Source organism: Podarcis erhardii, assembly GCF_964252035.2.
Source record: "Podarcis erhardii genome assembly, chromosome: 1".
In the NCBI taxonomy this organism is placed as follows: Eukaryota; Metazoa; Chordata; class Lepidosauria; order Squamata; family Lacertidae; genus Podarcis; species Podarcis erhardii.
In genome coordinates this window covers 39176479-39308239 of record NC_138497.1, presented here as the reverse complement: position 1 = coordinate 39308239, position 131761 = coordinate 39176479, and the positions used below count along the sequence as shown (strand labels likewise).

Sequence of the window (131761 nt, the reverse complement as noted above, 5' to 3'; positions counted from 1 at the left end):
TCAAGACTGCATTTTACCAGCTTCTTTACAAGAATATCATGGGGCACCTTGTCAAATGCCTTGCTGAAATCAAGGTAGGCTACATCCACTGCATTCCCTTCATCTACCAGGCTTGTAATTCTGTCAAAAAACGAGATCAGGTTAGTCTGACATGACTTATTTTTCAGAAATCCATACTGACTATTGGTGATCACAGTATTCCTTTCTAGGTGCTCACAGACTGTTTGCTTAATGATCTGCTCCAGAATCTTCCCTGGTATTGATGTCAGACTGACTGGGCGGTAATTATTTGGGTCCTCTCTTTTCCCCTTTTTGAAAATAGGGGCAACATTTGCCCCCCTCCAGTCTGCCGGGACTTCGCCTATTCTCCAGGAATTCTCAAAGATGACTGCCAGTGGTTCTGAGATCACATCTGCCAGTTCTTTTAATACTCTTGGATGCAGTTCATCTGGCCCTGGAGACTTGAATACATCTAAACTAGCCAAGTATTCTTGTACTATCTCCTTAGTTATTCTGGGCTGTGTTTCCTCTGCTGAATCATTTGCTCCAAATTCTTCAGGTCGGGCATTGTTTTCTTTATCGGAGAAGACTGAGGCAAAGAAGGCATTGAGGAGTTCAGCCCTTTCTGTGTCTCCTGTTTGCATTTCACCATCTTCTCCTCTGAGTGACCCCACTGTTTCTTTGTTCTTCCTTTTGCTACGAACATACCCATAAAAGCCTTTTTTGTTGCTTTTAACCTCTCTAGCAAGCCTGAGTTCATTCTGTGCTTTAGCTTTTCTGACTTTGTGTCTACACGTGCTGGCTATTTGTTTGAATTCCTCTTTGGTGGTTTCCCCCCTTTTCCATTTTTTGTACACATCCTTTTTTAATCTTAACTCAGTTAAAAGTTCTTTAGATAGCCACCCTGGCTTCTTTAGGCACCTTCCATGTTTCCGTCTCATTGGTATTGCCTGAAGTTGTGCTTTTACTATCTCCCTCTTAACAAACTCCCAGCCATCATGAACTCCCTTTCCTTTTACTATTACTGTCCATGGGATCTCACCCAGCACTTCCCTAAGTTTTATGAAGTCGGCTTTCTTAAAGTCAAGAAATTGAGTCCTAGTATGCTTGGCTGCTCCTTTCCGCTGTATAGTAAACTTCAGAAGAGCATGATCACTCGCGCCTATTGATCCTTCCACTTCTATCCGGGTAATTGAAGTCCCCCATTACTACTATCTCCCTTCCTTTTGCATGCTTGGCCATCTGTTCCAGGAAGGGATCATCTATGTCCTCCGTTTGGCTTGGGGATCTATAGTAAACTCCCACAATGAGGTCCCTGTTATTCATCTCTCCCTTAATTTTGACCCAAATGCTCTCACTTTGGCTTTGAGGTTCTAAATCTTGGATCTCTTCACAGGTATACACATCCCTGACATATAACGCCACTCCTCCTTTTTTCTTGTCTTGTCTGTTTCTCTGAAATAGATTGTATCCCTCCATTATTACATTCCAATCGTAGGACTTATCCCACCAGGTTTCAGTGATGCCTATTATGTCATATTTAGTTTGCTGTACCAAGAGCTCAAGCTCATCTTGTTTATTTCCCATGCTTTGCACATTAGTGTACAGACATTGAAGTCCATTAATCATTCCCCCGTGTCTCTTATTTAAGGATTTTTTCCTCCCACCTGTGATGGCCTGGGATTCCGATTCTGAGGATGAACCAGAGGAATCCCAGCCTGCACAGGAGTCCCCGCCTCCAGGGCCGGCTGAACTGGGGCAAGGCCTAGATGCTGAAGAGCCTGCACCTGTGACAGAGCATCAGGAGCTGGCCCCAGGTGAAGCCCTTCTGGCCCCAGAGGGGCTTGACGACTCAGTGGCCACAGGTGAGCCTCCTCCAGGGCCCAGTAACCCTTCGGCCTCTCCTGATCTGCAGAGGCTTAGGGCAGAGAGGCGAAGGGAACTGGTTGCCCCCAGGAGGAGTGCTCGCCTTAAGGCCAGAGGAGGCGGGGCTCCTGGGGGTCGGGACCGCCCCCGGCCTTAGAAGAGGATAAAAGCCCAGTCAGCCTGGCCCCAGGTTGCGGGAGCAACGTCGTTGTTGGCTTTGGACCTTCCTGTGTTCCTGATCCCTGCTTGGCCTCCTGTTCCTGACTATCCGGTGTTCCAGTTCCCAACTCGGCCTCCTGTTCCAGCGTATCTGTTCCCCGCCCGGCTCCCCGTCTTGGACCGCGCCCCTCTTCGTGTGGACTCTGCTTACACCCACGGTACCTTCCCCCGGGACCAGCACACCACCACTAGGTCTGCGTGCTGTTTGCTCCATTTGGTCTATGACATTTGGATGATCATCTTCATCAATTGATAGACTCCTACCTTCAGGAGCACTGTCTCCCTCCCCCACATTAGTCAGTTTAAAGCCCTCCTGATGAGGTTTCTGAGATTTTTGGCAAAAGCATTCCTCCCAACTGTTGTGAGGTGCAGCCCATCGCTTGACAGAAGTCCATCTTCAAGAAACTGCAGTCCGTAATCTAAGAATCCAAACCGTTCCTGTTTACACCATTTGCGAAGCCAGCTGTTCACTTCCACTATTTTTCCCTCTCTCCCAGGGCCACGTCGTTCAACTGGGAGGACAGATGAGATGACAATTTGTGCATTTAATTGCTTCAATTTCCTGCCCAGAGCCTCATAGTCTCTTTTGATCTTCTGGAGGCTATTGCTTGCAGTGTCATTGGTTCCCACATGAGCCAAGAGGAAGGGGTATTTGTCAGTGGGTTTTATGATTCCTTGCAGTCGTTCAGTTGCATCTTGGATCTTAGCCCCGGGGAGACAGCACACTTCCCGAGACATCTTGTCAGGCCCACAGATCACTGCTTCTGTTCCCCTCAGTAGGGAATCCCCTATCACCACTACACGCCTCCTCTTAGGTTTGGTCGGGGTTCTTCTGTGAGCTGTCCGTTCCAAGGTTGCCTGCACATTCCCTGAGGACTGACTTTGCTGCTCGTCTTCATATACCTGATCGACTGTAATGAGGGAGAGATCCTCAAATGGAGTCTGCTCTTTTAATCACAGTTGCCACACTCCTGTTCCACATGTTAGACTCACAATCTGTTGGGATTACAAGGGACAGCACACAAATGTTTTAGCAGCCATCAGTAGAGTTCCATCTAGAGACACCATCAGTCTTAGGGACAGGGAGGTCTTTGAAATGAGCTGAGGCTGAACTGGAGATGATTGCAGAGATCAGAAATCAGATCTACTATACCTTTAAATGTTAGTAAAACACAGGTGTGTGTGTGAAATTTGGAATTATTATTGTGGTTGTTGCAAAAGTTGGATACCAACCTCTGCAGAGCAGTATAAAGCATTCCAGGAGCTCATGTTTCCATTGAGAATCAAGGCTTAGCAAGGGCTGTTGTAGCTTTAAGAAATATGATTTATTCACATATTTACACCTAAATTCAGATGAACAGAGTCCAGATCTTACAACATGGTCATCTCAAGAGGGGCTTGTTCCCCACAGCAGTGCAGCACTGGAGTCCAAGGCATCTCTCCTAAACCTGCCTTCAGCTAACCTGCCAAGATGGTTCTGTCTTTCCAGACCACGCATGGCGTTCTGGCCTCTCCAGCAGCTCATGGAGGACTCCTCTTTGTTCCCCTCCTATTCTGCCAAAGCACACCTTACTTTAAAACCCAAACTTTCTTCCTCAGACCCATCACCTTGGTCACCAGTTTTGCACAGACCTGAGAGATTCTTCTTGAACTGCTATGGACTATCAATTGTTCCATAATGACTTACATTCAACCAGCCCATCCAGGCTCATTTGCATAGGCTACACCCAGGACTGTTGCAGCCTGCATTTTCCCCTACAATATCCCAAATACTAGCTAGATTAGAATAATAGATTCATTTATTTTTGGGGTTTGGGGGGATTTCCCTCTTCCCAAACTCCCCCAAGCAACAGTATTCTTATTTTATAAATTACCTGCCCTTCATCAAAAGGTCGCAGGGTGGGTTATAGCAATTTAAAAATACTGTATTAGAAAGAGTGTAAACACTATGGGCCATAGTGTTGGAGGAGAGGGGATCTAACCCTGTCAGACACATACCTATACTGCTATCAGTGGGAAAAGAGTTTTACTTTCAGTGGACAAAGACCTTCTTAGCACTGCAGTCTTAATCCGATGTGGGCTCACCAGAGCTTTTTTTTCCTTTTAAAAACAGTATTTAAATAAATGAAAGATCCAATCCTGGATCTCCACCATCTTTTCTGGTTTTGCTTTAAGTAGCAGAAGTTGTGGTAAACGGGTCCCCAGCCGCTTGCCCCTTCCTCACCTGTCTTTGCTCTCTGGCCAGACCAGGTTTCTGGAGCAGGGCTGGCAGACCCCTTTACTTTTACAGAATCAGGACAAAACAGAACCGGTAATGCTGCCACCACTCCCTTTGTCTCGGGGAACCCAGAGCCACAGACCCAGGGAGAAGACTGTGCCCCGTTATTGCTGGTTACCCCACTCTACAAGTTGCTTCCACATACTTGCAGGCAGAAATTCTCAGGTATAGCGCAACCAAGAAGTAAGGCGTTGGAGTTAGCTTCTCCCCCGGATAGGCACACAGAACAAGAAAAGTTTCTTTCTTAAAATTTATTTTTAAAACCATAAAGAAACATGCTAAAAAGCAGGCACTTCTTTTGTGGATTACAAGCAAGGAAAAATAACAACATTGTAAATTATAGCTGACTACATACTCACTTCTACACACTAAGGCAAAGATAGGATAGTTCAGAGTCCTTCAGTGATCCGCATTCATAGGTCTTAGCAAATCTTCATCACAAAAGAACAAAAGGACGGCTGCCAGGTGGAACGTTAGCAGCCGGGCGGATTTGCAGATTGCAGAGCACGCTTTCCTAGCCATTCCCAAGATCTTTTATCCATAATTTACATGTGGAACCAGAAACCCCAGACCCAATCACAACCCTTGGCTACATTCAAATTCTCCAATGACTAGCTTGTGGGCTAATAATTTTAACTTGTGACAGCTGGGCCAATTAAGGCTCCAGAGCCTAGATCAAAGGTGTTTCCTCCCTTCCGTGGAGCTTATGCAGATGCACCTCCTTTAGGCAATTAAAAGATAGATAACATCACCGGTTGAATGTGCATAACTTCAATCCCAGGTGTCAAACCTTCACATTACCAGAGAGTTCCTTTCCCATAATAAACCTTTTACACCCTTGGAGACTGCTGGTCTGCGGGTTAAAGCAACATGACCTAATTCTTGTGGCTTGCTGATTTCCCACAACGCCTTATTCTCTGCTTGACCAAAGAACAGCTTCTGAGAAAGTACTAACTTTACTACAGAAGTATTTTACACACTATCACACAGTCATGTCACAATTATCTGGAAATTTTGTGTTTGCATGGTTACATTGGGATTATACTGGTGTTTTCTGCAAAGAGAGAGAGAGAGAGAGAGAGAGAGAGAGAGAGAGAGGAGACACTGATTTGCACATCCCTAAATTACACCTGGGAGTAAAATTACATCGCTTGCGCACTCTTCATTGTAAAATTTCCACTGAAGTAGACTTAGGGTGTAGTTCTTCTAGGACTTTGTCACTGGCAGAGTAGTAACCAATGTCAGCAAATTTCAGCCATTTAGTGTTCTTTTGATACACACAAAAAAGAGCCAGAGATAATTTTTTAAATCCCAAAAGAAGCAACTGAGGGATGAGGGGGCTCAGTGGGTTCTTCCCTGACCTGAAATTTTGTACCAAGGAGTTTCAGTTGATTCTGGAGATGCATAGGTTTGTTTTGCTCTGTGCTGGACCCAAAGCTATAGCTCGAGGATCTCCCTGGGAACCTAATGGGAAGGCAAGTTTTGTGGAGAATGACTGCTGGGAGTTCCTCCATCCTATGTTCAGGTTGTATATATGTGCAAATAAAGCCATATTTCCTAAAGAGACAACAGCCTCTACTGACCTTCATTCCAAGAAAACGGAAGTCTTGCTAGGTGCTTGCACTGCCAAAGCTTCTCACCACTCCAAGACTGGGCTGTGCACAACACTATATAATGTGTATGCTGTATGTATACAGTGTGTGTGTGTGTGTGTGTGTGTGTGTGTGTGTTCAAACTGCTCCCTTCATAGTACTACAGATCTCTTTTCTCCTAACTGTAAACCACTGAAGTTCTCCATTGAGCAGAATGCTGGAAAAGCTACGGGGTTCTCTTCTGCAAAGCTGCTACAGGTGGGGAAATGTTGGAGCAGACCGGACATTTCTCTGATGTATCTGGCATGAAGTATTTCTTCTTATTCAGCAGCAGCCTCTCTCCAGCTATGTTATTCATAGCACATTAACTTAATCATTGCCCTGGGAATTCTGTCCATTGCTAGGAGAAAGGTAAGGGAAAGGCACATTTGCGGCACTGTGGCTGCCTTTCCTTGGAAGGCCTGATAACGTCTGTCATGCCACATTTTCTACCTAATGACAAAGCTTGCAGCAGCTCCTCAGCTCTCAATGTGCTCTCAGCTCCGAGCTTCCCATTCCCCCCGCCCCCCTGCAGCCATAAGCAGCACTAAGTAAAGACACTGACATACTGTGGCTGGACAACATGGAGATTAGGCAGGCTGGTGCAAAGGTGGTGGGTTATTTCAATTCCATTGAATTGTTTGTGTTAGGAAAACAGTGCACAACTAGGATACAGATCAGACAAAAATTCATTTACGGCATTCATTTATTTATAAATATGCATATGCTACTCTTCCCAAAGAAATGCCAAAATTGTAAATATGAAACAAAACGCATCAGTTGCTCAGCTGCCATCGGTCTGTCTTGGGGTGAAGTCAAACTGTTGGAGGATTAATGCACCTGTTGTGGCTGTAGAGACCAATATGGGAGAGACGTGTTTCGTTGCAACTGGGGCAGCTGAAGGTGTCTGATTGTGCTGTAGTGGTTAAGAGCGGTAGTCTCGTAATCTGGGGAACTGGGTTCTCTTCCCCGCTCCTCCACATGCAGCTGCTGGGTGACCTTGGGCTAGTCACACTTCTCTGAAGTCTCTCAGCCTCACTCATCTCACAGAGTGTTTGTTGTGGAGGAGGAAGGGAAAGGAGAATGTTAGCCGCTTTGAGACTCCTGAAGGGGAGTGATAAAGTGGGATATCAAATCCAAACTCTTCTTCTTCTTCTTGCAGGTGTACCATGACATTTCTTTTTTCTGTGCTCCTCCCAGTGGTCATTCCTCCTCTGGTCACTGTCATGGATGCACAATCTGACTGTCTGTCTCCAGGCACTGCAGACATCTGCAAGGGATTTCCACATGGTGGGGCTGATGTTGCCAGCCTTCATGTCACATTTGCAGACATCTTTGTAACACAGATTTGGTCTGCCAATGGGCCTGGCGCCCGAAGCTAGCTTCCTGTAGAGGACATCCTTGGGGATCCTGCCATCTTCCATTCTGTGGACATGACCAAGCCAGCATAAAATACACATGCTCCACAGCTTGGTATTTTCCATGGAATTCAGGCTGTAGTATGGCGTGAGCAGCAACCACAATATTTGCCTTGTATCTGCAGTGTTTGGAAGCAGCTCAGTTTGTGTCAGATCAACTGTGTGTTCCAATTCCATTCAGGTTCAAATTTTATCTGTTAAATCCAAGCTCTGTTGTGTCCCCAATGACTATACAGTCATACCTCGGGTTACAGATGCTTCAGGTTGTGCGTTTTCAGGTTACGGACATGCCAAAACCCGGAAGTACCAGAATGGGTTACTTCCGGGTTTAAGTGCTCGCACAGAAGTGCTGAATTGCAACCTGCACATGTGCAGATGCAGCGCTGCGGGTTGCGGATGCTGCGGGTTGTAAACGTGCCTCCCGCACAGATCACGTTCGCAACCGAGCGTCCACTGTAATAAGGAATAAAAAATGGCCATATTTTCCTTTCCTTTTGGCATAAATGGGTGAAATTTTCAGGCAAATGAGCCCCTTCAGAGTGGATTGAGTCTCCACATCCACCACTAGGTTTTTGTGTGTGCAGGGAACTTTTAAATTTTATTTTCCAAGGAAAGAAAACGTCTCTAAATTTTAATTTTCTGGCAGAGTTGGCCGAAAATTGGAGGCATTGTCCGTTGTCTTAGAGGATGAAACTGGTCATATATATGAAAGATGGGTGCATCAGTTCTCCTACAAGAACCCTTTATCATTTTGTGGTGTGAAAATTGGGCTAAGACCCAATTATCAATGCACATTATTCATTTCTGGGCTTAGCTCAAAGTGTTTTAGTTTTTAAACCATACATGGTTTAGGGGCAAGTCAGCTTAGGAAACTTTTGCCCTTGCATGAGTTCCCCTCTTAGTCAGATTCAGAAGCCCTACCCTTGGTCCCATCCTTGTGTGACATTGGACAAATGGATATGAAAGACAGGGTCATTTCAGTGATGGCACCAAGATTGTGAAACTCGCTTCCTTTGGAAATCTATATTGGTCCTCTTCTCTGTTAGCATTTGCTGTTTTTTTTTGGGGGGGGGGAGAATATTTCAACATGCCTTTGATTTGTGGTTCCCTGGCCCTTTCCCTAGTCTTCACACTGCACTTTGGATTTTAACATACTATTTTGTCTGCTGCTGTTTCTAATTGTACAATAGTATCTTAGACCCCAAATGCCTTGGTACTCAGACATTTTGTCTCTCAAATGTTGCAAACCCGGAAGTGTGGAACCTGAAAGTCCTACAGAGCTTCCTGCAGCCAATCAGAAGCCGCATTTTGGTTTCTGACCGTTTTGGAAGTTGAACAGACTTCCAGAACAGATTCCGTTCAACTTCCAAGGGACGACTGTATAGTTTTTATGATGGTTTTTGTTTGTTTGCATTTCTATTGTTTTTAACTATGTAAGCTGCTTTGAGTGTCTTCAGACCGAATAATAACTCATCTTAGCTAATTTAAGGAAAACAAGCAAAAAAGCCCAACCTCAATTCAGGTCTGAAAAAACACATGAATACAATAAGAAAAGCACTGGGATGCAGCAAGTGAGCAGCCACATCCCATAGATTTTATGTAAAAAGGATCTAAATAAATGATGCTCTTCCCCCCAGGAATACGATAATCTCATCAATAATATTTGTATGGACAAATCAGGCCCTTCTCTTTAAACACACAGGAGATTCTGTACCTTAGATAAAATTGGAAACTATTTTCAAAGTTGGTTTCTGTATGTAGACATGATAGGAAATGATTGGGGAGTATATCCCGGGGGTTCCCTACTTTGTCACAATGCATCCTATAAGGTTGTTCCATTGGGCTTGTCTGAGTAGTAATGCGAAACAATGAAAACAAATGCTTCCCTTCAGGAACCATCCAATGCCTTTCCACCACCTTCCTTCTTAAATTGTTAGAATGTAAATATATTAAAATAATTTCCTGAAGCCCCCATCCAATGTTTAATGAATGCACTTGGGGGAAGGAGTGGGTTTGTAGTGGCAACTCCCTCCCAAATCCATGTGCTTTTGTTTTGAAAGAATCCATAGGTCCTACCTATTTACAACTGAAAGTCAGTCCATAGGTCTATCTATGGAGCTCTTCAAAAGGAATTCACTTTGGTCCAAAACAGGGACTTCGGCCACAGCCTCACTGCCCTTCCCACCACACATTCAATGAACGCCTGGAAAGAGGCTTAACAGATGCCATGAAGGTTTCTTAAGTTTCTAAGTGTCAGAGGCACAGAGGAGTGGCCAAAGGTTGACATTTATCCCTTGTAGTTTCATCACTAGTTAGTCCCAGGCTGTGATCCATCTTGATGACACTCACCGGCTCTGTCTCCTGATTGGGAGACAATCAGGGAACCACATGTACCCTGTCCTAGACTCCTAAGATACCAAGACAGAATAAATGCAAAATATAAATGTAAAGAAATAAATAGCAGTAGCTATTTTCCAATCTACAACCCGGTTTGAGAACAATACAAGTACCACTGGACAGATGATTAGTCTGCCAGGAGGGGGCGTATCAGGAGAGTGATTGTGTTCATTTTTAAAAAAATAGAATCCACAGTTCAGCTATTTTTGTCATAAATTAGGAGTTGCTGGTTTCTTATAGAGAAGTGTGGAAGACCTCAAAGCCATCTAAAATGGAAAGTTTCTATATCCAAAGCAAGGAATTCATCAGTCAGCTAAAAAATTGAGGGCGCATTTGCATTGGAAATGTGTAAATGAATTCAGCCTCCGAGCAACCCATATACAAGATTATATGGGCCACTCTGCTACAAAACAGGGTAGCTTTGAACACCAGTTGTACATAACAGAGCTGGCCTTCAAGGAAAATACATGAAAGATGCTAAACAGCTTGTGCATGCTTTACACTGTTACATTAAGAAATCAGGGCTTCTGTCAAACTTCTATCATAGTTGAAAATAGTCTTCTGACTCCCTTCTCTCAAGTGTTGCATTAAGGCCAGCATAAAACAGGGGCAGAGGAGTGTGACTAGGATGATCAAGGGTCTGGAAACCAAGCCTTATGAGGAGCGCTTGAAGGAGCTGGGTATGTTCAGCCTGGGGAAAAGGAGACTGAGAGGAGATGTATTAGCCGTCTTCAAATATCTTAAGGGCTGGAAGATGGAGCAAGTTTGTTTTCTCCTGCTTTGGAGAGTAGGACTTGAACCAATGGATTCAAGTTACAAGAAGTGAGATTCTGACTGAACATCAGGAAAAATATGCTGATGGTAAGATAAGAAGAAGAGAAGAAGAAGAGTTTGGATTTGATATCCCACCTTTCACTCCCTTTAAGGAGTCTCAAAGCGGCTAACATTCTCCTTTCCCTTCCTCCCCCACAACAAACACTCTGTTCGCCAGATTACGAGTCTACCGCTCTTAACCACTACACCACACTGGCTCTCCAGATCTGTTTGACATTGCAACGGACTCCCTTGGAAGGTGGTGGACTCTCCTTCTTGGAGGTTTTAAAGCAGAGGTTGGATGGCCATCTGTCCTGGATGCTTTAGCTGAGATTGCAATGGGTTGGACTAGATGACCCTCAGGGTCCATTCCAACTCTACAATTCTATGATTCTATTTTGCAGGCTTCCCATAAGCATCTTGTTGGCCACTGTGAGAACAGGATGCTGGACTAGATGGGCCTTTGGCCTGATCTTGCAGAGCTTTTCTTATGGTCTTAGGGAAAGGCTGGACCTGAAGGCTGTAGCTCTTCACCTCCCACCCAACCCACTGTGAATTCGCGAATTAAACACTTTGACCTTATATCTGAAATGGCTACCTGGTGTGTTTTCTTATGATGGAACATATGACCATGGGGAGGTCTCTAACTCACCTCTTGAAATGGTTGACTGAAGTCATTACCAGCCAGTAGTTCTAAACCAGAAGAAAGGTTCCAACAAATGGCATGTGTTTGTTTCCCAGGGCACAGCTGCTAAATGGGAAGGTCTCCAGTTTTCCATCTAAAGGGGTGAGAAGGAGCCCTTGCAGACTGCTATTCTAGTTATAAATATACCCCAATTCTCATTCACTCAATTTTTTTTTTACATTGTTGCACCCATATACAGACAGAGGATGTGTGCCCCAGGAGAAGAAGGTTCAAGGAGTGTTGTCTGTGTCCTTCTTCCTGGAAAGCAGATGTGAACACACAAGCTAGGTGGTCAAATCTGTTCAGCCACTAAAATTTGTTTTCTTTCCCAGTCAAATAAGTTTCTCAGTTAACTGAGTGAGAAAAAGCAAGGTGAAAGTGAGATAACATAGAATTAAATTGTGAAATATATGAAATACGATTGAGCTCTGTTAAAAAGAAAAACCCTCACAGAAATACAAGAATAAAAGTCCACCAGCCCCAATTTAAGTGAAATGCTTTCCTAGGGGGAATTGCATCTACCGCAGGCACCAATTTAGAGATTTTCCTCTCTATTAAAGAGCCTGACAGCCAATTATCTACCAAACAACAATCATTTAGCCAAACAGGGATCATGGATGAAATCATGTGCTGTATTGCTTAGCCCCAGCTAAAGGCACACACTCCCTTTATTTTCGTCCGTCAAACATCATTTCGTGCACATATAATAATAATAATAATTTATTATTTATACCCCGCCCATCTGGCTGAGTTTCCCCAGCCACTCTGGGCGGCTCCCAATCAGTATTAAAAACAATACAGCATTACATATTAAAAACATCCCTGAACAGGGCTGCCTTAAGATGTCTTCTGAACGTCAGGTAATTCTTTATCTCTTTGACATCTGATGGGAGGGCGTTCCACAGGGCGGGCGCCACTACCGAGAAGGCCCTCTGTCTGGTTCCCTGTAACCTCACTTCTCGCAATGAGGGAACCGCCAGAAGGCCCTCGGCGCTGGATCTCAGTGTACATGTGTTTCAGGGTTACATATATTTCATTTGAAATAAATAGACATTTTTTCTGCTCCTTTACATTTGAATTGCAGAATTCCACCCCCCAGGGCCTCGAACAGCATAGAGATTTAAAAATAAAACAAAAACTGAGTCCCCTACTGAGCTGCTGATTTCCACCCTCCTTGTTCACCACAGATGTTTCACTTTCAAATCAGTCGCAGTGTGGCTCTAGTAATTTCAACGGACTGCTTCAGCACTGCCTTGCAATTTAATGCAATGTGAATTCTTCTTCTGAGACTGGTGATAAGAGAGATGTGGGGATAGAGGAGAGGGCACCAGGAATACCCAAGACATATGGTAGTGTTACCATCAAACCAAGGGAAAGAAGCACTGCCCTAAATCAGCATATTGAAGTAAGAACTGCCTGGAGCATGTACAAGATTCAGCATTTGAATGAAGACAAAAGGAGACAGGGCATTGCACTAGGTCCAAAAGCAATGCTGTGTGTGAACGAATTCATACTGAAATATCCCAACGTGTCTTCTCACATTTCACTGTGCTTTCTCAGCTCAATGCTGAGAGAGAGGCCCATCAAAGTGAAATAAAAAGAGTTAGTTGTTCCATATGTCAAAGCAGTAAGTATTACAGATGCTTAATGATAATAATAATAATAATAATAATAATAATAATAATAATAATAATAATATGTTTATTTATACCCCACCCTTCCCGGTTCAAAAACTGGGCTCAGGGCAGCTAGCAGCAAATATAAAACATTGATTAAAATGTGACTTAAAAACAGCATAAAATACAACATAAATGCAGCATCAATGTCAATAAAATTCAAAAATTCAGGGATTATCTGGGGGGTGGGGGTGGGAAACCGCAGTCAGTAAACATCAAATGATCACCAGGGTTAACTGGCCAAGTTGGTCCTACTAGGGCCAGCAAGGAGACCAGGGAAGAGTTTAAATGTGGAGTCCCAGAAGGGTTTTTTCATAGAAAAGAAAAGGGAAAAGGGAATAGAGAATCAGGCTAATTCAGACTGGAGGCCAGGCAGAATAGCTCTGTCTTTCTTACAATACCCCTTCTAAAATGGCATTTCATGGGATTATTTCTGAGGACTGTGCACCAGATTTGGGCCTATTTGGAGGGATAGGGGCCTCATTTGAGTCAAGTTGAGACAGGCTCGGATTGCTACAGGCCAGGTTGAGTGGCCCAAAGCCATCTGGGGCCAGGGCAGCGAGTCCCATGTTGCCGACTGAAGTGAAACGGGAAGGTGCTGCCCTGCACACACACTGCATGTCGCCCGCCTCCCTTGCTTCCGCCGTTGAAGCTGTGCTTACTGGCATTGCACAGCTGCAGTTCTGGCGAGATCTTACAAGAGCCCTGAAAGATCGTTCGGAGGCCTCTGCACAATCTTGCCAGAACCTGGAAGCCACAGCTGCCTCTTCTCTTTGGTTCTCTGGAGGCAGTGGCAGGGGGAGAGCATCCCCCCGGAGGTGCCCCTTGGACTCTGCCCCCTGGGGCAGCAGCCTCAGTCTACCTCATGGATGAGCCAGCCCTGCCTCCATTTCTCATTTTTCTAGTCTTAAATTCAGTTCCTGTATGGTAAATCCAACCAGAAGACCAATTGTATATTGGGGAAGTAGTGAGTCTAATATGGCTACCCTTCCTGCCTCTGTTCCTCCCCCCTTCCTGGCAGCTGTTAAGTTTTTGAAAATAACATAGTGAAATTGACTTGCGAGGTGGTGTGTTGTTCGATAAGCACACAGAGTGAAACGAGACTGAGTGTTTGGGGATGGAGCATAGCTGTCAACGTTTCCCTTTTTTAAAGGGAAATTCCCTTATTTTGAATAGGATTCCTCACAAGAAAAGGGAAAAGTTGACAGCTATGGGAGGGAGGCTCCTTTAATTTCATTGTACACAGGTTGTACAATGACAATAAAGGTATTATTATTATTATTATTATTATTATTATTATTATTATTATTACTGAAGGTGTGAAAACCTCCTCTGGTGTCCTAATCCAGGCATGGCCAAATTCAGCCCTCCAGCTGTTTTGGGACTACAACTCCCATCATCCCTAGCTAACAGGACCAGTGGTCAGGGATGATGGGAACTGTAGTCCCAAAACAGCTGGAGGGCCATGTTTGGCCATGCCTGTCCTAATCAGCTGGGAGGAGGTGAAGCCCCCCACACAGCTGCCTTAATCAGTCTGGGACGCTAGTGTTGGGAACCTTCTTTAATGTTGGAAATTGTTATTGGAAAGTGAGGCATTGGGAGAAGGTGGCTATCTATAAAATCAGATGGTTTGGGCAGAGTGATTTAGAAGCTTGTGCATGGACTGATTGGCCACAGGGCTGTGCAATCTAAGGCTACCTGGGGGAGTCACTTGGCTACGCTTGAGGGCTTTCAAGTGGCAGATAGAAGTGTATGCCTGGTATGTATATATTACTTGCTTTTTAGGAATAAAATCTTCTTCTCAGCCACTTGTGTTTTGCATTGCTTATGATTTTTTTTTTTTAAAGAACCACCTCGCATTTGGCAAGACAGTTCCCCACATTTCCATATCTATTTGCAATTTCATTTTTTAGGCCATCCTGAAAAACCTTTAGTATTTTAGTAAAAATTACTCCTATCTACACATTTTTGCACACGTTCCACTAATATAATGCATTTTTGTAGGTTATTTTAACTAAGGTTGTGTGCACTTCAGCCCATATGTGCATTTTTGAACATAATGTTGTCTGGAGAATTGCATTGCAAAATTTGAAGACACACACACTTCAAAGGATGGTTGAGTGTTGGTCTGCATATTGCTTCAGAAAGTGTGAATTAGGTAAATTTGCCTTTAAGTGCAAACTGAATCAGATTTCTCCCCTCTCTCTACTAATAGCTCTGATGTTGCAAAGGTTAATGCAAGTGTTGCAACAGTTCATTTGTGAGCTATCAGCTCAGGTTCTTCAAAGCTCATTAGTGTGCAAGAGTAGAGTTTACGAGTACAGAATAAATTGCTCAGGTCCTCTGCAAGGTAAGTAACATTGTGCATTGAAACACTGTGTGTCGTGAAATGTGCTCTCTTCAAGAACTGAGATCCCACAGATAGCAGCAGATGTCCTCATATGATTTTATGAATAAAAGGTACAATCTGATGCAATCATGTCATTAATACACACGCAGGCACCAGATGAAAACACAGCAGAGCAGATGGTTTTGAGATCTTAGATGGGTGTTTTCAGTTCAGCAGCTAATTATTTAGCTGTTGTGGATTAAACCAAACACTGTCTGCAAAGCTGCTAGCATTAGTCTTTGAAAGAAAGTTCATCAAAACACTTCACGTCTTGCACTTGGAAGTGCTATTTTAAAGCACCCAAGTGCAATTACACAGCATAAGGAAAGAAATGCACGGGTTATATTTGGAAAGGGTTTGTACCTTTTCACAAAGTGCTAAATAACCGCAAACAAAAGCCTCAGAGGGGGTAAAGTTGAAATAAAGCATATTGGGTCCAGTAGAAGTTTAGAACAAAGGACTAACATCCTATGACTTTTACAAATTGCAGCGGTTAGGCATTTGGGAGGTTAAAGCCATTTGTTCTGATCTAGAGCCCCAAGTGCTTGCACACACAGAGCTTCTGCACATATAGAATTTCCTTGTGCATGTATGGGGTTTTCTCTCCCCTTTGATGTGAATACAGGAGACTGAAGGATCTAGTACCTTTTATTACAGCCTTGATGGTAGGGTAGGCTAACAAACTTTTAAGGTGCACAGAAGGATCCTTTCATGTCTAGACCCTAATACTCACTCTTTGACACTCCTGTGATTTCAAAAGCTGCAATACTTGAAATCATTACACAAAATCAGAATACTTTGGGAAAGATCCCGTGCTGCCGTTTGAGGTTCTGCATGTGTGCAAGAGAGAGATTCTGATTTTCTACAAAGCCCACTCATATTCAAAGCTACAAATAGCTTAGCGTTGCAATGTTGGATCACTCAAATATCAGTGATGCTCGACATCAAGGGACACTGTGCTTCAGTCACAGCTTTCCTTGTGTACAAGCCTCTCCATGCCATGAGAACAGCTTAAGGTGCCTTTTATGTGTGAAATTTGGGGAAAATAAATGTTCATGTCAGTGCTTTGGAAAATTCATTCATTCTATGAGATATGCTTTCATGCTGATACCATTGGTTGGGGGAATCTTCAGCTGTGGTTTTCTGGCTGCTCTTTGGCTAAAATTGTTAATAATAATACTACTGCTACTACCACCACTACTACTACTAATAATAATGTAATTTATTATTTATACCCCGCCCATCTGGCTGGGTTTCTCCAGCTACTCTGGGCGGCTTCCAACAAAATATTAAAAATACAATAAAACATTAAAAACTTCCCTAAACAGGGCTGTTTGATGAAGGTAGCATAAATAAGCCGGATCTCTGAAGCAGGCTGACCCATAACTCCTTAGAGACAAAGCAATCTCTCATTGGCATCTACACTAAAAAGAAATAATCATTAATCCCTTGGGCATCCTCTGTGAATCACAAACATGAAAAATATACACTTTCTTCTGGATATCTGGGAAGGAACACAAATTTGGCATATGCACACAAACTCACACACTCCTTTTCTTTACCAGAGCCAGTTCCCTCTCCATAAAGGAAGATTTGACTCTTAAACAGCATGAGTACAATTGATAAAATGTTAAAAGGGACTGCTTTGACCCTGCAAACAATATTGCTGCTTCATTAAGAAACAGATCGTTGTAAGCCAGAGAAGATCAAGCTAACCTTAATCCTAGAGGATTGTGAATAAAATGTAGGCTGATTTACTGACAAAAGTGCCACATTCAGCAAAGCACACATTCTGGACAGCACAGCAGGTTGGAGAACTTTGGCCTCTTAGGCTGCTAAATCCTTATGGAGTGCTTATAGACACTTCCGTTCTGCACATGCCTTACACCTTTCCCAGTCCTTTATTTTCACCTTGGCAGCTTGCAGAGCAGGGCAGTCTGACTCCCATTTTATTGTGGATTTCAGATACATTCAAACTTAAACCAAGTCCTCGCAGAATGTATGCCAATGATTTAAGAGACAATGATAAACGTATAGAGCACTAGAGGCTGGACTAGCCAGTAGGGCTTTGGTGTGGTGGCACTCATTGGCAGAGCCAATCAAGTGCTCTTCTGGATGTGTTTGAACCATGTTGTCACACACACACACACACACACACACACACACACCCCTTTGCATTTATTTCAGTTAGGAACTGAACTGATTTAGGCAGCAAGGATGTGTTTGGTGTACAATGAAATAAACACCTATCCAACTTTTAGAAGACATCTGAAGACAGCCCTGTTTAGGGAACTTTCTAATGTTTGATGTTTTATCGTGTTTTTAATATTCTGTTGGGAGCCGCCCAGAGTGGCTGGGGAAACCCAGACAGATGAGCAGGGATTTATATATTTATTTATTTATGACAAGCAAGAGTACACAACTTATCCAAGAAGGCCACGTCATAAGCTGGATGTCTCTAGTCAAGTTGTGAGGCTCAGTTACATGTGATTAAAAGGCTGTTGTTTTTTTAAAAAAGTCACAGTTATTTTTATTTATTTACAGATTTATAAACTGCTTCACAACCGAAAGTTTTCTGAGATAACAATGGGCTACATACTGCGGCAAGCAAAAGGCAACAAACCTATTTCTAAAACTGTATAATTATTATGAATTAGTTATGAAGCTTTCGAGAATCAAGAGCTTCTATCCAGTCCACCCTCCCACATGAATCCTCCAGTGTGGCCAACAGGGATCCTTCCCAAGGAAGCCCACAACCACTTAAGAAGCAGAGGAGGCTGCCACCCCCTTTCCCCTAATTTTTTTGAGGGGTGGGTGGGTCAGAAAGGTGGATCAGTTTCCTTGTGTTCAAGGAAATGGAGGGACTCTTAAAGGGGTTTTTAAAACATAAATGTGAAGAGGTCGCATTTCATTTCATGGACATTGAGAAGGAACTCCTACCGTACTTTCTCTAATTTTCTTTATTTGCATCTATGCCCTCCCTTTCTCCCATGGAATTCAAGGTAGCATGCATGGATCTCACCTTGCCCCAATTTTATCTTCACACAACCCTCTGAGCTAGGTTGGGCTGAGCAATGTTGAGCTTCATGACAAAGCGGGGAATCTGAACCTGGATCTCTCCAGACCTAGTCTGGCTTCCATAGCTGTGCTATGTAGAACTTACATCTTGTCTTGCTCCAACCTAGAAGTCCTTATGCAGACAAAGCTCCCGTCAGAGTAGACTTTTCCATTCCCTCATATACGTGGAATGGATTCCACATCTGAAAGGAGAAAACCACAAGCACGTCTGATAGATTTATTCATTTTTTCTTTCTTTCTACAAACATTTATAATCCACTCTTCACCTGAAGGTCTTATAAGAGACACAAGAGTGACTTATTCCATTTTGGGGGCTTAATTCTGCCCAGGATTATGAACAAGTGAAAAGGCACTGATTCCCCTAAGAATGATATTCATCTAACCCAGCCTTTCTCAACCTGTGGGTCCCCAGATGTTGTTGAACTACAACTCCCATCACCCCCAGCTAGCAAGGCCAAAGCTCAGGGATGATGGGAGTTGTAGTCCAACAACATCTGGGGACTCACAGGTTGAGAACTGCTGAACCGCAAGGAGACACTTAAAGTTAAAGGGACCCCTGACCATTAGGTCCAGTTGTGACTGACTCTGGGGTTGCGCCACTCATCTTGCTTTATTGGCCGTACAGCTTCCGGGTCATGTGGCCAGCATGCCTAAGCCACTTCTGGCGAACCAGAGCAGTGCACGGAAATGCTGTTTACCTTCCCACCAGAGCGGTACCTATTTATCTACTTGCACTTTGACATGCTTTTGAACTGCTAGGTTGGCAGGAGCAGGGAGCGAGCAACGGGAGTTCACTCTGTCATGGGAATTCGAACTGCCCACCTTCTGATCGGCAAGTCCTAGGCTCTGTGGTTTAACCCACAGCGCCACCTGCGTCCCAAGGAGACACTTAGCCTAACAGTATTCAGCAAACTGATTAATCCTCACATTGTTGTTGTTAACCACGAAGACTAAAAACTTCATGGTCAGAAAGTGACATTCCAGACCAGCAATAAGACTATGCATCTGCATGGCTTCGGCATTATTGCCAGTCAGAGGTGCCCTGTGGGTGCCCTGATGCCAGTAATGACTCAGCCACTGTGCTCTGTCTCTTTTACATTTCCACTGCCACCCATATGGCAAAAAAAAATATTAAAAGAATAATTTTCCAGGATAGACCAACTAAGTTTGTTCTGGTATAAGCTTTTGTGTGCATGCACACTTCTTCAGATACATAGATACCCATATGGCAGTTGGCCTGTTTGATGCTGTCTTGTGCCCAGGAACACACCCTCACTCCAATGCCTAATTTGCAATACATTCATTTCCCCCTTTCGTCTACTTGCACACACTCCAGCCAATCCACAGCAGTACCTTTTTTAAAAGGGAAACCTTTTCAATTAATGAAGTTAATGAACTGGTATATTGGTGCATTGATGTAGCGCAGATATGGGATTTTAATTATGACAGGTATTGTAAAATGCACATTAAATTCTTCTAATCGTTAAAGCTATAAAGATCTGAGATTTTTTTTTTTTTTTTGAAGGGCTTTCCGTTAGGTTCCATAAAGTTTAATTACTCCAAGGCTATGCATTTCATTCACCCCATGGCGTAGGAGTTCAAGGTTCTCTGCTTACAGTATAATCTGCCACTTCTGGTTTTCAGAACTAATGAAGTTTTGATTTTGCGTCTTTGCGGCAAGCTGTTAGACTTGATTTTCCTCATTTCTTTCCAGCTGTAACTTACTCATTTGTATTGTCTGTTAGTGTGTGTGGTTCAGAGCTATTAGGTAAATGGGTGAAACTAGGAACCAGCTGAGAAACCACAAGCATGTAAAAGAGCCTCATAAAGAAGTACAATGGTACCTCAAGTTATAGACGTTTCAGGTTACAGACTCCGCTAACGCAGAAATAGTACCTTGGGTTAAGAACTTTGCTTCAGAATGAGAACAGAAATTGCGCGGCGGCAGCGGGAGGCCCCATTAGCTAAAGTGGTACCTCAGGTTAAGAACAGTTTCAGGTTAGGAACGGACCTCCAGAACGAATTAAGTTCTTAACCCGAGGTACCACTGTACAGGTGGGTAAAACCAGGGCTTTCCCCCCACCTGGAACTCACCAGAACTCAGTTCTGGCACCTCTCAGGTGGGCACCAATGCCATTGTAAGAGAACAAGGGAGGCATTCATGGTGAGTTCTGGTACCTCTTTTTCTAGAAAAAATAGCACTGGTAATAAAGGCCACAAACTGTCCCAAGTGGCTACAGACTTCAAAGAATTAGTTGAAAAGAATGATGGTTGCCAGTTCATTTCTAGGCCCAAGTCAAGGTGCTCACATTCATGTTTAACACCTTAAATGGCTTAGGCCCCAAATATCAGAAAGACTGATCCTTCCCTCCAGACTCTCAGGGTTAGATCAGTCGAGGGGGCTTTCTTGGCAGTTCCGCTGCCCTCATGAGTTTGAGGGATGACAAGAAGGCATTCTCTGTCGCAGCCCCTAAGATGTGCAATTCCCTCCCCAGGGAGGTGAACCTGGAACCTTCGTTATGCAGTTTTGGTCAGGTGCTGAAGATGTATGCTGGACTTTTGCAACCCGAGACTCAATTTTTTTTATGACTCGCCCATTTCTCTTACCTGCAGTGTGTTTTAACTTATTAAAAGATTGTATTTTTAAATAGTTGTGACACATATCGAGACCTCATGTGGAAGGGTGGGTAAGAAATCGAAGAATGAGATTCAGCTGGTGAGTCCTGGCAGTAGAGGCTTGCACAAGCACTTCTACTAGCACTATAGGGCTTTCCCCTCTCTCCTTCCTTGTGTGCCCCCTTCACCCCGCCAACTGGCAGGAGGTTGGGAGAACCCCCAGACCGGGGGGGGGGGGAGGAGGGAGAAGAAGGCAGATCATTCCACCAGGAAAGCAGAAATGCTTGCGCTGATGGAGCAATCTGCTTAGCGCTATGTCATAGCTATCAACTTCTCCCTTTTCTTGCGAGGAATCGTATTCGGAATAAGGGAATTGACAGCTATGCACTACGTTGAATTCTCCCATAAGTAATAATAGTAATAAGGGGATGTAGAAAATAAATATGCATTAGTAGTGCAAATGCAATTAATTAAGGAGGGTCACACGTACATGTTATGTGGAAAATAACTGCAAACATTTTTGTAAAAATGTGTGCTCGTTAATGTACTGGAATGACAAGTATTGCAATATTATTTCTTGTTATAACTGACTGTGATATATATTAATCTGTCTCACACAGAGAGATAGTTCATTATAACAAGGAACAATGTCACATCACTCTAATACACTCTAATGAAATGAGGCCACTTTCCCATAGATATGCACATGCTATGTACATATCAAACTTACAATACAACATTTGCAATGCACCCTTAGTTGCATTTGTACTACTAATGACTTAGTGAGATACATTTTGCACTCCTGTAAGGACAAACAACTGCCCCCTTTGCAAATAATTACTAGATTTTGTGTAGTGCAAACAGCTGTGCCATATAAATGGAGTACACTGAGTAATTCTCTAATTTGAAGCTCACCAATCTCTTTTTTTTTTTTTTTTTTGAAAAATGAAGTTATTAAAAGACACTGAAATGATACCATCTAAATCTTGGTATTTGTGCTTTGCATATTATATGGCTACCTAACGATGGCAGCAGACCTGTGAAACACCTCTCTGTTTCAGTAATGATTCTTTGGCCCCTAGCATTTCACACATCAAAGAGACAATCCTGGGTTTGCCAATGAAAGTCCACTCAGGAGGGAACTTCAGTCAATCACAGCTCTGTGAGATGTGTAACTGAGCAAAACATATATTTACTGAATTCATACTTTACCTTTTTAGGCATCTCTTTGGAAATGTGCACCTAAAAGAGGTGTGCATGCTTAGAAATCCATATTTGAAATGCGATGTGTGAAGAGGAAGGACAGGAGAAGCTGATATGAGCTAGCTGAACCTTAATTTTACTTTATTTCTTACAGTTATGTATCTCCTACCTTTCAGGATACAAATCCTACCACGGCAGCTTACAAGTAACAGTCAGTTGCATATTTGGAAAGCACAATAAACAACAATAACATATTAAAAAAACATCCTTCCCATGGGGCAGTGGATGATGTATCACCATGGGGTGAGACAATGATGCCCCTGCCCCTTTTTCCTGGAATCCTCCCCACAGGATAGTAGGTGGCATGTGGGTAGTCTAGCTGGAAGAAGACCTGAAGAAATGCTTGCCTGCCAGGCTCTCTCTCTGGCCTATGGAGGCTTCCTTCTTGCCCCCTGAGTGGACCCAGGTTTCCTCACACCAGACAGAGGCTGGTGGGTTTCTCCTCCCTCCTTTTTCTAGGCAGTGGGGTGAGGGGACTGAGCCCTGTGGCGCTGCAGAGAGAGGGAGGGAGGGAGAGCGAGAGAATATAAGAGCACTAACTGCAGGCTCTGTCCACCTGCTCTCCCTTTAATCTTTCTGCAGGAGGTCCCTGGAGGGAGAGAGCAGGCAGGTGTGCAAATGGCCCGAAGCAGCCAGCCCACCATCTTGTTAGCTTAGCACACATGAGCTCTCTCCTCCTGGTGGCATGGCAGTGCAAACTGGGCCCAGCAAGCGCAGCCCTCAGCCCTCAACCCCCCCCATGCCAGCCAGAGACAGAGGGAGATGGTAAACAAACTGAGATGTTGGCACCACCTCCAGAGGAGGTGCAAGAAGCAGCCACAGACCTTTTACACAGGTGATCTCTTCCTCACTCTGCGCAGCCTGCTAGGCCCTGTTGCCCATGCAGACCAGCCCAGAGAGGCAGAGGGTGTGAGCAAGTTGAACCTCCCAGAGGGAGAGGGAGGCAAACCGTGACTGATCCCTCCACCTGCCTGCAGCCAAGGCAGTAGCAGCTGGTGTCCACACCTGGACAGGTTGGTGGAGTCAGAAGCAATGACAGGCAATGTCCCCATTCTCCTCCCTGCTGAATTCTACAAGGGGCAACACTGAGACTAAGGAGGAGGAAGTGGACCAGCAGTGATACTCCTTGGCCTGGTTGCAAGGAAGAAGATGGGCAAGTGACTGAGATTGGTGGGGCAACGCCCCTATTCCTAATGGGCCACCCTCCCCACTCAAGAGGTTTTTCCACAGGCATCTGGTTGGCCACTGTGGGAACAGGATGCTGGACCAGATGGACCTTGGGCCTGATCCAGCTGCCTTATTCTCTTATGATGTTGGGGCTTCTCGAGCTCACCTGTGCTCTCCCTTTGGGTGGTGCAGAGAGGGCTTAGCGACATCCAGGCTGATCGGGCCATTCTTTGCTGCCACCAAAACTCAGTTCACATTCACACACGTTTAAAGTACACTTACATCACTTTAACAGTCCCCTTCCAGGAATCCTGAGAGCTGTAGTTTGTTAAGGGTACTGGGAACTGTAGCTCTGTGAGGGTCTCCTCCCAACTCAGTACCTATAACAAATTATGGAGCCCAGAATTCTTGGGGGGGGGGGGTGCAGCATCTGTTAAAGGCCGTTTAAAACGCACGGTGTGGAGCAGCCCTCACTTGCAAGTTGCAGATGAGGTTGCACCCCCTCCAACCAAGTGGGGCCCAAGCTCTCCAGGCCCAGCTGTACCTCCTCAGTGGGCCTTCCTAGCTGCTGGGGCCTCAGCAGGTGTGCCCAGATGGTGCTGGCGACTGGCATTTCCACTTGGCAAGCCAGTCCCAGGGCAGGAGGGCTCCTTGCGCATTCAACGCGTGTCCTCTTCGGGTCTCCCTTTGCCAGAGCTGCAGCAGCGAAGAGCCAAGGAAGACCAAGGAAAGGATGGCGGCCTTTGCGCTCTTACCGTGCGAGAGGTTTCTTACCGCCCAGCCTGGGGAAGCAGAGGCGCCATTCTCCGCAGGGGAGGGGGGCTTCGGCGTCGAGGGCGCCCCCCGACCTGGCGTCCGGAGCAGTGATCGTCCCCAGCGGCCCTCCTTTGGTCCTGCTCGGCAATCGTGGGGAGGGAGGGGGGGGTGTCAGCTCCTGATCTGCGGGGATCCGATGCTTCAGCCTCGCTTTCCCCTCCCTTCCGGCGCGAAGGAGGCTGCTGCGCCTTCGACTCGCCTCCTCTTCCCGTCTAGCTGGGCTGGCGACGAGCGAGGAAAGCGTCTCTCCCTCCCTCCCTCCCTCCCCACACGCCTTCCCTTGTCAAGGACGCGGCGCAGGCCAAGTCCCCGGGAAACTGCCGCCCGGAAGAAAGGCAGGCGCCCGGATCCGGCCCCGGGGAGGCTGGCGAGGCGTCTCGGGATCCCCTGAGGCCACAGTCCCCTCCGCGCCATTCGTTACCTCCTCCTTGCTCCGTGGATGGCGAGGCGCGTCGTCGGGGCCCCCCATCCCTCTGCCCGTTCCCTCCCCAAAGGCGCAGCTCTCGTCGGGGGGCGGGCTGGGGAAGATGGGCGCCCACCCCACGCCACCCCGCCCGCTGGAAGGGTCCTCGGGGGCGGGGGCGGCGCTGTGTGGGGGTCGGCTTTGGCGATCCCTCTCGGGCTGTGGCGCCGCCGCTCGGCTGCTCCCCTCCAACCTGGCCGTGACGCAAGCAGAGCCTACTTAAAGGCGGCCGGGAGGCGGGCGGCGAGACACTGAAGGCGACCTCCGCCTGGGCTGCGCTGCGCCAGGCGATCGCCGCCCAGGCTGGCTCGCGGCAGCCGCCCCGCCTGCCAGGCAGCCCGCCCGGCCGTGGGGCAGCGTCCCTCCCTGCGCACGCCGGGCGGCTCGGGCCGGGAACGCGCGTCTCCGCCGCCGCCGTGGCTGACGGAGCGCAGCCGCTGCCGCCGCCGCCGCTCCTGCGCCGCCGCCGCCGCCGCTGCCCGAGCCTTCGCCTCCCGATGAACCGCGATGGGGGAATGGACCATCCTAGAGAGACTCCTCGAAGCCGCCGTCCAGCAGCACTCCACTATGATAGGGAGGTAAGCGGCCCGACGGCTCCCGGCGCGCCTCCCTCCCCGTCGCCCTCTTTGACCCTGCCGGGCTCCTGCGGCGGAGGGAGCTCCACGGGGACGCTGCGCTCCCCTGCGCTCCCTCACGCGCTCCCTGCCCGCCATCCTAAATGGCATCGCCCTGGAAGGAAGTCCCCTGGATTCCTGCGGGACCGGCTTCCAGGAAGGGGGAGTTGGGGGGGGGGGGAGAAGCCGCAGCCCAACCGGACACCTTGAAGCACCGGACTTCCCAGCAACCCCCATTCCCAACCCCCTTCGACATTCCCAATTATTTCTTTGGCAAACTTGCTACCGCACAGGACTGCGCTCTCCCCCCGCCCCACTCCCTCCAAACCGCTTCTCTGCTTTGTTTCAGAGTTCACTGCTAGTGCACGGGACTCTCTTAACCTTCGATATAATCCACCCCCCCCACTTCCCTTCCCACCCCCGTCGGCTTATTCATTAAAAAAGAAAAGCGAATGACTGAATGCACATTTAAAGGAGACAGAAGATGTGGATGATGTTTGCTGTTAGGTGGCATAATAGTAATAATAATAGTAATATTTAGAATGAGTCACTTTCAAAGAGTCATATTATTATCTAGCTGGTGATTGCAGCTGGCAAAATGCAAGGGTAAAGTAAGGACAAGTGAGCTCCCTTACCTTTGATTTGCTTCCCTCCTCTCATTTATGGTTTGATCAATATGCTGCATACCATAGAAAGTGGGAGAGGTGCCACTCTCTTTTATTTGACCGACATCTGTTTTCGGACACTTGAGTTACAGGAGAAAAACACGCGCACAACTGGCTGCTTAGAACTGTCATTGTGGTTATAGATTCTCCCCTGTATAAGCCAAAGTAAGATTTGTGCTCAAATAAACCAAGCAAGCATTTCCTTCTGTTTGCTGTAAACATCCGTATGGATAAGTACATTGCTTAGGCAATCATTTTTTGTTTTTTGTTTGGTCAAGCCACTCAAGAAAAGCTGAGAAGTTTGAGAAGGTTGAATGAGATACAAGATCAGCACTGGACAGCTCCCCATAATGATTGAAAATAGCCTGCGTTTTCTTAACCTCTTTAAGTTCAAAGAATATAAGAAATGCCATGCTGGATTTGACCGGTGGTGCATCGGTTTGGTTATTTTATAAATTTGTGAATCACATTCACTACTTTAAAAGTGCCCAAATTAATGTAGAATAAAAATGGTTCCTAAAAAGTAGTGCACAGCCATAGAGAAAGTGTAAATAAAAATAGCAAAAAAGAAAAAGAAAAAGGGGGGGGGGATAACAAGTAATATCCTGGAGAGGTCTTTGCATATAAAAATATTTACACTTGTTTGTGGGAAGAATATACAGAGGCAGATTGCTGAACCCCTTCTAGGGCATCAGCATTGCCTTCTAGGGCATCTAATGCTTATCTAATGGATATCTCTGACTGTGGCCAGACAGGAGCAAGTTGAGTAAGATTATGACACCCATCATGACTTTTATGGTTTTACCATATAATAATCACACTGTCTCTGAACACAGAAGTTGTGCTTCTGACTAACTTGGCTAGTGGCCACCAGCAGAGCTATACTCCATTTATGTGCTTTCTTTAAAATAGTAGTGATTTTTTTCAGTATTCCTCTTCTGCCCTGTAAATGTGCACTCATCTAACCTTTGTTTTATAGGATTCTGCTGACCGTGGTGGTGATCTTCAGGATTCTTATTGTGGCCATTGTAGGAGAAACTGTGTACGACGATGAGCAGACTATGTTTGTGTGCAACACCTTGCAGCCAGGCTGCAACCAGGCATGTTATGACCAAGCATTTCCCATTTCTCACATTCGATACTGGGTATTTCAGATCATCATGGTGTGCACTCCTAGCCTCTGCTTTATAACATATTCTGTTCACCAATCTGCCAAGCAGAGGGAAAGGAGGTACTCCACTGTCTTCCTCACTTTGGACAGGGATCAGGACTCCATGAAGAGGGATGACAGTAAGAAGATCAAGAATACCATTGTCAATGGGGTGCTGCAGAACACAGAGAACTCCACCAAGGAGGCAGAACCTGACTGCTTGGAAGTAAAGGAAATTCCCAACCCAGCTATTAGAACCACCAAGTCAAAGATGAGGCGGCAAGAAGGCATCTCTAGGTTTTATATCATTCAGGTGGTCTTCAGAAATGCCCTGGAGATTGGGTTTTTAGTGGGACAGTATTTCCTGTATGGATTCAATGTCCCATCCATGTACGAATGTGACAGGTATCCTTGCATTAAGGAAGTGGAGTGTTACGTCTCCAGGCCCACTGAGAAGACAGTCTTCTTGGTCTTCATGTTTGCCGTGAGTGGCATTTGTGTGGTGCTCAATTTGGCCGAACTGAACCACTTGGGCTGGAGAAAGATCAAAATGGCAGTGAGGGGAGTGCAAGCAAAACGGAAATCCATTTATGAAATCAGAAACAAAGACCTGCCACGTATGAGTGTGCCTAACTTTGGCAGGACTCAGTCCAGTGACTCTGCTTACGTGTGAGGCTGTGACAGAACCAGAAGACTTTGCTGGGGATCACTGACCTACTGCGCATTAGCGTTAGGGAAAGGACATTGCTGAAGCAATCATTTCCTCAAACCACCAAGAAAGCCGTTAAGGTACTTGATCTGCACTTTCTAAACCAGATACAAAACTGTGTGCTAAATAAAAGACTGATGAAGAAAACAGCTATACAACAACTTCAATCTGGCCTTACAGCTCAGTTATTTCCTCCCCCGAGTGGTCCATTGCTATTTGTTGACTGGAGCATCTTTTCAACCGTCATGAGGACAAGAAAATTTTCCTAACTGATGGGAAATGTGTCTAGAATGTTATCTTGAAAAACGGCAAGGGAGCCATTTCTTGAGGGAGGGTTGAGGGAGGGGGTCATAGCAATATTCATTTGCAAGCATGTCTATAAAAGCCGAGGGAGAGATTTGCACTGTCCAGGCATCTGACCGTAAAGCCTGTTAGTACATCCATGAGCTTCATCTGATGGATGCCTGACTTTACATGGTCAGCATCACACAGTTGATTACTGTGTATGGTTAGCATTTTTCTATCCTTGTTTTTGTACAAAAATCAACTACACAAGAAACGGTAGTGCTGAAAATACTTTTGCCATTTATTTATTTTTTGTTTGCCTGCCTACTTACACCAGAGACCTTAATCATTATTATGCTAGTTGTGATCTACCAAATTCATAAACAAATAAATAAACCACAGCTCCCTGCTATATGCATACAAATGATTGATCTAAAGTTCAGCCAAGTTATGTATTTACCGACAGGTTGTGTTTTGTTTTTTTTTTTGGACACATATACCAAAGGAGTAGAATTTATCGCTATTAACTGTGAATATATGTCACCGCCTCTTTGCTCTTATTTATATAAGTGCCATACTTGAAAAGAATTTAACTGTATTTAGTCAAAGGCTTGGCAAGGGATCCCAACTTGAAACCACAGGGTTTTATATCTACTTTTTATTTTAATCAAGCTTTCCCTTTCCTCTTTCCTTTAGTTACTGCAATGGTGTAAAAAAAAAAAAAAAGCAGCTGATAACTATATTGATAATAAAATAATTGCCTTTTTGTAAAATAGAAAGTTAACTTTCTTTTATATATACATACTATATATAAATATATATTACTAGCATTGCATTGTTATATGAAGATGAAATTTATATGGATATCTATCTAGAACATAGGGATTATTATATTACAGCCTCTTTTATATTCATGGCCTGGATAATATCCAAAACATTTGGATATGAAACATTTATATGATTTTGGGTTGTTGTTTTTTACAATGACATGGTGCTATAGTAGGGCAATGAATTTGGATAAGTAGGAGATGCAGCATGATCCAGAAAATGCAGGTTTTACTATTTGTGTGTATATGCATGTGTGTGTGAATATTATATATAAACTCACTCTCTCTCTCCTTAACTTCCTTATCATTTTTCATAATGTGAGCCCTTCAGGGACAGAGAAGTATGCTTTTCAAGTATATAATTTCAACTACCTGGACGTTGACAGTGTTGTTTGCACGCACGCACACACACAGTCACACACAAACAAAAATTGGTTAAAGCATTCAAGTACATAAACACATAGGAATTTGTTTTGGGAACCCAAAATGTCACTGAAACCAACTTTAAGTAGCCTGGAAAATTTAGATTACAGAAATCGAAATATTTCTAAGTATTGATTGCATTATGTTAAATCCCCTGTATGTGAATGGGATCCCCTCCCCTGCTTTCACTAGGACTTTATAGGTCACGGAGGCCATCCCATAAACAATCTGATTGGATAAATTGTCACTTATTCAAGGCTCAGACCATTTCCACTGGGTTGTCCGTATGATCAAATGCATGGTGCATTGCAGTAACTGTGCATATCATCTTGATCTGAGATCCAATTCACAAATTGCCTGGAAGTTGGGAAAGGAGAAGGAGTGCCTCACACTTTTGCCCTCCCCCCTTGCTTCTGCTGTAATGTGTGAAGCGGGTGCACATGATTCCCAACCTTTCATACGAACTATCCCTGACACACCAGGCTTTCCATGACAGAACACTTTGAAATGCGAGTGAAATTGGTTTTAATCCACATCTAGGTTTCCTTCATATCCTCATTAGTCTGTCATCCTAAAATCAGGCCCAGCCCAGTCCTTATCCAGGAATCTCCTCCTCTGGATTGGGGTGGGAGTAAAATCAGATTTGAATATGGATATGTCGCCTGCTTTCAATAGAATGTACGTGCGGCCATTTCCATCCGCGTTTTGGTGCAACTAGCCATGTGTAACTAACTACACAGGGCTATTGTTTATTTATTTATACACTGTCTTTCCTTAAATGTTCAAGGCAACTTGAGCTGCATTGGGAAGCACAAAGGACAGGGATAACCAGTGGACTAGATTGGTCTTAAAAGCTCAGTGCACACTGAGCTTTGAACCAAGGTAATCCATAACTAACGGATAGGAAACTGCTAAGACTGAACACATTTTATTGTTATTGATGAAAACAAGGCTGTTTCCATTTTAGAATGGTATTCACTGTTTGCTTCACATGGACATATGCTTGCCTGTTGAAACAGACAAGCTTCGGCAGTAAGTTTGCATTTATTTCAATGTACATTTCTTTGTAGACTTCTGAAACAAAACCCCATTGACCACTGTATTGTGCTTTACGCTTGTAAAATCCAACCACCTTTCAGTGCAGAGATGTCATTGCAATTGTGAAAATGCTTGGAAAATTCAGGGCATGCCACTCAATGCCATAGTTGTTTACTGTAGGCAGCTACTTCTATCAGACTAAAGCTGTTAATGAAGTGCTGAAGTTGGATTCCAGTCCATGGAACAATGTCTGTGAGCAACTCATTCTTACTTCAGTGAGGCTAATGTGGGAGCAGCACTTGGTGGATTGAGTCTGAAATCAATAATCCTAAATACACTTGCTGGGATGTAACGCCAGGCTGGTTCACACATGTGTGTATGTCCCTTGTGGACACTGTACACCTGAAGACTGGCTGCTTACCAGTTTGGGAGCTGACTCCACTGAAAAGTGTTGTGCTTTGAAGTGGTATTAAAATGTCCCAGCATCTGTGTTATGTTGTATGAACTATTCACACATGCAAGCCAGTCAACAAGTGGTGCATGTGTGAATCAGGTCATCCACTCTAATCACCTTGTGCTACTTTCAAGTAAGTGCATTTAGGACTGCAGTGCCAATTTGCTGCTTAACCCTTTCTGTCTCTTATAAATAATGGTCATCATGAGGTTGCTTCAACATGTGAGGTAGAGGAAGGATATGGGCTGCTTTAAAACATGCCTTTTTCATTATCGTTTCATTAAAATGAATGGTTTTTAATTGATTATGGATCCTTCCCTCCATTTGAAAGTACTTGTGACTGTTTCAGTGCACACTCCTACTATCTAATAATATGTAACTGCAGAGCATGAATGTTATTTTTAGAAGGCAAACATGGCAGCTAAAGATCTCCATTGGTAGTATAACAAACTCCTAAAGAATATTTTTTATACATAGGCAAATCTGATTTTCTTTTTATACACCACTGGGATAACCTTAAACAGCTCCTTTACATGGGAATTACATTATTGGTAGTAGTAGTAATAATAGTAGTAGCAGCAGCAGCAGTGGTAGTGGTAGTATTAACAGAAGCAACACTAGCCACAGTAATAGTGGTAGTAATAGTATTAGTAAAAATAATAAGTAAACTGTAATGCACAATAAACAATAGGCTGTGTAGAAAGAACCTACTTAAACTCACTGATGTCAGTGGCTAAATACCAATGGATTTCACTAGTTCTGGATCATACTCAGTATAATTAAATGTGTACAGATTCCATAGTGTTAGGTCCATGTTTTAAGTTCTCGGTAGTATATGTAGAAAATAATGGTGAAGGCATGCCTTGAAACCTGTCAGACAATACATTTCAATGCTTTTAGTGAAAAGCACAAAAAGGGTAAATACTAAAAAGCAATGCCAGTGACTTTTATTTTTCACTACAGCAGCTTTTATATAGGCGATGCACATCTTGTTTACTAGATTGGAAACATGCAAATGGATGGGAATAAAATGGAATATTAACATGAGCCAATTGTGCAAAAGTGTTTGCGTGCATGGAATACTACAGTATTGTTGTTCATGGAAACTCACAACCCCATAAATTTTGCTAAAAACTCCAATAAATACATATGTATATAACAAAAACAGAATCTTATTTCAGTGGCAGAAACAATAGCAAGTTGCAGCTGGGATTAGAAGCAGATTTGGAAATTCTGGGTTAAGTTAACCATGGTGGCCATAAATACCCACATAACACCAACCATGGTTAGTTTGGAAACTGTGATAGGGAGGGCGGGATGCCTGTGTGGAAGGAAGGAGGGGGGAAGGAACACAAGGGGGGAAAGAGTTAGGGTATTAGGCTCTGTTACAGCTGCTTCAGTGCCAATTTTTGGAAGGCTCATATAAATCAGTACAACTTGCTTCCAAGTAAAGTTAACTCAAAAGTTTACCATACCAAACTACAATGAAATTGATCTATTCATTTTTTCCTCCATTCATTACATTCAGTGTGATGTTCCCTGCTCTGAGGAGGCTTCATAATATAACTTAATACAAATCTGTTCTAAGCAGATTTGATGCAATGCTTTTGGTACATTTCTGTTGAATGAAAACCTTAAAATGTGTGCAGTGGGTGGGGGTGGAGAGGTTGCTTCTTGAACTAGAGAGGAGTTCAAATTTCAGATAAACATTTATTGTTTGTTAAACGCTTGTGTTGTTTGTTTTAAAGCTAATTTTTATTGGGAACCTGTAAGGGATTTACTAATTTTGCCTTTAACTACAATTAAGTAACATAAAGCAATGACAACAACAACAACAACAACAAAGCATTGCAATCTCCTGCTTGAATAATCAATGCATAATGTACTGTGTTTTGAATTGGATGCTCTGAAAATTGGTCAGGATTGCAGAAAATGTATTAGGATGAAGGGTTATGATGAGAAGAAGATTAAGGAAATTTACAAAATATCAAAATTGGGAAAGAAGGATTTGCTGGTATTAAGGGGGGAAAAGGAAGAAAGAAAAGCAGACAGGATATGTGCTGACTTGTCTTTACAGTGTCCTTGCCTTTGTGACCTCCATCAAATTATCTGTGTTAGACATTAACCCGTGTCCAGACATTAGTGAGGAACTGTACAAGGATTCTTGTATTATCTCTTATATAAGAAAAACTGTTTTGAATGTCATTTGGCAAAAGTTGCCCATATACTTCCCAGACAGGACTGTATATTATATTACCATATTTTTTGCTCTATAAGACTCACTTTTTCCCTCCTAAAAAGTAAGGGGAAATGTGTGTGCATCTTATGGAGCGAATGCAGGCTGCGCAGGTATCCCAGAAGCCAGAACAGCAAGAGGGATTGCTGCTTTCACTGTGCAGCGATCCCTCTTGCTGTTCTGGCTTCTGAGATTCAGAATATATTTTTTCTTGTTTTCCTCCTCCTCCAAAAACTAGGTGCGTCTTGGGGTCTGGTGCGTCTTATAGAGCGAAAAATATGGTACATTATTGTCCAATTTGAAGCTGGGCAACTTGGGGCACTCCAGAGGTTGTTAAGACTACAAGCTCCCTCCCATCATTTCTGACCATTGACCATGCTGTCTTGGGCTTTTGGGAAATGGAGTCCAACATCTGGAGGATCACAGGTTTCCAAACACTGGTCTAGAGAGCCCTTAAGGCCACTTATAAAAACAAGTTCCCCCAAATGTGATTCAAGAATAATGTTTCCCAAATTTGTTTCTCCTTTCCAGCTGTTTTTGTACTACAATTCCCTTCATCCCTGATCACTGGTCCTACTAGCTAGGGATGATGGGAGTTGTTGTCCAAAAACAGCTAGAGGCCCAAGTTTGGGAAACACTGTTCTAGAGGTTGAGGTCCAATGTGTCATGGAACATAGGAATCTGCTGTATCAGACCAATGGTCTGTCCAGCCCACAGTATTATCTACAATGACTGGTAGTGTGGGGGGGACCTTTGCAGGGGGGTGGGAATGTAGCACATCTCTTTGTCCTCTGCATACAGACACACATTGCTGCCTTACAGGATTCGTACACGTGAAAGCAGTCCACCCATGGACAGGAGTGAAGTTCCAGGTTTAGTTAGTTAACAATACGGTCTCAGGGCAGATTGCAATAGGAAAACAGAATATACAAACAGAAAACAAGATAAAACCATTACTGCTAGAAAGCAAGAATCCTGGTACAGTTCTTCTGTGCATGCAGGTTGCTTGAGTCACCTGGATTGATTTACTCTGCAGGCGTTTTATGATGGACCTTCTTTCTGCCACCACAGGCCAAAGGGCATGTTATGATAGACTTCTGTAACTCCCAATGTAATTTCCTTTGTTGAAAATCAGCTGCGCTCTCTCTCTCTCTCTCTCTCTCTCTCTCTCTCTCTGTACAGATAGGTAGCCGTGTTGGTCTGCCATAGTCAAAACAAAACAAATTCCTTCCAGTAGCACCTTAAAGACCAACTAAGTCAGTTCTTGGTATGAGCTTTCGTGTGCATGCACACTTCTTCAGATACATTCTTCAGTGTGTATCTGAAGAAGTGTGCATGCACACGAAAGCTCATACCAAGAACTGACTTAGTTGGTCTTTAAGGTGCTACTGGAAGGAATTTGTTTTGTTCTCTCTCTCTCTGTGTGTGTGTGAGAGAGAGAGAGAGATTGGAATTGTAGCCACAGTGCAAGGATAAGCCATTTGTCCCTGCACCAGTTGCCTGATTTAAATCTCCTTTGAAGCTGCGATAAGCCACACAAGAGAAAACCTAAAGGCACAATTGTATGTCTCTGTGTTCCCTCGTCTGCTGCTAATAGAAGCATGTGGGGTGGGGGTGGGAGGTGATATATATTGGGCATGGGGGAAAGCGTAAGGTCCCTTTCTCCCTGTCACATACTCCTAATGCCCGACTGCATTTTAAAGAAGTTTTAAAGAAGTTTGTGTGGTGTGTTCCACTCATAAGATTCCAAACATCATCACCATTGTTATGAATGAATCACCTTTCTTCCAAAGGAGCACAACAGAAGGTAAACAATGAATTCATCAATGAAAAAAACCAACCCTACCTATCTACCATTTTGTGTAGTTGGGACCTATGTTTTGGACCACTTATGCTCAATCTGTGGAGAGTTGGTGGATGGAGTCTCCTATGTTTGTGCAGCGGCTTAGACTACAGGGCTTTGTGGTCTTTTCTAACTACATTCTGGTTCTGTAACTAACTCACAAAGCACCCAGACAGAAGAAAAGCTATTTTGTCATAAATCAGAAATGAATGGCAACTGAAAGTTATGGTCTTGGTAACACACGTGCTGGAGATAGATCCCCTCTTTTCCAGAAATACAAAACACATTTGCAAATTTGACAGTGATGCTTGGCATCATCTTGGGTACATGACATAGGTGCCAACTCCCTGGGTGCCTGAGCACTCACAAAATTCCTCATGAAGGGGCCAGGCACCCTCAAATTTTGGTGCCAGGGCCTTGCACACTGCATGGCACCCATGGCCCGAGGCACCCACAGTCACAGGGCCAAGCTGACACTCCTGGTACATGATGAAAACATTTATTGTGTTTTGGTGATTTCAGAGACACCAAAGTCTGTGCTGAGGTGTCTGTCTTTGTTGTTTATGATGGCATATCTGCATAGGAATTTCCCTGAATAGTTTTTTTTATGCTACTTTTTATTGGTAGCAAACAGATGAAGGGCAAGCTTCTGTACATACAAAAGGCAGTGAGATTTCCGCCCCACTCACATGGAAGCCCATTGATGCAAGAGCTCCATGTCACATTGGCTTTGAAAGGAAGCATTGCATTTGCAAGAGAAACAAATTCCTTGAAACAAGAGTAAGCACATATTTTCATACATGAAGGATGGAACTTCAATGAAACCAATTTCAGTCTGTCTGATTCCCCTCCCTTGCAACTAATTAGATGTTCCTTAGCAATTTTATCTCTTGGGTTTTACGGAAAGCGGGTCGTATCTCACTTATCTTTAAGTGAAATTCTGTTTCAGAAGGAAGCAGAAACTGATAGGAAATGAAATCTGATGAGCAGAAGAGGATTAGCGTATAAATGTGTTTACAATGATTTCAAAGCAATCCACAGTTTTAATCTAATATCTCTCTATATCTGCATCTATCAGACCTGTCAATGCTTAGATAACTTTGCTTGCAAATGACGTTGCTGAGTGTTTATTGGTTATTTAGGATCAATGAAGTTCAAGAGATTATGTTGAATCCTGTTAGGTAGGACTGAGGAGTGGACATGGGATGATGTAGGTTACACTCTGACCATGCTGTGGTTCTGCATTGTATAGTTGTGTGTACGTATGTGTGTGTTTTAATTCCAGTGATTATAAGCCAGTGCAACCAGCTGGTTTTCTAGTTTTTGTGTTAAATAGGGCTTAAATAATTATGCACAATATGACCGAATCTATGTGGCAATTTTTGTTTGCCTATTTTTAAAGCAGTTTCTATTTTTTTTGTAGGAAACTTGTATATCCATTTTTTAATTATGAAGAGTGCTTTATCTCATTCATGCTCACAATGAATCTGTGAGCTGATTCCCCCCCCCCTTGTTTTAAAGATGTGGGGGGCAGGGAGAAGATCATGCTAAGCTAGGGTCTCTTGGCCTGCAATCACACCAAGCAGCACAAAGCAGGCTGGCAGGCAGACACAATGGCACCACCCATTTCCTACAGTAGAGAAGGCAATTCCATGTGTGCCTTTGTAATCTTGGGGTCGCCACTTCCATTGATATGAATGAGAGCTTTAGCACATACAAAAGGGTGTGTGCCTCAAAATATAGGGCCACAGCATTGTGAAACATTCCACTTCTCTAGCCACTAGAAGTTCTGGGAAAGGTGTAGAAAAGGTGAAGCAGAATGACCAGGGGGGTGGAGCTCTACCCCATTATGAGGAAAGATTACAGGGGTGGACTTTGGTAGTATGGCACCCTGCGTGAGGACAAAATCCCCCCCCCCTTTCCTCCCCTTATTTTCACAATAATTCCTTTTGGTACTTTGAGTAGATGTCTTTTACCTTTCACCTTACCATATAAATATAATTTGTTGTTGTTGTTGTTGTTGTTGTTTTGTGCCCCCTTGGCTCAGCCACCTCCTCTTCCCTGGTGGGGCAGGGATGCCAATTTGTGGTTACCTCAGGTGCCAAAATGTCTTGGGCTGGCCCCAGATTAGATGAACCCTGCCCAGTAAAACATGATGAGAGAATAGAGAAATAAGATGATAAAAGAAAATGAAAAAGACAAATGAATCCCCATGAAATGGGGTTACTTGCTTGCTATAGTTCACCAATCGCTTTGCAGGCAAGAGTAACCCCCACTGGAAAAAAGAACTGGGTGAAATGGGGGGGGGGGTGCACCAAGCTAGGCAGAAATCCCGTGTGCACTTCAAAGCTCACAAAGGACTCTGTGTATGGGTGACTGTACATTGTTATCCAGTTTTCATGGATTCATCAAATCAGACAATTGAAAAGGACAGGAGGGTGTTTAGTTCAGCCAGGGCATGACCAGCCACCACAAGGCTTCTTTGGGTCAACGGACAGTGTCTAGGCCAAAGGGTGTCATGATCAGAGACAAAGGAGCAACTTTGCACTGTTGTCAACACAGGAAGTAGCCTCAGCCAGTGGCATCTCTATGGCAAATAACATCAGCTTGCAGTAGAGGATCTTCCAAAAGTTATTTAAGGCAGTAACATAATATATTGTTTTTTTCCCCTCCATCCTGTCTTGTATCAATCAAACACATTACACAATTTGGAGCAGCGAACCTATGAGGAAATGTCGCAGCATTTGGTGCTTTTTCATTTAGAGAAAAGGTGAGGGATCAAAGTTTATAAATTATACATGGCATGGAGGAAATAGATAGAGAACAGAATTCTGGACAAGATGAGCTAGTGGCCTGATCCATCTGGCTTGTATTATGTTCTTACGTTCTTAAGGCTGGTTCCACCACTCTGGCTTCTACTTGGTGGGAGAGGCTATGCATTCTGCCTAGAGGAAGTACAGAGTGCAAATGTGATAAATGTGTATGACCTTTGCCCCATCAAACCTCCATATATGGTGTTTCAGTTTCTTTGGGAATCCAGGGCTTGAAGGCTGCCGATGCAAAACTTTGAAATGTTGCTTTCTTCTGTAAAGATGGCTAAATGTTGTTTGGAGAGATCCCCGGTCATGTAAAAATGCTTTCTGAGAAATTTAATTGATTTAATTAATATTTCAAACCCTTTGCATTAAAAATGAGGAATGAAGTATTTACACTTCTGTGGACCAGGCGGTCCAGCTGCTACTACTATCAATGTCACTCATAGATTCAAATTGCTGGGCTGTGTGTTAAGTTGAATACAATTATACCTTGATATTTCACTGTCAAGCTGATAATTTCCACTACATATCAGTGCAATATTTCAAAATCAGTTAAAACTGATTAGGTTCAAAAGCTCCCCTGACCTTTCTTGCAGTGCCTCCCTCATGATAAGAATAAATGCCAGGGAATGACAACACTGGCAGAGGGCCCCCAATAAAAGAGGACAGGGGGTACGACTTTACAAGGGTCTTGCAGTTAAATTAGTACTTTTGAACATTTTCTGCATGACGGACTTTAGAATGTTGTTAGTCTGCTGAAGTGCCCCTGTAAATTTCTTCTGCTAGATTTTATCCTTAAATAATTATGAGTAAGGAGAAGGAGAAGGAGAAGAGTGGATTGTACACATTATGGAGACCAGCTAATGTTGTGTTCCAGTGATTGGTCTGGTGGGATGCAGCCACAATGCTAGCTTCCTGGCAGGTGTGCTGCTGCAGTTTGCCAGGAGGGACAGGTTGTGGGGAAGTCAGCGCAGTAGGGGTGCAGTGGTGGCACTCTTGCTGGTGCACCCACACCATATCAACCTCCCCTCTGGCCGACCCCACTCAGTAAGTGTAGTGGCACACCTGCCCAGGTTCTAGCAATGTGTTTCCACCCTAGTGGGCGAGCTGCTTCTAGTTCTGGTGTGTTTATACCAAGCACATGCCATTATATAGCTGTGGTTCTAGAACAGTGCACAGTTGGGGCACAAAATGTGCTTTGCACATGGCGCTTGAAATAAGGAGCCTTGGTGTACCATATATTCTCAATGGAATGCTCACCTGTTGTTTTTTCTTAACCTCAGTAGTCTCAGTGAAACAAATCTGGTTCCATGTAGCCACCAGAATCTTTTGCTGAGAAGGCAATGCCGAGGTCCTCCGTTGCAACATTATTTTTACAGGCTTATTTTATCTTCTGCCATACAAATCACTGAGGCGAATGCACCCCTTTGACTTGTACGGGACAAAGGAAAATGGTATGGTGGCTACATCTCAAGTAGGTTCATTTGAGAGATCCTGCAAGAAATAAGAATTGATGTGTTCCAATATTCTTGTTCAGAGGCTGGCACCAAGAAATCTGAAATGACAGAGGCCTGTCGTAACCACTCCCTCATACATTCAGCTGATTTTTAAAAATTGCTTTATTAGTTATTAAAAGAAAAAACAGTTAACAAAGAAAGAAGAAAAGAAGAAGAAAACCAAAGGATAAAACAGATTACATAAAGTAAATTGATTTCTTACAACACAATTTCAGTGTCGGGATTTACGATGTCTCTCTCACACCAAGACACGGCAAGCTGGCAGGTTTATTACTCTTAGATTTATTTAGTAATTACATAGTAGTTTCAGCCCGAGCCCTCCTGGCTCAATCCTCTCCCGATGAGGCAGTTGGACCCACTGGGTGACTATGCCATCGCCAGCAGGATATCCTCCACCGGTTGCCCCACCTCCTGCTGGGCTGGCATTGCACCTGTGTTCTACTCTTTCAGCTACTAAGAGGAGATTAGGGAACAGCTTGCCCCCTCCTCCTCTTCTTGAGCTGAATCTAACAGCGGCTGTTCCTCTGAAGCAGGCTCTGTCCACCCTGTGCTGTCTTGGGGATTTATAGCCTGCATTCCCGAGTGGGAAGGGCTCACCTCACTCTCAATCAAGCCTCTACTCCCCTCAGCCGGCTACCTTTCTTCTCTGGAGTCTTCGCTGTCGCTTTGGGAAAGCACGTTCCTGACATTCAGTTATGACTTCCAGTCACGCCGTTGAGAGTCCTAAGTTTCTTTCTCTCCCCCCCCCACTTTTCTTAAGACTCCAAATTTATACCATTCAGCTGATGTTGATGTGCACACCATAATATGACCCTCAGCTCCTGTCTCTTGCCATTATTGACCATCTGAGGATCAATAGACAAGGAAGAGTCAGGCCTACTACCCAGTCATTCTCTCTCTATTTCTGCAGCTTAGAGATGGGTATGGATTCTTATGTATCCAAAACAGCACTACCTCCACACAAGAGGGAAGTGTCAGCAAAAGCACAAAAAGTATTTGGGGAGAGGAACCATAATGAGGAACAACCTGGAGTGGCTACTCATGCATCACCCCCAAAGAGCAACTGCTCATGCATCACCCCCAAAGAGCAACTCCTTTGGGCAACATCAAGGCCTCTTCTCTCCCTTCTTACATTTATTTGTCTTTAAACCAGACCTGAACCTGAGATCCCTTGAAAGAAAAGTGTATTTTAAATATTGGGAGATCCTTTGACAGCTTTTCAGATGGCTGTAAGGTAGGACACATGCCTACCCTAGGACAGGAATAGAGGGGAGGGGAATGGGATGGAGTACAGTGCAAGAAGGCATGGCTGAGTGACTGGGACACAGAACAGGAGGACTGCAACACTGCAGTCTTTTGCTGCAGACCCCAATTGTTTTCCACTAATATCTTTTTGTCCTTAAAAGCTCAATCCACAAAGCACTCACTCCTAATCCGTCTCACGCCTGCTATGCCTCAAACAAAGCCTTTTAAATGGAGCACACACACGGAAAGGTTGATCTTTAAAAAAATACTGTACAGATTATTTGCGAATTGTTCCTTTCAAGTGAAATTCTAATTTCTTTTTTGTGTCTTTTACCTAAATATAGCCTTTTCGCACTTAAGGATGAAGAACTCTCATCCTGATTAATGCACTTGTCTTCTCAGCAGGCTGAGTGTTAGTGGAAGGTGTTAGAAAGCTTAACGAATGTACACATGTGAGGGATGATGCCATGCTATGTTCATTACCACAGAGGAAAAGTGTCCCTTTAATATAATTCATGTTTTAGTTGAGAAAATGAGAAGAACCCTGTAAAAACTACTTAATTCACTGGTATCAGAAAGAGGCTGCCTGTGAATTAAGAAAATCAGCTTGTCTTTGTTTATTTCTGAATTGTTTTTATGACTTGTATGTATGTTGCCACATAAAATATATGTATGTGCATGTTTGTTTGGTGTGTGTGTGTATCTATATCTACATAATAATAATAATAATAAGAAGAAGAAGAAGAAGAAGAAGAAGAAGTTATTTGTACCCCGCCCATCTGGCTGGGTTTTCCCAGCCACTCTGGGCGGCTTCCACAAAGACCAAAAATACACTAATGTGCTTTTGTATTAATATGTTGTTATAATGCATTTTATTTATGGAAACCTCTGCATAGCAAGTGACAAACAAGTCTAAATACCATACAAATACAAATAATCAGCACATTGCTCTATATAGGTTTCCTGTGTCCTAGCGTCCATGTTCATTACCGTGTTTAGAAGGCAGCACGACGTAAGCACAGTGGCTTTTCCTGCTCTGCTATTACTATTAGCAGTGGCCAGCTCTTTGGAACATAATTTTCTGGGATGTGTAATTTCTTTTCTGGATCCATGAAGGAAAGTGTTTTTCCTTCCTATGGATAAGAGCAATTATCAACTGGAAATAACTAGCCAATACTGAGGGCAGGGAATTTTCACTTGGCAGATAGAAAGAAATGAAAATATCTACCAACGTTTCCATTTTAGAAATGGTTGTTGATATCTGACTGTCTTGAGAGACAATGGAAGACTGCGCCATTGGGTGTAAAGTCAAAACAGAGAGTTACAGTGCCTCTTTTTCCCCACTAAGGGACATTCTTTGCTCTGTCATAATCTGCTTAATAATATCCACAGTAAGCAAGGACCATGAAGATCTCCTTCTTTCTTCCACCTATTTTTTCATTCTGCCTCTCTTTTTTCTTTTTCTTTTAGGGGTGCAGTTTTTCTGGCGGTTGGTCCAAAGGCTCTCTTCATGCCTTTGTACGTTTTGCAAGTATTGCCACTGTTAGCAGCAAACTGAATGCACTGACACAGCCTTAGTCAGTAGTCATCGGCACATTATCTGGCAATCTGTTGGACATCGCTCCTTGCCTTTCTCAGTGCAGCAAGTGTCTTCTCGCAGGACGTGTACTTGTAGTCCACAAGTGCCTTGCGCTTTGCAGCGACAACAGCTTCCATGTTCTTAATGACAGTGTCGAACCAGCTGGGAATCTGCTGCTGTCTTTTGCCAAAAGAGGACATAGCTGTCTTACAGGTTCCCTCTTTGATGTGGTTACACCTTACTTTGATGCTGTCTCTAGGGCAGTTCAGTAGTGCTCTGTCAAACTTTAAAAATAAGGGGTAGAAAAAATAAATTAGGGTGGAATTCTGCCCATGTGAGAATTCTATCTTTGCTTTCTAGACTGCAGACAGTTAATGTATTAGATCATAGCCTCTTTGAAAATAACTATTAATTCCCCTTCCCCTTTTTTCTTGTTTCAGGAAATGAACTTCATTCCCATTATACAGTATACCTATGATGAGCACAAACACAGTGTTCAATCTGATGAATCACAGTGACTTTAAAATATGTGTAATTTTACATACACTTATTTGTAAGGAAGTAGATATGCATAAGACTCGGCTTCCTGGAGCTTAACTTTGGCTGAATTATGCCCAGTCTTTTAACTTACAAATAGCTTCATCAAATATGCAAAACACTGCATACCGTCTCATCAAAATAGGCTGAGCCACCTAAATGTGCCATTTTGCCTGTTTTGTGTTTCTCCTTCTCTGCAACGACCAAGGGAACAGCTATCTTTATATGACCTCCCCGCTCCATCAAATAACAACACCCAGTAGTATCCAATAATAACACTAATTTCTAGCAACTCATTTTAGGGCTAATTTGTAGAATTCTAGCCAAGCAAAATGAATCTTCTTTAAATAGCTACAAATGTCATTCATAATTTATTCTCCAAGATTTGTTTGTTCATAGTAAAAAAAAAAAGAAAAAATACACCAAGTTTCAACTCAAAATGTGTTGACATGTCAGCTCATCTATAAATAAGGAATACTTCTGTACTTTTACTTGAGGGAGCTGTCATAAGAAACATTATTTTTTTCAGTTACGTTGGCATGTGTATCTGAAGAAGTGTGCATGCACACGAAAGCTCATACCTAGAACTAACTCAGTTGGTCTTTAAGGTGCTACTGGAAGGAATTTTTTTATTTTGTTTTGACCATGACAGACCAACACGGCTACCTATCTGTAGTTGGCATGTAAACATCAATGGCCTGTTATTGCAAGTATTTAAGCTCCTTCTTAAATGTGTTTGAAAAGTCCAGTTGACTAGATTTGTTTTGTACAGTGATTAATAGCCCACTGAAGAAACGGAAATATTCTAGATCAGGGGTAGCTGATTTGATGCCCCTCAGTTATATTGTTATGTTTAAAGTGATGTTATCATAGTACTGGGGGGATTTGAAAGCTCTGCATGATCCAGATTGTGTACATCTGGATTCAGAGTATACAATCCTCCCAGGTTGTAGGACTGGAATTCTATTGAAGCCAGTTGTATCAAAAGGATCTGCTCAGTTTCCAGCATAACAAACCCACCTTGCCTTTTTGCATACAGAGAGGAGCTAAGCTTTCGGCATCAGTACAATAAAAACTGCTGATCCATTTTTGCTGCAATCCAATTTGCTGTCACATATAATTTACCAAAAAATACGCACCTTTGGGAACAGTTTCCAGATAATGAATTTCTCTGAAGGTGAATCTTTTCCTTCTAGCTTTCTTATTTTATCTGCTCTTTCTCTTGAACTTATTGGAGGCTTTGCTTTCATATTCAAATACTAAGGCTGAATGATATGATCACAAGAGTGCCTTTGACTACATCTTTTGCCCAAATTCAGAACTGCTCATGGTAAAGATATGTCATTTGAAAATTCTAGAGCTGGGTTTGTGATTCCAGAAGTGGGCTGAGTGGCCGTGTGCTCTGCAACTTGGGCTACATGGCCACTACCTGGGTTATTTACTCTTCACCCAAAATGACAAAAGATGGCATAGATTTGTATGTGCTTATTTATATGTATTGATACCACTTCACTATAGCTGGGAAGACTGGCCTAGTTATCTGTATGCCTACTTAGTCTACTATCCAGGTTTAACTACTGATGGGCAACTTCATCCTGTTCTCCCTTCATGTGGTCATTTATTACTAAAATCTTGGACCAAACAGTCCTTCAAACAGAAGACTCACTTCAATAGAGGGCTGTCCTTTGTAAAGTTGGACACATGGCTGCCCTAATTGCCCATGGGGGAGACCTTACATGAACATTAGCTTAGGTTTACTCTCATGCGTTTATGAGTTGATGCCAATTCATTGACTTTTTAGAGATTAACAGCCCAAACTCAGACACACAGAAACAGTAATTACCCCCATGTTAACACATGCAGCACTACAGAAATCCAACCCCTTCAGCATTATTGAGCTAAGAACTTGATTCTGAAGCCCAGAAGAATTAAGTAGTACAGCTTTCCCTGGTCTGTACTACTTCAGACTGCATGAGAAAAATTTACATGTTGAAATTTCCCTTGTGGTGAGAGGGAAAAAAAAACCTACCAGCAAAGATTGGGAGGGGTTCAGACCAGAGATATCAATGAAACAGTATTCTTGCAAGGAATTTTATTTCATGGAGAAGAGTTAAGATCTGCAACCCTTCCTACCTGCAGTCTGAGATAATGATATTCAGGCAAATTGTTGTTACTTGATTCTGCCAAATGTATAAATCATCTTGCACTTAGATAGCCCAACCCAAGGGCAGAATTCTAGAACCCCTTGCTGCAGTTTAAGATAGTAGGGGTTTGTTTGTTGGTTTGCATGGTCTCAAATGATGGACAGGGTGAGGAAAAAATGGTCAGGGGCTCCCAAAGAACGTTGGTGTTTTAAAGTATTAACAGGCAGAAGCAGGTATGGCAAATTTGGTACATGCACAGCACACAGTCTTTATCCCCTGAAATCCAGTCAGTGGAATTCTCTATTGCTGCTTTGACATTGCTGTGGTAAAAATCAAGGCAGTTAAGCTTGGAGCATCATCCTGCTGAACTCAGCAGCTATTTAAATTCTAAGTCTTGTTTCATTTTAATGTAAAACCACAGGGAACAACATGAACATTTTCTATCCCACGGCACAGTCAAGGAGAATAGGCGCTGTCAGATGCCGCATACTGTCAGCCTGGAAACCTGCCATTCTGCTGAAGAACGTTTGTGATTTAACCCAGTGATATCTTGCGGGCAGAAGGTCTGAGTGCTTTTCTTAAAAAACAAAAAGTAATTCAGATTTTGAATGACCAATTCAACAAGAACAACTGTTTTGGCAACACCGTGTGCCTTTTCTGTTTGCACTTGCTTAGGAAGTAGAAGAGGTAAACAGCCACACACCTAACATCTACCTTTTGCATAATACAGAAGTGATTATGAACTGTTTTTGTTTAGAAGTTGAATTGAGAACTTTAATCAGCTTGTTTGCTGAAAAGACAAATAGGAGTAATTGTCCTTTCAGTAAACAAATTAGTTACAGTTCTCAATTTAATTTCACAACAACACTATATGGGCCTTAACTAATCACCGCATGTAAACATGTGCTATAAAACCAACAATGGCAGTTCTTTTTTGAAGCAAGCAGCTTCAGGAAGGGGCAACAGAGCACAGAAGTGCTTGGTAGCAGGGGCTGCTTAACCAGTTTTATGCCAACTACAGTGGTACCTCAGGTTACATGCGCTTCAGGTTAAATACGCTTCAGGTTACAGATTCCGCTAACCCAGAAATATTACCTCGGGTTAAGAACTTTGCTTCAGGATGAGAACAGAAATCATGCAGGGGTGGTGCAGCGGCAGCAGAAGGCCCCATTAGCTAAAGTGGTGCTTCAGGTTAAGAACAGTTTCAGGTTAAGAACAGACCTCCAGAACGAAGTAAGTTCTTAACCCAAAGTACCACTGTATTTCTCTACTAAGATATTGTCCACCCCCAGCATATCTCCCTCCTGTGAGGTTCCAAATACATGTTTGTGAAGGTAAACACATATTTGAATCTCCAAGGTGGCAAATGGCCTTAGCATGGCATTTAAGGAAAGAAGCAATGGAGAAAGAATTAAGCTTCTCTCCCTGCTAGTTCTTCACTCTAGATTGTCACCTTCTGAAGTAGCTTTCTTTATAAAAGAACAAACAAACCTGCTGGAGGGTCTGTTATACCAAGGTGGCTAATTTTTATTTTGGACTGAAGAGCATATTGACAATTGACCACTGTGGATTTCTTTAATAAACACACCGCTGTGATGTTTGAGATGGCCACACACAGGAGAACCCACAAAAGTCGAGTCAATAGGCATATAAATCACACAGGCTTGCATAGAGGCATTCCTTCCCCTTAGTTTTGCACATGTGTAGAAATTACGTCATGTTCTCAGAGGAAAGCAAGGGAAAAGAATAGGGTGCCTACTCTGTATCAGGCTAGCTCAAGGCAGAGTCCACCCCGCCCCGCAGGAATTCTTGGCACATTCTTAATACAATCTGAGTAAGCACATTCTCCTAACATTATCCTTAATGCAGGCCAGGTAAGGGGAATCAGCAGATTCTGAGGTTCAAATATCAGGGGTAGGAATGACTAACACACTTGCACACACAAACACAAGCTCACTGCATATACAACACACGTAATGACCACATGCCACACATACAGTCCACACAAACACACAAACACACTCACCATGCACAGAGCACCAACTCACACAGAGCACTGCTGTGAGGAGGAGAGGGAATGCTGTCACAGAATGATCAAGCAATGATCTCTGGCGAGCAAGGGACAGCATTTCCTCTCCTCCCTGTCACAGCACTGCAATGTGGAGGAAAGCCCTTGGCTTACCTGCAAAGTCACCTCTTCTTCCTTTGGCACAACACTATTTCTAGATGGCGTAAGCAAGCTGGGAATGTGAAAGAGTGTTCCTTCCGGCTTTCCGCACACTAAGACCTTCTAGCAACGTGGGAGAAGCGGTGCCTTTGCAAATAACTCTGGGCAAGAGGGAGAGCACTCAGTTTGCATGATGCACCCATCACCATGATGATTTGCACCCATTTGCACCCATCTGGGTGTGAGATGGCAGGAAAAGAGTATCTTTAGCAAAGTGTGCTGGGGAGAAGAAACAAGAACAAAATAGACAGGGCAGGGCAGGCTGGCTGAAGGCAGGTTTAGGAGAGATGCCTTGGACTCCAGTGCTGCACTGCTGTGGGGAACAAGCCCCTCTTGAGATGACCATGCTGTAAGATCTGGAATCTCTTCATCTAAATTCAGGTGTAAATATGTGAAGAAATCATATTTCTTAAAGCTATGACAGCCGCATCTCCAATTCTCCAAAGGGGCACAGACCCTGGGTGAGGGCCAAGACCCCTTCAGCAAGGATTGGGGTGGCCTGTAACACTCTGTTCCTACTTCCCTAGTTTGGGGACTCATGTCCTGCAAATACTGGGGAGGAGGTTTGCAAATGTCCCTGGTAAGCCTGCGCCATCCCTCATAAAGACTGCATTCATCCCTATACCATTATTCTTACACTTTACAAGAGAAATAGCAATGCTATCTATTGATTTTTGTATTCCTTTAAGGCTTTTTTAATGTTATTGAATTCAGCAGTGTGGCAGCCAGAAGTAAACTAGGCCAAAATGATGTCCTTAAAGTGTGTTGTCAAAATTCAGATCCCCGAGAGAGTAATTTGACTTCAAGGGCAGGAGGATGTTAGTTGAATTGTACCAGGAGTTAAAAACAAGGTGTAGAACACCTAGCTATAGATCTGCCTTACAAGGAAAAGAGAGAGAAATTTTATGCGCATGCCATGATGTTTACATAGTGGCATTTGACTCCCTCCCCCACCCTGTGGTTTTGTGTTGTTGTTGTTTTGCTGACAGAAATGCATGTGTTAGATGTGCATCCGATATGGATTTCTACGCAGAGAACTACAGTTAACATGCCAAGGTGAGTAAAGATTGGCTGCAACTTTGTTAAGTAACAACGATCATTGCGAAACTTTCAACAGCTAAAAGGGCAGACACACATGCGATCTAGCAACTAATTCATCTGCCTGGTGAAACATGAGGAGAATAGCACAAGAGAGCAGAAAACACTGGCCAGTGCCTCCTCCTCCTTGCCATTGCCCAGGTGGTTTGGATCACAGTGTGGCTCATGGTTGCAAATGTGTCCCCAAACTCTCATGGTGTTTCCCAGGATGGGTGGGTGTTTAATGGTGTGTTCTAACCTATTTACCTCACTAAGTTCAGAACTGAGGGTCTTGTCACATGTATGAAGGTCCATGACTATATACAGTGGTACCTCAGGTTAAGTACTTAATAATAATAATAATAATAATAATAATAATAATAACAATAATTTATTTATACCCCGCCCATCTGGCTGGGCCTCCCCAGCCACTCTGGGCTGCTTCCATAGAAACCAAAAATACAGTAAAATATCACACGTTAAAATATCACACTGGCAGCTGTATTTTACTGTATTATCTCCCCTGGCAGCCGGCTGTCAACATTGTAGCAACAACAACCCAGAGTTTCCCACCTAAAGTAACTGACGTGGACCTGAGTGAAAACTATCTACAGACCTGAGTGAAAACTATCTACAGTATCCCCCTGCTGGCCCAGGGTGAAACTTCACTACATAACATAAATGTTGAAAAGCATGGGGGAGAGGACAGAACCCTGAGGCACCCCACAAGTGAGAGCCCAGGGGTCTGAACACTCATCCCCCACCACCACTTTCTGAACACGGCCCAGGAGGAAGGAGCGGAACCACTGTATGACAGTGCCCCCAGCTCCCAGCCCCTCAAGACGGTCCAGAAGGATGTTATGGTCGATCGTATCAAACGCCGCTGAGAGATCCAGCAGAACTAGGAAACAGCTCTCACCTTTGTCCCTAGCCCGCCGGAGATCATCAACCAGTGCGACCAAGGCAGTTTCAGTCCCATGATGAGGCCTGAATCCCGACTGGAAGGGATCCAAATGGTCCACTTCTTCCAGGCGTGCCTAGAGTTGTTCAGCAACCGCTCACTCAATCACCTTGCCCAAGAATGGAAGATTTGAGACTAGGCGATAGTTGGCCATTGTGGCCGCATCTAAAGATGTTTTTTTAAGAAGCGGTTTAATAACCGCCTCTTTCAGCGGGTCTGGGAAGGCTCCCTCACGGAGGGAAGCATTCACCACCCCACGAAGCCCATCGCCCAGTCCATCCCGGCTAGCTTTTATAAGCCAGGATGGGCAAGGATCCAGGAGACAGGTGGTTGGTTTCACTCGTCCAAGCAGCCTGTCCACATCCTCGGAGGTAATTCATTCTGGAGGTCCGTTCTTAACCTGAAACTGTTCTTAACCTGAAGTACCACTTTAGCTAATGGGGCCTCCTGCTGCCGCCGCACCGCCGGAGCACGATTTCTGTTCTTATCCTGAAGCAAAGTTCTTAACCTGAAGCACTATTTCTGGGTTAGCGGAATGTGTAACCTGAAGCGTATGTAACCTGAAGCGTATGTAACCACAGGTACCACTGTATCTCAATGTTCTGTTTGTTTTTTAGAGCAGGCACAGAGGGCTCTGATTCTTTTATTGGTGCAAGTGGAATTGGGAGAGTGAGTGTAACTATCTCCCCCTGTAATATCTCGGCCCCAACTTACTACCAGCTGTAGGAGGCAAGGGGAGATAATACAGCTTACAGCATCTGTTTTAAAGTTTCAAGTAATATTTTACAAAAGTGTAGAAAGCCTGAGAAGTCTTGTATTATGTGTGATTTGACAACTCTCTCTCCCCCCCCCAAGAACCTCCCTACATTTTAAGGTATCATTTATACTCATCAATTTTGTTTGGATACCTATTTGGACATATGGACTGCCGATATTAATCTATACATTTAAATCAGAATTGGTGGAATATTTTTATTGTTAATGACATCTGGAAATTTCTTTATTTACATTGTTTTTTGGGGGAAATCTTTTAAAAAATACCTTCTTATAACAGGTGTTAGAGATGCATTGTATAAATGTTTCAGTTATTTCTGGATTGCATTTTTATGCTGTTCACTTCCATGGGTCCCCATGATAGTAGAGCTGTAAGGAAATGCAAACAATAATAAATTATGCTCATACCCTCTAACATTTCCCCGATGAAAATAGGGACGCCCTATTACATAATGATAATTTTACTATTTATACCCCACATATCTTGCTGGGTTGCCACAGCCACTCTGGGCAGCTTCTAACACACACACATATATAATAATAAAACATTTAACTTTAAAAAGACTTCCCTATACAGAATTGCCTTCAGACAGTTCGGGGGTCAAATAACCCATACCCTCCAACATTTTCCAGTGAAAATAGGGACGTCCTAAGGAAAAGCGGGACATTCTGGGATCAAATCAGAAACAGCTTCTCTAAATCAGGGATGTCCCTGGAAAATAGGGACACTTGGAGGGTCTGTATGCTGAAATGCAAACAATAATAAATTATGCTGAAAGGAAAAGGAGCCCTCTTCTTTTCCTGCTCTCCTTTGGCACACATGCACAGTTATATACACAGCATAGTGCGCTATCCATAACACAGTCTGGGACAGGGATCTGCAATCCACGGCTCCGGAGCCGCATGTGGCTCTTTTACACCTTTGCTGCGGCTCCGGGGTGGATACTAGCGAGGGGAGGAGGCTCATTGTGCGCCCCGACACTCCCCACTGTGGCGGGCACTGTACTGGCTGTGACGTCGCATGGGGGCGGTGCATGAGTTAGTCACGCACCGTCCCGACGTCACCTTCCTGCCCGCTGTCAGATTGGAGGGCAGCGGTGCACATGCTTTAAATGTCGCAATGGTTTTGCGGCTCCCAGTTTTTTTTTTATTCGGAAACGGGTCCAAGTGGCTCTTTTTGTCTTAAAGGTTGCAGACCCCTGGTCTGGGACCTCCCGTGCACCTCCTGTGTCCTCACACAGTTGTCACTGGCCTCTCTGTGCTCCAGGCCAAGAATAACTTGTGAGGCAAGGGGCTACAGGAGGCAAATGACAGTTGCACATAAAGACCTTGAGGAGGCTATCAATGGCTACTAGCCATGATGGCTATGCTCTGCCTACGCAGCCAAGGGCGGCAATTCTTATGAATACCAGTTGCTGGAGACCACAGAAGGGGTGAGTGCTTGGATCCTGCTTGAAGGTTTTCCACAAGCATACGGCTGGCCACTGTGAGAACAGGACGCTGTACTAGATTGGTCATTGGCCTGATCTAGCAGACTCGTCTTATGTTCTTACCACCTGGTCTGTGCTGGAGTGTTTCAGTGCACATGTAAGGGGGGATTCGGGCATGAAGTGTAACACAGTGGTAGAACATCTGCTATGCATACAGAAGGTACCAGCTTCAATCACCAGCATTCCCTGTCTGGAAACTATTGCCAATCAGTGTAGACAATGCTGAGCTCGAGGGACTGTTGCAGCATCCTATATAAAGACCGCTCACCTCTTCTCTAGGGGAGTGGCAGTTGCACCTTGGGGGTCCCACATGGCCAGCAGGGGACATCATGTCTTCCTTTAGTGGCTGCAGGGGGCTGATTGAAGCTGCCCACAGCCCAATCAATCACAGATCGGCCATTGGGTAGGGTCTGGGGAGTGGACCTGAGGGAAAACTCCTGCTCTCAGTCTTTGGTTTGGTCCACTCCCTAGGCCTAAGAAAGTGTGGTGACTGGCCCCAACAGCTCAGTCAAAGCGGGTCCCACCCAATACAGTATTTGTGTTTCAACTTGCTCAATGAAACATTCAGTCACCATATTTGGGGCCAAGCAGGAATTTTTCCTCCAGACTCATTGGGCTCTCAGGGAGTTTTGCCTACCTTGTGGCAATTATCACAACTTGTCAGTGGATAAGGGATTGGGTTGGATCCTTAGTCCAGACCAAGGGTGGGAGTTGGGGGATCCCCCACCAAAGGATTGGGTTACCCCCATTAAAGGGTCCAGGGGGCAATGCTTCCCCCCAGGTGGCAGTTGTGCAGGGGTTGCCCCAATGTATGCCATAACTCACAATCGACTCTACCACAGCAATCAGCCGACAGATGGCCTGGCTGATTCAGGGTAAATACCCCATGCCTACGCCATACCTACTGACATCTGCAATCAATAAAGTTGTGGCTTGATTACAGTGGTACCTCTGGTTGCGAACGGGATCTGTTCCGGAGGCCCATTTGCAACCTGAAAAGAACACAACCTGTGTCTGTGCATGTGTGAGTCACGATTCACTGCTTCTGCGCATGCGTGTGACATCATTTTGCACTTCTGAACATGGGCGAGCGGCAAAACCCAGAAGTAACCCTTTCCGGTACTTCTGGGTCGCCGCAGAACACAACCTGAAAACATGCAACCTGAAGCAAACATAACATGAGGTATGACTTTATATCCAAGATGATTGTCCTGTGTTTATTGCATCTCTCAAACCCTGGTCTTATCAGTGCCAGGCTCATTGCACCTGGGCCCACAAGGTAATTTGTTCTTTGCTAGATGGAAACATAAATAAATGTATATCAAGAACTGGACACAGCCAGTGGTGCTTGTAGGGAGGAGCAGAGTTTCATTGAGACCTGTGCTGCTCCCTGAATTTCATTAAATTAAATTCATTTATCCACACTAAAATTTTTCTCCCCTTGGTCCCTGAGGCAGCTCACAAAACAAAATATACCAACAATATTGGTTAGAACAAAACAGACAAACAGCAATGACATAAGGCTATCAGTCTGCAGTCATCTTATCAACTGTCCTGACTACTCATTCTGAAGCTGGGATTTATTTATTTTTTGCAGAAGTCACTTTCCCACATCTTTAGCTTGTTTCTCTAAATAAAAAGTTCATAAAATAGAAGGGGTACCCAAGGAAGATTTCAGAACCATGACCTTTCCTTGTGTTTTACATCTCTTAAAGACTGCAAGCCTGTGGCAGACCTGCTGTATTTATTGTATTCTGTGGACAGAGTATCTTTAGATATTTTATAAGCAAAATACTTAAAACTATTTTATTGTAATGTAAATAGTAACAAGGGAAAAAGCTATGTGAATGAAATCTAGATTGAGTACTGTAGCATTTAATCAGAAAGCAAAAGAGAGAGAAAGAGAGAGAGAGAGAGAGAGAGAGAGAGAAGTAATATATAAAATCCAGATTCAGCTTAGCAGGTGGTCCATAGAAACAAGAGGGCAGCATAAGCTTCTTAGCAGCTCCAGATTATAAAGTAACATTTTTTGAAAGAAAGGAAGAAAATTGCTGATTCAGAACAGAAAGAGATGTGAATCTTTGTCTGTAAAATGGCCTTATGAGATATTCCAGTGCTTACACATAAGGATTCTTAAAAATCTGTTTTCAAACCAGATGGACGTGCAATTCAAATGATCAGTCTTATCCTGATCATACTGCTGTTGATAGTATTTTAACTATTGTCTTCAAAGACAGCAATAGCTCCCCCTCCCTCTCTCCCTCCCTCTCTCTTTCTCAGTACAGCTAAATATAGATCACCTGAGATGACTCAGTTTAAGCAGCATCACAGCCAAAGTGATACAGTGGAACATGCACTCTGGTTGCAATGCAAAGAACCAATGGCAGTAAGGAAAAGAACAATGCTTCTAGTTTTAATCATCTTTAATCACTGCAGTTTTTCATGCCATGGCCCTGATTACTGCTAAGTGCTTGTACAGGACTGCAGTGCCAAATGATGTTTCATGAAAATGAAGGAACTTCATCGCAAAGGCTTCCAATCAGCCACCACCATGCATACTCAGAAGTAAATCCAGTTTACTTCAGGGTGACCTACTCCTGTGTAAGTGAGCATAAGAATTCATTCACTGAGTGGTAGAATTTCTACAGCATGGGACTGGTGGCACAGAAGTGACGTTCATTTCAAAACAAAGAAGCAATATGCTTGCTAATCCATTCTGAAGCAAAATGGGTTTCTATTTACCCAGAGATTGGGGCAAAACAACGCTATGCACATGATACAAAGCTGCATTCAAATTCAGGAGCGGATTGCGTGGTTTCTTTCAGTATGGTTCATGCTGACAACAGTGAAGATATGATTTTTTGGGGTGGACCGGTATTGGTTTTGTTTGTAACTACATTATGCATTTTTGTGTTTTTATATCATAAACCACCCTGTGATTCACAGATGAGAGGCAGTATAGAAATTTAATAAAGCCATAAATAAGTATAATTGCTGATCCAACCTTCTCTACTACCCAGCTAGATGGCATTTAATGTATCCTGCGGTGACATATGTTTATATGGTCTATATCCTTTCCTGGGCATATTATAGAACATGAAGGGGATACCTGACAAATGTGATCCTGAAGTGAGTTAGGAGGGAGATATTTGATAAGCACTTTGATTCAACTTCACTGCCACCTCCCCCCACCCCACCCCAAAAAATCCCCTTTCTTTTTATAGGGTAGGGTAGGGTAGGGGGCATGAAGGATGAGTTCATGGAACCAAGAGGGTGGTGGGCTGAAAAAGTTTGGGAACCACTGATTTAGGGCTTTATGGACTATTGTGAGCACCTTGCCTGGAAGCAAATTGGCAACCAATGCAACTGTTTAAAAATGGGATTGGCTAAGAATTTAAGGATCTTATTTTTTCCAGTCTTAAGTTGAGTTCTCCATATTACTGCGATTTTTTTCTTTAAAAACGCTCGTGAAAATCCACCAGCCTTGTAGTGCAATTTTTTCCGAATAAACTGATTTTTGTAGGTAGTTTTGACTGATATACACATTTTTTTGCAAGCAATTTTCCCTAACACGAAGCATTTTTGTATATTACTTCCTCTAATATATTCATTTTTTATGCACACTTTCCCCTAATACAGGGGTGGCCAACTCCCGAGACACTGCGATCTACTTTCAAGATTAAAATCTAGCCGTGATCTACCCCTGCTCCCTCTTCGGAGGGAGGGAGGAACACAAACAGCGGCTAACCTTAAGATTGCTGGCCTGGCCAGGTAATAGCCTCCATTTCTAAACTCCAGCTTCCCTTCTGCAACAATAGAGGCTGGTGCAGGGAGAGGGGCCGGGGCCGGAAAGGGGGCTAGTGATCAACTGCGATCTACCAAAACCTTCCAGGGATCAACCAGTAGATCGTGATCGACGTGTTGGACATCCCTGCCCTCGGGACGGAGATACAGGACGATGAAGACAAGAACGAGCCGTCTCAAGAACAGCTTCTTCTCCAGAGCGATCTTGGCCTTGAATGGGAAACCTGGACTTTGAAAGTCATCTAATCTTCCTTGCTGTATTATACTGTATTGTTTTAATTAGTGTTTTTATAGTTGTTCTGATTTTGTGTGGAGTGTCCTACCTGGGTGGATGGAGCAGCCAAGTAATTTTCGTTGTCCCTGAGAGGGGGCAATGACAATAAAGATTATTATTATTATTATTATTATTATTATTATTATTATTATTATTAAATGCCTTTTTGTAAACATTGTTTGGTTGCAGACCTGCTGTCAGAGACCAGGCTGAGGAGTACTGCTCTGATGAGGAATGGTGGGAGCCTCCCCCTCCTCTTGCTCCTGACAAGGATCCTGAAGCTGCCCAGGAGCAGTATAGATTTGGAACAGTGGTTTGCAGAGGGACATAGTTCTGAAGACAAAAGTTGGGAAGAACTGGGGGGTGAACAGCAAAGTGAAGAAAAACAGGAAGAGAGAGAGCTAACAGACTCTATCTCCCTGGAAAGTATTCAGCTTATCAGTCCAAGGTCACGTAGAGCAGATAAGGGGGCTACACAAAAAGCAGGGTGGTTGTGAGACCAGGTTGCAAGACGGTAGTGACTGGGGGGGGGGTAGTGGGGAAGTGAGTGGAATTCTTAATTGGGAACACCTTAATTCCAATAATAGATGGTTTGTTCTTTTGCTGTGATCATTAAAGACTCTTTAAATGGTAAGGGACTCTTTTCACTTTGTCCTGCTTATCTATGGCCCAAAAAAGGGGAGAGGAGCCAAGTCCCAGGAGCCTGATACCTGCATTGCAAAATTCAGATAAACATGAATTCTGAAGAATGGTGGTGTGTCAGCCTGCATATTGTTTTGAAAAGTATGAATTGGGCAGGTTTGCCTTTCATTGTGAACCGACTCATATTTCTCCCCCATCCTTAGCCTAGAGTGCCTGCTGAGCTATTCTGAGTTAGTATCAGAGGCCATGAGACAAAATTGGACTTAATTAGGCGTGCTGAATATCCAAACTCTGCTACCTTGCAAAGGATGTATCAGAGCAAGAGAGCTGCAGTGAGATGATTCTCTCATTATTTTCTTACCTCTTGGCCCTTGTTGCCTTTGCATTGGCAAGTATGCTGAGAGGATGGGTCACCTGTGAACTGACAATAAGATTTCCCAATGGGGTTAGTCATAAGGAGTTATATCTAAGGTAACATCTCCCAAAGTAATTGAGAGAAGATCTGCAGTATGCCATGTTCTCTTGCACTGCAAAAGTAGACAAGCCCCGGTGGAAAGAGCCTCCTGCTCCAATATATATACATGTCCCCACAGCTGAGGCTGAAAGGAAAATCTCCTGTCACATTTATGCATGTTAATTTATGAGAAGAAATGTTACTGGTACTAGTGCGATCTGCTCAGTGGTGGAAGGAAGGTGCCAGGCAATTAAAATATAACAACAATCAGGCTTTGCTCTTCATACCCAGAATCAATCAGAGTCTTTGCTCTTCATACCCAGAATGTACAGTGTGCCGTGTTCAGGGCCGTCTTTAGCATATGCGCCGCCGGGGTGCAAAGATCCACCCAGCGCCCCCAAATTTAGTTAATTTCGCATGCACGCGCCGTGAGAATGACAAGCACCATGGTTGAGTTTGACAAACGCCGCCGTTGTGAATGACAAGCACCACTGCTGGCGCGGTGTGTCTTTGGTAAATGAGAGCACAAAGTCGAAAGTCCTTTAGTGAAACAGTAGGTATACATTTTGGTAATACCTAGGTACAGTGGCACCTCGGGTTACATACACTTCAGGTTACATACGCTTCAGGTTACATACGCTTCAGGTTACAGACTCCGCTAACCCATAAATAGTACCTCAGATTAAGAACTTTGCTTCAGGATGAGAACAGAAATTGTCTGACTGAACTGCATAGAGTCCCAGTTACAATTCTGTTTCTAATGCATATGGGAATCCATAATGCATAATGAAATAGTGTCGCCCCAAAGCAGAAAATTCAACTGAATCATTTCTCTAAACACTTTCAAGATACAGATTATAAAGTTACAGGGAGATTTCCCCAGTGATTAGTAAGCAGAAACAGGCCCACAAGATGAATTGCTGCCCTGACATTATTTGTTTGTGCTGTAGTTACAGAAAGCTACGGTAGCAGTGCAGGAGGCTGCAGATCTTGGCTCAATATCTTGCTAAGTGGTTTGCTGTTACATCAGCAGAGTTAAAGGAAGGAAGCTTTCTCTCTCCTTTTTCCTCCTTAAAAAAAAATAAATTAAAAAAATGTGTAACTTTAGTCCAGGGATGGTAACTTCACTTCACAGAGAGCAAATGGAAAGCTTATTCATCTCTTCCCTTTTCTGAATGCTGAGTCTTCTAGGAAGGACCAGGAAAATAAGCTATTCACCTTCTTTTGTTTAAAGGATTAGCTTCTGCAGCAGAATGTCAGCAGTTTTCTGCCCTAGCTGACAAAATCCAGCTAGTGCTAAGCAAAAAAACATATAAAAAATATTGGGCAGCTAAGATTTCTGTCTCTGTTTTAGCAAAGCTTACGATACAACCCTGTTTTTATGTGCTTAACTTTTAAGGTATTTTCTTTTAAATGAGAAATGTTCTCATTAATGACTTCAAAAATATTTTTTTTGCCCATTGAGATCACAGTGTCCTCATCTGAATTAACTAATTAAAATTTATCTGAATTTTGGTTGAGCTTTGAGGATTGTAGTCAAAGCCATACAATAATTAAACTGGATCCATACATGCTTCCTGACAACTAGACAGACACAATTTGTACCTGCAACAAATTGTTTCAGTGTATCCATTGTGCTTTGGCCAGGGATTCCAGCCATGCCCTCTCTCAAGATTCTGTAAGGGTGAGGAACTCAAGCATGGCATTCCACACACTCTATATTTTTCTTTTTCCATTGGAATTCAATATTTTGTGGTTATTGAGCATGCCACTAGGCAGTTTCCAGATGTTTCCTTTCTTCTTCTTCTTCTTCTTCTTCTTCTTCTTCTTCTTCTTCTTCTTCCTCCTAACACTTTTCATTTATTTTTTAAAAATAGTTTGTACTTTCACAAACTCCAATTTTCCCTGAGAATTCTGAGACCACTGTTTTGTTTCTTAGTGGCCTCATTTTAGCATCAATCCTGTCAGCACTTGCCACTTGAGTCCAGTATAATAGAGAGTAATGAACTCGCAGGAAGGTGCCAAGCCTTTCTTTACCCTGAGTTTGAATATTTAGACACGCACTACCAAAGCCTAAGAGTCTGGAATTGCAGTCCACTGATTTCAATGGGAGTGTTTTAGGCATGTATATATGTATTTATCTAAATCCTTTTAAAAAATCTTGCTCTTACTCCCTTAGGCGGACAGAGCGATGTACAAAAGCAAACGGAGAAGTAAAATGTAACAGACAATACAAACAATAATTTAACTATCCCTCTGAAATTAATGGGACTTAAACGATCCTAATTTTGCAGTCATTGTTCCCCACATGTTTTTATTTTCTGTCAGAAGAGTAAACGCATTGTTTCCCCTTCTAAAAACAGATCAGTGTGTCAGCGCAACCTTGATCCCTGTGTGGCTCAGCTGTGGCTATGACGTGCTCAGAAACTTCACTGTTGGAATACAGCTGGTGTTAAGGATCATACTGACAGAAACACATGTGTAAGCCACCAGTGTTTTAACCTCCTAATTAGAAGTTAGGGGAGGGCAGGCGCTGATGTGATATGAAGTCTTCTTGGAATTATATCTTCAGCTTGGGTGTAGATATGAGGGGCATGCATGGACCTGCACTGTGCAATGTTACTTGCACAAGTCACCAATAACTTTGGAAATATTGTATAGATCAGTGCCCTTGTTCGTATTTGTTTGCCGCCTTTTCTTCCAGTTCCCTCACCTTCATTCTGAGTGATTAATGAGACATGTGCATTGTTGAAACTGCCTTTCAGGATAGTTAGGCTATTTGGTGCCATGCACATTCATATAAACAGATGGTAAGAAGAAGAAAGCAGATAGCAGGAGGTGAGGTCTTGATTGATCACCTAGGAAGAATCCAGTGAAAAATCCGCCACCATATCCAGATTGCCTTTTTCTTTCCAACTGAACAGAGAGTGTGAACAAGGCTTTGGGCTACTCTCGTGTTTGGGTTTCATTTACCCTTGTCGGAAGATCAAGAACTCCTGAGCTTGGCAATTTCCAAGATGCCTTAGATAGACTACCATACATGTGTCTGGGGAATATCAAAGGCCTATGTACAACCTGCACCCCCCGAAATCTGGAAAGAATCTTTGCTGCTCCCACCTCAGAAAAGTAATATGGGCTTTGAGGTAAGAAGATGCACAAGTTATAGGTGCAGAGGCCTTAAGCCCTCATGTATTTTGAAGTGATGCCATTAGGTAGTGGATACAGAAACCATGATGATGATGATGCTTCTAGATTGTCAGGTGTCCAGCAGATATCCATGGGGTAGATGTGAGGTAAATTTGGAATCTGATGGAATATGGAAAAAGTCCACTCAGTGCTAACCTTTTATAGGTCTGTGAAACTGTCCCTTTAACCCAGGTGAAATGACAGGAATTCTTTATTTGTTTAGCAACCAGTCAAATACAGGCTGAGCCACATCTACTTTGGGGTTTTTATATATATATATAAAAACAGGTCCAAAGAAGGGTAAACCCAACTCTTGGACCCATAGTTTTGAGAAATGCAGATCTGAGGTCCTGTGCACCAAACTAGATTTTAGAGGCCCTAATACACCAACAGCCAATTGTGTGGTAAAATCTAGAATATACTGATGTGTCCTAGACTATTCTAATATATCATATGGTATGAATAAACCTTTAGAAGTTCATTTAGACTGGCTTTCACTTGTAACATTTTTTTTTAAAGGAAATATTACTACGACAGACGACAGATGTAACTTCCCACCCCCACACCTTGTCTAGGCCATCTTTAAGGGGTTTCCTCTTTGGACTTCATGCCAGCTGCTCATGGAACAACATTTCACACCATGCCATGTCAGTCACGAGACTAAAGAAGATAGAAGAACTGGGCGGCCAGCCAATCAGCTGTCACCACAGTTGGCCTGGCAACTGCATGGCGAGTGGAGAAATGAGGAAGGCAGCTTGGCTTTCTCCTCCTCCCCCTGCTAATCATTCATTTTAAATTAGAATGGTAACAAAAACAATCTGTGGCAGCTCTTTATGTACCCAAGTACTAAAAGGTAAGCTTGTGCTGCGACACTTTTTGTTGACGCTGCTCATTTTGTAGTGTATTTGTGCCTTTATTTATTGAATACAGTGGTACCTTGGGTTAAGTACTTAATTTGTTCCGGGGGTCCATTCTTAACCTGAAACTGTTCTTAACCTGAAGACCACTTTAGCTAATGGGGCCTCCTGCTGCCGCCGCGCCGCCGGAGCACGATTTCTGTTCTCATCCTGAAGCAAAATTCTTAACCCAAGGTACTATTTCTGGGTTAGTGGAGTCTGTAACCTGAAGCGTATGTAACATGAAGCGTATGTAACATGAGGTACCACTGTATCTTCTTGGTGTCTGTCATCTTTTAAATTGGAAGCTTTCAGATAGCCATAATAATAACTGTGCCTCATAGGCATTTGGTGAAGGTGAAACCCTTCAAAGTGCTTAGCTGTTGGCATTATAAATGTTAAACATGAAGTTTGCGAGGAAGATTTACACAGTATGTGGAAGCTTCAGGTCAATCTGTCTATCCAGAATTGGTATACATATTCCAGTAATAGTCCATATGGAGCATCAATGCAACTTATCAGGATGCGACGGAGGAAGGGCAGGACATTTCTGAGGTTGGGGCTGCATGGGCACAGCAATAGGAATGCCACTGGTGTGCCCACAGTGCCCAGACCCCACCAAAACCCCAACCCCAGCCCTGTCCAGCTAAGCTGCAGTGATGAGGCGATGGAAGAGGGCTCTGCCTCAACACACAGGCTGCTACTAGTATTTTCCCTGCCTGTATTCTTTGCCCATTTTCCTTCCTATTTTAGATTTTGTGACTTTGTTGTGTTCACGCAAGACCTTGGGAACTGTTTGGACTTATTTGCTGATGGAAGAAAGTTGTTGCATGAACTGGATGGAAGCATAGGGTGGCTGCTTGCAGTATAATCAGGTGCAGCTTTCCCTAACTTGGTGGCTTCCATTTCCTAATACAGTCGTACCTTGGATCCCAAACGCCTTGCAAGTCGAATGTTTTGACTCCTGAACACCGCAAATCCAGAAGTGAGTGTTCTGGTTTGCAAACGTTCTTTGGAACCTGAACATCCGACAGGGCTTCTGTGGCTTCAGATTGGCTGTAGGAGCTTCCTGCAGCCAATCAGAAGCCACACTTTGGTTTCTGAACATTTTGGAAGTCGAATGGACTTCTGGAACAGATTGCGTTCAACTTCCAAGGTACAACTGGAATCTGTAACATAGAACTGACATTTTTTTGCCGTTGCCATGTCTTCTTTAATTCTCAATTTCTTTCTACATATAAACTTAAATTTATTTCATCTTCAAACCAAGCTTTCTTTAATGTTTCTCCTGTGGGAGCACTTGTGATGATGAAGAACATTATTTGTCATGAGCTGGAATGAATGCCAGGCACAGTCTCAGGTAAATATGAAAAACGACACCTTTGAACCATCTGTGTTATTTATATCGGTTCTATGTTGGAATATTGCTAAGATAGGTCCTCTCTCAACTCTCATTTATGCTGTCAGATAGGGTCAAACTGATGTAGAAGCAGTAATTAGATAGAACCTTGTGCATAGTTATGCAGGAATCCTAAAATCACATACACATGCAAGCTCAGACATGGCCTTTATGTATACCAAAGCTTTGCATAGCAGCCCTTAAAGTATTTTCATTATGCCAAGTGGAGCAGAACTGTGAAACTCTAAATTACTGGGTGACAAAACAGGCACAATTGTGGCAACAAATTTTCAGCTGGACCACCCAAATGGATCTTAGGATGCCATGCTGCTAGACCAGAACCCTACAACCCCATCCTGGCCCCATTGTATGCTGTGCAGTGGCAATCATTTGTCACAACGTCTATAGTTATAGCAGGAAAGGGCTGGAGTTCAGTGGTAGAAAACATCCAGTGCCTACAGAAGGTGCAAGGTTCAATCTCTGGTCTCTCCAGGTAGGAATGAAAAAAGATTTCCATCTGAAACTCTGGAGAGCTGTTGCCTATTGATGTAGATATTTCTGAACTCGATGGCGTAAAGCAATGCCCTATGGTCCAGCATTAAGCCTAGACTGATGGAAAGGTCCAAGGACATTCCCAGGACTCTTAGGGTTGGGGAACCTGTTGCTGGGCTCCATTTTCCCTTCCCCCTGACCATTAGACATGCTGGGTGGAGCAAATGGGAGTTGGAGCTGAAGTTCAAAACATCTGGAGCATTAGAGGGTCTCCACTCCTGCCTTAACTCAGTGTTGGAACCCTCCAATGTATTCATGTTTGGAAGTAAGTAGTATTTGTTTTAGTAGTGCTTACCTTTCTAAGTTTATGATTGTATCCATAAACTCACTCCTATATGCTACAACTGTGGGGTGCAACGGGGAGAAGGGAGGAGAAAACCAGAGTGTGCAACCAGACCACTGACCTATCAGTTTTCAGAAATTTAATTTCAGAAGTGTTTACAGTCGAGGGTTAGCTGGCCAGGCAAGTATACAGTTTACAGGCACTCATTTCATTATTTCTCTTTGAAAAAGGTTATTCTCCTTTTCTACAACAAAATGACACTTATTTCCAAATGAATGTGTCCCGCATTAGGACAGCAGAAGCAAGCCCCATTTTGTTCCTGTGGTCATGATGGGTGCTATGATGTAAGTGAATTTACAATTTGCAACTTTAGATGATCAGAGTATTTCTCTTTCTATCAGGGCTGGCAACTTTGGTTTGTTTGTTTTTGTGCTCTGATGTATCAGGAATGCAGAAGAAGGGAATAAGGATGTAAAGCAGGGAATGGGGAGGGGGAGGGGAGGGAAATGTCAAGTGTGTGATTCACAAATGAAGCAGCATTCATGGCCATCTAAAATCTCGCAGCTGCACCATTGCATTCACTCAAGTGTAGGTCATACTGTGTTCAGTGGCGCTTACTCCCAGATAAGAGTGCATTGGATTGCAGCATTACACTTAGAGATGGCAACTCTATGACCCCTCCAGCCACTGCTCTGACTCCTCAACCCACAGCAACAGGACTCCTTCTACCTGTTACGTACAGGCTAGATATCAGGGTAAGTTGCTCTTTTTGAAAGTACTACAGACTATCCCACAGTCTAAACTATGAAGGGAACACATTGCTAAATAAGTCCTAATGCATTTCTAATTGTCACAGATAACTCCTACGCAGAAGAGAACACTCATAGACTAAGCAATTTGGTTTCTTGGTTTTTTAAAAGATATTTGCGAAGTACATTGCTGGTACTTCCAAAACCAATTCATTTGTTTTCTATCTGGACAATGTAATACTGCTGCATGTCAAAGACTTCTGCATATCCTGTGAAGGATGGAGATCAGGTGGGGTGTCCTACCTTGGATAGAATTAGCAAGGAAATGGCGGCTGGCAGGGACAGGGGTAAAGAGACAGAGAATGGTATATGCTAGATGAACCCGGAATATTAGATGCTGTGCTTTGGATTAATCATTTGGGACATGTCAAGTTGATCAATTCAGATTACATCTAGCTCTTAAACATGAGTTGGTCCCTCTAGCGGTGCTGTCAGACTAATAGCAATGCTAAGAAAGATGTCTTCCCTTCAGAGATGAAGCAAGCAATATCCAGGCAGAGCAGAACTTTTTGCCCCTCCTTCCTTCATGACGCTGAATTCCATTCTCAGCTCCTTTAGCAGGATTAACCCTTAGCTTACTAAGGAAGAGATACAGTGCGCGCAGTGCTTGGGCTTTTCTTCTGCTCAGTATTAATTTCCTCCATAAAATATTTTGTCAAACCATACTGCCATTTGGCTATTTTTGAGTGATGCAGCATTGCCTCATGACTTTCTAAGGAGCTTATATTTGGCATCAAGAAATGGGCAATTGAAAGTGCAGCACAATTCTAGATGTGTCTTTCCAGGGGTACGAGATGACTCTCAGGGTCCCTTCCAGCTCTTCAATTCTATGGCTCTATGATTTCAGTGAAGGTTGCAAACTAACTCGAGGAAATAAAATTTTACCCAGCTCTTTGTTGAGGAGATTGCGGTGGTATACACTCCCTTGAAGCAGACTTGTGAGGAGAGAAAATGGCTGACTTTACCACACAAGACAACTCCCTCAACTCCCTCACAAGTATCTCAGCCTTTAAATTGGAGCCTTATACTAGACCTTTACAACAACAAAGGTATGTTCACAGGTGCACCTGCCACTTAGAAGTTTTGAATCCAGATCTCTCCCCCCCCCCTTTGTGAGTTTCTATGACATCTTGATTGAAATTTGGAAGTTCAGCCAGATGTTACGGTGGGCAGGAGGCATATCTGGCTCATATATGGGATGTTTTCTACTTTACACACCACATACCTATGTTTTACATTGGTGTCTTCCTTTGTTAAACATATTGGTACAAACAGTTTGTTATTATGAGGTCACACAGTTGTTTTATCAGAACACAACACAGCTGTTTTACTATGTTCACAAATGTTACCACAATGCCCACAACTGCCTTTTCCTTTAAATTTGATATTTGGCTTTGAAATAAGACACATAATCTAGATAAGGTTCTTACAAATGATTGTTATTGACTGCTTTGGGGGAGTATCCAGTTATTATTTATTTTATGCAATTTTCTTACACGCTTTCCCACAATTGTTTCCCTAAATGTGTGCAACGAAAAGGTCACAAGTGCACCTTAATCTGCTTATCTTCCTCTCCCTTATCTTCATAGCCCTGACACACTCAGTCCAAGCACTGTCTATTTGGCTTTACATTTAAAGTAACTACCTCAAAATAGAAAGAACCCTCCAATGTCTGAGGGCATTAATCATACATCGCTGCTGGCATCCATTCCATTGCAAAAGGATGGAGCATTGCTAATGGCCCTGTCTCTGATCTTTGCTTTCATTACAAGAACTTCTGGGCTGTAGATGTTCCTTGTCTATCTTTAACAATTTCTAAACATATCCTCCTACATAACTGCTAGCTACAAGCTATGGGTATGATCCAGCTGAAGTCAAGCACTTTTTGGTCCCATTGGAGAGGTTCAGTTACTTGGTTAACTTATGTTAACCATACAAAGGGAAGGTTGTAGCTCAGTTGTGGAGCATCACCTACAGTATGCATGCAGAAGGTCCCAGGTTCATTCCCTGCCATTTCCAAGCAGGTTTGGGAGAGACCTCTGTCTATAATACCAGAAGGTCATTGTCAGTCCGTGTGGACAATACTGAGGTAGATGGACTATGGGTCTAAGGCAGTTTTCTGTGTCTCTGTTGAACACAGTGTGATTTTAAAGTGCCTAATTTTGACTCAGTCATGCTCCATGATTCTAAGAAGGTGGGACTGAAAGGCACTGCTTATGGTACATTTTAAACTCAATTACAGTTCAAAGTGAGAAGCAAAGGTAAAGGACCTCTGGATGGTTAAGTCCAGTTAAAGGCAACTATGGGGTTGTGGCGCTCATCTCGCTTTTCAGGTTGAGGGAGCTGACGTTTGTCCTCAGACAGCTTTCCAGGTCATGTGGCCAGCATGACTAAACTGCTTCTGGCACAACGGGACACCGTGACGGAAACCAGAGTGCACGGAAACACCATTTACCTTCCTGCTACAGTGGTATCCATTTCTCTACTTGCACTAGTGTGCTTTTGAACTGCTAGGTTGGCAGAAGCTGGGACACAGCATTGGGAGCTCACCCCATTGCATGGATTCGAACCGCCGACCTTCCGATCGGCAAGCCCAAGAGGCTCAGTGGTTTAGACCACAGCACCACCCGCTCTGTGCTCGTGACAAAGAGGGCCAAGTGTACAATAGTGATGAAACATATTGTACCTTAAAAGAGCACTGGTGAAATGTGCATATTTCAGACATAGGAGACACCAACACAAAGAATTTGGGTACGTATCAGCATCTGGAAAGCAACGGAAGTGGCATGTATGCATATAAATGGGTGTTTTCAGCTCCAAAAGCATTTCTCCCTCACCTCTGAAAAATGTCCTCCATAAAGTCAGGCGTCATTCTGGAATGGCAACCTGCCAAGTGCAAGGGTCTGGCTCTGGAAGGGAATATTGCCTTCTGCATCTTTTGCACAGGTGGAGGGAGGGATCCTGCCTTATTTTTAAAGTTCCTAAAAATAGTTAAGTGTTGTAGAATAATAAGTAAAAACCAAATGGTCCTCCCTGCAGTCTCTGCATGCCAATAACACCAGTGTGACAGGCACAGCGTGAGTTACGGTCTTAAGATTCATTACAGGGCTCCTTTTCATCAGGCACCAAACTGGAGTAGTGTGTTGCAGAAAGCTTAGTGTGTGTGCAGCCACTAGACATTTGCTCCCGCTGCTTAAAATAGAACGTCTAACTGCGATGGATTAATCTTCCTTTGGCTCTGGTTTTGCTTAGATTACTGTAGCTGCTACTGTCTGAAATACCGCTGTACAATACAAGTATTTCACATAAGTCACTTAACATACTGTCTGCAAAGACCATGTATCTCTTCTGAATCTGCCAACCTTATATATATATCTATCTATATGACAGAGGAGGAGGTTCAGCTGTGTTTTGTAACAATTTCATTAAGCATTTTCAAGGTCAGATCCGCAGTCCAGCTAAGGTGAAATAGTAGGATTTTAAGCCATTGTAGTCCTATTGACGTTAATGGGACTAAATTGGTTTAAGTGCAGAGACTTCAGCATAATAATTGGGAATGTGGATTGATCTTGTTAGTTGCCTCCATTAAATTAAAGCTTTATGTCAGATAATGGCATTATACAAAACAAACAAACAAACACCCGAAGAACATTAACCTGCAGTCATGGAATCTTCTTTTTCTATGCATTGCAGACCTGGGGTTTTTCCCAAAATGCTTTGAGTCTTTTGAATTGTGCTGAATTTTAGTGGTTGGTGATAAACTGATAGTGATTTGAGCAGGGTCAGGAACTTGTGGACCTCCAGACTTTGTTGGACTGCAGCTCCCATAACTCCTGACTATTGGCCATGTCGGCTGGAGATGATGGAAGACAGATATAAATTACAGCTGAGAGGCCTTTAAAGAATCTCTTCTTAAATCATCTCAGTTTAGGGTTGAGCAGTGATGTGGCAAAGTTTGCTGATGACACCAGATTGTGCAGAGTGGTGAGGAAAAAATGTGATTGTGAGGAGTTCCAAAAGGATCTCTCAAAACTTGGTAAATGGGCATTAAAATGGCAGATGTGATTCAATGTAAACATGTGTAAATAATAATAATAATAATAATAATAATAATAATAATAATAATAATAATAATAATAATATTCCTATACCCTGCCCATCTGGTCGGGCCTCCCCAGCCACTCTGGGTGGCTTCCAACAGAATATTAAAAACACAATAAAACATCAAACATTAAAAGCTTCCCTAAACAGGACTCCCTTCAGATGTCTTCAAAAAGTCAGATAGTTGTTTATTTCCTTGACATCTGATGGGAGGGCGTTCCACATGGTGGGTGCCACTACTGAGAAGGCCCTCTGCCTGGTTCCATGTAACCTCACTTCTCGCAGTGAGGGAACTGCCAGAAGGCCCTTGGCACTGGACCTCAGTGTCTGGGCAAAATGATCAGGGTGGAGATGCTCCTTCAGGTATACTAGGCCAAGTAAATTTGAGCAAAATATTCCCAACTTCACAATACTCTTATGGGGTCTGAACTGGTGGTGACTTGCCAGGAAATAGATCTTGTATATGGCTCAGTGAAACTGTCAAACTAGTGTGTGTTAGCTGTGAAAATGACAAATTCCAGGGATTATTGGGAAACTTACATTCTCTTAGTGACAACAGTAGAACCTGGGGTCTTCCAAAGAAGTTGAAGGTTGGAAGATGTACTTCTTTGGCCAGCACATAGTTAAATTTAAACCTATCCAGTTATTTATGCATTATTATTATTGTTGTTGTTGTTTTTTAAACCATTTTAGCTGCTTCCATTATATGTTTGTAAATTACCTTGATACACATGTAGATTCAGTTCTAGTAGCAGTAGTAGTATTAATAAATTCACAAGCACATGATAGAGTAATGACCAACTTAGATGACTTTAAAAGGTGATTAGAAAAAAAATCATGGAGCTTAAGGCTGCCCATGGCTTCTAGCCATGATGATTGTGTATTACCTCCAGTAGGAGGGCCAGTATGTCTCTGAATGCTAGATTCTGTGGAGCCCAACTGGGGAGGAGGCTGTTGCGCTCATGTCTTGCTTGCAGGTTTCCTATAGGTATCTGGTTGGCCACAGTGAGGACAGGATGCTGGAATAGATGGGCATTTGGTTTGGTCCAGCAGGGCTTTTCTGAAGAGCCCATGGGCAGTGTTCAACTAGTTCAGCCCACCAGGGCAAGGATTTCTGCTTCCCCTCTCTTCTCCTCCTGCACATACTCTCATCAGATATACGACAGAGGGCTGGAAGAACCCGAGAACAGATTTAGGGTGTTGCAGGAAGGAGGGAAGAGAGGGAGAGAACATTCCCTTGTGCAAGCAGAAATACTTGCGCTGTCCGTGGAGCTCTACTTTGGATACAACCCAAGGGGTGTCATTTAGCAGGGACAAAGGTGGCAAATGCTCCTGCCTTTCTTATATATATAAAAAAATTAGGGTCAGACCTTATTTTCTAAGAAATGCTGCTTAAATTATGTCCAGAAGTATCACTTAGCTTGCGTTGGCTCTGGCATCTTCTGATTAAAGGTAAAGGTACCCCTGCCCGTACGGGCCAGTCTTGACAGACTCTAGGGTTGTGCGCCCATCTCACTTAAGAGGCCGGGGGCCAGCACTGTCTGGAGACACTTTCAGGTCACGTGGCCAGCGTGACAAAGCTGCATCTGGCGAGCCAGCGCAGCACACGGAAACGCTGTTTACCTTCCCGCCAGTAAGCGGTCCCTATTTATCTACTTGCACCCGTGGGTGCTTTCGAACTGCTAGGTTGGCAGGCGCTGGGACCGAGCAATGGGAGCACACCCCGCCACGGGGATTCGAACCGCTGATCTTTCGATCGGCAAGCCCTAGGCGCTGAGGCTTTTACCCACAGCGCCACCCGCGTCCCTCATCTTCTGATTACACTACAGTATATAATGGGATTTCCTCCCCCGCCCTTCTTTTTGCAAATGCTAATAGTTTTGTTAGTGAAAGTGCTGGACTTCTCTCCAATCTAGCTCTGATGCTAGATTACTAAGCAATAACAAGGAAAAAGTAAACAGGGGATTTGCTGATGAATTGGGCCATTGGCCAAAAATAGTACTACATTAAGAGTAAACCTAGTTACTATAGCAACAGAAAGGGAGGGGATGTACCCAAAAGCTAGGGCAGGGTGACGAGATACTTGGGAAGTGCAGAAGCAATAGGGGCACAGGAAATGGCCAAAAGAAAGAGTATGTGATCAACAAAATAATATATCCCCCCCCCAAGAAGGCCAGAATATGTATTCTCTATTCACTGTTCATGGAATCGTTAAGCTGATTTGTGCAGCTTTGCAATCAAAAGCCTGGGAATTGAATCAATTCCCTCAAGGTAGACAATAAGTTATGCATGTCATCTTTAAGACCTGGTCCAGAAGCAAGTACAAGCGATAAATTATATAAGACAAATTGTATCTGGGAACATATAACACAAGCTGGCAGAACACAACATGTTTTTGTAATCCAGGTGTAACCTTAGAAAATGTCATCCCAGATGTTCAGAGATTAGTGGACTCAGGGCTAATTCAAAGAACAGTCTGCATATAATTTAGCATTTGGCAGAGCAAAGGTGCACCGATTTATTGTATATGTGCTTATTTATTTATAATCTGTTTTTCTAAACACAGCTGGAGGTGTGAATCTGCAAAACCTGGGGCATCCTCTTGTGTGAGAGGATGTGACATGCAGGCTGTTGAATCCAAACCCAGAAGTTTAAACTTAATTAAACCAAAGTGTAAATGGAGCTTTCTGGACATTGTGAACTGTGCAGTTCAGTTGAAACAAGGCAGCAATACACTTGATGAAAGAGTAGCAAAAAACTGCTGGAGAAGTGAACATAAACAAAGGCACATTGAATAACCACATAGCACAGAGCTCAGTATAATAATAATAATTTTATTTATTCTAGTCATACCCCACCCATCTGACTGTGTTGCCCCAGCCACTCTGGGCAGTTTCCAGCATATACAAAAACATAATAAAACATTAAACGTTAAAAAGTTCCCTAAACAGAGCTGCCTTCAAGCAGTTTACAACTAAAGCTTGTATAGTTACTTATCTGATGGGAGGGCGTTCCAAAGGGTGGGCGCCGCCACCGAGAAGGCCTCGTGAGAAATCTTGTCACCTTCAGTGCCATTCGAGCTTCACAGGCTTCCAGTACACAGTGGAAATCTGGCTTCTAGATTGGGACTAGGTTTACAGGTAATGTGGGTCAAAGGCAGTGCTCCCCCCCCTCCTGGGTGTACTCAAGTGTACACAGTACTGGCACCTATTTTTCTAGAAGGTAATGTTCATACCCATTCTATGTGTGCCCTGCCATGTTGAAATGCACTAATCAGGAGCAAAACCTATAGCATTAGCCTGCCATGGTATGTTTTTTTTTTTGGTTATCAGTTGCTGGCATGCTATATATGCATGACCCATAGTGGACCAGGGTCATGAGGGGTGAAAGACCTGTTACTATTTCTGTTCTGGGATCCCTGCAGGGTCCCTGTCTCCAGTGTCCTAAAAGCACTCAATCAACATGAAATGGAAGCTTTTTAGCCACTTCATGCTCCAAGCTAAACAGTTAGGAACACCCAAAAAACCCCCAAGGTGCTTCAGTTTCAACAGACTGGTGTGCAAGTTCTGTCACCTACAATGGAACTACACAAAAAACATAACTTAAGTCACTCCAAAAGAAGATACTGGAGGAATCTTTGCATGAGCTAATACTTTTTAAAAATCCTTTTTGAGCTGTATGGTATCTTTGTATTTCTGCCCTTCCAGGCTGTGATGCTTTATAGTACACATTTGTGATTCTTTGTTTACTTTCTTTTATTAGGTTTGCAATTTTAAAAAACAACAAAACTCTCTCTCTCTCTCTCTCTCTCTCTCCCACACCCACACCCACACCCACACCCACACCCACACCCACACCCTCCAAAACATTTACCATGTATGTGCACAGAAAATAGTAGATCTGAAAGGCGAAATAAGATCAGCACTTATCACTGCAAAATTGCTATTATTTTATAATTATAAGATTATTATATAATCTTAGGAAGTTGTCTATGCTGAGTAGGGGCATGCATTCGAGTGGGAGTAGTTGTAACTATTATGAAGGGAACCTGCACTTATGAATTTTCCAGTACCCTACTGCATATGTGCACTGGCTGATGAATGTAACATGCACACTTAAACAAATAAAGGGTATGTGTGGAATGTTTGCATGAGTAAATGCTTTCCTTTCAGCACACATAATAAATAAAGCAGGCTTTGTGCAACGTGTAAGCAAGACAATGAAAAGGAAGGAAGGAAGGAAGGAAGGAAGGAAGGAAGGAAGGAAGGAAGGAAGGAAGGAAGGAAGGATTTCATGGGAAGATATATAGTGGTCCCAAAGCTCCTAATGTCTTGGCAGCAGTGACTTTTTATTTAAATATGAAATGTCACCTTTCTTCCCATTTAAAATTATTCCTAGTGACTTCACATCCCTGCCTTCACTTGCAAGCACTTTGTCCTCTTGGAGCTGCAAGCATCTCCCGGAGCTCATTCTGCCTCTTTGCACCACTGCAGCCCAACAGCTGAACTCATTTGTAACAAGCTCCTGTTTTCCAGTTTGATGTTGCGCTTGAATATTCCCCCTGGCATCTCCGCAGGCACAGCCTGCATTCTATGATCTGAGTGGCAGAGTTTTTCCACTCGCATAATAACATGCAAAGTATGGTCTGGCGGGTGTCTTGACTTCACCCGTGAGCCTGGAAATGTGATTGATGCACACACACAGCTGAGGTGGGGATTAATTTGTCAACCTGTGCTGAGAAATGTCTACAGTGCACCACGGAATAGCTTGCCAGAGACAGGAGGGTGAGGCTTTCCCCGGGCCACAGCAAAATGTATCTGCTATGGCAATAAATAGCTCTAATACTCTCACTATGACGTTCATCTCATTCCCACAGAATGGCTGTTATTAATTATTGTGTATTAAACACCAACTGTGTGCTTGACCCTGTAAAAGAAATGTTCTTTGCCAAAGGAGCTTATTAGCAAAGGAAATACATAGCCAGCACACACAGAGAGAAATTTTAGCTTTTGTCATCCAAGGCATAGTAAAAGTAGCCTTTGGGTGGAATTCAACAGTGCGCTAATAATATTGTTCTGTCAGCACAAGCATTTCGGTTTGCCAAACAAAGCCATCTCCCCCCTCCTCTCCTGCATGCTGTTTTGGGGGTTCTCCTGACCCTCCAAACTGGATTTGGAGGAGGTTGGTGTGAGAGGAGAGAAGGAAAAATTATTTTGTTCTAGTGCAGGTCCTTGTGCTGGCTTCCATTAGCCCCCCTGGTTAGCTGAATTGATCCATTTGTGTGGGACAGTTGGGCTGCCCGGGGATTGGGACAAACCATTGCCATATCCAATATGCACCAAAGAGCAAGTGGTTCTGGCTATAGGACCCATATGATGTGTTTCATTGGTGCAACACCTTTTTGGACTGTACCACTTAAACCTGCAAGTGGGAAGGCATTTCCCAAGGGGCAGTCAATGTCCTTGCACACACAAAACTTTAATGGCATCTTTTTGATTTGCTAGCTGAATGTGCAGGTGGAGCTTCACATGGTTCAGTGCTCTTCTGTGATACTCCACCTGCAGAGTGAAGTGATACAGTCCAGGAGAACATATAACACCTGGACCTCTGCATTTGTAAACAAGGCATAATTTGACACTGTGGGCTCCTCCTCCAGTACAACCTCTTCTTTCTTATTTATTTATTTGTTGAATTAGTTTACTGCTCTTCATCCAAAGATCTCAGTGTGTTTCACAGAATGAAAATACAAGATAAAAGCACAAAATACATAATAAAAACAAGAACAAAACAATACCCCCCACCACAAAAACATTTAAAAGGACATAGGATGTTAATCAGCCAAAGGCTTGGTTGAAGAGGAACATTTTCGCTTCTTGACAACCATATGTCAGGAGTGCTCTGATGGTGTTTCCTGTTTGGCAGGGGGTTGGACTTGATGGCCCTTGTGGTCTCTTCCAACTCTATGATTCTATGATTCTATGATTCTATGACATGTGAAAAGGATCTAGGAGTCTTGGTTGACCACAAACTTGACATGAGCCAACAGTGTGACGCGGCAGCTAAAAAAGCCAATGCAATTCTGGGCTGTATCAATAGGAATATAGCATCTAGATCAAGGGAAGTAATAGTGCCACTGTATTCTGCTCTGGTCAGACCTCACCTGGAGTACTGTGTCCAGTTCTGGGCACCACAGTTCAAGAAGGACACTGACAAACTGGAACGTGTCCAGAGGAGGGCAACCAAAATGGTCAAAGGCCTGGAAACGATGCCTTATGAAGAACGGCTAAGGGAGCTGGGCATGTTTAGCCTGGAGAAGAGGAGGTTAAGGGGTGATATGATAGCCATGTTCAAATATATCAAAGGATGTCACATAGAGGAGGGAGAAAGGTTGTTTTCTGCTGCTCCAGAGAAGCGGACACGGAGCAATGGTTCCAAACTACAAGAAAAAAGATTCCACCTAAACATTAGGAAGAACTTCCTGACAGTAAGAGCTGTTTGACAGTGGAATTTGCTGCCAAGGAGTGTGGTGGAGTCTCCTTCTTTGGAGGTCTTTAAGCAGAGGCTTGACAACCATATGTCAGGAGTGCTCTGATGGTGTTTCCTGCTTGGCAGGGGGTTGGACTCGATGGCCCTTGTGGTCTCTTCCAACTCTATGATTCTATGATTCTATGACATGAGCAGTGTAATATCAGAAGACCTAGCTTCAGTGTAAAGTTTTCCTTTGCAAAGAGAACCCTTCAGATCCTGGAGCATGCTCTTATCTCAGAGTGCACCTGATACATCCCTCGCTTCTGAGAAAGGTCAGGACTCCTACTCATCATAAGGTTTCTCTTGTTGGATCTTTAAATGGCACTCAAGTGAATCCCAAGCATCACAGTGTTTTTTGCCCAGTCCTCTTCTCCTTTGTATAACTTAAATCCTTTCTGCTTTCCCCAGTTTTTTCCTCTGTTATTAAGCCTTACCTGAACAAGTTTCCCTTCCACCTTCCCTTTTAAGTGATTCCTTTTATCCATCTTTACATTGTCAGTCCTGCATCACTCCCAGACAACAATTATGCCTGTTGCTCCTGAAGGATCTCTTTTTTACACAGGCATGGTATGTGCCCAAATCTCTCCCCCTTTTAGCTATAGTTTATTAGGGGTTTCACATCATTACAATAAAACAGTACACTCTCTTATTCCCTCTGCTCCCTACCTCCCAGCCCAGCCCAGCCAAGCCAACCCCCTACCTCCATCTGCCCTCATGCCTACACCCTTTACAGCTACAGCATTTTCACTTCTGATGTTCAGTTCTTTGGTGTGCCATGCAGGGCTCAAGCTCACATGCTCAGATAAGAGTTAGGATCAATGAGTGTCAAATCTGCATTGGAATCCCAGGTTAACAACTTAACAATTGTTGTGTTTCTAGATGATGCCATGGCCTTTGGCTAGTGCAATAAAGTTTATGATTATGAACAATTGTAGAAGTTTCCATCCCTGCATTGTGCCTCCCACTTTTTCTGGTTGTGGGTTTACTCAAAGAATTGTGGGTTTACTCAAAGAATTGTAGAGTTGGAAGGGACCCCCAGGGTCACCTAGTCCGATGCCCTGCAATGCAAGAATCACAGCTAAAGAATCCCAGACAGATGGCCATCCAACCTCTGCTTAAAAATCTCCAAGGAAGGAGAGTCCACCACCTCCCAAAGGAGTCCATTCCACTGTCAAACAGCTCTTACTGTCAGAAAGTTATTCTTAATGTTTAGTCAGAATGTCCTTTCTTGTAATTTGAATTCAATGGCCCTACAGTCTGGATCGGCAGGAAACTAGCTTGAACAGCCTTGGTGAAGAGTTCTAGGAATGTACTCCAAATATCTTGGAAACTTGACTTTAGTTTATGGAGCTCAATTTTCTCATGGGTTCCTAGTTGCAGGATGTCTTGTATACAGTTTTCTGCTCTTGGTGTGGCTTTCCAAAGTTGGAGGATTATTCATTTTGCTGCTTGCATGGCTCGATGGAGCCAGCTTTCCTGACTTTTGGATAACCCCCTACCTGGCAGGTTTGTAGCCAATTATTATGTTGCCATCTCCTATTAACACAGATTTGTACAGGGCCATCTCATTGTACCCTTTCCAGTCCACCCATGTTTACAGATAGGTCAATTGTGAGAGTAATGTCACTACCAAGAGCAGCTCACATGTGACTTCTATTCTGTGAACAGTAAGTATGCCAGTTGTGATTTTGTGTGTGTGTCTGTCCATGAAAGAGAAGTGGCCACTAAGTGTGAGTGCATTATTCCAAAGTCGCATTGCTTATGCAATCAGGCCACTCACATGAGGTGTGGAAGCTAGTCAACCATAGTAGTATCTGCATGCTGCTGAGTATGCACATACAGTGGTACCTTGGGTTACATACGCTTCAGGTTACAGACTCCGCTAACCCAGAAATAGTGCTTCAGTTAAGAACTTTGTTCAGGATAAGAACAGAAATCGTGCTCCGGTGGCGTGGTGGCAGTGGGAGGCCCCATTAGCTAAAGCAGTGCTTCAGGTTAAGAACGGACCTCCAGAACAAATTAAGTACTTAACCCGAGGTACCACTGTATATGAGTTGGCATAATGTGAAATTCAGGAAATCACAGCCCTGCCAGATGGTCATTCAGCTTCTGCTGCAAACCCTCTAACCAAAGAGAGTCCACCATCTTCAATTGTTTCCTGAAATCTTATTTCCTATGTTTCAAACCTGTATATTCAGGGCCCACTCTCTGGAGCAGCTGAAAACAAATTTGCTCCATTATCTGTGTAATGGCCCTTCAGATATTTGGAGATGGCTAATATATCACCTTTTAATTGTCTCTGGACTGAACATGCCCAGTTCCTGAAATCTTCCATCACAGGACTGGTCTCTAGGCCACTCACAATCTGTGTTACCCTCCTCTGGGCACATTCCAGTTTGTACTTTCATTGGACACAGCACTCCAGGTGAGATCTGACCAAAGCAAACAAGAGTGGAATCAATACTTCTTGTAATCTGAACATCATATTTCTGTTGATGTCATCTAGAATCTCATGAGCCTTTTTTGTTTTTTTGCACACACAGAACTGCTGACTCATATTTAGCTTGCAATCTACTAAAAAAAAACCAACCACCACCCAGATCCTTTTCACATGTACTGCTGACAAGCCAGATGTCACCCATTATGTGCTTCTTATTTTGCCTACCTAACAGCAGAACTTTACATTTAGCTCCCTTGAAATTCATTTTGTTAGTTGTGGCCCAGTTCTCCATCCTGCCTATTGCAGAATTCAGCAGTCAGGTTGCTCACCAGGGCAGGACGGTTTGAGCATATGACATTATAGAATCATAGAATCACAGAATCATAGAGTTGGAAGAGACCACAAGGGCCATCGAGTCCAACCCCCTGCCAAGCAGGAAACACCATCAGAGCACTCCTGACATATGGTTGTCAAGCCTCTGCTTAAAGATCTCCAAAGAAGGAGACTCCACCACACTCCTTGGCAGCAAATTCCACTGTCGAACAGCTCTCACTGTCAGGAAGTTCTTCCTAATGTTTAGGTGGAATCTTCTTTCTTGTAGTTTGGAACCATTGCTCCATGTCCGCTTCTCTGGCGCAGCAGAAAACAACCTTTCTCCCTCCTCTATGTGACATCCTTTTATATATTTGAACATGGCTATCATATCACCCCTTAACCTCCTCTTCTCCAGGCTAAACATGCCCAGCTCCCTTAGCCGTTCCTCATAAGGCATCGTTTCCAGGCCTTTGACCATTTTGGTTGCCCTCCTCTGGACACGTTCCAGTTTGTCAGTGTCCTTCTTGAACTGTGGTGCCCAGAACTGGACACAGTACTCCAGGTGAGGTCTGACCAGAGCAGAATACAGTGGCACTATTACTTCCCTTGATCTAGATGCAATACTCCTATTGATGCAGCCCAGAATTGCATTGGCTTTTTTAGCTGCCGCGTCACACTGTTGGCTCATGTCAAGTTTGTGGTCAACCAAGACTCCTAGATCCTTTTCAAATGTACTGCTCTCAAGCCAGGTGTCACCCATCTTGTATTTGTGCCTCTCATTTTTTTTGCCCAAGTGCAATACTTTACATTTCTCCCTATTAAAATTCATCTTATTTGTTTTGGCCCAGTTCTCTAATCTGTCAAGGTCGTTTTGAAGTGTGATCCTGTCCTCTGGGATGTTAGCCACCCCTCCCAGTTTGGTGTCATCTGCAAATTTGATCAGGATGCCCTTGAGTCCATCATCCAGGTCGTTGATAAAGATGTTGAATAAGACCGGGCCCAAGACAGAACCCTGTGGCACCCCACTAGTCACTCTTCTCCAGGATGAAGAGGAACCATTGATGAGCACCCTTTGGGTTCGGTCAGACAGCCAGTTACAAATCCACTGAGTGGTAGCATAGTCAAGTCCGCATTTTATCAGCTTCTTTACAAGAATATCATGGGGCACCTTGTCAAATGCCTTGCTGAAATCAAGGTAGGCTACATCCACTGCGTTCCCTTCATCTACCAGGCTTGTAATTCTGTCAAAAAACGAGATCAGGTTAGTCTGACATGACTTATTTTTCAGAAATCCATGCTGACTATTGGTGATCACAGCATTCCTTTCTAGGTGCTCACAGACTGTTTGCTTAATGATCTGCTCCAGAATCTTCCCTGGTATTGATGTCAGACTGACTGGGCGGTAATTATTTGGGTCCTCTCTTTTCCCCTTTTTGAAAATAGGGACAACATTTGCCCTCCTCCAGTCTGCCGGGACTTCGCCTGTTCTCCAGGAATTCTCAAAGATGACTGCCAGTGGTTCTGAGATCACATCTGCCAGTTCTTTTAATACTCTTGGATGCAGTTCATCTGGCCCTGGAGACTTGAATACATCTAAACTAGCCAAGTATTCTTGTACTATCTCCTTAGTTATTCTGGGCTGTGTTTCCTCTGCTGAATCATTTGCTCCAAATTCTTCAGGTCGGGCATTGTTTTCTTTATCAGAGAAGACTGAGGCAAAGAAGGCATTGAGGAGTTCAGCCCTTTCTGTGTCCCCTGTTTGCATTTCACCATCTTCTCCTCTGAGTGACCCCACGGTTTCTTTGTTCTTCCTTTTGCTACGAACATACCCATAAAAGCCTTTTTTGTTGCTTTTAACCTCTCTAGCAAGCCTGAGTTCATTCTGTGCTTTTGCTTTTCTGACTTTGTGTCTACACGTGCTGGCTATTTGTTTGAATTCCTCTTTGGTGGTTTCCCCCCTTTTCCATTTTTTGTACACATCCTTTTTTAATCTTAACTCAGTTAAAAGTTCTTTAGATAGCCACCCTGGCTTCTTTAGGCACCTTCCATGTTTCCGTCTCATTGGTATTGCCTGAAGTTGTGCTTTTACTATCTCCCTCTTAACAAACTCCCAGCCATCATGAACTCCCTTTCCTTTTACTATTACTGTCCATGGGATCTCACCCAGCACTTCCCTAAGTTTTATGAAGTCGGCTTTCTTAAAGTCAAGAAATTGAGTCCTAGTATGCTTGGCTGCTCCTTTCCGCTGTATAGTAAACTTCAGAAGAGCATGATCACTCGCGCCTAATGATCCTTCCACTTCTAGCCCACTAACCAGGTCATCAACATTGGTTAGGACCAGATCTAAAATGGCTGTTCCTCTTGTTGCTTCTCCCACTTTCTGGACAACGAAGTTGTCTGCAAGGCCAGTGAGGAATCTTTTTGACCTTATGCTCTTGGCTGAGTTTGACATCCAGCAAATATCCGGGTAATTGAAGTCCCCCATTACTACTATCTCCCTTCCTTTTGCATGCTTGGCCATCTGTTCCAGGAAGGCATCATCTATGTCCCCCGTTTCGCTTGGGGATCTATAGTAAACTCCCACAATGAGGTCCCTGTTATTCATCTCTCCCTTAATTTTGACCCAAATGCTCTCACTTTGGCTTTGAGGTTCTAAATCTTGGATCTCTTCACAGGTATACACATCCCTGACATATAACGCCACTCCTCCTCCTTCTTGTCTGGTCTGTTTCTCTGAAATAGATTGTAACCCTCCATTATTACATTCCAGTCGTGGGACTTATCCCACCAGGTTTCAGTGATGCCTATTATGTCATATTTAGTTTGCTGTACCAAGAGCTCAAGCTCATCTTGTTTATTACCCATGCTTTGCGCATTAGTGTACAGACATTGAAGTCCATTAATCATTCCCCCGTGTCTCTTATTTAAGGATTTTTTCCTCCCACCACTAGGTCTGCGTGCTGTCTGCTCCATTTGGTCTATGACATTTGGATGATCATCTTCATCAATTGATAGACTCCTACCTTCAGGAGCACTGTCTTCCTCCCCCACATTAGTCAGTTTACATGTACTGTTCTCAAGCCAGGTGTCACCCATCTTGTATTTGTGCCTCTCATTTTTTTTTGCCCAAGTGCAATACTTTACATTTCTCCCTGTTAAAATTCATCTTGTTTGTTTTGGCCCAGTTCTCTAATCTGTCAAGGTCGTTTTGAAGTGTGATCCTGTCCTCTGGGGTGTTAGCCACCCCTCCCAGTTTGGTGTCATCTGCAAATTTGATCAGGATGCCCTTGAGTCCATCATCCAAGTCGTTGATAAAGATGTTGAATAAGACCGGGCCCAAGACAGAACCCTGTGGCACCCCACTAGTCACTCTTCTCCAGGATGAAGAGGAACCATTGATGAGCACCCTTTGGGTTCGGTCAGTCAGCCAGTTACAAATCCACTGAGTGGTAGCATAGTCAAGACTGCATTTTACCAGCTTCTTTACAAGAATATCATGGGGCACCTTGTCAAATGCCTTGCTGAAATCAAGGTAGGCTACATCCACTGCGTTCCCTTCATCTACCAGGCTTGTAATTCTGTCAAAAAACAAGATCAGGTTAGTCTGACATGACTTATTTTTCAGAAATCCACGCTGACTATTGGTGATCACAGTATTCCTTTCTAGGTGCTCACAGACTGTTTGCTTAATGTCAGTAGGCAAGGGGTTTCCTGGGTTACTGGGAGTGCTTGTACAAGTAAAAAAAAAGTATCTGAATTGTCCTTTTTAGTAGACAAATAGGCTTGGTCCAGAGTCACCAATATAAGGTGAATATAGTTTGAAAAATAAATAAATGATAGGCTTTATTGTGGTGCTGTGTGTGGTCCAGAGGGCCATGCAACAATACTGGGATGAAGGTTGGCTCTCAAAAAGGCAGTATTTAGTAAACAGTGTCCTGAGCCTATAGCCATCTTAAAGCGAGTACACCCTTTTCAGTATGTCTGTGGGGTGTAGTGGATAAAACATTGGCTTAGGGCCAGGGAGTCTGATGTTCAAACTCCTACTCATTCATGAAGTTCACTGGGTGACTGTAGGCCTGTTGTTCTCTCAGCCTAATCTACCTCTAATCTACAGGGTAGTTGTGAGGATAAAATGAAGGGGTGGGAAGTGACCATAGATGGTACCCTGAGCTTGTTGTGGCAAGAGTGACAGAAATAGATAACCCACCTTTATTTTATTATTGCATTATCTTCCACTTTCTCACCAGAAACCCATGATAGTATAAAACAATTATTTCTGTTACACATATTATCATCAACCCTGTGAGGCAAGTAAGGCGGGGGTGGGGGAGGGGGAGAGAGCTGGCAACAAATTTGTGAGGTAGGTGAGGCTGAGAGACTGTGACAGGCTCAAGTTCACCTCACAAACCTTTTGGCTGAGTTTAAATTTGAACCTGGGCCTCCCTGGCCTTTAACACTCTATGACCCCAGTAAGCAGAAGCAGTAAGAGGCTCTCATGTCAGTGGCTGTGCAAAATTCAATTCCTGACTCTGAGCCTGATATTAGTTATCAGGAGACTACTCAATCTGATCCTAAACCACATCCCGTGGCATCAGAACCTGTAGAGACAGAGTCAGGACCCTCTTGGGTGCCTTCCCCTGTGCCTGATGAACTGTGTGCCTCCCAAACCACCTTGCTAGCTCAACAGTGCATGGAGTACAAGAAAATGCCTATACAGTGGTACCTTGGGTTAAGAACTTAATTCGTTCTGAAGGTCCATTCTTAACCTGAAACTGTTCTTAACCTGCGCTGCCGGAGCATGATTTCTGTTCTTATCCTGAAGCAAAGTTCTTAACCCGAGCTACTACTTCTGGGTTAGCAGAGTCTGTAACCTGAAGTGTCTGTAACCTGAAGCGTCTGTAACCTGAGGTACCACTGTATTCAAGGCAGAGCATTGGCCCTTTAGAAATTCTGCTTCTCAAAAAGTTAGCAGAGCTTAGGAAAGACAAACTTGGGGACACAGACTTAGCTTGAGTGAGTTGGTGTGAGCTGCTCTCCTGGAGCTCTCCATGGTGCTGCCACATTTCACCTGCCTTGCTCCATAGAACCAGAAGAGGACACTCTAGCTACAACGCCACACTAGCTCTCAGTGATCTTTCCCAGCCCAGCTGCTTGAAGTTATTTTTGCAGAAGATGCTGAAAATGTAGCCTGGGACTGTTTTGTATGGGCAATTCAACTAACTGAATAAGCCAGCACAATAAAATGGATTATTATCACCAATCATCATCATCATATTTTTTTTTAATCAGCATCAAAGCATAATATAAATATGTTAGGTAGCCCTTCCCATTTTGTGTATTTGGGTAGGTTTTACCTAATGAGCCACATCAGCAGAAGCCCTGATCAAGGACTTCCACTTGTGCAATGTGGCATCCCCACCCAATTGGCTCCGGGAAGGGTCAGAAAACAGCCCCTCCCCGAATAGAGCACAGGGGACAGAGAGGGGGAATCATTCTGTCTAAATATTCATCATAGTGTGGCACTGAATTTTGCCCTGTGTGTTTTAAAATCAGCGCATCTCAGAAAGTAGGTTTGACTTGAATGCTAACAAGTTCCATTAGAAATGGTAAATTTCCTCCATTTAATTTACATTGGCCACTTCCTCCAAACACTACTCATTAAGCTCTGGCAAGTGGGTTTCCTGGCTGTGGGTGCTCCCCAAAGGCCTTGCTCTCCAGCGATGTACCAATGCTGCAGACACTGCAGATCAGCAGAGCTCACAAATTTATATGTGGAGTTTAAAAATAAATGATGTGTCAAAGTAGGGTCAGTTTCCCTGTAGGGTGTTTATGGCAAGGAAAAATAATCTCTTATCTATTGTTCATTTACTTTCAGGGAATTAGCTCTTCGGATGTTAATTCAAATAAATAAACTGAAGGTGATAATGGCCGAAATAAGTTTTCATGCTGCTTGTAAGCAAAGGGACATTGAAAAGCTGCTGTGTTCTTTTAAAAATGCACAGTTAAGGTTTTATTCAAAATGCCATTAATGTTTTAAAGAGCTGGCATACAACAAATCATATGAGACGTGCAGCTTTCAGCCTTATGAAATTTATGGACAGGCTATGTTGAAAAATGAAAGAGAAGAAAAGACAAGGAAGGCACTTAGATCTGATCTTGTTTTTGAAGCAAATGCTGTCATTACACTCTGTTTTAAATTGTAATACAGTTTTTGATGGTCTGAGATCTAGCTCCGAGAGCCTTCTGGAGGTTCCCTCACTGTGAGAAGTGAGGTTACAGGGAACCAGGCAGAGGGCCTCCTCAGTGGTGGCGCCCGGCCTGTGGAACACCCTCCCATCAGATGTCAAGGATAGAAGTAACTATACAACCTTTAGAAGACATCTGAAGACAGCCCTGTATAGGGAAGTTTTAAATGTTTAATGTTTTATTATGTTTTTGTATATGCTGGAAGCCACCCAGAGTGGCTGGGGTAACCCAATCAGATAGACAGGGTATAAGAAGTAAATTATTATTATTATTGCTATTATATAAATCTAGGAGTAGCACTAGTATTAGCCATCTAACAGCTCTGTTCATCTCAAGCATATGCTTAGCAATGGGGGGGGGACATAAAAAACATCAATTAGGATGGTTTGATAAGAGAGATGTATCTTGTGTTGGTTGTAAATTCAAAAAAAATACGAAAAAATTAAAAATCCTAGGTACGGCAGGTTTTACACATTTATGTACCTGCTATGTGCCAGTCCTTAAAGATTCTCTAAATATGTTTGGGCGTTTGAAGAAAGCAAGTGTGTGTGCGCGCGCACGTGTTCGAGAGAGAGAGAGAGGGGGAATTAGAATTTGCAGTTTCAGTGCCTTCCCTTAATGGAATGATAGAAATGTAAGCACATTTTTTTATTAAAAAAATTAAAAATTAATTTTAGCCCTAGGATTTGCATTTCAAATCACATAATAATGGAATAATTTATGAGCCTCCTTTAGTAGTCTGCATGGAAAGATTAAGTATTAACCACTTCCATTACTTTTATAATAATCTAGAATGGCTCACTCAAAATCACATTCCTTCGCCGCCAGTGTGAAAAGCTTTCAGTGCGTGGCTGGAAGGCTGGAACGATGAAACAATTGCTGACGTGTTTCAGCATTTGTGAGATCACAAGTGAGGAGCAATGGCCAGCTCAAAACTTTTTGCTGGCTGAATAAAGGACCAGACCATTTCATTTCCCATATGCAGAAGCTGGCCAGAGCAGCACTTAATTCTTACTTCAAGACTCACGAAAGTCCTATGCTATACCTGAGAGAAAGAAGCTGATTTCAAGGGATGTAGGGCACACCTGACTCTCCAGCATCCTGCTGCTGATTTGCAGCTCCCCAGCATCTGCTGCCTGAGGCAGCTGCTTCATAACACCAACGACCCATTTATCCCAGCATCCTGTTCTCACCGTGGCCAACCAGATGCTACTAGTAGGACCCAAGCACAAGAGCTCTCTCCCCTCCTGTGATTTCCAGCAACTGGTATTTAGGAACATTACTACCTCTAGCTGTGGCGGCAGAGCACAGTCACTGTGGCTAGAAGCCATTGATAGCCTTGCCCAGGTCTTTATGTGCAGTTATCATTTGCCTTCCTGGGACCTCTGGCTCACAAGTTACTCTGGGCCTGGAGCACATTCTAAGTTTTTTTTTTTCTTTGTATGTGTGTGTGTGTGTTTTTGCATTTAGAAGTATATGTGCATAAATTGGTTTCTATCCATACTTAAATGCAGATTTTGTAGCTTATCTCCCTCTCTCCCCCACCCTGCCCATCTCCTCTCCAACCCCCAGTTTGCTTAACATCCAGTTTCATGAACACCTGGAAAACTTGCTCATGGTTTTATGGCCTTCTGCTTTTTCCTAATAACAGTGTTGCCTGACTGTAAATTTGGGGGTTTTCCTTATGGACTAACTTGGCTTCTGATTTTGGTGTGTCTTTATGTGTATTAACATGATGATTCAACCTGAAATATCGACATTTGGAGGATGCAAAGTGAAATCTACATATTCTAAGAGCCAACCAAATGATGACACATTGCACAGCTTTAGGATTGCTCTTTTACAAGTCACACCAAGCAGCTCTAGCTGTGTGAGGAGCCTACAGACTCTTACGCTGCGGGCAAACTGAGCTGCGCCAAGGGACTACCTCTTCCTTGTTCCCCTTTCCCTGTGGTTTGGGGGCTACGATGGGACCCTCAGCTTGCCACATTCTTGGTGCCAAAGAGCTTCCTTCCCTGTGGTCATAAATTAAATGGTCCTCTGTATTTATGCTATGCAGTGTAACAAGGAGAACAGGAAAAAAACCCAATTAAAAAAACAACACACATTTGCAGCTGTACAACCTTTATGAACTGGAATAACTTTATTCCCTTCACACTCCAGTGAAACAATACCTTGACAAAATGATTCATTGAGAACAGATGCTGGCAGTTTGACTGAGGTGCCTGTAGCAAGTTTAAGGGCAAATTTACATCTATCTGATCTAAGGCCTTTGACTACTGGAAAAGCCCTCTGTCTCTTTTCTAAGTACAGCGTGGAGAGGCAGCAGAAGTGTTCTGATTAATTTTTATAGGGGTAAAACTGCTGCAAGCAGAGAACCTGTTCCATCAGAGGAAAGAAAAGGGAAAAAAATAAGAGTGAGAGAGTCGTGTGTTTTAAAGGGGTTCTTGAATAACTTTAGTTGGTGTTTATTGACTCTTTAATGGATGGCAGTGGTACCTTGACTTTTATATTTAATGGCATGATGAAAACAGATGCACTTCAATAGGTGTCACAAAGGCATTGCAGAAGGGGTCTGTCTAATATGGAACAGCAGTGCATTCAAAAGGGTCAATGCCACCACACTAAAGACCTAATTCCTACACCAGAATAATAAAAGTTTCCCCAGCCCTGCCCCAGCCACTCTGGGCGGCTTCCAACAAAATATTAAAATACAGTGGTTTGTTAAACATTAAAAGCTTCCCTAAACAGAAGATGGGGCTTGCCTAACACCATGCAGGATTGAGTTCAATAACTGTGAGGCCACTGCTAAGAAGGCCCTGTTGTTTGCCTGCCAACTAATTGTCTTTGAAGGTGGGCACTGAAGCATGCTGCCTTACATGGATCTTAAAACATGGGCTGCTGATATGGGTCCAGGTGATTCTTCATTTCACCTGATCCCAACCTGTTTTGGCCTTTAGAAGTCACCGCTAAGCACTTTGTATTGGGTACTGTTGCGATGTGTGCAATATAGGTGTAATAAGCTCCAACGTCCTAGTCGTTTCCTGGGCAGCTGCATTTTATACCAGTTTGAGTTTCTAAGCCATCTTTAAAGGCAGCCCAATTTAGAGCACCTTCCAGTCTGGGAATAGAGCCCTAGAGAAAGAGCTTTCCATGTTAGATACATTTAACACCACATGTATACTGACCCTTGGATGACTACAGCCTGCAGTGTAGCTCAGCTAGGACCTTCTCCAGAGAACTGATTTACAGTATGAAACATCTTTCGGGTCAACAACAAATATGGACACTCATCCTGCAATTGCATGGAAGAGGAGAATAACATTCTCACATTGCATCCTCCAGCTGTCCACCCTCGAAATCTGAGCGACGGAATAAGGAAAGGCAATTCTTCTGTAAGAAACTTGGGCTGCGCCCTCAATTTGGCTGAAGCCCAAACTTGAACCATATTTGGCTGATTTGGGCAGAGAGATCCTGACATCAGCTAAGTTGGGTGGCAACAGCCCCACATCACCCCACAGAGAGGGCGCTTGAGATGCAGCAACCAGGAGGATTAAACTTCCTATTCTCCATGCAGCTGGAGGGGAGAGATGCAGTATCTCCTTCTCCTCCCGCCCCCCAAAAAACATTAGCTCCACCCCAAAATTTATTCGGGGCCAGATCTGGATCGGGTGTATCTCATTCAGCCTGGATCAGATGGGTGGGTGTGCTGTGCACAGCTGATTAAGAAAGGCTTGTCCACAAGCCCATTCCATTGATCAACGTCTGAGGCAGAGAGCCATGTCCTTCTCTTGGCTTCCCCATGCCCTTTATCCACTGAGTTTTCATAAGATGATATAGCACCTGTACCTTTAATAGCAACATGAAGGGGAAAGGGCAGAATTCAGCAGCTACCTTGTCCAGCACAAGTGAAGAGGTCCTCTTGGCTTCTGCCTGACACACAGTTCTGAGAATGGCCAGAGTCTTTCTCGGGAATAAAGATGGCACCCCTAACCCCAGGAAAATCCCAGAATAGACCTTAATATGAGAGTGTACTCCCTTTCACCTAACCTTTGGCATATATTTTTAAAAGCCACAAGCGCTTTTATCAAATTAAACTCTGACCTTTTAAAATAAATTAACCTCATAGTGTAAATCAGATTAGACGTGAGACAATCTCAATTTATCCTGATTTCTCCCCGATTATGTGTCATTAAAATCCGCCCTGTTTGAATTTCACTTCCTTTGAATGACCTCAAGAGAATTAACCCAGAATTATCCTACGATGCCGCAGTCTTAGAATCATAGAATCATAGAATCATAGAATCATAGAGTTGGAAGAGACCACAAGGGCCATCGAGTCCAACCCCCTGCCAAGCAGGAAACACCATCAGAGCACTCCTGACATATGGTTGTCAAGCCTCTGCTTAAAGACCTCCAAAGAAGGAGACTCCACCACACTCCTTGGCAGCAAATTCCACTGTCAAACAGCTCTTACTGTCAGGAAGTTCTTCCTAATGTTTAGGTGGAATCTTCTTTCTTGTAGTTTGGATCCATTGCTCCGTGTCCGCTTCTCTGGAGCAGCAGAAAACAACCTTTCTCCCTCCTCTATGTGACATCCTTTTATATATTTGAACATGGCTATCATATCACCCCTTAACCTCCTCTTCTCCAGGCTAAACATGCCCAGCTCCCTTAGCCGTTCCTCATAAGGCATCGTTTCCAGGCCTTTGACCATTTTGGTTGCCCTCCTCTGGACACGTTCCAGTTTGTCAGTGTCCTTCTTGAACTGTGGTGCCCAGAACTGGACACAGTACTCCAGGTGAGGTCTGACCAGAGCAGAATACAGTGGCACTATTACTTCCCTTGATCTAGATGCTATACTCCTATTGATGCAGCCCAGAATTGCATTGGCTTTTTTAGCTGCTGCGTCACACTGTTGGCTCATGTCAAGTTTGTGGTCAACCAAGACTCCTAGATCCTTTTCACATGTACTGCTCTCAAGCCAGGTGTCACCCATCTTGTATTTGTGCCTCTCTTTTTTTTTTGCCCAAGTGCAATACTTTACATTTCTCCCTATTAAAATTCATCTTGTTTGTTTGGGCCCAGTTCTCTAATCTGTCAAGGTCATTTTGAAGTGTGATCCTGTCCTCTGGGGTGTTAGCCACCCCTCCCAGTTTGGTGTCATCTGCAAATTTGATCAGGATGCCCTTGAGTCCATCATCCAAGTCGTTGATAAAGATGTTGAATAAGACCGGGCCCAAGACAGAACCCTGTGGCACCCCACTAGTCACTCTTCTCCAGGATGAAGAGGTTTTTTCAATGCTCACTGCATTGAAAAAAGAAGAGCCAGGCTATGTCCCCCTCCTGCTCCTTTCGAATTGTACTGACTGTAATTGTGAGAACATACAATTCTACATTGTTGTTCTGACACTGTGAAGGATAGTGTAAACCTCCAAGACAAATTCTTTAAAATCTAATCAGGTGCTTGAAGGGAGACATTTAGACAGGATGACTGATTTTACAGAGCCATAAACTAAGGGCAGAGATAACATGTACTTATCTTGCTCTGAGAAGGTGTCTATCTGCATATAAATATTGTTTTATTAGTACTATTGCTGAGGAAGACTTGGATCAACATGCATTGCACACATTTTTATCTTTTTTGATGCTGCAACTGAGTGAATCTGTGAACATTGTCATATGATGACTGGTCTTATTTAGGTCACAGAAATGTATATGACCTGCGTTTTGGGTCTTGCAGCTGATTTGAATACTATTTTGAGTATTGCTAGTTGGCATTGTAAAGAGATGCATTAAATAAAATAAAATAAAATAAAATAAAATAAAAATAAAATAAAATAAAATAAAATAAAATAAAATAAAATAAAATAAAATAAAATAAAATAAAATAAAATAAAATAAAATAAAATAAAATAAAATAAAATAAAATAAAATAATTATGTTGCATATCTTTTTCTATACACTTATTCTGTGCATTGTGGGATGCAACCATGACCCTACCCTCCAAAAAAGTAAACCCAGAGAGAATTAACGCACAAAGCTACCCTTATCTATGTCCAAACTGAGTTTATCTGCCTAAGATGCAGATGGCAGAAAACCTTCCTGCCAGGTTTTGTAGCATTGCATGGAGGACCGTTTTGCTGGCCGATGTCAGCAGACTAAAGGTTAAACTTCGCTATAAATTAAAGATTACATTCAAGCTAAATATAAAGACCCTTATTTTGAATTATACATACCGGAAAAGCTATTGCTCTCTGGTAAAATTTGAATGCAAAGTAAATACAGTCACGGCTTGAAAAATTTACATTAGTTCACATTAATTTTAAAAAAGTTAAGGAGTTTCTTTTTTTGGCAGTATTGCTAGGTATAAACAGAAGACAGCGATGGCTCCAGGACTGAGGAGCCCTTGGCATTCTCTTCTGGGCTCCTTCCTAGGATCTTTCAGTACTGGTATGGTCATGATCAGAAACCTGCATTTACACAGAGAAGCTGTGCAAGTGCCACTTCCCCTTTGCATATGCACATTCCACAAGTCCTACCTTAGTTGTGTGCACATTTCCCTAGTTCCCTATTTTTTGTTTATTTTTGAAATGCTAATATTCTCAGGGCCTCCTTGGTGGTTGCTCCCAGACTTTGAAACACCCTTTCCACAGAAGCTAGACTGGCTCCCTCCTTGTTGTATTTCTTTCAGCGAGTGAAGGCTGTTTTATTCTGACTGGCCTTTGGGAGCTGTTTTTTAAGGTAAGGGCTTTAATAGTGCCATGCTGCTTTTATTATCTGTATTTTGATATATTTTTACATTATTTTAATTCTATTAGAGTTTCATTGCAGTGGTACCTCAGGTTAAGAACTTAATTCGTTCTGGAGGACTGTTCTTAACCTCAGATACCACTTTAGCTAATGGGGCCTCCCACAGCCATCGCACCGTCGCCACGCAATTTCTGTTCTCATCCTGAAGCAAAGTTCTTAACCCGAAGTACTATTTCTGGGTTAGCGGAGTCTGTAGCCTGAAGCGTCTGTAACCTGAAGTGTCTGTAACCCGAGGTACCACTGTACTTTCTAACGATTCTCTTTTATGTTTTTAGCTTTGGTATGTTATTTGTGTTGTTTCAATTTGGGTAAGCTGCCTTGAGCCTGGAAAAAGGTGAGATATAAATAAATGCCATCATAATTTCTTTTGAATTTTTATAATTTGAATTTGCATGTTTATTCTTTGTGAGTCGCCTTGGGTGGCATTTTTCAGTCCCAAAGCAGCATCGAAATAAGCAGTAACAAAACAACATGCATTTAAAGCATGTTTAAAAAGCACATGGCTTCCCCCAAATAATCCTGGGAACTGTAGTTTACCCCTTGCACAGCTTCTATTCCCAGCATCCTTAACAAACCACAGCTGCCAAGATTATTGGGATGAAGCCATTTACTTTATATGTCTGGTGTAAATGTCACCTGTGTAACTTGATTTTAGTTGTGGACCATGCCTGTACAACTAGCATGCCAGGATATGATCAAAAAGGCCTCAGGCATGTAACTCTAATTGATTGGCTTTCATTCCACCATCATTTTCCACCATCATTTTCCCACAGTGAATAAGGACAGAGAGTCTCTTTATATAAAATTGATCGTTACCGCTTCTTAGGTATCTTTGCCATAGAGCCGCTTCTTCTGTGTAGGGAAGGTCTTTCATTTCCTTCAGGCATTTTCCTACATTTGAGCATTTCCTTCCTTCATTTATATTTTTCTGACAGGCTAAGGTGAGTAAGGCTAAAATAATTTCATCACAATTTCAGTATTAGGCATTGTTAGAAAAATTCCAGTCAAGCTTTTGAATAGGTTGTGGTAATGGCAATTGTTTTAATGAGAACTTGGCATTCCCAGCTGGAAATCTGCCTTTTGTTACCCAGTAACATTTGCTGGGCTGACGTGGATGGCTTCCAAACATCAGAGACCACTAAGGAAGACACCTGAAATAATTGCTCAGAGAGATTCCCTCTGTCCATACATGAGAAAGGATTATCAGTTGATATGTGTGACGTCTTGAGAGGGCTTATTTCACTCCGCATTTTGAGGGAGACACTGTCTGTGGAAATTTGAGACTAGAAATTAAATATAGCATCTAAGGTTTCAATGTGTCCAAATTGGTCAGGGTTGGAGTGAAGGATTTAGTCTTGCTTTGTTTCTGAAAGTGACTCAACATCCACCCGTGGGTTCCAGCTCACTGTTTGAGAAATACTGGGATCAAGTGTTCTGGGAAGTTTACTATTTGCTTGAGACACCATAAGAAAAAAATGGGGGTGGGGATGCACAGCATGTGCTGTTATCACCGATGACGAAACATTAATGGCCTTCATAAGTAAGTAAAACAAGGCTTAGATGCAGATAGCTTTCACCAGGGGCAGATTTTAGTCTTTCAAACTTTCAAATTCAAACTTTCTGCCTCTCATTTTCCATTTTCCTCAATTCACTACAGTGGTACCTTGGGTTAAGAACTTAATTCGTTCTGGAGGTCTGTTCTTAACCCGAAACTGTTCTTAACCTGAAGCACCACTTTAGCTAATGGGGCCTCCTGCTGCCGCTGCGCTGCGCTGCACGATTTCTGTTCTCATCCTGAAGCAAAGTTCTTAACCCAAGTACTATTTCTGGGTTAGCGGAGTCTGTAACCTGAAGCGTATGTAACCCGAGGAACTACTGTATGTTATAGTTGCGGCACCCTGTGGTGTCCCCCTCAACTTGGCACCCAGTGTGGGGCAATTGGTTTCAATCTTCTAAATCTGCATCTGCCTTCACCATTGGTAAGTTTAAAATGGATAAATTGTTAGGGACTATTTCATAAGCAGGCTAATGCATATAAACTAAGCAATGGAGAAATAATCCTTCACAAATTGGACTCAGCGGGAAAAGGAAGCCACACACTCTCATAATTCAAGTCGAGAGCAAGTTGTTTCATAACATTTAAATATGTTCAGTGTTTAGATGTGCAACTCAGGCAAGACAATGAGCAGAGCGAAGAGATTATTTATCCTGTGGGCCAGTTGTGCATGAAACTGACCAGAGAAAGTAATCTAATCAGACCTTATTAAACTGAATCTGCAATGCATACTCAATGCCCACAAGCATTGTCTGAGCTGGCCAGTAGTCTAATCCGACTTTAGGATGCTTGCCAGTGCCAGAGCCTTTTCACAGCAACATCTACTGCTAAGTTTAACTGAATTATTCAAAATGTTCTTTTTATTAAGGGTGTGGGGGAGACACAATACGGACATCAAGGTCACATTACCCATGGAATTTCCACACACAGCAATGGTACATGTTTTATTTATCAAGGGATGAAATGGATGCGGATCTTGATTTCTGTGCCAAGAACAATGCAATCTATAACCAGAGAACCAAAATTCTGCAATCACAATATATTGTGCAAAACAGAGTAATTGGTTTGATTTATTTCCATTGTGAAATATGGATTTGTGGGAACTTTTGGAAGGGACTAGGTTACAAAAGAGGAAAAGATGAATGGGTTTCGTGGCAGAGATGCTGAGACAGGTCAACAGTACTGAAGAAGTATGACAAAAGGATGTGGAATGGATGCAGTCACATTCCAGATCAGACTCTGGCTATTTATTTTTAAAAAGTCATTCAGGCAATTGTAGCATTTTTATTTTTTTTAGATACACATGTTTACTTGTTGGAGTTTTAATTCATTTTCTAAGAAATGTTACAATCACTTGAATGATTTTTTTAAAAGTCAACAAATGGAGGGGGGGGACTGGTTCATGACACCACCACTGATAGTTAATTGCAGACATCTAACTCAACTAACACTGTTCAATAACAAAAAAAATCTCCGTATCTGCCAAAATGAAAGTCTCGGGCTGAGAAATACTTTTTATTTTCTTCCCTTTTCTCTGCCAAGATTTTCCTTGTCATCACCTATTAAATGTCCCAAATGTTGATTGATTTGGCCTGAAGTTTGATTGGTTCATGTTAGTGTCAATATGTTCAAGAAGAGGGCTCAGGTAATGACCCTCAACATTTTCCGTTTTCAGCAGTTCCATTCAGCTACTGTTTAATTAAACATTGAGGAGGTAACTTATCCCACCCCCATCTGGTTCCTAGGTTATGATTTTGCCCACTAAGCTCACCAATGGCAACTCCTGTTCTTAGAATGGATTAATCTCCTTTTCTGGCCGTTGGGAAACGGGGCTGTTGTGTGCTCCGGGACAGTTTAACATTATGCTAACTGACAAGTTGCTGCAGGATTGTACACTTCAAGTATCGTCTGCAGGATCAGCAGAGCCATGTGCCCTGCCTATGACCCTGATGCATAATCTAGAACAGGGGCTGTCAAAAAAGTTCTGCATGATCTTGGATAAAGATCACAAGCTCTTCCAACTGGCAAGGACTCTGGGAACCGGAAGAAAAGGAGCTGAGACATTGCAACACGGCAAGCATGGCCAGTGGTAGTTTCATTTCTAGGCCCCCATTATGTAATTCTGCAAATCCAACTGTCTCCCAGGCTATGTTTAATTGATTGATTTGTTTGTTTTAAATATTTATACACTGCCTTTCTGGACAAAGTTCTTTCAAGGTTATGAACAATGATAAAAACATGAAAATTTAAATTACATTGCATGAAAAAACTTTTAGAAACTATAAAACATACAGAAATAGGTAGCAATATTTTCAAACAGGATGCAGGCAGTAGCTCCAAAGAGATACATTTTTAAACCTTTTTTAAAATATCATGACTGAAAGGGCTGATGATATATGTTTTGGGAGGGAAGACTGTAGAGTGGGAACCAACATTACAAATACCACCTGTCATGGATGCTTTAGTTGTGATTGGTTAAATGGCCATCTGTTGTGGATGCTTTAGCTGAGATCCTGCATTGCAGTGGGTTACACTGGATGACCCTTGGGGTCTGTTCCAACTCTACAATTCTATGATTCTATGGCCTGATCATAGTGTTATTGATCTAAACAATCTTAAAAGTGGTCTAATGGGCAGAATCTTCAATATCTCTCCTAAGGCGCAGGCAGATTCATGCTGTCCTTTGAACAACTTGATCTCTGTACTGTTAAGGTCTTTTAATACTGACCTGATACAAAATGTAGCAGTTGTGTTTTTTCTCCAGGTGACTTTTTCCAGTCTTTCTCTGTGTGTGCATTTTTACTGACTTTTTGCATATTAAGGCTATCAGTGGCTATTAGCCATGATGGCTGTGCCTGTGCTCTGCCGTAATGGTTGGTCCAGTGTGGCAGGGACCCACTACTGCATTTAGGAGTGGCAAGAAATGATATTTTTGGCCTCCCTGTGATCTTCTTAACTGTTTGTCTGAGGGCCAAACTACTGGAGAAAACAGACACCCGTGGACTGATCTACCATTGCTTTAAATGTTGGACAAGTGCAGCTATAGGAACACCTAGGAAGGGAAGAACCTGTCAATTTCTGCTCTCTCCATTTCTCCAGTGTTAAACTCCATTCACATTTCTGTAGCAATTTGCAGATCTTCACATATATATATATATATATATATATATATATATATATATATATTCTGGAAAATTCATCAGAATTATAGAGAGAATTTCTCCGAACAAACAGAATGTGTGCATTTCTATGCACACTTTATTATGTACATTTTTTTTTGTAAAGATTGCTTGGTTGGAGAACTGCATCACAAAATTTGGATAAGTGTCAAGTTCAAATGATGGATGTGCTTCAATCCTGATATTATTTTGGAAAGTGAAAATTTGATGGATTCACTTTTAAATGCCAACCAAATTTATTTTTTTCTCCAAACCTAGGAATGCCTGATTCAGATGGACTGTAGCATTGAGGAAAATAAGAGTCAACTGTTTCTCCCGACATAAATGTGAGGTCCTAATTCACCCCTAGACTCTACAATGTCTAATGCAAATAGACACCTTACTCAACTATCCATTAGGCAGCTTCCTCTACTTTTCTCCATGAACAATGCCACTGTCACTAGGCTGTGAGTTCTGATTGGCCAGAGTCCCATTGGGACCTCCCTGTTAAATCTAAAACCTATTGTTATTGTTATTTTGGAGTTCTTCAGAGCACTCAGCTATAAGTGTTCTTTTACATGCCTGCAGGGAAGTGTGGAATCTTTACTGCTAAAGCACGAAGAAAGCTTTCTGTTTCAAAGTGTGAAGAAAGAATTTCTGACCGATGACTTGAAAGTAGTTAAAAAGAAAAAGAAAAAGTTGCTTTCCCAAAGAATTAGAATATTGACAAGCCTTGTCCTTTGTAACTATTCCAAATGCCTGGAATGCCCACCCGGAACAGCTACATGGTGCCAGCTATTTTTCTTCCTCAAATTGCTCTTGAAAATTCATGTTTGATCAGGAATTGTGTCCTCTCTGCTTGTAATTTAATTAACAAAACTTGAAGAAGGAACAACAACACTAGTGGACAATATAGTGGGGTGGTGGTGCTCACTTGACCTCCCAATAGCTGAGTGAGGAAGGTGAGCTGGTGGTGGGGTCACACGGCTTCATATGCACCATTGGAACAAATCTGACACATCTTCCAGTGCATTTGCCTAGCACTGACCTCCCTGCTATTTCACTCTCTCCCCTCTCTTTCCTAGTAAACAGCAGTGACTCAGCTGTTGGGAGGTAAGGTGTGTGCTGCTGCCCCACCACGGCATCTGCTACTGGGCCACAAAGTAAGTGTAACATGCAGTTTGGCCCTGCCTGTGTGGGAAAAGCTATGGGAAAGGGGTGGAAATTGCTGGATTTGTGCCTACCTATTACTAGCCAAGTGCTGAACTGTTACATGTTGAATCCACCTCTTTTATGCTGCCCTCACAGGACAGTAGACTTAGCCTCTATACTACACCAGTTCTCAGGAGGAAGCTGGTACTTTTAAGATCTTGTGGATAGTGATAATCTAGACAAAGCTCTTCAAGCATATGAAAACATGGATTAAAAAGGATTTAAAATAGCACAGCATTGATAATTTGGGGCAGAAAATGCCAAATATATTATATTGTTAAATTTTGACAGAGCAGACTAAAGCCCTGCTGTGTGGATGTCCTGCTCTCGGTTGACACAAAGGTATAATTGGCCAGTGCAGCAAAAATCTATTCTTTATTTGATGATAAATAAAACAATAGGGAGTGCTTGAATCATGGAATAATGGTTGGTTTAATACCTCAGACAGTCAGAGCAAATGTAACCACACACCCACGACACAACTGCAACATTGTTTTGTGGTTCCCAAATCAACACATCTGAACCAGGCTTAGAAACATTCTTAATTCTTTGGAGGATAGGAAAGGTGAGGGATAATTTGTGAAGAGATTTCATGGAGGATATCTCTCCCGAGGGAACCCAATCCAGATGTCTTCCCACTCTTTCCTCTGCTGCTAAACTGTTTTAATAGAATAGGAAAGAGCAGATAAGGGAATGGGATTGTGGCATTGTCCTTGGCTGACTTAACAGGCTGGCGGAGGCTGAAACCGAGAAATTTCCCTTACTTCTCTGTACAGCCCAGAAGAGAGGAAGCTGAACGACAGCTGAAGGTCCAGTGCCAGCCCTAGACATCTTCCCATCTGAAGCAAACAATGCAAATGACACATCACGATTTGTAACTAGCGCTCAATGATGGGAGATGGAGAAAGGAAATGGTACCCTTTCTGGAATCTGTCAAAGTGACTGCTTCACAGTAAGTCTAGCGGAGGTGAGGAAAGCTGGCTAAGGTGTAGAACCTTGTGAGTTGCAGCTTTTCTGAGGCCCCAAATAAATCTCAAATGGCCTGCTGCTGTTGGCCAATCTGAATGCATTTGTGAGGTATCAGAAGTTCAGAGTCAACAATCCCACACATTGTGCTAAAGAGAAATATATGATAAAAGTTTGTAGTGCCACAGGAAGTCGGCCACCGAGGCTTTCTTTCAGAACAAGAAAGAGGTCAGCCTTGAATTTGGTTGTTATAGCCTGTCAAAATTTTTGAATGATGCTTGCGTGTGAATAGGAAGCAATATCGGAAAAAGTGGTGAACAAGCAGAATTTCCCTGCCCAAAAAACCAATAATAGAAATGCTGTCACTAGCAAATCAGCTCCCCAGCTCAGGGCAAAGTAAGCTGGGAATAGTACAACCTTCAAGTGACTATTTACCAATAATAGTAATGTGGGTGTGCCTTTGTGAAAGAAGCAGTCTTAAAGAGGGAAACAGTGTATTTCCCCTCAGGCACTCTACAGAATACATCAGACAGGCAACATCAGACAGGGACATGGGCACAAAATGTCTTCATAAAGAAAGAGAGGGCAATGAGGAATCTTTCAGTGGGAAGATGAAGAGGAGAACCACTTGGCTGCTGAATGCAAAGCAATGATCATATCCCTGCTTCTACTCCTAGTTTGTTCCATTTGCTGCACAAATATACATTTCTACTTAGAATTAAGTCTCATTGTGTGGATGTAGGATCGTAGTCCTATAACAACAGTTATAGACAACTCTGTCAATTCTGTTTTTTCTCATTTTCCAGTCTTAAGTTCAGCTTCCCTCTTTCCACCACAGTTGGTAAACACTTGTTTAAGAAAACCCTGCATGAAAAATTCACACGCATTTTTTGTGTGCATTTCTGTTTATACACATTTTTGCAAGCCATTTCTTCTAATATCGTGCACCCCCCCCACTAATATACACATTTTGGTGATATCCCTTTCTTGTATGCATTTTTAAAATCAGCATAGTACATTACAAAATTCAAAAAGCGCAAATCATGAAAGGGAGCTGTGTTCTGGTTCACATACAGTGGTACCTCAGGTTACAAATGCTTCAGGTTACAAATGCTTCGGGTTAAAAACTTCGCTAACCCAGAAGTAGTACCTTGGGTTGAGAACTTTACCTCAGGATGAGAATGGAAATTGGTGGCACGGCGGCAGCAGGAGGCCTCATTGGTGAAAGTATGCCTCAGGTTAAGAACAGTTTCAGGTTAAGAACGGACCTCCAGAACAAATTAAGTTTGTAACCCAAGGTATCAATGTATTGATCTGGAGAGTGTGAAATAATTTTCAATTAAAATGAGAACTGAATAATGTCTTCCTCATTGCTTCTCAATGGTGAGAATTTCTAAGCCTCACAGCTGTGTGTGTAGGTATATTCTTGGGAAGGAAGGAGTAAACCTCCACTGCTCACAAACTGTGATCTTGATAATCCCCGCCCATGGATGCAATTATTCTAAGGAAAACACTATTCAGTGGTGGATGGTCTGGCACCGTGGCATACCTCCTCCAGGTGAGTTGCTGCTGCTTACCAGGAAGAGGAGGAGTGGGGAAGCAGTGAGGTCTGCGCAGTGCAAAAGCATCAGCAGTGCCAATCTGGTCTCCTGATGGTGTGTTTGCCCTGCACCTTGGAGCACCAGATTGGCTCTGCTGATGCATTTGCACTGCACAGACCTCATTGCTTCCCCACTCCTCTTCTTCCAGAGAGCGGCAGCGACTCACCTGCTGGGAAGTCAGGAAACTGTCTCTGTCCCACTACGCAGTCTATGAATGATAATATACAGTCAGTGTAATGCACAGTTTGACCTTCAGAGGTCACTGTTCTAAATGAATCACTTTGCCACATCATTACAATATCCCAGAGAATTTTGTGATATTGGCACAACACATTTACCCACAGCACTAGGTTATCAAATTAATAGGGTTTTAAAAAAATATTTACCGTAATTTTTGCTCTATAAGACTCACTTTTTCCCTCCTAAAAAGTAAAGGGGAAATGTGTGCGTCTTATGGAGTGAATGCAGGCTGCACAGCTATACCAGAAGCCAGAACAGCAAGAGGGATTGCTGCTTTCACTGCGCAGCAATCCCTCTTGTTGTTCTGGCTCCTGAGATTCAGAATATTTTTCTTCTTCTTTTCCTCCTCCAAAAACTAGGCGTGTCTTATGGTCTGGTGCGTCTTATAGAGCGAAAAATACAGTACTTACTTTTAAATTATTATTTTTCTATGTTTTCAGCAGTCCTTATTTTTATTTTAAGCAACCTCGAGTCCCATCAGGGAAAAAGATGGAGTATAAATAAATACATCATCACCATCAAGGTAGTTTCTGCATTCAGTCCTTTCTCCCTTCTTTACTAATAGATATCAAGTGACAGACCAGGCCTTAAAGAAGTTCCATCTTGGGAAATTCAGGTGAAGCCAGAGAGGTCCTGGATGGCCTTAAGGAGTAGAAGTTTCACATTGTGCACTACGAAAGTAATGCTCCCAAAAACATGACTTCAGATTTATGGTATCTTGGAAGAGATTTCACTGAGCAAATTTCACAAATGCAGTGAGCAGAAAAAGACAAGTCATTTTCAACCAGCACTGCATGTGGAGAGGTTGGAAAGTTTAAATGCATTAAATCTATGCCAGTGACAGAGGCAGCACAGGCAATTCTGTGAGAGGACAGTTTGCCAAAGAGCAGCCCAAGGGAATGTATCTAAAAATGGGCTCTGAAGTGCTTGACTCTAAATGGATTTCTCATTACCACACTGAAAAATTGAAAGCCTGGTCTGGTTTCCCCCCTGCCCCATTCTGCTCCTCCTCCAGCTGCAGAATCTTGTTAAATGGAAAGGAATGTCAGGACTGTGTCCCAATAAATATGGAACTCATTTCTGTCATTTTAAGTTATTTTGAACTGTCGTGTAGCATTGCATTTTTATATTGTGCTTTAACTGAGGTAATAATAATAAAAATAATAATTTTTACTTGAACATACTCCACTATAGAAGTTATATTGGCAGAAAGAATATTTCAAGCAATATTTCCATTTATTCAAGAAAAGCATGGAATACACAGTAAAGTCTCATTATATAGTAATGCTTACTCATCAATTAACTAAAAGAAGAAGCATCTGTCTGCAACAGCACTTTCACACCAGCTATCCTTAACCCGGGTCCCCAGGTAGTGTTGGACTACATCTCCCGTCAGTCCCAGACAGCCTGGCCAATGGTCAGAGATGATAGGAGTTGGAGTCCAATGTCTGGGGGCATCAAGACTCTTTCACAGTTTTTCAACTCATGAGAGTTTGTACAGGGAAAGCTCAAACCACCTGTGTATAGGAAGACATTGGAATGAAATTTGCAAAAGCGTTTCCATTTTAGTTTATTGCAGCATATAGATTGTCATCTTTCTCTCGTAACACTAGAATCAAAGTCAATCAACGGTATTTACTAGCAGCAGGTTCAGTATGGAAAAAGGAAATATAAGATGCTCCATAATAATTTGCTACTTTCCCCAGCATGTAATTGTTTCCTACTTATTTCTTATTTCTTACTTAAACAGGGAGTGACATCCACTCCAAAACACACACACAAACACCTTGTGATTTTATAGAAGTGTGGTTGATAAGGAACAATCCACAGATCTGAGACGAAGAATGGAAAATAGTTTGTGCAAGTGAGCACGGGTAGAGGACAACGGAGGACAATGAAAAGTAAATGGAAATATGAAAAACTGCAATTGAGTTGTGTAATTGAGTGGCACATGCAGAGGCTTGCTTCTTTATATTGTTTAGGTTGAGGCTGAATTGGTTCATGTTATCTAGAGGCAGAGAGTATGCAGTTCCCCAAGCTCCAGTGCACATCTTGAATTATTTCTTCCCATTCCTTGATTTGCAATGCTATTCAGCCTTCCTGTTCACATTTTATGATTAAATCATAATGTTTAAATGGAGTGTCGGGGGGGGGGAATCTGGGGGACTAAGTGTGTGGGGGTTGACTTATATGGCAAACTGCTGTGTGTGTGCATGTGTGTGTGCTTGTGCAGTGTTAGTAATGTTTATCCTTTCTGCTCTCAAAATAACTCTCCTTAGTTATGAGTAAAAAGTGTGTTCTGCTATCTTCTTCTTCTTTTGCGATCACTCGTAGCTGTGTAAGATTGTCTTCCATGAACATGGTCTTAACAGTGAGTCCATAAGTGACTGTGGAGGCCTTCCACAGTGGGGACATAGGTTTCCGGGTGGGAGTTGATCACAGTGAGGGTTTGCCAAGCATGCCTTCCTCTTAGCATGTTTCTGCCTTTTGTCCTGAGTTTGAGCATCTTCAAAGTCCATGACACCTTTGGTAAAGGCTGTTCTCCAGTTGGAGCTCTTGCAGGCCAGTGTTTCCCAATTGTTGGTGTTTATACTATTTATTTTTTTTAGATTTGCCCTGAGAGAGTCTTTAAACCTCTTTTGTTGACCACCAGCATTACACTTTCCATTTTTAAGTTCAGAATAGAGTAGTTGTTTTGGAAGATGATAATCAGGCATCAGCACAACATGACTAGTCCAACAAAGTTGATGTTGAAGAATCATTGCTTCGACACTGGTGATCTATGCTTCTTTCAGTACACTGGCATTAGTTCGCCTGTCTTTCCAAGTGATGTGATTCCGTTGATGGAATCTTTTGAGGAGTTGGAGATGGCGTTTATAAGTGGTCCATGTTTCACAAGCATACAGTAAGGTTGGTACTACAATAGCTTTGTAAACAAGTGTTTTGGTTTCCCTGCAAATGTCCTGGTCCTCAAACACTCTGTACTTCAATCGCAAGAAAGCTACACTTGCAGAGATCAGGCAATGCTGTATTTCGGCATCAGTGTTGGCCCTTATGGAAAGAAACTGCCCAGGTAGGAGAAGTGATTGACACTTTCCAATGTTACACCATTGAGTTAGATTTGTGGTACTGCAGAGTGATTGTTTTGTGCTTGTTGGTGCAGTACTTTGGTTTTGGGGATGTTGAGCAATAGGCCAAGCTTCTCGTAAGCTTCTGTGAAGATATTTAGGATGGTTTGGAGGTCATCCTCTGAATGTGCACACACTACGTTGTCATCAGCATACTGAAGCTCTATGACAGAAGTTATGGTAACCTTACTCTTTGCTTTCAGCCTACTCAGATGAAAGAGCTTTCCATCTGTTTGATATATGATTTCTACTCCAATGGGGACTTTTCCTTTGACAAAGTGTAGGATCATGGCAATGAAAATAATGAATAGAGTCGGGGCGATAACACAACTCTGTTTAACACCTGATCCCACTGTGAATGGTTCACTTTGAGAGCCGTTGTTATCTGAGATTGTTGCTGTCATATTATCATGGAGGAGCCAAAGGATGTTCACAAATTTATCTGGGCAGAACTATAAACATGGACAGAATCTAAGTTATGTTCATAATTCTTCTCTCTCTTTTTAAAAAAGATGAATACCCTTGATTATAAGTAAATGTACGTTTCAATGGGGAGATAATTTGACTTGTGTGGTTGGTGGAAGCTTGTCATTTCCTACCGATCTACCTTTCTTGTCATTTCTGATCTAAATGTTTCAGAAGTGAAAATAAGAGAGAAAGTCACATCTAGACTTAACAATGAAATGGAAACTAACTGCACAAGTCTCGCTGTCAGTCCAAATTTACTACAAATGAGTGGCAGGAAAAGAGAGCCTCTTTACACATTAGATCTTAAATGGTACACACCTAAGATGTCTTAAATATACACCAGAATCAGCCTGCTGGGTGGGGTGCAGCTGCTGTTCTACATTCACAGTGTGTGGTTTGCTGCTGCATACCGAGAGGGAGAGGGGTGAAGTGGTGGGCATTGGTACAGCCAATCTGCACCCCACGCCTGGCATGTCATTTCTGCTGTACACTTAAAAAGGGAAAACAGTCTTATATTTAACAGTTTACCCGGTGTCAGCAACCACTTTGAGGCCAAGGAGCACGTCTCGAATACTGAGGAAGTCCCATTGGCACGACATGCAAATTGGCTGCTGTGGGGTGTGTGGCCTTAACACAAAATGGCTGCCACATCTAAATGAGCTGCTCTGACTTGATAGCGAGCTCACTTGGAAAGATCTACCATAGCAGTCTGCTGAAGCCCTCCAGGAATGTTGGAATGTGTATCAGGTTGGTGGAAGCAGCGTTACAGGCTCTTAACGGTACAAGGACCTGGTTTACATGAAGGAGGCCTTCCAGATGTCTCTGGGATTCCAGAAAAGTCAAGGTCTGCCACTCTGAAGCCAAATATCTTAAGGAGTTACTACCATACAGCATGTGACACCACCCATGCCCGTTGTGAGAATCATAGCACTGCATGTGCCATGATTTCACAGTGTCAGTAAATTGACCTGCTGCCAAATTTGGCCAACAAAGGGCTCTTCCATACTACCGTACTTATTTATTGAGCATTCATCTTGATTTGCTGGCATAGTGTTTGTTCACCTTCCTGTAAATCATTGTTGCATTCCACACTTTTCAATGCATTCCTTCACCACTTTCCTAACTGCAAAAGATCCATTTTGTTTGCAAAGTGGGTTTGTTGCACAAGGGCAGCAGAGCGCTTTAACCTACTTTAATCGCACAGACCTAAATTTCTCTGTATTCACTTGAATCCTGCAACCCAGCTACAGTCGTATGGTGCTCTGTGGCGAATGAGGATGTGTCCCCCCCACCTTTGTCTGAAGGCGGTAAGTTGTTTGCTCCTACTCTTGTTAAATAACCCTGCAGAAATATGTGGAGAATAATGCGTGTTGCTGCAGTTTCCTCGGGAAAATTCCTAAAGCAGCCTCCTAAAGTTTAGCTGACATCAGCTGCTCTGCTTGAAAATGAAATTAAAGTTGAGTGTGGCAAGATGAAGTAGTGGAGGAGGAAGAGAGTTTATTTTCCTTGCAGCAACTCTTATGGTCTCACAGATGCACTCTGATCCACCACATTTTTCTTTTAAAGAATGGTTGTCAGATAGCCCTCCTCTTTATTTCATTGCTAGATATTGTCTAAATGCTTAAGCCATCAGTTGTAACCAAACTGTAGGTTTACCAATGCTGAAGGAAACAGCACATTGGAAAACAATAATTTCATTATTAGAGCAAAAGGATCTTGAGGTGGGGCTGTAGTCAGAGGAGCGATTAAGCGGCAGTCCGGGCAGCCTGAGCCCTGAGTCTTTTCTACGAGGTCCCAGCTCTCCTGACCCTTCAATCCCCACTTTTAAACCATTAAAAGAAAAAAGTGGCCAGACACAGTGCAGAATGTTGTGCTTGTTGTTTAGTTGTTTGGTCGTGTCTGACTCTTCCTGACTCCATGGAGCAGAGCACTCCTGTCTTCCACTGCCTCCTGCAGTTGGGTCAAACTCATGCTGGTAGCTTTGAGAACACTGTCCAACCATCTCGCCCTCTTCTCCTTGTGCCTTCAATATTTCCCAGCATCAGGGTCTTTTCAGGGAGTCTTCTCTTCTCATGAGGTGGCCAGAGTATTGGAGTCTCAGCTTCAGGATCTGTCCTTCCAGTGAGCACTCAGGGCTGATTTCCTTAAGAATGGATAGGTTTGATCTTCTTGAAGTCCATGGGACTCTCAAGAGTCTCCTCCAGCACCATAATTCAAAAGCATCAATTCTTCAGCGATCAGCCTTCTTTATGGTCCAGCTCTCACTTCCATACATCACTACTGGGAAAACCATAGCTTTAACTATACGGACTTTTGTCAGCAAGGTGATGTCTCTGGTTTTTAATATGCTGTCTAGGTTTGTCATTGCTGTTCTCCCAAGAAGCAGGCGTCTTTTAATTCCGTGACTGTCACCATCTGCAGTGATCATGGAGCCCAAGAAAGTAAAATCTCTCACTGCCTCCATTTCTTCCCCTTCTATTTGCCAGGAGGTGATGGGACCAGTGGGCATGATCTTAGGGGTTTTTTTTATGTTGAGCTTCAGACCATATTTTGTGCTCTTCTCTTTCACCCTCATTAAAAGGTTCTTTAATTCCTCTTCACTTTCTGCCATCAATCTTAATGCCGGCTTGGGATTCATCCAGTCCAGCCTTTCGCATGATGAATTCTGCATATAAGTTAAATAAGAAGGGAGACAATATACAGCCTTGTCGTACTCCTTTCCCAATTTTGAACCAACCAGTTAGTCCATATCCAGTTCTAACTGTAGCTTCTTGTCCCATATAAAGATTTCTCAGGAGACAGATGAGGTGATCAGGCACTCCCATTTCTTTAAGAACTTGCCATAGTTTGCTGTGGTCGACACAGTCAAATGCTTTTGCGTAGTCAATGAAGTAGATGTTTTTCTAGAACTCTATAGCTTTCTCCATAATCCAGCACATGTTTGCAATTTGGTCTCTGGTTCCTCTGCACCTTCAAAATCCAGCTTGCACTTCTGGGAGTTCTTGGTGCACACACTGCTTAAGTCTTCCTTGTAGAATTTTAAGCATAACCTTGCTAGCGTGTGGAATGAGCGCAATTGTGCGGTAGTTGGAGCATGCTTTGGCACTGCCCTTCTTTGGGATTGGGATGTAGACTGACCTCCAATCCTCTGGCCACTGCTGAGTTTTCCAAACTTGCTGGCATATTGAGTGTAGAACCTTAACAGCACCATCTTCTAAAATTTTTAATAGTTCAGCTGGAATACCATCACTCCCACTGGCCTTGTTATTAGCAGTGCTTTCTAAGGCCCATTTGACTTCACTCTCCAGGATGTCTGGCTCAAGGTCACCAACCACACTACCTGGGGTGTACGAGACATCCATATCTTTCTGGTATAATTCCTCTGTGTATTCTTGCCACCTCTTCTTGATGTCTTCTGCTTCTGTTAGGTCCTTACCACTTTTGTCCTTTATTATGGTAATCTTTGTACAAAATGTTCCTTTCATATCTCCAATTTTCTTGAACAGATCTCTGGTTTTTCCCATTCTGTTGTTTCCTCTATTTCTTTGCATTGCTCGTTTAAGAAGGCCTTCTTGTCTCTCCTTGCTATTTTTTGGAAATCTGCATTCAATTTCCTGTATCTTTCATTATCTCCCTCGCATTTTGCTTGCCTTCTCTCCCCTGCTATTTGTAAGGCCTCATTGGACAGCCACTTTGCTTTCTTGCATTTCCTTTTCATTGGGATGGTTTTCGTTGCTGCCTCCTGTATAATGTTACGAGCCTCCATCCATAGTTCTTCAGGCACTCTGTCCACCAAATCTAAATCCTTAAACCTGTTCTTCACTTCCACAGTGTATTCATAAGGGATTTGATTTAGATTGTGTCTTACTGGCCCAGTGGTTTTTCCTACTTTCTTCAGTTTAAGCTGGAATTTTGCTATAAAAAGCTGATAATCTGAGCCACAGTCAGCTCCAGGTCTTGTTTTTGCTGACTGTATAGAGCTTCTCCATCTTTGGCTGCAGAGAATATAATTAATCTGATTTTGATGCTGCCCATCTGGTGATGTCCATGTGTAGAGTCGTCTCTTGTGTTGTTGGAAAAGAGTGCATTCCAATCCCCTATAATGAGAAGAACATCCTTCTTTGGTGTCATTTCTAGAAGGTGTTGTAAATGTTCATAGAACTGGACAATTTCAGTTTCTTCAGCACCGATAGTTGGTGCATAAACCTGGATTACTGTGATGTTAAAAGGTCTGCCTTGGATTCATATCAAGATCATTCTGTCATTTTTGAGACTGCATCCCAGTACAGCTTTCGCCACTTTTTTGTTGACTATGAGGGCCACTCCATTTCTTTTACAGGATTCTTGCCCACAGTAGTAGATATGACGGTCATCCGAACTGAATTCGCCCATTCCCGCCCATTTTAGTTCACTGATGCCCAGGATGTCAATATTTACCGTATTTTTCACACCATAGGACGCACCGGACAATAGGACACACCTTGTTTTAGAGGGGGGAGAACAAGAAAAAAATTTCTCCCCCTCTCTGCCCAGCGCCCCTTCAGCGAAGCGGCAGGAGGCGCTGCGCAGAGAGGGGGAGAATTTCCCCCCTCTTGTTTTCCCGCTCTAAAACAAGGTGCCGTTTAAGGTGCGTTCAAGCGGCTACGTTGGAAGCCTGGAGAGCGAGAGGGGTCGGTGTGCACCGACCCCTCTCGCTCTCCAGGCTTCAGGTTCCTTTCGACCTGCTCTTTGGGGCTGGTGGGGGGAAGCCCACCACCAGCCCCAAAGAGCAGGTCAGGGAGCAGTGGAAAGGTGCAGTGGAGAGGCTGCTGCCATAGTCGCGTGTCACCTCTCCAGCTGGGAGAGGGTCGCGGGGCTATGGCTTCTTTAGCCCCTCACGCGCTCTCCCAGCTGGAGAGGTGGCGCACGGCTAAAGAGGATCCTGCCATAGCCGCGCGTCACCTCTCCAGCTGGGAGAGGGTCGCGGGGCTATGGCTCCTGCAGGGCTCCCCACGCTGCGGATGTCTGCCCGGCGTGAGGGGCGCTCTGCTTCAGGGCGCATCTCACGCCGGGCGGCAGGCTGCTATCCGCAGCGTGGGGAGCCCTGCGGGGAACTCCTGCAGGGCTCCCCACACTGCGGATGTCTGCCCGGCGCAAGGGGCGCTCTGCTTCAGGGCGCCGTTCGCGCCGGACGGCAGGCTGCTATCTGCAGCGAGGGGAGCCCTGCAGTGAACTCCAGCAGGGCTCCCCACGCTGCGGATGTCTGCCCGGCGCGAGGGGCGCTCTGCTTCAGGGCGCATCTCGCGCTGGGCGGCAGGCTGCTATCCGCAGCGAGGGGAGCCCTGCGGGGAACTCCGGCAGGGCTCCCCTCATTGCGGATGTCTGCCCGGCGCGAGGGGCGCTCTGCTTCAGGGCGCCCCTCGCGCCGGGCAGCAGGCTGCTATCCTCAGCATGGGGAGCCCTGCGGGGAACTCCTGCAGGGCTGCCTAGGCTGCAGGTGTGTTCCCGAAGTGCCGGGTGCTCTGATTTCAGCGCGCCGGGCGCTCCGGGAAACAACCTGCTATCCTCTATAGCCGCGCGTCACCTCTCCAGCCGGGAGAGGGTAGCGGGGCTATGGCGTCTTCACTCCATAGGACGCACACACATTTCCCCTTCGTTTTTGAAGGGGAAAAAGTGTGTCCTATAGAGCGAAAAATACGGTATTATTGCCATCTCATTTTTTACCACATCCAGCTTACCAAGGTTCATGCTTCTTACATTCCAGGTTCCTATGTAATATTTTTCTTTACAGCATTGGACTTTTCTTTCGCTTCTAGGCAAATCCACAACTGAGCGTCCTTTCGGCTTTGGCCCAGCCACTTCATCAGCTCTGAATCTACTTGTACTTGTCCTCCACTCTTCCTCAGTAGCATGCTGGATGCCTTCTGACCTGAGGGGCTCATCTTCCAGCATCATAACTTTTATATGCCTGTTGTCTTTGTCCATGGAGTTTTCTTGGCAGGGTTACTGGAGTGGCTTGCCAGCCCCTGCTCCAGGTGGATCACGTTTAGTCAAAACTCTCCACTATTACCAGTCCATCTTGGGTGGCCCTGCACGGCATAGCTCATAGCTTCTCTGAGTTATTCAAGCCCCTTCGCCACGACAAGGCAGTGATCCATGAAGGAGAGAATGTTATGCTAGTGACACGTTACACACCTGCCATCTTAAATTTCTCCAGAGTCAAATTTGTGTCCTGGCCGCAGACCCTTATCCACAACTCAGTGGGAATATGACCCCTGACCAGCTTAATGCAGGAGAATGCTTTCTGCGATGTTCAAAAACCATTTTTAGCCACTTCAGATCTAGAATGAAACATAGGAATATCACCTTTTGTTCCGAAGCTTAAAAGGGCAGACTGAATTCATGGAAATGATTAGCAACTGTGAAGGTGAGCACTGCAAATACAAAGATGATACAATATCATTTTAGCATGCCTGAAAGAATCTACCTTCCTTGAGAAGCCTTTTCCTTTTGGTCACCAGGAATGTAAATGTCACACAGAGGGGAACAAGTTTATTGTTTCAGATTGGTTTCACATGGATTGAACCTTAAGTCATTCCAACTCCACCTTGAAATGAAAGAATATTAAAACCATCTGAAAAGCTCACTGGTGACATTTGTGTTCAGCTAATCTTAAAATTTATTTAAATAATTTATATACTGCTTAATACTGTACATTTTTAGCATGTAGCACTGTGGGGGCCTTCAGCTATTTCCTTAGCTTTTCTATGAATGTGATTGTTTAAATGTCTCATCTGTATTCCCTCCCTTTTACTGTTCTTTGGCTAAACAGGGCCTCCCCTATTTAGGGCCTCCCAGGGCAACTACCTACCATCTATTTGTCACATTACCAGCAAGCTAAACTTTTAATAACCTTATTTATTGTACTGTGTGCTAAAAATATTCCCTATTCCTTTGATGAAAACTATATCTCAACACCAAACAGCATCACAGAAACAACAAAAGATGACTATTAGCTGCATTTTTTTCCCTATGAAAAAACTAGTTGTGATTTTTTTTTTGCAGGCCATGCAGAAAAATTGGGGCGGGGGCTTCTTCTAAAGATATTAACTATTGATTACTTGCTGATGGTTTTTCAAGGAGAGGATTATGGCAGTGTTTCACTATTGGCAGATAGACTAGGCAGAAGAGATTGTTTTCCAGTGTTGCCAGTAACTCATACATAAACAATATTATGGCAGACAGGAGCTCAATTTTACTGTCAGTATGTAATAGCTCACCCATTGAAATATGTTTGAAATATCCATTGAAGCAAGAAGAATGAGGCAGGGAGAAGGAAGAATGGGAGTATAACAGAGCAGACACTTCAGGAATATGAATAATATTCTTACCTGGATATACCTACATAATTTCATTTTTCTACACAAGGTTGTCCTGGTTCAGCTCTTGAAGTGGGTATGAGGAGTTTCTTAACTAGGCAGTTGTGATCTTCAAGGAGAAGATTATTAAGTAGGCACTAGTGTGACAAAGTACTGAAGTTTTCCTGGAATAAGCACACAGATTACCAAATGTCCAATTCTGCTAGAGGCTTGCAGGGAAGCAGGCAGTGTCCAGTCACCAATCCGATTCGAGCAAACCTTGGACAGCTACAAGAAACATTTTCTCTGCTGGGAGCTAGAGCCAACCAAGGCCTTTTGTAGGCTGAGCAAGCTAGGCTTTACTTCTCTGATGGAGCTAGCTAGCTGGTTAAATTGCAAGGCTGGGGAAACAAACATATTGTAGGGGACTCATTCCCTAAATCAGAGGATGATTACAGGGTTGTGTCCTCTGGCAAGAGGAGCCCTGAACAAGGTACTTGGTGATTCTCTCCCCAAGCTTGTGCCTTGCCTTCATTGGATTCTCAGCTGTGCAGCACAAGGGCATCTGGGGTTAATCAAAGCACTAGTTTTCTTATGTGCTTCCACACCAAACTGGCCAGAGCCCAAGCTGAATGGATTTGAATTTATGCTAGAGCAGCCCTATGTGACTATCTCTCTTATCTATGTTTGCCTAGGTCTTAAACTATTATTTGCTTTCAATCTAAGAGCTATTGCCAGTGATGGGGTTTGGGAAAGGATAAATGGGATAAGGGACCCCACTCATAATGTGGGCTGGAGGCCTCTTTAGGCTTCGTTGTCGTTCATGGTGAAGGTTGACTGAATCTCAGGGGCATGGGGGAACTACAGTGGGTTAAGAGCTTAATTCATTCTGGAGGTCCGTTCTTAACCTGAAACTGTTCTTAACCTAAGGTACCACTTTAGCTAATGGGGCCTCCCGCTGCTGCCGCACCACCGGAGCACGATTTCTGTTCTCATCCTGAGGTAAAGTTCTTAATCCGAGGTACTGCTTCTGGGTTAGCGGAGTCTGTAACCTGAAGCGTCTGTAACCTGAAGCATCTGTAACCTGAGGTACCACTGTACTGAATATCTCAATGATCAGAATATCTCAATGATCAAGGGAATCATAAAGAATTGGGTAATTTCTGCCATGTGGAGGAACAGGTAACTAACTTTGCTTCATTTGCTAGGATGCCTCTATAGCTCAAGTGGTACAAGTGTTTGGCTTACAGAGAGCTGGGACACCTGCATAGAAGCTCACTTCCTGATACGTACTCATTAGCAAGAAAGCTAAGGAGGAATTTTCACAAGGGGTGGTGGCACGGAGCTTCTCCCCTGAATAAACAGCCCCAGTGACTGGTGATGATGTCCATATAGTGTGATTCTTCTACCTCTGAATTAATTGGTTATCATGACAGGGTTTGGAATAGAGGGATCTGTGGAACAAAATAAAGCTCTAATTATCTCTTGTCTATTTATGCAACTGAATTAATTCCTAAAAATAGAATCTGCTATTATTTCTAGTCCCTCTCATTTTAGACTTCATGGGAAACTTGTGGTCAAATTGTTTCTTCAGAACATTACTGTCTACTCTCCAACATTTCTCTGATGAAAACAGGGACATCCCATTCCCTAATGATAATTTTACTATTCATACCCCACACATCTTGCTGCGCTGCCCCTGCCACTCTGGGCATCTTCCAATATATATAAAAACATAATTAAACATTTAAAAAACTTTCCTATACAGGATTGCCTTCAGATGGCCCCGGGGTTCAGATACCTCCATACCCTCTAACATTTATCCAGTGAAAATTGGGACATCCTAAGGAAAAGTGGGACATTCCGGGATCAAATCAGAAACCGGGATGGCTTCTCTAAATTAGGGACATACCTGGAAAATAGGGACACTTGGAAGGTCTGTTACTGGATTTTTTGTATACAACAAAACATTATACACCCAGAACCTACCTGGTAGCACACATCTTCTAATCTGCTGGGCTGTGTGTGTGTGTGTGTGTGTGTGTGTGAGAGAGAGAGAGAGAGAGAGAGAGAGAGAATATATATTATTGCATAAAGATGAAGTGTTAATTTAAGTCCATTTTACTCACATATTACTTTATTGGGAGTACTCCTACATGTTGCTGTGGACTGTCTGCATTGAGAAATACTAGGAGTAGCTCCTCATGCCTGGGCTTCCATGAGATTAGACTCCCTGCAGGGATTTTGATTGTGTGCAAGTGTGGTTGCACACCTGAAGTGATAACTAATTAATATAAAGGCAGAAAAAATTATCACCATCATTGGGACAAAATCACTTCCTTCCCACTGGGCTCTTGGGAAAATGTTCTTTTGTTTATGCCATACGTGCGATTAAATGGTCCAAAATGTCACAAAGATATTACATAAAGTTTCCACATTGTACATGGCCCTGTAGCTGGTATTTAACCATCTGAAAACACCTTCCTTCCAAAGCAGATGCATGGATATCAAAGCCTTGGCTAGGGAACACCAAATCTGTCATGAAAATGTCAACTGTAGCTACCAGAGGCAGAAACAGAAGGTCCTGAATCACTTTAGCAGCACTAATTCTGTATGTGGACTATTCTTTCTGCTGGATATATTATTTACACTTCAAGTATCAGATCTATTATTCACTGGCTTTCCTTGTTTTCATTTCTTTAAGAGTCAGTTCTTGTGCGTTATTTCTGATATGGTACAGCCTTCCTACAAACACTAAGGGCGCCAGAAGCACATAACTTGGAACCACATGTGTCCCATTTCGTACAGTCATACAACCTTCCCTGAAACAAGTTTAGGGGAAGTCACCTGTTCTTCCTGCTTTCAGTTGAAGGGGCTGTAGTGTGGCCAACTCTTGTAACTATTGTGAAGCTCCTTTTCCTGACCAGTTTTTCATTATTAAGCAAACTTACAGGTGTGTGCTTAAATGATCCCATAGAACTATAGATTTCTGCTATATACAGTCGTATCTTGGCTGGCGAACGGCTTAGTTGTTGAATGTTTCGGCTCCTGAATGATTGTAAACCAGGAGTGTTCTGGTTTTCGAACAATTTTTGGAAGCCAAATATCTGGTGCGGCTTCTGCTTGGCTGCAAGAAGCTCCTGCAGCTAATCGGAAGCCGCGCCTTGGTTTTCGAACGGTTCCAGGAATCAAATGGAGTCCCGGAACGCATTCTGTTTGTCAACCAAGGTACGACTGTAAATCTATTGTTATCTGAAGATTTCACAGATCTATAGTTTATAGATCTATAGTTTACATTGCATTTGGTTGCAGGCAACCACCATAGATCAGAGTCAAGTGCAGCAGCAGCAGACATCCACCACTAAAATGCTGTCTGGGGGCCTGGAAGGAAGGGCAAGGAGTGATGTTACTGCTGCCACCACTGAGGCCATAAAAACAACAGGAGGGAAAAATAGTGTCACGGTGCATTGAAATGTGGAAGATGGGTTTGGGTTGGGTTGGATACTATCAGTGACATCATGCTGAAGGTCTCTTAAAGTTTTCAGTCAAGGTGCTGTGGAAACATTCAGAATGGTGGCAGAGCTGTGTCTCTTAGCAACAACAGTGGCTTATAGAATCAGAGCATTAGGGAGTGATAATACAGCGGTCACTTTAGCTTTTTAATTTTCAGAGCTCTAGATACTGTGGAAGGAATTCAACATTGCACTAAAGCAATTGTTCCATCAGGAGAAGCATTTCCGCTTTCCAGATGGAATGATCCCCTTTTCTCCCCCTGCAAATTGTTCTGGAGGTTCTCCTGACACCCCCAAAAGCCAATTGGGAGGGGCAGAGGGAGAAGGGGGGAAAGTGGAAGAGAAAGTCCTTGCATAGGGTTTTTGTTGATGGGACTCAGCTGAATCCTGCCCTGTATCCTAAAACTGACAAAAGTGTTGACAGGGTCTCAGTGCTCAGACCTCATGACACCAATTCCTTCTCAGCTAATTGACTGCACACATTGGGGTCCTCTGTTTGGGGGGCATCCAGTGGAATTTGATTAGAAGTACTGAAATATTTTATGACTGCTGTTATTATTAGTACACTGCTTGAAATCCATACGGTTTGTCATTATTTTATATGTATGTTATAAGGCACCTTGGGAAGATAATATGTTTTGAAGGGTGGCGTATAAATTTGGCATCTAAAAGGAAAGGAAATTACTAAGGACTATTTCGGGGGCCACTAGAACATATGTTTCTTCTGTAAGCATCTGTTGTCATTTCAACTGAGTCACAGTGTTTAATAAACCACCAACACGTTTCTCTCAGTTTCTCCCAATATACCTATTTTGGGAAATAGCCACATACCATCGGTGTTGGTAGAGATAACACCTTTACATTCATGCTGCTCGCTGACCTCAAAAGGAATGTATGAAAAGGTCAAGGCTGAGGAAACGGTGGTGAAATCGGATGCAGCATTCTGACCAAGTTATGCACGCTCCATATTATTTGGCATTGTGCCACTATGTTCAGAATTAAAAGATGGATTATTGTGGATTTGTTTTCTTTTGGGAATTAGGACTGGCACCAGCTTAGCTTCAGTGGAGGTATTAACCGAAATGCATTTCTGTCTTACAGCTTCATCCCATTTAGCCACTGTGACTTTGGAGTGACTTCCAAAGCAATCCAATCAGAATGAGTCGGCAGATTAACATTAACTTTTATGTCAGGATGAGCGGCGATGCAAAATGAAGGAGGTGATGCGGCAGCTAACGATATAAAAAAATTAGAAAGAAAACATTTTGTGCAAGCTATTGAAGCTTTTCAAAAACCCATAAAACCCAGTGTGCTTTCTGAGCTATCTAAGGCGGCATCCGCACTATAAATTTGAAGTGCTATAATACCACTTTAACTATCATGGGTTCTCCCAAAGAATGCTGGGAACTGTTAGTTATCTGGAAACAAATTAGACAAATATCTCTATCAACGGCTACTAGCCACAATAGCTATGCTCTGCCTCCACATTGAGTCTGAATACCAATTGCTGGAGCCACAGGAGGGGAGAGTGCTTTTCTGCTTGAGGGCAAGCTTGGTATTTAGCCTGACCCAGCAGGCACTTCTTATGAGACTCCTAACAACTATTCCCCACCCCCTACAGCTACAATTCACAATAGTGGTTTTAGGTCCTGGGCAGGAATAGTGAGGGGGGGTGTATGCATTTCCTCATGAAACTACTTAATTTAGTCTTCCCAAAACAATATGCAGATCAGAATAATTATCCTTTGAAATTTGAACTTCTCTGAATTTTACAGTGCAATTCTTCCACCAAAAGCATGACCTTCACCCCCCCCCCTTTATTGATCATGCAGGATCCAGTCATGGATTATACACGTCATGGGCAGGGCAGTGGCAGAGCAATCCGATCAGGTGCCTAGGGTGGCACGTGTGTCCTGCGCCCAGGGGCGGGGCCAGCCGCCTGCAGGGCGGGGTGAGCTGGAGCAGAACACTCTGTGGAGCCTCCGAGGAGTCTGCCTGCCTCCTCCAGCTGAGGGGGAGGTGGTGGGCAGGCTGTTTGGGGCAGGAGAGACACGTGGCTCGGGCGCATTGCAGGCCCCGCGGTGAGTGCAGCCGAGAATTTTGTCACGCCCCTCAGTGGTGACACCTGGGGCAGCCCGTCTCCACTGCACCCCCTTCTTCCGCCTCTAGGGAAGGGATGGGGGGAAATTGATGCATAAATTTGCACAAAAAATGCTGATGAATTTCCATGATTCAAATTGCTGCAGAAATGTAAAGAGTGGAACTGAAGCCTGGAAAAATGAAAATCCGAGAGAAACTGAACTTGACAGACTTGTCCATCTCTAGTAATGGGTCATGCGGCTGCCCTTATATGGCTTCCTTGAATGGTACAATCCATGACCTAGTCCTTGCAGATAGCAAATAATGAATTAAACATGTTTCTGGGCTATATCACATCATACTGCAAGTGTGGGTTTGTGTAAGAGGTTGTTAGATAGATCGCTGATTCCCCTTTTAAAAATTGTTACAAATAAAAATTATTTTGGTATCAAGACTAGTCTAACATCAACACAAACACATTCAGCAATATCTGGAGAAGGAGTGGAAGGAAAGATAATGCATCACTCTTGGGTACAGACTGGAAAGCTTTTAAAAAGCTTTTCCTAAAAGAGAGACAATGATTTTCTTAAGATGGCAGTCATGAAATTGGTATTTTCTCTTGTAAATAGGTACAATTTAAGCATATACCATTAACCCCTCAACTCTGTGGAAGAGCTAAACATAAAACCATTAAAAATGTGACTATGTCTTAAAATATTCCATGTTTGTCTTTGCTGATCTATTTTAAAAAGACATGCAGAATTTACAAATGGAAAAGGCTGATCAATAAATCAGGCACACCCGAGCTTCCCTTTATAGTCTTGTATCTAATTCACTAACACAACTTCATACACATCAATATAACCCAAGGCCTTTCCATTTCAAGTAATGTAACTATGAACTGTTAAATTTGCTAACAGGGATATTTTATTTGACCATTTAATATCACTTTCAGATTAAGATTTCAAATAAGGCTAATCCACGATTTGTTTTTTCTACTGAATTAGCTTTATGGGAACTGAAGGCCAGTTGTCTAGACAATCCTGATGAAAGCAGATTTCCTAAACTAAGCCCATTTTCTGTATGGTGTGTTGTGTACTGCACTGCCACAATTAAGTCAAAGCCATTTGTGAAAATTCACTTTCATAGCTATACCAACCCAATGGTCTTTATCCTCTGATTGCAGGTGTGCATGACACTTTAAACATGGAAAAATGGTTCTTATTGTAGCACCTTAAAGCTTAAGACCTCAGTTACACTTAACATACAAATTAGAAATGCAGACTGAGCTTATGCATGCTTACCTGGAAGTAAGTCCTACTGTTTTCATTGGGGCCTACTCCCAGGTAAGTGTGCATAGCAATGTCCCCTTTGTTTCTGGAATAATAGGAGTTTCTTGGTGTCCAGATTCACAATACTTATTGGCAGAATTATATAAGGAGATGCAAGAAGTCTTTAGAAACTGATTGTGGCTGTATCCTTCAGTCTCCCAGCTCTCTGATAAAATCACTAGCACAAAATTATACAGTTAGCTGGCAAAGCTGGAGAAGCAAGCACTCTGATGGCTCTTCTGAAACTGGCTGCATATATGAAAGACCAGTGCAACCAACAGCTAAATTGGAATTTTGGGGCTGGAGGGTGACATAACATTTTAAAGGATTGGTAGGGTTTGAAGTGTGTTAGGAATCATAGAACAGAATCATGAAGTTGGAACGGACCACAAGGCTCATCTAGGGCAACCCTCTGCAATGCAGAAACCTTTTTGCCGAATGTGGGAGTCGAACCCACTGCTGTGAGATTAAGAGTCTCATGCTCTACCAACTGAGCATTACCTAGCAGAGCATGATCACAGGGTCCTTCTTCCAATCCACATCAGGGGTAGATATAACTCCCATGGCCAAAGCTGAGGGATCAGTGGCACTCTAGAGGTTGTTAGACTACAAATCCCATCATCCCTGACCACTGACCATGCTGGCTAGGGCTCATTGTCCAACAACATCTGCAGGTGGAAACCAGTTCCACACCCCAAGGCCACTGCAGGACAAAGGGGAGGGTAAAGGCAATCTTACAAATGAAACAGGGCCCAAAGCATGGCATTAATTGCGGGAATCCTAGTAAACTGCTGATTAAGAAATACAATAAAATTGCAGTTGCAGGGATGCCTGACTGGCTGAGAATGGGGAAGGAGTGTTTAACCCTTGCCCCCAGCTGACATCCACAGGCAACCCATAAGTTTCACTAAGTGCAGAAAAGGAGAACTGTGAAACAAAGTAGAGGATGAGTGATCTGAATTAATCTGAATGAACCAGGTGTGTGTTTTATTTTGCTGCTCCCTTCTGGATTAGGTAGGCATGCCACCCTCCCCAAACAGACCTGCTGAATGTCATCAAGAAGAAGACCACAGGCTCAGAATTTCCATTTTAGTCTGCTTCTGTGACCCATTCCTCCTTCTAGGGCAGCACTGCCTTTGCAGAGACAAGGCTGTCTTGCCCCAATCAATGGAGGGCATGAAACTACCGTAATTTTTGCTCCATAAGACGCACCAGAACATAAGACGCACTAGTTTTGGAAGGAGGGAAACAAGGAAAAAAATATTCTGAATCTCAGAAGCCAGAACAACAAGAGGGATCGCTGCGCAGTGAAAGCAGCAATCCCTCTTGCTATTCTGGCTTCTGGGATAGCTGCGCAGCCTGCATTTGCTCCATAAGAGGCACACACATTTCCCCTTACTTTTTAGGAGGGAAAAGATGAGTCTTATAGAGCAAAAAATAAATGGACTAAAGGGGAACAAGAGACCAGAAAGGTGTGCTTTGAAAACAGGCTGAAGCAGGCCCTGATCAAGAACAGGAGTTCTAGTTTTTAACTGAAATAATTTGAGAACTTCTTGTGAGGTGTATGGAACTCTTAATACTTTCCAAGCTAACTGTCTACTAGATGAGACAAATAATGGAAATTCTGTCGTGTAATTTCAAACCATTGTCAAGATTAATAATAATACCTCCTCTTTTCCCAGCTTGAAGCAGTTTGTGTTTTCCCTCCCCAATATGATTCACCAGAAACACTTCATTTTATACTGTCCATTAGCTCACTCTTCCACACAATATCTCATAGCATTAGTCCCGTAGCAGTAATTTCTTCAATAGTGGTTCATTACTGGCACTTAACAAGCCCCTTCTGGCCTCTAATTAATTACCTTGTTTCTTACTCTTGTTGAATGGAAACTACTGTCAGGGGCATTGTTTGCTCAATTACCCAAAAGCTCTAGACAAATGTTCAGAAATTAATGTAGACAGAAAGTGCTCACAATTCTGTCCATTGCATTGTTTTCTGGGGGTCTTTTTTTTTTAAGCAAATGCTGTGAAGTCTGAAAGTCCTATTCTTTTTGTATCATGATTATCATTTGTTGGTTTCAGTGGCCCAGTTTTCTTGCTGTGATAAAACATTAACTTGATTGATTGATTTTATGTGATTTCCCACTAACCCTTCACCATAAAGATCCCGGCTGGGTTACAACAATTTAATCATACGAGTATAAACAAGTAAAACGAGTCCAAAAAAAATCAGCACAGTACAGGTTAAACAAAACAGAAGAGGTGGGCCCAACAAAATTACTTTAACTAACGAAGTCCAAAGGTAAAAATGTATATCTTCATCATACAGTGGAAACTGAATACTGTTGGAACTCAATGTAGGGAGTTGCACAATTTACGGGCTGCCAGAGAGAAAGTCCTATTCTGGGCTGCAATTTCCCCCACTTTTGATGGTGGCAGAATTACGAAGAGAGTGCCTTCTGCTGATCTTGACTCTTGAGACAGTCTGGATGGATGGAGAGCATCTTTGGGGCCTCAGTACTTTTAGGGCTTCCAACCTTGTGTCTGGAAACAAGCTGGCAATCATAGTTTATGGTTTAGTGTGAATATAACTGTAAGGGTTCTTTTGCTGCTTTCTGGTTGCACTGGAGAAGACAAAGCATAATCCCTGCCTTAGCATCACATCCAAACCATGTATCATGGTTTGTTTCAGTACAATAAACCACAATGAGAAGTCAAGAACAAACTTTTGGCTACTGATTGTGGTTTGTTGAGAGTGAAACAGCAATGATCCCTGGCTTGGACATAATACTAAGTCTTGGTTGTTTCCTCCATGCAATAGTGGGAAGGAGTGAAACAGACCAGAACTACACACTCCTGGTATAATTTAGCATTACACGTAAATGAAGACAGTGAGTAGCAATGGGCTAGATGGTTGTCTCTTTCAGTGCAGAACTGCTTCAATCTTCTTTTCTTTCTACTATATACGTTGGAAAATGGCTTGTATCTATGTCTATTCTCCATGCATTTGGACGCCTCTTGAGATATTGTCACCCAGCTGGGTGTGACAATTCCTGAGGTGGAGGAACTGGTTTTCCTCTACGTTTTCATTTTGAGTCAATATGGTGGATCCAAATGTTTTGAACTGCACCAAGATACCATTGCCCACTTGGGTGTGAGGGTTCCCAAACTCAGGCAGCAGGTTTTGGTCTATGGTCTACTTTCAGTCATGTTAAATGGGAATGCTTTCTCTGCTCTGTAAATGAACTTTCCCTTTAGGATTGGCAGTTAGATGGTAGCATTTGAAGCTGAGTAATCATTCTATATTTGGCACCGCAGTGTTTCAAAACAAATAAAAGATGTGGGAAGGCAGAAGGCTGGTAGACAACTTACTCACTATTTATTTGAAAGATTCAATATATTTAAATAATTCCTCAAGTTGCTAAATAAATATTTGCTTCATTTCCCTCCGAATTGTGCAGCATTTTTATAGCGATGTTAATCACACATTAACTCTAGGCTCCCTGGCTAACTTAAAGAAATCTGAAGTGTGATTGAAAACCTCTGTCAAGCACTCCACTGTTACACCCATTCCTCAGTTTAATGTCCATGATATGCCAAATTGTTGTTGTTGTTGTTGTTTTTGGCTTGAATCCATAATTGCCTCCTGTTTCCAATGGAAGAAAACCAGATGGGAAAAATTGCTGTTTCTTTTATGGCTGCTTCCTGCAGCTCACAGTCTTCCGAGCATTGCTACCTACCTATCAATTCTAAATGCCCCATAAAGCCAATTGCTGCATATTTGCACAAGAATAATCTGCAGTACAGTGGTGCCTCGCAAGACGAAATTAATTCGTTCCGCAAGTTTTTTCTTCTTGCGAGTTTTTCGTCTTGCGAAGCACGGTTTCCCATAGGAATGCACTGAAAATCAATCAATGCGTTCCTATGGAGACCGTCTGGGGACAGAGGGGAAGCGCCGAGCGCCTTCCCCCTCTGTCCCTGGACCTGTTTAAAGCAAGGGGCGGCGGGGAGAAGATTGCTTCTCCCCGTTGCCTGCCCCGCAATCTCTCTCTCTTTTTTTAAATGATATTTATTAAGATTTCAAATATTACACATAAACATAACAACAATACAAACAAACAAAAACAAAAAACAAATATAATTTCAACCCTTATTTTCTTATAACTTACTTCCCCGACCTCCTCATACCTCCCCTTTCTATATCCCAATTTCTAATTGTCAAATCAGCAAATCCTCTCCCTTATTTTTCATTTACTTTTTAACCCTTCTTTTCTTTTTACTTAATCATTACCGCTGAAAATCATCTAAACTTCTAAACCCACGTCATTCTAGCATTCATTAATTTTACAGTGTTTACTAAGATAGTCCTTGAATTTCTTCCAATCTTCTTCCACCGTCTCTTTCCCCTGGTCCCGGATTCTGCCAGTCATCTCTGCAAGTCCCATGTAATCTATCATCTTCATCTGCCATTCTTCCAAGGTGGGTAGATCTTGTGTCTTCCCATCTCCGGGGACAGAGGGGAAGGCGCGCGGCGGACCTGTCCCCGGACCTGTTTTAAAGCAAGGGAAGGGACAGCGGGGAGAATCGCTTCTCCCCGTTGCCGCCCCTTGGTTCAAAAGGGGTCCGGGGAGAGAGGGGAAGGCGCGCGTGCCTTTCCCTCTGTCCCCTCTTTTGAAGCAAGGGGTGGAGGGGAGAAGATCGCTTCTCCCCGTTGCCGCCCCTTGGTTCAAAAGGGGTCCGGGGACAGAGGGGAAGGCGCCTTCCCCTCTGTCCCCGGAGATTGTGGGGCTGGCAACGGGGAGAAGCGATCTTCTCCCCGCCGCCCCTTGCTTCAAAAGAAGTCCAGGGACAGCAGGGAAGACGCGCTGCGCTTCCCCGCTATCCCCGGAGCTTGTGGGGCAAGCTTCATTTTGCGAAGCAAGCCCATAGGGAGATGCGTCTTGCGAAGCGGCTAAGAAAACGAAAAACTCCTTCGTCTAGCGAGTTTTTCGTCTTCCGAGGCGTTCGTCTTGCGGGGCACCACTGTATCTGAAAGCAGTAGCAGAGTGGAGTGTGAGGAGTCTTGGTTTGGTTTTGGTTTTAAAAAACGCTTTGTGCATCTGCATCTAATGTTGCCCCTTTCTAAAATTTATATATTGGTGTGTGGTTTTCTTTTTGTATATTTACCAGAGAATAAAATAAAACTACACAGTGGAGGCCATGTGTGCCGTGTTGCATTGGCGCGTGATATGAAATGTTCTGTGGAGGACACAAAAAAAGGGGGTCGAGGAGGGTCAGTCAGGAGGGCGAGTGAAAACTGCCCCTATTTTCATCTGAGGAATGTTGGAGGGCATGGAGATGCTTCCATGGGGAACTTCAGGTTCATTTTGCCTTAGCTTGCTGGAGCTGACAAAAGGGAAGCCATTTTGAAGCCAAAATGCTTGGGAGGCAAATGCAAGATGGACACAGAATATTGCTGTCTGGCAACAACAATATTCATAATTAAAATTCTTGTTTGCTTTTTAATTTTATTAAGCACCGTTTTTTGCACACCAGACAGGGAATGCAATCAAGGCACATTATTTTGTGGTAGTGTAGCAGAATGATCTCTTTCACACAACATAGCAGGCAGAACACATTCATCAGGATCCTCTTCCGATTTGTAACAGCTTGGAATTATGTGTATGTTGTCATGGGAGTTTATATACTCTCTTTCCTTGTCCATGGATCTAATTATAAAACATATTCATTTATCTTCTGAAAACCATCAGCTATCGTGACAGCAAAGCCATCGCTCATATTTTTTTTCAAACACTCATAATTCCTGCAGAATGTTTTGTGCAAATCGCAAGAACTCATGCTGACACCGTCTTATGCAGTATGATCGAAATGTCACCTCAAGTCTCACTGCCGCTGCCCCTTTGAAGATGATGATAATTAAACTAGTGGCATGTACATGACAATCCTTCAGATACCAGGGTAGAAAACCCTGGCCGCCTCTGCTGCAATGCTGCAATGATTTCAATCCATTAAAATAAATAGCAACAAGGAGTCAACAGAAATTTGTGTATTGAGAAATATGGCAGGTTCAAGAACCAGGCAGTTCAAAAAATTTCCATGCAGTCCTATTCAAAGAAAATTAAAATGCAGGCATACTTTAACATCATATCATGTTGAATCTTCAAGTGCTCCAGGGACTTCTCCCAGACAAGATCCACTGAAGTGAACTCGGGAAATGCAGGGTCAACATTTGCTGGTATTTGTGTATTTAATAGGCATATTGAATTTAGAAGCAAGTATTACAGAATCTGACAAATGTTGAGTTAGAATGGAAGGGTTTATTAAGAATGCTGTATCCTTGGGGTAATGGGTGGAATAATCCTTGGGGCGGGGAATGAGTTGGATAAATTTATAACTTAGAAAATAAGTATTTGTGAAACCACATGTGTAAATGTAAACATTTCTGCATTTATAAATGAATACCTGGAAATATCTATGCCATCTATCTAAGGATAGTTAATGAAAGTGTTTGGGGTGCGGGGAGTGACTTCTCCCATGTTTGGACTTACATCAGTGGGTTTTTGATAAAAATTCCTTCATCCCAAACTTGCAGCTGTTTCAAGGCAAAAACAAACTCATGTTGATATAGGGCCACTATCTAAAATGACCAATCCCCCTACATCCTACTTTCCACCCTCAGTATTGGCTGGTGAGGGAGGGGCAGAATTGCTCATTTGGCTTCCAAACATGGTGAATCACTGCTAGTTACCAAGAAGAGGAGATTCGAGGCAACAGGCAGGTCAGTGCGGTGGAGATGCAGTGGCAAAGCCAATCTGATATTCCTGCTGCTGCACTTGCACTGCACTGAGATCCTTATAGACACTGCCTCACCGCTATCACTCTTGGTAACAGGCAGTGATGTGCAGTATTGAGAACAGTGGCATAGCATGGAGTGTAAAATTGCTAGGGGCACAAAATGTCAACACCTAGTTCTGCCTCAGTGCTATGTGTGCTATAACAACACTGCTCTACCTGCATGATTGGAGGCTAGAGGCGAAAATCTATGCTGAGAGGAGGAGTGTGCGAACACAAAGGTCCTAGTCACCAGTTTCTAGCCATAGGAAAGAATCTTCCTGGTTTGAAAAGCAAATTTTGATGACAAATCTAACACAGGTAACTTGCAACTTACACATGTCTGGCATGCACAATTTCAACCTTACGAAATCAGAGGCCAGCTGGTTGAAAACACACAAATTAAAAGCGTGGAATGCTGAGAGCTTAAAAGATCTTTTTGCACATGTTTTCCAAACACGAAAGGCACTTTTAAGCTCTCAGACTTGCTTAATGGGCTCTGGGAATCCCTTTCAAGATCTTGCGGGGCCGTCCAAGATATTGTGAGAGCAGGGATGTGCATGCTCTGAGGGGGCGCTTTGAGCACACACATCTTTGCATATACACACTATTCCTGTAACCTCTGCATCAGATGCAAGCTACCTGTATATGTTAATAGCAAACTCAATCTCTAAGTGGCAACCCCAAGGTTTGCAGAAGTAGAACAAGCAAACCCAAAACCCTTAGGAGGGGCAACCCAAAACAACTCAGTGAGGATTGAGCATGCCCATTGGGCATGGAATGCTGATTAACTGTTGGAGGTTACAAAGCAGAGATCCAGGGTGGGGGTGGGGATAGACTGGCTGACTGACTGTCACCCTAAACGGCAGCGCTCCACACTGCAACATTTTGTTGCAGATGTCACTTGTAGAACTAGCTTCCTTCCTTGGTTGTCCAAACACAGCATGGGGCTTTGGGGATGATTTCTTTTTTTAGGGTATATTTAATAAGTGCACCTTACTTGAGATTGCTTAGTATTATGAAGTACATCACAATTGCTGCAGGTCCTTCTTCTCCCTCAGTTCAATGCAGCATTCAGGAGCACAGGGTGATAGTCCCATTCTCATTGTGTGCTCGTGTAACGCCCCCCTCTCCCTTTCTCAAAAAAGGATGTTCTGAAGCTTGTGATCCCCCATGTAGCGGTCATGCTCTGAAATTTAGAACATTCATTTTCCTGCATGCCACCTCTAGGCTTCACTCCAACACAACCTATGACAGCCCATCAGTGTAAAATATCTTTCTCGTCCCAAGGTCATCTCTGCTACAGCATCTCTGCTCAAGTTTTCGACTCAGATCTTTGACACATTACAATTCCTTACAGTGGCTAACAAAGCACAGTATACCAGAGGTATCACGTTAGATTCAGTATACAAGAGGTATCATGTTACAATCCACCTGAAACACGTTCAGGAGGTGAGCAGGCATTGAACTTCTATTGCAAGAGGCAGGTATACCATATTTCATTGAGGCTGCAATCACACCATACATTGAAAGCACCATAGTCATGGCTTCCCCTAAAGAATTATAGGACTTGTAGTTTGTCAAGGGTGCTGGGAGCTACAGTTATCCAAGCGGTGTGGGTGAGAAATGTGGGTGTCCTTTATTGGTGTGTGTTTTTCGTTTTGTAAATCTACCAAAGAATAAAATAAAATAAAATTGGAATTCAGGGGTTTTCTGAGGATGTTGGAGGATGTTTGTGCTGTGCCACATTGGTGTAGTGTTGGGGGCACTCGCCCTTCCTTGGATAGGAAGTGTTTTGAGGAGGGGGGGGGACAAAAATGGGGAGTCAAGGAGGGTCAGATGGGGGAGGGGAGTGAGAAATGTCCCTATCTGCAACTGAGGAATGTTGGAGGCTGTGGGTAAAACAGTCATTTTTACTATTAATACCAAGCACTCAAAGAAATAGTCATAGTGAATAAATTGCAAGAGATCTCTAGGCTAAAATATGTTCACACAACTCCTTCAGCAACTCATTTCAAATAATGATCAGATACATAGAAATGAACAACTCTTCAAAGATAATTAATGAGAAGGGTTTTTTTTAAAAAAAATTACAGTGAATTGATCAGACAACACAAGCAATGTGTGATGGTTATTGGTAATGAAAATGCACTTTAGAAACTCTCAGGGAAGTCAGAATGTATAGTGAAACAGAGTTGTTTAATTGTCTTAAAAATTGAGATGCATGGAATATCAGGAGAAGAAAAAGGGGTTGTCATATCCACGGTGCTGCCATTCATCAGATCATCTAATTTCATGCTGCAAAATCTTACTGGGCACAGAAAATAACAACCTCGGCTTTCAGGTCCAACCGACATCTTTTCAGGGGCACAGAACCTACAGCAGGATGGTTTTTCCCAGGAAAAACCTTGGTAGCATTAGCCATCTTAGGCCATATGGAAGACATGTCAAACCATGGGGTCTTTCAAGGCAACATTGCTACAGTTTCTAGAAGGGGCAACACTGGTTTGGGCTGGATCTATAATGGGCTGGGGGACATTTTTTCAGCCTGAAAAAAATGAAGAATTTGTTTCTAGTATTGTCATCGTCATCAGTAGCAGCCGCCCAGTAAGACCATCCTGGCCTGTGTGGGACTGACATCCAGCCTCTGCAACAGCCAAGAAATTCAGTTGAAAAAGACCATTCAGCTGTAGCGACTATTGAATCACCATCTATTTTAATTGTTATTTGACTATATACAGAAAGCCACATTGAGAACTTTGGTTAGTAGGTGGTGTATAAATTGTTCCTAGACAAACAAACAAACAGGCAGGCAGGCAGGCAGGCAGGCAGGCAGGCAGGCAAACAAACAAACAAACAAACATACATACATACATTCTATATACCTTGATGTTTCGTTGTCCCTGCCTGGCAGTGCTTTATTCCACTCTAACCAAAGACTTTAACCAGGAAAAATAACTATTGTTAAAAAGAAAGAAAGAAAAGAAAACTGACCCCAAAACGATCCCATTCATTCTTTCTCTTTTCCACCACTTGTTAAGAGCGAACAAGAGGCAACTGAATGAATTAACCCATTCTTCTAGATGCAAGTGTTTAATTTTAATGCAGGATCATCTATAAATAGCAGAGTTACTTAAAACCAGTTGACCTTATCTTATTTCACATAATCCCAGATACAAGCCCTGTCATTTTTTGTTAACTTCAAACCTCTGGCTACCCACTCATAGTGTCTCGTGACAATTTGAGAGCCGCGAGCCAGTGTGCTGAAATGGGAAAACATACCTAGAGTTGAACATGGGGAGATTTCACAGAGGGAAGAGAGTGCATGACCTGATATTTTGAACTTTGCACCATCATTTGATTGAAACAATGCAATTCCCTTTCAGTAACATTTCAGCCTGTAGATCAACAACTTGATCAAAAATAGGACTTTGTGAACCGTGTTCATTTATCACATCAGACTACAGTGGTACCTCGGGTTATGAACTTAATTCGTTCTGGATGTCCGTTCTTAACCTGAAACTGTTCTTAACCTGAGGCACGCTTTTGCTAATGGGGCCTCCTGTTGTGCCGGCGGTGTGCGATTTACGTTCTCATCCTGGGGCAAAGTTCGCAACCCAAGGTAACTACTTTTGGGTTAGTGGAGTTTGTAACCCAAAGCATTTGTAACCTGAAGTGTTTGTAACCAGAGGTACCACTGTACTTATATCCCACCACTTGATCCATAGATCTCTGGGTGTGTATTCCAAAAAACACAACAATACATTAAAAATATTATGTGGCACCAGTGTCAAGGAATGCCCTCCCTTCTGAAATATAGGCGTGCTCATCAACATTGGCATTCTGCTGGCTCTTGAAGACATACCTGTTTACACAAGCATTCCCATGACCTCTTGACTTGAACTTCCTGTGTTAATTGCTTTAATGGCTGTTTAAACTCTTCTAATTGTTGTGCTGAAGCTGAGGCTCCAATACTTTGGCCACCTCATGAGAAGAGAAGACTCCCTGGAAAAGACCCTGATGTTGGGAAAGATGGAGGGCACAAGGAGAAGGGGATGACAGAGAACGAGATGGTTGGACCGTGTTCTCGAAGCTATCAACATGAGTCTGACCAAACTGCGGGAGGCAGTGGAAGACAGGAGTGTCTGGTGTGCTCTGGACCATGGGGTCATGAAGAGTCGGACATGACTAAACGACTAAACAACAACAACAACAATTGTTGTGCTGCTCTAATGGGCTTGTTTCAGTCTACATTTTAATTGTGTCTATTTTAATGTTATGATGAAATTGCATTATTGTGTGTTTCAATTAGGTATGTTTATATTTTTGTTATTGGTTTTAAATTTGCAAACTGTTTAGAACCATCATGACAATTAAGTGATATAAATTATCTAAGATGAATACAACAGACGCTTGTAGGTTGTGCTGTTGTGTTGGCACCAGGACCAACCCAACTGTCAAATAACTTTCTACCACTATATTAGCACTCCAGCCATAGCTCACTAAATCCGAAAATGGACCCACCCATTGTTATGGCTCAGCGAGAAGTCTCTCAAGCCACCTGAGAACACCAGCATATAGCAGATGTGGTTGCCAAGCAACCATCATTATTTCTCAGTTGCTAAAAATGATCTGACTGGACTTGACCTTAGCTTTATATTAAGGGCACCCCTGAAGCTTTTCCCAAAATAGCTAAATTCTGTCAAACTGCCAGAAACAAAATTCTGCCATTACTCTAAAATTTTGCAGCCCATTAGCCCAGAATATGATCCATTCCCTTTAGGTTTCCCTGGGGAACGAAAGCATACATTACAAACTGATTTATTTCATTTAGAAATAACTAACTCCTCGCCGCTTATGTTTGTTTTCCACTGCACAATCCAAATTCTGCTGCATTTAGCCAGGTTAGATAAATTTTTACTCCTAAACATAGTATTGCCTTGTTTAAAGAACACACTATTGAACACAACAGCAACATTAATCTAAAAAGACATGCTATTACAAAGGATGTAGCAAACATGCTTCAAGATCAACATTGCTGTACAAATACAATGAGCTTATCCATGTGCTTTCAGAACTTACTGGGTTGCCACCATGGCCAAGAAATAGCCTGGGAGAGGTATTTGGTCATGGATTCATTGAATGTGTGCAGATTTTGCAACACTCCTTATCTACCATTAAGGCTGAGCTGTCTGTGAACAATCTATGGACAGATAAACAAAGCTGATTTGATCATTATATTGACAAAAAAGGTGCCCCTTCAATTAGCACCTGACAAGTCAGAATGAAGAAACAGCCCTTGATCTCTTGACCTGAGCCTCCTGTTTTAATTGCTGCGTTGTTTTAATGTGATTGTTTTAATGGGTGTTTTAATTATGGGTGTTTATATCCTAAGGTTTGTGTAACTAGTTTTAATACTTCACAAACTGCTTAGAAGATGATTTTGGCACTAAGCAGTATATACAGCAATAATAATCACATCGAAAATGAATTTCACTAAATATGAGAACACATGAAGTGCATAAAATAAAAGAGGAAAAAAAGAAGAAAAATGTCTGTCTGTTAGTTACATAAAAGAAACTATTCAAATTATTCACTCTAGAATGACACCCAGCTGATCTAATTTCTGTTAGGCAATATTTTCCCACACAATCTCTCCACTGTGATCACAAATTAAAATAATACTCCATAGTTCTTTACTTATTTTGTATTCATTAGTCCGCACCCACTTCTATATCTTTTTTTTTTTTAATAATATTTATTAAAAATTTTCAAATATAACAGAAAAGAAAAACATCCAAATTTAAGGCCTTATTTTCAATGTCATCTTTCCAGGACTTCCCCTCCCCTCCCCCTCTTGTATTCCAGTTCTTTCAAATAGATTCAGCAAATTCTTACCCCAAGTTTTAAAATTATTATCATTAACCCAATTTAAAAAATATTTTCCCATCCCCTAAAATCGACCTGTTCCCTTCCACGAGTTCCCCTCTTTAGTATACAATACAGGTTAACATAAAAAAAAATAGAAAAAAGAATAAAATGTAATTTAACACCCTTTGGATTCCAAATTTCCCTCCCCCCTTTCCCGGTTGTGTTCCCAATGTCCGTCAATGTCTACTGTCGTCCTGGAGCTCCCACATCTAAGCCATAATCCTTCACCAGTCCGCTTTGCCGTCTTTTTAATAGTCTTTGCCATCTTTTGGTCATCTTTGATTTTGAATGTTCAATCTTGGAAGGGGTCTATCTTCCAACTTTGTCCAGTTCTTGTTATTTCTTGTTGTTCTTATTGTTCTCTCTTCTCCTCTTTTTTTTTCCCCCCTGCTCTCCTGCACAAATGTTCTAATTCCAAAAAGCTTGTAATTCCTCTACAGAGGCTTTGTTATTCAGGAACAAAACATTACGTCAAGTCCCTTCCATTCTTCAATAGATAAATCTATTGTCTCCTTTAGTGTGTAGACCTCTGTAGACAAAATAGTGTTCCATTTCTGCAGTTTCCCAGGAGATAAAAAGTCCGATTCAAATTCCATGCCAGCAATACTTGTAATGACCCACAGCTCCTCTAGAGGGATTATAATAACTCAGTTTCCTTCCCGATCACACCCACCAGTCAAAGTAACTTATTATTCCTTGTTTTAAACAGTTTATATCCAATTTATAACAAATGTAACCAGCAAAGTCCTCGTAACAAAGTTCTCTTTTTGTTCTTCAGTTTTGGCAGCTCCTTTGACAGCTGTCAAAACCTCTATTTCTCCTCTCCCGGCGCTCTCACGGATCGCTCCCGGTGTTTTTCGGGGGGGGGGGGTTGTATTTTAATTCACATTCCACTTTTCTCCTCCAGCCCAGCTTATAATTTTCCATCGCGAAATTAATAACTTTATCAAAAAAAAAGTTGCACTCGATCTTAGTTGTCAGATCCTTTGCTTTAGCTCCTCTACAACAGGGGGGAGGCTGACTTCCTTTTTGCACCTCCCCCACTCGCTCCGAATTTAAGAAAAAATTTGTTCCCCTTTTTAATCCAAGTTCCAATTACTCACGGGTTATTCTTTTAAGTCCAGATTTTCAATGGAAGAAGCCAGCGCTCTCCGCCAAATGGCATGCGGCTTCACTCGGCAGGAGAAGCGGAGGACTCACAGCACCCCCCCGTCACCCGCTCCGTAGCCTTTAAAAAGGCTCCTTCGCGTGGTCGGGGGGGCGCAAACGGTGCCCGCCGAGTCACCATGCCCATGGGTTTCAGCGCCCATGGTTTTTGAGGGTCCCCGCGTCGCTGGCGCGGTAGAACCCAGCCCCTGCCGAGCAGGCTCCCTCCGGAGCTCGGAGGGAGTCCGCCATTCGACGATGGCGCCAACCCGGAAGTCCCACTTCTATATCTTCCAACAGAAGACTTTCAGTCCGTCATGTTCCTCCCCCAGAAGCCTTTTCGACTACAACATGATTATCCACCATGTTGCATGTGTTTAAAAATTAAATATCTGTTTGCTTGTTTATCTTTAATCCACCCTTCTACTCCAAAGGGTGTTGTTGGTGCCTAACAACTTAATATCTGATGAAATCCAATACACAATACTTAAACTGACAGTTAGAAAATACTACAGTGCTGGACAGAGCAATCCGACAGCTACTAGCCATGACGGCTCTGCTCTGTTTCCATGTTTGGAGGCAGAAATGCCTCTGAAAATCATTTGCTGGAAACCACAGGAGGGGAGAATGTTTGTGCTGAGATACTGCTTGTGAGTTTCCGATTGACATCTGGTTGGCCACTGTGAGAACAGGATGCAGGAGTAGGTGGGCCTTTGGCCTGATTCAGCATGGGCTCCTTATGTTCTACGTATAGGAAACAGGCATAATTTACACCAACATAAAAGTTAAGCAGGGGTATGTTACCAAGGGGCAGCCCGTCCTGTTTTGCCATCTGATGTGAAATAGGACAGCTCCAATGACCCCACTCCCCTATTGCCAAAGCCTTGCTTACCACGGTCACATGATTACTGCTTCTGGTGAGATCTCATGTGATGGCCTGGGACTTGGGTTCAGACTCGGAACCAGAGGGGTCTCAGTCCGCACCGGATCGTTTGCCTCAGGCGGTGTCTGAACGACGTCTGAGGCCTGATTATGAAAAGCCCCAGTCTGCACAGGTTCCCCTGCAACAAGCACCAGCTAGGCCGAATCAGAGGCCTGAGCCTACCCTGGCTCCAGATTACCTCATTGCCTTCAGCTG

General features: G+C 43.1%; 1 protein-coding gene and 2 long non-coding RNA genes across 3 annotated transcripts; all 3 read left to right on the top strand.

The window, feature by feature from the left end:
• The first annotated feature begins 25238 nt into the window (after positions 1–25238).
• Positions 25239–31987, top strand: GJD2 (gap junction protein delta 2). The gene is made up of 2 exons (XM_081855133.1): positions 25239–25353; positions 27034–31987. The coding sequence occupies exons 1-2, from the start codon at positions 25283–25285 to the stop codon at positions 27875–27877; spliced, it is 915 nt and encodes a 304-aa protein (XP_081711259.1). The 5' UTR covers positions 25239–25282; the 3' UTR covers positions 27878–31987.
• A 28563-nt stretch (positions 31988–60550) lies between these two features.
• LOC309345220 lies at positions 60551–127562 on the top strand. Its single transcript, XR_014158110.1, has 5 exons — positions 60551–60599; positions 61913–62002; positions 63107–63220; positions 64575–64734; positions 127507–127562. It is a non-coding gene; the product is annotated as an uncharacterized lncRNA (long non-coding RNA).
• LOC309345736 lies at positions 96954–99937 on the top strand. The gene is made up of 2 exons (XR_014158358.1): positions 96954–97020; positions 99426–99937. It is a non-coding gene; the product is annotated as an uncharacterized lncRNA (long non-coding RNA).
• Positions 127563–131761: the final 4199 nt, after the last annotated feature.

Coding starts and splice junctions, on each gene's coding strand:
- GJD2 (XM_081855133.1), top strand. CDS start 25,283: ATGGGGGAATGGACCATCCTAGAGAGACTCCTCGAAGCCGCCGTCCAG. Junction 25,354..27,033: donor CACTCCACTATGATAGGGAG/GTAAGCGGCCCG, acceptor TTTGTTTTATAG/GATTCTGCTGACCGTGGTGG.